At 56.7% G+C, this 139,216-nt stretch overlaps 3 protein-coding genes and 1 non-coding gene across 9 annotated transcripts; 2 read left to right on the plus strand and 2 right to left on the minus strand.

The window, feature by feature from the left end:
* The first annotated feature begins 739 nt into the window (after positions 1–739).
* BRD3OS (BRD3 opposite strand) lies at positions 740–7,475 on the plus strand. Of its 5 annotated transcripts, none has more exons than XR_004424591.1 (4): positions 740–835; positions 1,159–1,202; positions 1,481–2,474; positions 7,345–7,475. XR_004424591.1 is itself a non-coding variant. In XM_033122223.1 (4 exons), the coding sequence occupies exon 4, from the start codon at positions 1,916–1,918 to the stop codon at positions 2,342–2,344; it is 429 nt and encodes a 142-aa protein (XP_032978114.1). In that variant the 5' UTR covers positions 740–835; positions 1,159–1,202; positions 1,481–1,737; positions 1,853–1,915; the 3' UTR covers positions 2,345–2,964. The 5 variants fall into 5 exon arrangements, 4 of the variants coding, with proteins under 4 accessions (XP_032978114.1, XP_032978111.1, XP_032978113.1 ...); XM_033122223.1 differs by lacking the exon at positions 7,345–7,475 and having other exon boundaries at positions 1,481–1,737; positions 1,853–2,964; XM_033122220.1 differs by lacking the exon at positions 7,345–7,475 and having other exon boundaries at positions 1,481–2,964.
* Positions 7,429–39,499, minus strand: BRD3 (bromodomain containing 3). Its single transcript, XM_033122219.1, has 12 exons — positions 39,358–39,499; positions 26,131–26,456; positions 25,158–25,295; positions 24,302–24,449; positions 23,210–23,424; positions 20,858–21,229; positions 18,564–18,692; positions 15,856–16,047; positions 14,466–14,695; positions 11,105–11,397; positions 9,925–10,053; positions 7,429–8,175 (listed from the first exon to the last, which is right to left on the minus strand). Exons 2-12 carry the CDS (start codon positions 26,341–26,343, stop codon positions 8,060–8,062), a joined length of 2,175 nt encoding a protein of 724 aa, XP_032978110.1. The 5' UTR covers positions 26,344–26,456; positions 39,358–39,499; the 3' UTR covers positions 7,429–8,059.
* An 11,246-nt stretch (positions 39,500–50,745) lies between these two features.
* Positions 50,746–71,383, plus strand: WDR5 (WD repeat domain 5). Of its 2 annotated transcripts, none has more exons than XM_033123590.1 (14): positions 50,746–50,901; positions 54,297–54,488; positions 55,212–55,320; positions 55,647–55,720; positions 56,106–56,195; positions 56,405–56,494; positions 56,703–56,786; positions 59,535–59,590; positions 62,953–62,999; positions 65,316–65,391; positions 66,750–66,783; positions 67,425–67,499; positions 68,228–68,315; positions 69,459–71,383. In XM_033123590.1, exons 2-14 carry the CDS (start codon positions 54,408–54,410, stop codon positions 69,557–69,559), a joined length of 1,005 nt encoding a protein of 334 aa, XP_032979481.1. In that variant the 5' UTR covers positions 50,746–50,901; positions 54,297–54,407; the 3' UTR covers positions 69,560–71,383. The 2 variants fall into 2 exon arrangements, with proteins under 2 accessions (XP_032979481.1, XP_032979480.1); XM_033123589.1 differs by lacking the exon at positions 50,746–50,901 and adding an exon at positions 51,341–51,495.
* A 2,202-nt stretch (positions 71,384–73,585) lies between these two features.
* Positions 73,586–73,711, minus strand: LOC117032560 (U6atac minor spliceosomal RNA). Its single transcript, XR_004424751.1, has one exon. It is a non-coding gene; the product is annotated as a U6atac minor spliceosomal RNA (small nuclear RNA).
* Positions 73,712–139,216: the final 65,505 nt, after the last annotated feature.

A 139,216-nucleotide genomic window follows, 5' to 3' on the forward strand; every position in this document is an offset into this window, starting at 1 on the left:
CCTCTTTAGCCCTTGAGAAATTTAGAAATCTTTCTCAAACATATGGGTTTTCTTCTAGTTATCTTTGTACTGTTGTTTCGTAGACTAGTTTTCCTGTGACCCTATTTATGTACGATTTACCCTGCTTTGAAATGGTCTGGCATATACTCAATTTTCTGTAAATGTTGTGTCCCTGTGAAGAACGAATTCAACAGATGTGGGTTCGGAGTTCTATGGATGTCCATTACGTTATTTTCTTAATTAGCATTGGGGGAAACCATAAAAATAAAACTTCAGTAAGGAAAAGGACAGAATGGAATGAGTGTTATTGGCGCTTGATGAAGGGTGGGGGAAGGGTGGTGGTGGAAGGAAACAGACCTAAATTTCATGGGCAGGATGGGGACCTGGCCCGGTTGGTGACATGAGTGAATTCGAGACCTATTTTTGCCCGGGACAACATGAAATTATTAAAAAAACAACGGTATGGGTTATTGGGAGTTAGAATGCTACTAGCAACAGCAGTGGCGAAAGTACACAAACAGCAGCAAAACGTACTACCTGTAAAATGACAGGACCAACAACACGGCGGAAAGACAGCGACACCGTCGAAGGGCTCCCCGGCCGCCTCCACCCCCAAGCCCCCGTTCCCCACACGAGGCTCCGCGGGCGAGTCCCGGGCGCGCTCCCGCCCTGCTCCGCGGCGCGATCGATGGCTCCGGCTCATCGCACAGGCCTGCCCGACCTCGGTGCTCGGCTCGGCATGCCTGCTGCGCTGCCATGGAGACGCGGCCCTGCGGCCCAGTGGCGCCGCCTGGGGCTGGGGTGCCCCGCGCATCACCAAGACCCTCCCACGCGGGTGACAGGGGCGTGGGCGGGCGATTGGGGGCGGGTACCCAGAACGCTGGGAAGGCGAGGGGGACGTGCCATGGGGAATCCGGGGCGCGGTTCGAGCGAGGGGGTGCCCCAGGGTGCTGCGGAGGTGACGGGGACGCGCCATGGGGCGATCCGGGGCGCGGGCCGGCGACGGCGGTCTCTGCGGCAGCCGGCAGTGAGGGAGAGACTGGGCGATGGGGGCACGGGCCACGCAGACGGAAACAGGAATTTGCATGGCTGGGGAAGCATGCGGGTGGATGCTCCCCGGTGTGGTTTCACCTGACGTCGTTTGTCTTTCTGATCCAGGGGCCTGTGGATGCCCGGAGCAGAAAGAAGGCTCTGGTGGCTGGGTGAGTACCAGGCTGTCTGTCCTCAGCAGGGCGGCCTAGGCACACGTTCTCCCAGTTCGGGGACTTGCTGGGAGCCTTCCCCGGTAACCTGGGCCTTTTTTAACAACTAGCATTTGGCTCACAGTCTGGGTCACCAGAGTGACTGAAACAGTGAAACGTGTCGGTAGCTTGGTGTAACACTTGGATCCAGAGTTAAGAATGATTCTATGCCATAAAACCTGCCGTTTCCACTGGAGTCCTTTGCAACCCCACACCTGACAGTGCTCATTTCTTTGTAGCATCACCTTGGAGAAGAGCTGCAGACTAACCAGACAGACAGAAAGCACGGAGCAAACCCCCAGAAGTCTCTGACCACCCTGCTGCGCTGCGAGGCCCACCCAAGGCCCCTCAGGGGAGGATGGTCATGGAGGTGCCATCAACTTCTGTCAGCTGTACAACATCCTTTCAGTGAGGAGGCTGGGTTTGTCTTTTCAAGTTAAGCAGTCCAGGCCATGGTGTCAGAATCGCAGGAGACACCTGACAAGTCCCCCCTGAGGTGGGTGCCTCGTCTGTCAACTCCACACCTAGTAAAGTGCACACAACTGTCACCAGTAAAGGCCGTGGCCAGGGTGCCACACTCACCTGCGTGCTGTCCCACGTGTGGTTCTTAGGTGTCTTCAGAATGTTGAGACTCGTTTCCTTCCAACACCACCCTCCACAGGGTGCGCCTGTAAATGGCCTGCCTCCTCGTCTGTACCATTAAGAACCCTCAAACCCACCAGCTGAAAAGTGTGTTCATCAGAGCATTTGGTGCAAAGCAGCTGGCAGCTGTCGTTGCGGGAGGATCAGCTCAGAGAGGCCTCAGGTGCGGGAGCCCGGGGGTGGGGGTGGAGGAGTTCCAGCCAGTGATGAGCGGCCGCGTGCCGCTGGCAGAGAAAGCCCTGTCTGAAGGCCATGCCCGGCTGCGGTACAGGGACACCTCCCTGCTCATCTGGCAACAGCAGCAGCGAAAATTAGAATCTGTGCCACCCGGGACATACCTGAGCAGGAGCCGAAGCATGTGGTACACCCAGTACGGGAACGAGGCCATCTTGGTCCGCGACAGAAACAAGCTGGAGGTCTCCCGGGACACGGGCCAGTCCAAGTTTTGCACAATTATGTGATTCCAGTGTGAAAACCGGGGCCAGGCGCCACGCTGTGAGAACAGGCCCCGTTTCCTTCAGTGGGTTTTCCTTGTGGATTCCTAGGCCTTCCCAGGAGACTGAATAGTGATCGTGAAGACCAAGCTGTGGGGTAAGAACACACGACTGGCAGAAATGCCTCTGTCACTGTCGGTGCGACCTGTAGGCCCAGAGTCTGGCCTCCATTCTAACTGTCCAGGCCAGGGCACCACTCGATCTGCTTGGCACGCCTCCAATACAGCAGCCAAGAGGGGTACTCTGGTTACCACCTTTTCGAGTGTTGTGGGTTGTTCTCAGTATTCACTACTGCCTGGTGAAGAATAAGTCAGACCTAGAAAAAGGGGAAGAAACAGGCGTGTATGGTGGAAAATCCATTCATAGGAGCAGGATGGGTGTAATGTAAATGGTCATCAACAGCATGTCCACGGGAATTTTGAGGCACCTACATTTTGAGTCCAGTTACCAAAATGACCACCGTGTGTACACTGTGGTGGCGTCCACATTAACTTCCAAATAGTGGAGGACTGCAGGCAAGTCCATCCAAAACACATGAAGGAAAACAAAAATTACTTTGAAGTTCCACATCAGTTGCTTACAGGGGTTTCAAAAGGCAGGTTCTCGACTGACAGAGCCTTGCAGCCCGTCCGCTCCCCACCCTTTGCAGCTGTCTGATGCTCGTCAGTCATTACCACGGCCCAGGCCGGGGCCCAGCGTGTGGGAGGTTCTGGAGTCTTTGTCACAGGATTTGCCGTGGGCCATAATTAGTCTGTGTGGCTATGCAAATGTGGGCGTATCTTTGTCACAGCTGATTGTGCTTTTCTAAAATAATAAATATCCCTTAGGATTCTCCTTCCTCCCTCTTACTATGTTTGTTCATAATATCTTAACTCGGCTTTCAGTTTTTGCTGAAAAAAACCCCAACCCAGAAATGCAGAAGGCAAATCAAGGTGCCCTCCCGAGGGCAGCACCGCGCACCTTGTTCCGAGTGTTTTTCTGGCTCAGCTGTGAATCAAGACTGGGCATTTCCATCGTGCTCCGATTGACGAGCAGTCCTGGGTGGCCACAGGCGGGCAGAGGAGCCCTCGCTGTCACCAGGTGCACGGCACGTCCTGTGCCTTTGTGCAGCTGTGCGAGCCAGCCCACGGCATCCTCGAAGTGGCACTGTGGGGCCGGACCGCATCCCCCACACGTTCACGGCTCGCCAGAAGCCTGGTCCTTGCTGAGGCGTCCTCGGCCAGCATGCGGCCCTGGAGTTGAGCACAGAAGCCCGTCCCGTTGGCAGGGTGAGGCCTCTGGGGTAAGGGCTTGCCTGCCCGGGGGCCCTGACACTGCAGTTACCTGGCAGTTAGGTTTGTCAGCATCTTGGCTGTGCTTCCTGCTTGGGAAGCAAGCTTCAGAGGCATCTGGAATGCCTGTGCCGCACGCTCACCGCACTTCCGACTAACCTGAGAATGGGTCGTGGTCGGGCAGGCCTGGCAGCAGCACGTGGCTGAGCCCTGCGTCACGGAGGACAGCTGGCACTAGGCTGCGCTGAGTTCAGGGACACCATCGGCCTGAGGGAAGCCTGGGACACAGCCCAGTCCCCGTCCTCGGGGAGGTGGGTCCGGATGAGGGGGGCTAAGTCTGGACAAAGGTGACATGTGCTGCGCAGACACACGGAGGGTGCCCAGTGGCAGCTGCGGGGGGGATGTCGTCACGCCAGGACTTGGGCCAACGTGAACCTTTTCCCAGGATGTCAAGGCCTGGCTCCAACAGCCGCGACTGTTTTAAAGTGTCAGAACCTTCGGTTTTTGTGACGCCTCATTCATTCACTGAAGCCTCTCAGTGCCGGATTCTGCACTGAGCAGCGGACACGTCAGAGCAAAAGCCCGTTTGACGTGCTTTCAGGGAAATGTCCATTGGGCCAGCTGGCCAGGTGTGTGACGCCTGAAGTCTCGGAAAGCACCGGAGTGCAGACTGGGGCCCAGGAGGGGTTTGCCTGGAGACGAGGAACAGAGAGGACTGGCAGCTGGTAGAACCTGCACTTGTATGAAGAGGGCAGGTGTTCTGGAGAACCGATGAAATGGGAAGGGGGATTTTAACTCTTAGGCAAAAAAGGATGCTCCCTAAATCCCGGTGTCTCCCTGCCCGGGCTGAGGACTAGAGCTACTTAGGCAGCTTTTAAAATCTTCTTTCCGATGGTTTGGGTTTTCCGTCCAAGAGCTACAGAACGTGAAGAGTGAGGAGCTCCCCAGCTCGTCTGCACCAGCGAGGGGAGAGCGGGAACCCGAAGGGCCCATCGGCTCCCCAGCATCTCCACGCAGGAGATGAGGAGGGACGCACGCCGAAAGCACAGGAAAAGGCACACACAGGCCCCGCTTGTTTTTTGTTTGTTTTTTTTTTTTTTGCCTTTTATTATGAAAACAAAATAAATGCCCCAGGAGAAGGGTCCATGATTACCAGAAACATCAAAGAGTACTTTCTACCATTTTTATTCTGTTGTGTTGAGGCCAGCATTGCAATAAACAAGCTAAAACTACTTACATTGGACTCATTTTCAGTAACTGACATTTACAGGAATATACTAGAAACGGCACTAAAAAGTTTAAGAAAAGTTACGGTAAACTTGCATGCACATCATACAGAAAAGTAACATTTTAAATATAAAAAAGAAAAACTTCCTGGAAGTGTTATGCCAGTATCAAGGAGCAGCACTACACTGACGTAACAAATCCTTTACCGTGGGTGCTGTTTTCCCCAAACGACTATAAAAGATGTGAATGTTGCAAAAGAACAAAAACAAACAAAAAGAAAACGTATCTTACAGTTTGTAAGCAAGATGACACTGCCCAGCATGAACACGGCTCTCTGGAATCGTTTCACTCCCCGAGCCTGCCCCCCGGCCTGCACGGTCACGGTCACGGTCACGGAGAGTGTTTCCAAAGCCATTTCCTACGCATGGCCAACCTAGTAACACGCCGCTCCTTTCCTCTTGGAAAAAGCATGTGAAAAGCTACCCTACAGTTCCTGGTGCTGGAGCCCCTCTCCTTGTTCGACTGCAGTCTTCCCAGTACAGAGAAATGGGAATAACAGACACCCACAGGTGAGCTGAGGGGTGGAGGTGTCCCCCAAACTGCAGAGAAACCAATGTGGAAGTGTGGACAGAAAGCCTCAGAAGCTACAGCACCAATGAACCGCACTGCTCAGAATGACGACAGCCCTGAGCTCCCGAAACCGGGGGCTCTGGAGTAAGGAGCATACGTGGTTCGAGAAGCCACGTCCCGCACAGAACCAGTGGGCCACTAAACGCTAGGGCCAGATGTCAGCCTCGCTCATCGGCTCACAGGTGACGCTTTGCTCTCTCCACAGTTGGAGGCACTTCGCGGGAGCCCCACGCGCCTCCAGACACCCCCTGCCGGGTCTGCCCACTACCCAGGTGTGCACTTTGTTGCGTCTCGCCAACGAGCTTTGCTTTAAGACATGTTGACATGTCGTGTCCTGATTCTTTAAAGTCATCGTTTAAATATTCCACTAAAGACTTAGTTAAAAAACACCTTTGAAAAACAAGGGTAACTTTAAAAAATGGCAAGTTTAAAATCCATTTATATTTTTATTATAAACAAAATTTAATTAAAAGTTTAACAAACTGGCTCAAAACTCAGCAAGTGTCAGAATCACCGGAAGTAAGAAAAATGGTACTCCACCTCCCCGCCCTCCTCAGAGGTCTATATCCGTCACTGGCATCGTCCACAGCCATAAGGGTTGGTGGAATCTGAATTGATTTTCCGATTTTTAAAACTCGCCACCTGTGAGGGCCCTGCTGACTGACTAGCCGCTCTATCCATCCAGGGGTGTGGCAGAGAGAACCCCCACCAGACAGAGGCCCGTCCCTCACGCTCCGCCTCCAGCACCCAGTTCCATCAAGTTGTCACAAGGATGTCTGGGACAATGCATCAGTCACTTCTGTGCTAAATGGAAAATGCTGGAGCAGGGAGCCCCGGGGAGTCTTCAGGGAGGGAACCCTCCTGAGGCCAGAGGCTCTTCCACCCCCAGAGAGAGGAGACAGGCCGGGAAGAGCCCCGTCAGGCCGCTGCTGCCAGCTGGAAGACTGCAAAGGGCAGCAAGCCTGCAGCCCGTCCCCTGGGGGCTGGGAGGTGAGGGGGCGCCCCATCTGGGGACTGGGGGGACCGACCCTAGCATTCTGGGCCGAGGCCACAATGCTCAGAACCTAGGCAGGCAGTGTGGGGACATCCCTGCACTCAAAGGCCATATGGGGGCCTCTGGAAAAAACAGAACCAAAACATAACTTTCTGTTAAATTCTGTATATTATTATTTTTTTTTTACAATAGAAAGTTAAAAATCAAGACTTAGATTTACTATACATTTTTTCCTCTCAGATTACAAAGCTTGTATTATATAACTGGGGTTCCCTAAATTGATTTCTTTTAAAACAGTCCTAAAGAGACCAGAAGAGAATACAAAAGAACTAAACAACCAAAATAAAAAATTAGGATGTGCTGCAGCTGGAAATTGTCTATACCTGTAAGTCTCCAAACTTCATACACACACACAAAAGAACAAAAACAAAAACCCCAAGAAACCCAGGAGAAGGGCAGGCGCACACAGACATGACCGAGCGCCGGTGACGGTGACGGTGATGGGAGCTAGCACCTGGAGGGGCAGGTCCACCGTCTCCGCAGGACCTGGGCTCTCCTCCAAACCACTTAAAAGGCCTGCATCTCTATTTTTTTTTAATGCATGTCTTTTGCAGTTTTGTTTTTCTTTTCCTTTTTTTTTTTTAAAAAAATGACCAATGATGTTAATAAATAAAGTATTCATATATACATGAACTTGGGAAAATGATTCCGGAGTGTGTGGCAGCGCTAACGAGTTGGGGACACACATTGGGCTGGATTTCGTAGAAAATTGGTGAACCTTACAAAAAAAGTCTCCTTTTGATTTTTTTAAATTTTTTTTTTTTTTTTTTTTTTTTTAACTTGAGGTAAAAGTTTCAGTGTATGGAAACCTGCACGCGGCACACGCAGCCACTGCGTTCCCTCCCAGGGCTCCTGACGTCACAAAGACCAGAAAAACTCGACATCCCCCTTCCACGCACGCCCACCCTCGCCTGCCCCCAACCCGCAAAAGCTCTGCCTGGAGCTCCGATGACCGCGCTCGCTTAGCCCAGCGCCGGTTCTCACAGCAAGCGCGTCCGTCCTCAGTCCCTGCTGAAACAGGCTGGCCCTCGGACACGAGGGTAAGAACTCAGGGCCCAAGTGACAAAGACGACACCTGTTTGCAAAGCCAACAGCTTCCAAATACAGTACCATCTTAGAGACATTTCCTTTGAAAACGTTCCTTCTGGAGCTACAGACCAGGTCGGGCACACGCAAGGGGTTTTGCAGGAACCTTTGGAGCACGTCTTACGTGTTTTTCTACGGTTACCAGGTTAGCATCTGAAGTTGTCATCTCCAAGCGACTGAATTCGGTTATGAAGAAAAGACTTTATGTGGACTCACACCTCCTCATAAAGTCTAGTGTACACACAAAAAAGGCCTGTGACCTAGTAAAGCAAAAACAGGAAGACACCGTAACACTGGATGAAAGAGAAGTCTGCACGTAGTGGAACAGAAGTAGTATATTAACCATGGGAGGGGCCACTGCAGAGGTCAACGTGTGCGACGGCCACCGGGGCTTCTGTCCGGGCAAGTGCGAGGCTATTCCGAGTCGCTGCTATCGGAGCTGGATCCACTGGAGCTGGTGCTCCCGGACTCCGACGAGCTGCTGCTGCTGAGCCGGGAAGGCCCTCCCGAGGGCGCCGCGCCTGCTTTGTCTGCGGGAGACGGGCAGGTGAGAGGCGCTCAGCCCCACGTACCCCGGCGCCTGCATCCGCTCAGCTTTTCCAGAACACACACTGGCTTCACACCACTTCACTACATGCCATGACCCACCACTTCCTGACCCGGTCACGTAATAAGTACTGAAATAAGTGGACGCGCTCGTGAGGCTTTGGTATTGTAAGAGATTAACTGGTCTGTCCTGGTTCTCTGCCAGCACAGAGCTCCTAAAACCCTTGGAATTTCCTGAGTGGTAAGAATGTCGTTTGTGATTTCTAAGGAGATCCTCTGGCTCACACCTGGGTGACTTTATGCTGATGAGCGACTTGTGCTGGGGCCCCCGAGAGCCACACGATGGGGCTGGTCACCAGGAAGAGAGCGATCAGGAGGTGAGAACTCTCAGCCCCCACCCATGTCCGAGGAAGCGAGGGCACTGGACATGACCCTCTAGAAAACTCTCGGTTCGCAGGACTTCCGGGCTGGGGAACACATGGAGGTGCTGGGAGGGTGGCCACCGGAGAGGGAGCGGAAGCTCCACACCCCACACCTGGCCCGTGCACCTCTTCCTTCGAGACTGTTCCTGAGTTGTACCCTTTATAAATCAACCTTAAAGGTAATGCCACGCTTTCCTGAGTTCTGTGAGGCGTTGTAGCAGACTACCGAGCCTGAGGAGGGGGTCGCGGGGACCCCTGATGTGTAGCCGGTCAGTCAAAGGTGCAGGAGCCCAGGAATTGCACCTAGAGTCAGGTGGGGACAGTCTGTGGGACCGAGCCGTCAGCCTAGGGGGCCAGCAATGAACCGAATTGCCGGACACCCAGCTGGGGTCAGAGATAGAGAACTGGCGGGAAAACCCACACACTTGGTGTCAGAAGTGTTGGGAGCACAAAGAGCTCACAGGTCAACAAAGTCCTCTAGAGATGGGGTAAAAATGAAGGCAATCTGCTAAGAGGAACGGGCGGGAAGTGAGTGGGGCTGACTGTATGAGGTACCCATCAGCCACGTGGCGTCAGGCGGTAGAAATGAGCCACCTACTCTGCCCTTCCAAGGGGACCCTCCCAGCCTTCGGTGGGCATGGGCGGGGCTCCAAGCCCCAACTCAGCACTGGGCAAGCAAGCGGGACCTGGCAAGGCTATAGCATCGGCTGCTACAGGGTCATCCAGATGGGACCCCAACTCTGGCCGCCATCACCTGGGTCCCACTGTCCCTGGGCCGGAAAAAAGGTATTTGCCCTTTCGTGCAGGCTCCAGAGAAAGGAGGCGAGGAATCAAACACTTGCTCACCTAAAACAAGACCCTGGCATCCACAGAGCACAGAGCCTGGGGGCTGGGAGCCAGAGCCTCCGCCCTGTGATATCGTTAACACGCTGGGAACTGCTGTCACTACCTGGGGACAGCCAAAGAGCTGGCTACTAGGCTCGAGGTCCGACTGCCATCCCCCAAGCTATGGGTTCCAGCCCCCAAACACCATAGCTGCGCCCTTCCACAGGAAAGTGGAAAGTGGCACCTTTCACACACCTCCCTGCAGGGCCGGGTCTGTGTCCCCAGTTTACAGAGAAGCAAATTGGGGTCTCAGGAGTTCAGAAGCCTCATCCGAGGAAACGCGGCTCATTAAGTGGTAAAGCCACAAACTCAAGCCTGGGTCTGCCGCCCACTGCCCACCGCGGCCCTCCCCACTTTGGACAGAGCTCCAGTGGGGACGGCCAGGGACCCCACGCCCGGGGAGCAGCTCGGCCCACAGACAGGTACCTTTCTTGGCGGGCTTCTTGTTGTTGCTCAGCTGCCCGCTGACGTCCTGCAGCCGCTTCTCCAACTCCTTCTTCTTTTCCTGAGCTAACTCCTCCTTCGACTTGGCCGCCTGCTTCTTCCCGCTTGTCGCTGTGAAAGAACCGGGAGCTGAGACGGAGCGGGGCAGGTGGGCAGCGCAGGAGGGACAGGCGGCCAGCCCCCGCTTCTTGAGCCCCTGGGCCACCTGGCCTCCTGGGTATTCACAACCCCCGCCTGGCCCTCCAGGGCTGACACCAAGCTCCCTGAGGGGAAAAGTGCCCGGACATTACGGAATCCCCACCTGCATGTCCTAAGCCCTCGTCTTATGCAGACTTTTCTTTAACTCACAAAACCCCTGAGGTGGGGCAGACCATTCCCACTCCAGATAGGACACGTGTGGCTTGGTGACACCCCCTTGTGAAGGGCTGAGCCGCGACTTCAAACCCTGACGCTCTTATCCATGGTTCTCCTTCGCTGTGGACTGGCAATCCCTTGGCCAGCAGCAGAGCTGGTCTACCACCTGGCATGCCTGTGCCACCACCTGAGGCCACGGTGACTCTACCGAGGGTCAAATGTACCATGACTGCACAGGGTCACAAGACACTCCATCCAGGAGAAGGTGGCTGCCCCCTCAGAGTGATGAGGACCAAGAACCCCGACGGGCCACACACAGGCTCAGGCCCTGGGTGGTCCTTGGCCGCGGGCCTATTCTGCCACCCAGAACTGTCTCGGACCTGCCCTTCCTCACTTCCCAGGACCCTGGTTCCCATTCCCGAGCCTGGGCCAGTGCTGGCATCTGCCCTTAGGAGGCTTCTGGACCCTCGACCCCACTCAACAGGGAATGGGTGTACCCCGGCAGGGGACCATGAGAAGTCACCCACAGCCCAGGCCGCAAATGCAGACTCAGGAAATATAGTGGCAAGGACCTGAACTGGCACCGGAGCGCGTGGGGGTCTGGGGGAAGGCCCAGGGGTCCTGCCTGCCCACCTGGCTGCGGTGGGGCAGCCGCCGGCTCTCAGCTGAGCCCTCTGCCGCCGGCCAAGCAGATGGGTGGGCAAGGGGCTACGGGCTGCCTGGCTCTGCGCCCTGGGACTGAAGGAGGATGAGGAGGGGAGGCAGAGAGCAGGGGGCCGCGAGGGCTGCACTCCACCCCCCAACTTACACAACGGCTTCCTCTGCTTTTTCTGTAAACAAGACTTGACGTATCTCTCTAGTTCCCGCAACGTGGTAGGTTTCAGAGTCTCAAAGTCAATCTCTATCTCGTCGGGGTTGGAGTCCCTGAGCGAGGGCTCGCGGGACTGGATGATGTGCACCACGCGGCCCAGCTTCTCCCCGGGCAGCCGGTTGATGTCCAGGCTCAGCTGGCGCTTCTCGTCGTAGCTCATGGGCAGCCCCTCCTCCTCCTCCTCCGAGTCGTAGGAGGCCGACGCCTGCTTGCCACCCTTCTTCGGCTGTCTGCGGCACAAGGCGACGAGCGTTGCAGTGACCGACGTCGACCCATGGCGTCCCTGTCCCTTCGCCCCACCCTCCACCGTGGAGCCCGTCCCCTGGTCCCCCCGGCCGAGGAGCCCCGTCCCCTGCACCTGCCCGTGCTGTCTGGCCCCTTCCTCTCCAAGACCAGGCTCTCTTACGACAGGGCATGTCCAAAGTGGTGCCCCAGGCAGAGAAGCCAGGCCGACTGCCTGGCTGTCCGCAGGGAGGTGGAAGGCCCTACTCCAGAGGTCAGAGCAGAGGCTGCTCCAAGCTGGGGGCTTTCGGGCCCTCAGAAAGTTAGGAAACAGCTGTAGTGCTCGGCTCCCCTCACTGCCCCACAGACACCTCTAAGTGAACAGGTCAAAAACTGATTCCGTTTCAAATAATCCAAAAGAAGGCAGGCAAGGGGACAAAGGAATAAAAACGGGACAGACAAAACAGAATGAACTGGTAAACCAAAACCCAACTGTATCAATAATTACATTAAATATAAAGTGGCCTAAACACACCAATTAAAAGAAAGAGATGATTAGGTTGAAAAGAAACAAGAAACAACTTATAGGCTGTCTACACAAATCCCACTTTAAATATAATGAGAAGTAGGTTAAAAGTAAAAAGATGGAGGAAACCAATCTACTGTGCAAACACGAATCAAAAGAAAGTTGCAGTAGCTATATTAATTTAGACAAAGTAGACTTCAGAAAAAGGAACGTTATCAGGAAAAAGAGGAACACTGCATAATAATAACAGAGTCAACTGACCAAAACATCACAGTCTTAAACGTATGTGCATCTAAAAACCAAGCTTCAAACTATATGAAGCAAAAACCAACAGAACTAAAGGGAAAATAGAAAAATCCACACTTATAGTTGGAGAATTCAATAATTTCCTCTTGGTAATTAAAAAAACAAATCAGCGAGAATAGAGAAGACTCCAACATTATCAACCAAATCAACCTAACTGACATGTTTTTATCTGTCTGGGGTTTTAATTTTTTGTTTTTCTTTAGAAACTGACATATACACAACGCACCACCCAAGAGCAGGAGAATATACTTTCTTTCCAAGTACAATGGAACATTCACCAAGACAGACCACATTCTGGGCCATAAAACAAACCTTAAATTTAAAAGTGGTGATCTCTGACCCTAACAGAATTAAAGTAGAAATCAATAACTGAAAATATCTAGAAAAATCCCCCAATATTTGGAAATTAGACAACACCCTTCTAAAGAACTCATGGTCAAAGAGAAAGTCTGAAAGGAAATTAAAAGATACATTTTGAACTAAATGAAATCATAGCATATCAAATTTGCGGGGTATGGTTAAGGCAGCGTTTATTTAGATGGAAACGGAGAGCATTAAACACTTGTATTAGAAAAGGTCTCAAATCAACTCTCTAAGTTTCTACTTTAAGCAGCTAGAAAAAGGAGAGCAAATTTAGTCCAAAGCAAGCCAAAGGAAATAGTAAAAATAAGATCAAAAAGGAAAAAAACTGAAAATATAGGAAAGCCAATGAAATCCAATGCTGGATCTTGGAATGACCAATAAAACGGATCAATCTCTCTCCAGATTCACCACGAAAAAGACACCAGTATTAGGAATGAAATAAAGGACACATCGCTACAGGCCCTACAAACGTTAAGACAATAAAGGAACTACAAACATACCTCTGCCTGTCAATTCCACAATTTAGGAGCAACGTCTTGAAAGGCACAAACCCCCAAACTTCACTCAAGAAGAAACTGATAACCTGACTAGCCCTATAGCTACTAAAAGAATCGAATACATGGTTAAAAATCTGCCAACAATGAAAACTCGAGGCCCAGATCGTTTCAGTGGTGAATTCTACCAAACATTTAAGAATTAATACCACTTGTATAAACCTACCCAGAAAATGGAACAGGGGGAACACTTCCCAACTCATTTTTTGAGTCCAGCCTTATAACGATACCGGAAGCAGACAGAGCCAGTACAAGAAAACCTGACTCTGCCCCCGCTCCAGAAGGAAGAGCCGGAGGGAGGAGAAAACCCCTCCTTTCCTATCGCCCTGCTCCCCGGCACCACTGCCCACCCAGCCGCCAACGCCCCAGCCCCTGGTTCCGCACACCCCTCTCCTCCCACTTCCAGGCACCAAGGCCTGTCCCTTCTGCCTCCCAAACCCATCTCACAGCATCTGGCGACCCCTCCACGGCCACACCAACCTTGCTGGCCTACGGAACCACAGTAACCTCCAAAGGGACAGCCTCTCTTCCATCCTTGCTCCCACTAAGAGGCTGGAACCTGACCCCTTTTAATCGTTTCATGACTCCCTTTCATTTGCTCAGAGAATAAAATGCAAACACCCCCACAAAGCCAGCCAACCTCAGCTGCCTCAGCCCACCTTCTACCAACCTGGCCTCTGTTCCTCAGTGGTGCCAACTTGTCCTCATTGTCCAACTTGTCCTAATAACCCGGTCCCCACCTTCCGCGGCCGAGCTTGCTCCTGTGCAGCTACTACCCCTCCTCCGGGAAGCCTTCCCTCTACCCTGCCCACGGGAGAGGCTCCCTGGCCCCAAGCACCCTGCCCACCATCCTCGCCTCCCACTGTCGTCCCTGCTTGTCTGTGGCAGGCATTTCCCAGGGCAGCCTGGCCATGGTGGATGGACCATGGAGCTGAATGTGCCATGGCAAACCTGTGCCTACCAGGCGAGCCTACCAGGGAGTGGAATACCAAGAACCCAGGTCACCAAACCCAATGTCCCCAAAGTAAACTCTTGGGCTCAGATCAGGAAAACGTCCCCGAAGCCTCTGGATGCTGAGGTCCCCGCCAGGCGGCATGTGACTACCCCGAAGCCTTGAGGGAGCCCAGCCCCGGGGCCAGCCGAGCGGCGCCCCTCAAGAGCCCATCATGTCCCTGGTCTCCCCACAAGGCGAATGGGAAAGGAACCCCAACCCTGCAGCCCCGCACGTGACAGCCCTGTCTCTGAGTCACCAGGACTTGCAGCCGAGGCGCCGGTCCCACATCCTCTCCCCTCCCACCGCGAGGAGTGCCCGCGGCACTGGGCCCACCTGCCGGCTACAGTCGTGCTGTTGGCCTTCTTGGTGGGCGGCTTCTTCTGCGGGGCCTGCTTGGCGGGCGGGGCCGCCTTGGCTTTCTTCTCCTCCTCGGACTTGGACTTGTGCCGCTCCTTGTCCCTGTCCTTCTTCTTCTTCTCTTTCTCCTTCTTCTCTTTCTTCCTCTTTGGCTTGTTCACTGGGGCCTGAGACAGGGCGGCCAGCTGCTCGTGTACGGCCTTCAGCTGGAAGAGAGCAGGCGGCTGAGCAGGGCCCCCCAGGGCTGGGCCAAGGGGACCACGGGCGAGGTGACAGGGGCTCCTGGGCCACCCGCCTCGGGGAGCCAGCAGGCGCAGGGCCGCACTCTGCCTCCACCACCCCTGTGGCCGCTGGCCAGCGGCTGGGCCTGCTGGGCCTCGGGCTGCTCTGGTCAAGTGCAGACAAGACTCACAGGTGCTCGGAGGGCAACAAGGGCAGCCTGGCGACATGCTTAGCCCGGGCGGCTGGCGCAGTAAGGACTTGATAAGTGGTAGCTAACATTTTTTCTTATTAGTTTTTACTTCCAGGTGAGGAAGACTCTCTAGAGAGAGGCTTAACCGTCTGCACAAAGGAGCCATTCAAACAGCTGTTTGGACACGACACGGCAGGTCCACGGGATTAAAATGACCCAGTGGCAGCAGCTACCATCTACCCAGTGCTGACATGTGCCTGGCAGTGTGCTAAGTGCGCCACATACTTCCGGTTTCAGCAGCCCCCCCCACCCCGGCCCCGGGGCACCAGGCGCTGCCACGACCTGCACCGAGCAGGTGAGGAAAACATGTGTCCAGCCTCTAACAGCGGGAGGGGCTGAGACGAGCCCTACATGTGTTGGGCCACAGCGCGTGGCGGGGGAGGGACGCTGGCCGCAGTGGCACTTCAGGGCCGTCTTCCCGCAGTGTCACCTTCAATGAGGATCAAAGTCAAGCGCCCCGCCCCCCGCCTCCCGCAAGGCCATTTCTGCTCTCCCTTCTCCTGCCAGAGGCCCCAGAAATGAAGCACCTGCTGGCTGCCAGACACTCGGGAAAACGTGTACATTTTTCTCAATTCTGTCAAAACAACTCCAAGAGGAAGGAACATCAGTCCCACTTTACAAGTGAGGAGAGCGTAGCAGGGGCCAGGGGGTCGGTCACAGGCCAGGGCTAGACCGCCTCGTTCCTGCAGGGGCCTGCCACAGGCGGCGGGGACCACAGCACGTGGCTTCTGACACTGCCTCCCTCCCAGACCTTTCTGGGGTAGCAGAGGCACCCAGGGCCCAGTGGGGCTCCGGGAACATGGTGTGGCCCCGGGGCCCTCGGAGCCGACACCTGCCTGGGTCCCCGCCCAAGCGAGCCTGCAGGGAAGGGGCCGGGCCATGAGCAAGGCTCACCTGCTCCTGCAGCTCCGCCAGCCTGGTGGCCCGTTCCTCCTCCGAGTCCGAGCTGCCCGACTCCGAGGAGCTCTCCTGGCTGCTGCGGCTGCTCTCTGCGCCCTTGCTCACCACCGGGGCCGCGGGAGCGGGCAGCGTGGGCGCCTCGGCAGGCTCATCCGGCATCTTGGCAAACCGCATCTCAAACACGTCCTATGGGAGAGTATGGGCCGCCTGAGGTCCTGGACGCCACCAGGGCAGCCCCTCGGAGTGGGCCCCCAGTGTCCCTGAGATGCCGTGGAGCTACAGCTGCGGCCGCGTGGAAGGTCAGGCCCTGCAGGGACACTGGGGCCAGCCTGCTCCCCCTTCCTCTCTAGGTACCGAGTGCAGGTCCAGGGGCAGGGGACGTGGGGACAGTGGCCACAGAGGTAGCCCTCTGGGAAGTGGCCCGCAAGCTCCCCTCATAACCACGCAAGCCTTGTGCAGAACTGTGTATCCTTTCCGCCTGCCGATGCCAGGTCCTGCAAGGCTGCCACCTACTACCAAACAGCTGGAGTGCCTTCCTTTGAGTTCTGACCCTTTATGGGGTCCCCCAGCCATGGGATCTGGGAGACAGTTTGCATTTCCCCATTTCTTTACCCTGTGACAGGACCGTAGCATCACATCTCACTCCAAGTTGGGTCCAAAAGTTGGCTCAAAAGGGACAAAAGTCTGGTCCTATTAAAACTGGCTTTGGAAAGCCCCTTGCAGCTGCTATACAGAATGACTTGGGCCCTCGGGAGCTCCGTCAGCGGCGGTCCCCTCTCCCTGGCAGCCCAGGTTTGTGTCAGACAGGATGAGCAGCCATGTGGGGCGACTTCGCTTTGCCAAGTCCATACGCCTGAATGCACCCCGGTTTCCACTAGAAGCTGCGACTCCACTAACGAGCCCACTCTGGGTTCTGGTCCCTATACTCTCCTCTCGGTGAAGGTGTCCTCACAGGCACAGACACAGACACACAGAGCCACGATCTGGCCGGTGCTCGGCAAACGGCCTCGAGGGGCGTTTACAGCAGCTGCTTCCATGTTGGGTTCTAACCCCGAGGCTCAGCTCACACGTGAACTGTGTGATTACTAAGCAGTCTGGCGGTTAAGATTCTCAGTCTCTGAGGCCGTCCGGGTTTGGGAGGAACCAAACCAGAGCCGCTGGCCTTGGCTCTGCTCACACGCGGGGGGCTGCCAGCGCCACGTAACTGAGCAACGACAGTGTGGGGTTCCGCAAAGCCTTTTGACTTCTAGACACAGTGGCGTGGTCTCAATATGTAACCGTGGGTCCTGGCGGCTTCCTCGGCATGCTGGGGCCTCCAGGACCCCTCTGCCATGTCCTCCATGGGAGCCAGTACACAGAGGGGCAGGCAGGCAGCACCAGTCGGGGAAAGGCGAGGACAGAGCCCACAGGTGGGAGGAAGGAAGGAACAGCAGGACCCAGCAGCCTGAAAGCAGGCTCGTCCCTCGTCTGGAGCCAGGTGATTGTGAGTGACACCAGGAGTCCCTTCACAGGGTTTTCAAAAGGGTTCTGAGCACGGGACGAGAAATGTTTTACAGAACAAACACTCTGGGTCCTGTAAAAAGAACTACTAGGGCCGGCCCGGTGGCTCAGGCGGTTGGAGCTCCGTGCTCCCAACTCCGAAGGCTGCTGGTTCGATTCCCACAGGGGCCAGCGGGCTCTCAACCACAAGGTTGCCGGTTCAACTCCCTGATTCCCGCAAGGGATGGTGGGCAGTGCCCCCTGCAACTAACAATGGCAACTGGACCTGGAGCTGAGCTGTGCCCTCCACAACTAAGACTGAAAGGACAACAACTTGAAGCTGAACGGCACCCTCCACGGCTAAGATTGAAAGGACAACAACTCGACTTGGAAAAAAGGCCTGGAAGTACACACTGTTCCCCAATAAACTCCTGTTCCCCTTCCCCAATAAAATCTTCAAAAAAAAAAAAAAAAGAAAAAGAACTACTAGAAGAGGAGAGATAGCCACAATTTTTATTCTTTCCTCCAAAAAGAAAGTCTTCTGATTATACAGCATTTAAAATATCGGTGCCATTACCTACAAAAGCAGCAGGATCCAATTGTGAAGAGAACTGGGAACAGACCCTGTGTAATAACCCGCACAGACACCCGTGGGCAGCGGCTGGACTGGCGGGAAACCATGCACACCGCACACTCGTCCATGTGTGAGGCCGGGGTGCGTGAGCCCAAGTCCCGCACGGACAGCCCGACGGAACTGCCGACAGCTCGCATTTCCTCCTACGTGCCAGCCGTCTGCTCCCACTGTCGGCGTACACAGTCTACACAGGCCACTGTCATCTGACACAACGTCCACCAACCTCCCTGATGGGCTCAGGACACAGCCCCCCAGCCCCCCACTCGCAGGGACTCCCCGGAACCGTCCGTCAGTAAGGCTGCAGGAGACTGGACACCGGCCCGCTCTCCCTTCCTCTCTGCCGGCTAGAATGTGCACCAGCCCGGGGGTCGTGTTCCCTGTACCCAGCCTGCTCTCCGCCCACCCCCACCGTGACTGCAGCTCCTGGAAAACAGAGAGGCCTGTTCGCCACCAAGTCCCGGGAAGCACTGGGCCACCCTCAGAAGAAACAGATTGTGGACGAGGCTCCCCGTAGGCTCGCGGTATCTTTCCCAGGAGCCAGCCCTGAGCTGCTGATCTGCCCCCCCGCCCCGACAGCGCCTCGGGTTACCTGCAGCTTCCTGGCCATGGCCACCACCTCGTGGTCCGGCGGGTTGTACTTGTAGCAGTTGGAGAACATCAACCGGATGTCAGCGGCAAAGCCCTGTGCATCTGGGTACTCGCGGCTGTCCATCTTCTTCTGTAACACACAAGTGACAGGACGTGAGGGCACCAGCCAGCATCCCAGTCTCAGCCAGACCCACTCACATGGACGTGGGACCCTCCGCGCGTCCACCACCAGTCCCCCACCCCAAGACTTCGTACACGGGAGGCCGGAGAGAGAGGTAGGAAGGGGGGCTCGAGGGCTGGGAGGGGAGGGCCTGAGACGCCCTGGGGGGAAGGAAAGGTGCTGGACAAGAAGCCGGGTTCCTGCAGCCGCCCCCTAACCCCTTCCTTTCCCAAGGCTTCCAGCTGTACACATGGGGGAATTTCTGACATTCCAAAGTTCCTGATAGAAGGAGCCCCAGGGGGACGAAGAGCTTCTAGGGAAGGGGCTCCACCAACTCCGGGGGTCTACTTGGCTCAAGGACTGAGCTGTTTAACTTTCTATGACAACCCAAGTGCTGTCAGCCAGCCCGCCCCTCACAGGAGCACCAGAGTGCCCTGGCCACCCCAGCGTGAAAGTGGAAGGAGGCAAGACAACAGGTACACGGCACACGGAGGCCAAAAGCATGAGCAGTGTGGGACGCTGCCAGGTGACACCTAAGAATGATCCGGGGTTTCAGCAGGGCACGGGGCACGTCACTGCTGTGAACAATGACCCTTTCCTGGGGACATTAGCTCTGACAGCTCAGCTCAAGACTTAAAGAGCCGAAGGCCAGGACTCCAGCACGGACTCTGGGCAGGGCCATCCCCGCTCCAGCCCCAGGGTCCCCTGTAAACAGCAAGGCTGTGAGAACGCTCCCCTTTCTGAAAGACTGAGTCCCTGCATGTCCCACTCTCCTGAGGTCCAGGCCAAGCCTGCTCTCAGAGGAGGACAGGGGCCTTGTGTGGGGACAATGAGATGGACAATGCACAGCCCGGCCTGGGCCTAGGGCCGTCGCCCAGAGCCAGGACCCCACACACCCCACCAGGGAGAAGGAGCCTCAGAGATGGTGCACCTGGGAGCGTATGCTGCCCCTACAGTCAAAACCTGCCGAGAAAGAGCAGCCATCCCAGGAGGATGGAACCAGACTGTTCCTGGAAGTGTCACAGGAAAGACGCAACGGCAGAGGGCTGAGGTCCACTCTCCACCCGCCTCTGCTGTGTCTGAATTTTCTAGGCGTGCTTTACTCTCATGGGTGGAAAAGAAAGGCCTGCCCAAAGGTAGCCTACATCACTGGGCTCCCATGAGCGGCAGGGCTGCGCAGCACTGACGGTGGCCGTGGCCAAGGAAGCAGGCGCCCTGCCCTCGCAGGTCAGGAAAAGGCTCAGAGAGGGTGAGGAAGCTGCTCGGTCACCCAGCCGGGCCTGCCGACTGGAGCCGGCACATCAAGCACCCACACCCGGCACCACTGCCCTGGGAAGCTGGGAAGTCTGCAATGAGGAGAGTCCGCCCCAGGCCGGCGTCACTGGGGAACGAGGCAGAATGACTGAGACCAGCTGTTCAAAGCCTAGGCCCACCGATAGAAAGAAACAACGACCTCTTCTTGGGGAGGGGCTTTCCAAGGCCACAAGGGCAGCTCACAGAGGAGCTGGGCGACACACGGCCACCTGCCAAGGGCAGTCCTCAGGACGTCACACACCAAAACCCGACTGGCTCGGAGCTCTCTCCCTGAGGGAGGGCAGGGGCCCAAGCTGGACAGGGGCTCAGGAATGTTCCTGTGCACACTCAGTGAAGACACCCTGCGAGGTAACCCCAGCCCAGTCTACTGCCCTCAGGGTGCCACCGCACCCAACCCGACACAAGCCTTGCTCTGACCTGGAGCAAAACCTACGGACAAGCCCGGGACGGAGCCCCTTGGCACAGGAAGACCCCTGCATGGGCAGTGGGAGGCTGGACCTTCTCTGTCTGGTGAGGGGACGGGTCACCTGAAAGGGCCTCCTTGCCTAATGTTACAGAAACCTGCAAATGCTCCCGAGTGGGAGACACGAGGAAAGAAATGAAAACTGCGTTCCAGGGACGAGGTGACAGCAAAGCTGCAGGTTCAGCCACCAATGAGCAAGAACACACCTTCCTCCCTGCTGGGGCGTGGCGGGGGCCAAGGAAGCCGGGCACTCCCCCGGCCCCGGGGACGCCTGACCCTCAGGCCGTCGGCAGCGCCGGCAGCCTAGCCAGGGGCCGGGGACGGCCCAGGCAGGGGGACGGGGCCCGCCGCCGGGTACCTTGACGGTGCTGAGGTCCATGGGGTGCTTGATGATGTCGTGGTAGTCGTGCAGCTCCAGGGCCTCGGCGTCCACGGGCTTGTAGAAGGGCCAGGCGTAGGCCGCGTGCTTCTTGGACAGCATCTCCTTCAGGATGCTCTCGCAGTGCCGCAGGTGCTCCGACAGCTTGCCCTTCTTGCCCGCGTGCTGGGGCACCTCGCCATCCTCCAGGTCCTTCTTGGGCGGCTTGATGGGGCGGCCGCCGCTCTCCCGCCGCGCCACCACCTTGGCCTGCTTGGGGTCCGAGAGGGGCGGGGGCGACTCGCTGCGGCTGGCGGTGATGGCGGACGTCGTGGGCGTGGTCGTGTCTGCTTTCCGCTTCACGCCCTTTTTCTGTGACAGCGAAACCACCGGTGAGCACCAGGAACAAAGCCCGGCCGCGAGCAAGTGAATGGTGACCACTGCGCTTCTGGAGCGCTGACTACCCGCCGGGCACCGAGCGAAGCGATGCCATGCATGGGCGCGTCAGCCCCCCGCTGCCCCCGCGGCACAGAGGACACCGAGGCTCAGAGGGGCCACGCCGCCGGCCCAAGGTCACACAGCTGGTAATGGTGAGGCTGGACTTGGAACCTACCGCGAGCCACCCTCTGGGGGCTCTCGCCCTTTGCCCCAGGGCTCCGTGGGCCCGGTGGGCGGGCTCGTGACAGCCCTGAGCAGTGGGAGGTGCAGCATGCAATTCACCTGCACCTAACCAGCACCCCAGGCCTGGCCAGGGCTCCAGAGACAAGCACGACCGATGGCACCATGACCGGATCGTCACCAAGCGGAACTCAGGCTCAGGGACAGCACACAGGACTCCCCTGCTCTAAAGGCCAGCGGGGAAGTCCCAAAGGCCTCAAAGCTGGCGCTCCGAGGACAATCGTAGTGGAGGGCGGGGGGGGGGCAGGAAGAGCATGCGGGTGGGGACGCAGGCAGCAGCAGCAGGTTGGGGACCACGGACTCCGGGGGCTGAGTGAGTGGGCGGGTCTGGACTTCACCCAGAAGGCAGCGGGAGCCAGCTAGAGCTCTTCTTAAAGGGAGGAAATGTTGATTAGTGGGTGTGTCCAGGGCAGACACTCACGCAGGATATGTGCAACAAGAGCACATTTAATGCCTGGGCATCCCGGGCCTGAGGGTCCCTCCAGACACGATGACTGGCCCGAGGGCCCACGGCATGGGGGCCACGTCCCGCAGCCAGGGCTCAGTGTGTCCCGGAGACAAGCTCAGCCGGCTCCCCGCGTCTCAGCTCAGGCAGGCACAGAAGCCCCTCGGAGCCACAAGCACCTGGGCCGATGGCCTCACAGGGTCCTGCTATCTAGAGCGCCACCACGGTCGCTGCCCCAGCCAAGCTGCCACCCCCAGGCTGGCAGGGGCATGAGCCGGCTGTCCACAAACACTTAATGGGCACCAATGAGATGCCAAGCGCGTGCCACGGAGGCCCGGCGGCAGGGGGCTCATCTGGCCATAGTAAACAGGACATGCTCCAAAACAGCCGGGTGCCGTGTGGGGCAGCCTGGCCGGGCGCTGCCCGGAAGTGCAGGCAGTGAAGGCCACGGGGGAGGGGAAAGCAACAGAGGCGGCATGTTACCTTCGGGGAGCCATTTAACCCCTCTGAGCGCCTGCTTCCTCATCTGTAAGATGGGGGAATACTGCCTGCCCCCGGGGGTTGCTGTGAGGGTCAAATCGGAGAAGATGGTACACATCAGTGCCCGCGGGGGGCCCGCTCAGAGCAGAGCAGGAGACGTGGCAGTCCACGCCAGCCCCGGACCAGGCAGGGAGCACCCACTCCGAGCCCAGACCAGCCAGGACGGTCCCTGCCATGGAAAGCTCCCAGGCAGGCGGGGAGACGGACGTGCTGCTCTCACGCTGGCAGGGATGCGAGGTGCGGGTGGAGGCGACCAAGGGGCCAGGTCCTCAGGACGCAGCCAGGTCACCACCTTCCCCACACTAACCTCCGGATTTCCGGGTGTGGGCAGGGAGGGCCGGGACCCCTCCCACCTTCCTCTCGCACACCTTCCCCACCTGGGCCCATGCACTGCGAAGGCCAGGCCTTCAGGGCCAGAGTCAAGCTGGGGTTCAAGTGCAGCCTGCCCTCACCAGCTGTGTGACCTGCAGCTCCCCAAGCCTCGGGCTCTCGTCTGCATCAGTCAGGAACGTGGCCAGACCTCACCGGCACAGCGGGAACCACTCCCAAGTCACATGCACCAAACGCCCACGGCCGTGCCCAGGGAAAGGCAGCAGCGCTCCCTCTGGCCCCGCCCCACAGCTGCCTGAATCTGGGAACCCTGCCTGGTGCTCAGACCTCAGGCTGACCGAGAGCCCAGGGACGCTCACCTTGACGACGGGCGGCGTGGGAGGGACCACCGGGATGATGGGTGTCGCAGGAGGAGGTGGGGCAGCAGCCGGGGGCACAGGGACTGATGTGACGTTTGCAGTGATAGTTGGCACAGGGGTGGCAGCAATGACGGGTGTCTGGGAGACAGTGGGGGGGACGTTGTGAAAGGGGGTCGCCGGGGAGACAGAGGACACGGCCGCCACTTGCTGCGTACCTTGAAAACAAGGAGAGGAGGCTGAGCAAACCAGGCTCTATCAGCCAGGCAGGACCAAGGCAGTACTTCCGGAAGCTTCCTGGACTATCCCCTCTAGCCAACGCACGCCAGATGCCAGCGGAGCCCTTCCTCCTGAGACCCCTGGCCCTGCATCTTAGTGCTTCCACAGAACCTGCCTCCAAGGGCGCTCACTGAACAGACGAACAGCCTCTCCCCTCTGGCCAGGACCCAAGTGTGAAGGAGGCAGGGAGCCAGGACAAGCCACACAGCCCGGTAGGTAAGAGGCAGGCCCGCGCCCAAGAAACCGGGGGTTAACTCCATCGGTAACCACCTGAGTGACCCTACCTAACCACCCCTGTGCCCAGCTGCAAAGCGGGAAGGCCAGCGGCACTGGCGACCCTCTCAAGGCCTAGGCCCCCGGTCAGCCTCTCCATCAGGATGCACCTCTCTTCCAGGTCCCCAGACCAGGTAAGGCCCCAGGGGTCCCAGTACCTAATCCCCACCACACTCCCCGACAGGTGGCACAGCTCCTCTCCTGTCACATAGGACAACACATGCTAAAGAAGCAAAGTCCTAGGAGGCAACACAGGGAGAGCTGTGACTTCTGCCCCGGCTTCCGGAAGAGGTGGCCGCAGAGCCAGGGCCAGGACACCGCAATACCAGTCCCCTCCCGGAGCAGCGGGATGGCAGACGGTAACGTCCCCACCGAGGGCCGCCATGTCTCAGAGGGCACGTGGCTCCTGGCGTGCATGTCATCGCTGCCCCGACTTCACAGACAGGGACTGAGCTCAGAGGGGTCGCGGGACCCACAGAAGAGACCTCTGCCCGGGGCCTCAAGACAGAGTGACCACGCCCATCCACCCGTCCACCCCTTTACCTGCACTCTGGGTTCCCGCAGCCGGTTTTCGGCCTTTGCCCTTCGGAGCAGGGGGTAATAATTCAACTTCCTCCTGGGGCATCTGGGCCACTTTCTGCAGAAAAATTTTCTCTAAGGCTTGGGCCATTAGCACTATGTCATCTGTGGGCTGAAGACACGGGGAGAGCCGAGGTTACGTGCCGGGGAAGGAGCCATGCGCTGGCAAAAGACATCGCTGGTCATAGCTCAAGAAAACAACTATTGAAAAATTTGTTAAGAGATTTAATGGGGCAGGAGGGAGGCAAAAGGAATACATTTGAACACAGAAACTCTTGGGAAAATTCAAAAAATCACAAAGACTAAAAAGCACCCTTCACCCGCTGTCACTTGGAGAAAAAGAGCCTCCAGCTCAACACTTTGGTCACCTTTACGTCAGCATTAGAAGCCCAGAGCTGGGACGACAGGGAACTCCCCTAATCTGCTCCTGTCCTGCAGACACTTCCCCTTGCCGTGAGGTGTTCTGCATCACTGGGGACGCTGGGTGTGGAGGCCACAGTGAGTTCGGCCAATCTCCGACAGCCGTGCTGCAGGGGCCGTGTTTTCCCACATACATGAGCCTGCACTGACCCCTTCAGTGTTTCTAGAGGGAGAACTTCCAGGTCCAAGGGTACGGACGTTGTCAAGCGTTCGGTATGTGTCACCTCCCAGCTCTTAGAGCCGATGGCTCTGAGACGGCCAGTGCGCGGAGACTGCACGTGGGATCAGGGCCGGAGAGGCACACGCGTGACAGCCAACCCCAGGGCACCATGTCACCCCGGGGCCGCCACTGGGCAGCTCACAGGGGCGTTGTGGGCCCACGCCACATGCGTCCTCTTACCTTGTTATAAATATAACAATTTGTAAACATGGTGTTGAAGTCCTGCATACATTCACTTGCACTCCAATAATAATTATTTTCTAGTCTCTTCTTAATCGTCCCCATATCCATTGGGTTTTTTATAATTTTATGATAATCCTAGGAAAGAGGTTTTCACAGGCATTACTGACAGTTCAACAACATTACTTTGTACATAATTCCCAAGTGCACTGCCTGCACACAGAGTGGTCTTCTTAGCTGAGCTGGGTACACGGCAGTTTCCGGTCACCTGAGGGCAGGTGGGCGAGCGGTCTGGGGCAAGCACTCGGCCCGCTCCGAGCCCCTCCAAACCTCCCGCGGGGCAAGGACTCTGCGTCTAGGAGAGGTTCTTACAGACACACGGCTGTGGCACTGGGGCTGGTCTACACTCGGGAGAGGGGTGGGGCCCCGCTCCCTCCCAGACTCCAAACTGCGCTCAGGGCCCCGCAGGTGATCAAGGCTGAGCTGGGCCCTGAGCCCAGGCTACCAAGTGCCAGCCCAGGGCGTCGCCTGGCTACACTCGGGGTTCTCTGAGTCCACAGAAGAAAGCCACCGGACGGCAGGTCAGCACTGAGCCGGTGGGGCCTCCACCCGCTCTGAGCACCTGACCTCGCGTGGAGGGTTGCAGGGGACAGGATGCAGACGCGCGTGAGCCTTTGCTCCTGGGCTCCATCACACCAGCCCACTCCCCCTCTTCCTCCATCGTGAGGCCCGGGTTCTCCCCACCCCAGGTACCTGGAGACAGTCGCCCTCCATTCTCCAACATCCCTAAGTAGCCCCTCGTGCTCCCTGGTCACTGTGGGCCCTGGGCTGTCCTCCCCACCGCCTGCCAGAGTCCCGGGCTGTGCCTGGCCTGCCAGCACCAGCCACATCTGAGGCAGCACCTCTGCCAAAGCCCTAGGGGCAGCCCTTCCACGAGTCTGAGCAACAGAGGGGTGGGGGCACGGGGACTCACGGGCAGGTTCAGCTTGATGGCGTCCACGGGCTGGTAGAAGGGCCAGGCGAACTGGTGTTTCCAGAGCGTCTTCACCACCACATTCTGCATGTACTGCAGCTGGTTGGTCTTGCGGCCGGGCTTGGAGGGGTTCGAGACCTCCGGCGGGGGCGGGTTCACAGGGCCCGGGGCCACGGGGATCCCCGTGGGGGCGACTGTCGTCGTGGTGGACATCCTCCGGCGGCTCGCTCACTGGCCGTCACAGCAGCGGCTCAGGGAGGCCCTCGCTTCCTCTGTGCTCCCCGCGGAGGCGCGACATCCCATTTCCAGGTCCGACCAGGCAGCACCTACAGGGAAGGAGGGACAGCAGAGAAAGGCCGGTCACCCGGGCCCAACGCCGCGCCCAGCCTGGGCAGGCTGCCCTGGCACACCCGTGTTGTCGCGGCAAAGCCACTCGCCTTGGTCAAGTCACCCCTCACCTGCCGCAGAACCCCCTCCAACCTCTGCTCTCAAGCTGGGGGACAAAGAGACATGGGTGACGGGAGCTCACATGAGCACGTGCCACCTGGGCAGGTGAGGAAACACAAGAGTAGGAAGGTGTCTGCGGTCTGGGGGGAGGGCAGGGGGGATGAGGAACCCGCCTCGGCTCACTGCCTGACAACTGCCGGCCTGCTGGGGCTAAATCCACACTGCTCTCGGCCGTGGCGACTTCTTAGAGAATAAGGTCATCTGTTGAGAGCTACAACATCAACCCCGCAGGGCCCAGCCGGGCAGGCAGAACATTCGCGGAACCACACACAGGAGGCACACAGAGCAGAGCCCCTCGGGAGCGAGCAAGCGAGGTTCCACCGTAGCCACGAGAACACGCTCTGGGTTTGTGATGGCGGCCAGGCTGTGACACGGCCGCTCCTCGGCCAATCAGGAGGGTGGGACCGGGCGGGCCGGCCCCTGCACACTCGGTAAACGGGTGGGGGGCTGCTGCAGACCCCAGCTCGCTCCCCGCCAGCTCCTGGCCTCTCAGGAATGCTCTCCGAGGGACACTGCACCGTGGAAGAATGCACAGGCCACCCCAGCATGTTAGGAGCAAGCCAGGCGCCCCACTTTCACCTGGAGGACACAGACTGACGGCTGCTCACGGAGCCTGAACTCCAGAGGCATCTGCGCCCCCGCGATGCTTTAGCTTTTTGTTTGTACCTGTCACAGTATTCAGACGGGGCTGGTGGCAGCACCCACCACGTGAAGGGCCAGACGGCCTTCGGAGGCAGAGCAGTGCGCCCACAGTAAAACTTGGAGACTTTCCCGAGCTGGTTAGCATCCTGATGGTGGCCTACAACCTGCCACGGTGACACTTCTACGCCACGGTCACTGGCACGCGCCCTGAGCAGGGCTTTGACTAGCACCCTAATCTCTCCGCCCTGCAACGCAGAGTGAAAAGGCCTGAGAAAAAAGCCGCCAGGCCCATCTCACCCACCAAGCAAAGCTGCCCTTCGGCCCGCTCGCTGGAGGAGGAACACTCTGGAGCACCTACTGGGCACCCCGCCTGTTATCCGGGGAGCCCAACTCCTCTCCTGGGGTGAGCTGGTGCCTCTCACGCCCCTCAATCTCACCAACCTGGTGCAGTGCCCTGGGCAGCACCATGGCATGGCCCCAGGCCGGTGGCTCGGTGCGGGGGCGGCCGGGTCAGCTAGTGTAACGGCGGAGAGGCTGCGTGTTCACCACCACACAAAGCCACGGAGCCGGCACAAACCGTGCTCAACGCCTCGGCCCCAGCCCACCCCACCCCAGCAGGTCAGCAAATCCAAACTCCGCCAGAGGCTGACGGCTTCCAGCCCGAGCGCCACCACCTCCTGCTGGAGCTCCGTGAAACCTGGGGGTCTGCCCTCCCTCACAGCAGCGTGGTCCTGTTCAAACCAACGCAGGTCGAAGCGAGTCACCCACCCACTCAAGACCCTCCAGAGCTCCATCTTTCAGCATAAAAGCACGGTCCCCACTCTGGCCTGCAGGGCCCAATACAACCGGTGAGCTGTCTCCCTGTCCTGGCTGCTGCAGCCGTACTGGCCCACGGCCTCCCTCACCGGAGGAACAGGTTCATCGTACGTTCGTCTCTTCCAGGCGTTTCTACTCCAATGCCTCCATGGCCTCTGGAATCTCCTGGAACCCTTCCCTGGGACCCCAGGTAACTCAGGGCTACAGAGCAGATGCTGGGGCCAGCCTCCCGTCCCCGTCCCAGTCTGCCCCTCGTCAGCCGCAGGATCCGTCCCCCGTGTCCCCACAGGGGAGCGATCGGGCAGGTGCTAAACAAGTACTGAGCACCACGCAGCCCTGCTCTGACGGCTGTGGCCGCTCCTCCCAGGGCACTGTCAGTCCCCAGGTGTCAGGTGGGCTGCTGGGTGATCCAGGGAGCCAGGGGCTGACCCGGGGGACACGAGGCCCACAGGAGGACCCAAGGCTCCTGCAGGCACGAGGTCTGACGGGCACAGCTCACTGCAGCGACAAGCTTGACCTCGGCCTCGGCCTCCCTCCCTCTTCCAACCACCGCTTCACACCTGCGCTGAGCAGGGAAGCCACTCCAGCCACAAACACAGAGTGTCCCACTGCGGGGTAAGCGCCCAGGCACACCCAGGCCCAGCAGGAGCCATGAGCCTGCACCAGGCTGACCGCTGGGCCCCCTGGGTTTGGCCACACACCAGCCCAGGAGCCAGCTCAGCACTGCCAGGGGCCCGCAGACACACAGACCTCAGCACTGTGCGTGGCCCCGGCATATGCTCACTGAATGCGGCCGTCACTGCAGGCCACAGGGAGTCCTTCCACCGCGGCCACAGGTGAAACCTGCTTCCAGCCCTACTTCCAGGGGTGGAAACACCAGCGACCCCAGCAGGGTCTGAGGCTTACGGGGGACGTGTGCCAAAAGTGCTCCGTATCGCACCCCCCATGGGGACTGCACAGGGCAATGACAGCTCTCCTGAAATGGGCGGGGGCGACCCAGACACTCAGACCCCTGCAAATGCGGGGACATTGCCCTCTGCAACAGAAGCAGGCAGGGCTGCTCTCGGCCTCTCATCCTTCCCTCCCGGCCTCTCCTTTGTCCCCAGCACCAGCCCAGCACCAGCTGGATGGGGAGGAAGGGCAGCCAGAGCCAGCCCGTCCATCCCGAGTACCAGGACCTTCCTCCCTGGAACGGCCATGCTGGCTGAGGAGACAAGCAAGGGGTCAGTGGGCAGCACACTCCCACGGGAAATGTCCCCAGTAAACCGCCCCAGGGAGGGGGGACAGAGAGGGCTGCCTGGCCAGAACACGGCACCCTCCAGGGCAGCGGACAGAGCGAAGAGATCCCGTCGTTCCCTGCTGAAGTGCACACGCAGGGGCCCAGACCCGACGGCCGTCACCTCCAGGCATCTCTCCCCAAAGCAAAGGCGGATGCAAGCCCAGTGAGCAGCAGACCCTCGATGACAGCCGGGCCCTGCCTTCCCCCAGACACTTCTTCTCCAGACCAGACAGCAACGTGGCAGACAGGGACAGGACAAGGGGAGCCACACGCCCACAGGAAGTCCCCGGGGAGGCAGGGACAGACGGGCCGGCAGACCCCACACCCGAGTCCCCGCCTCAGTGCACACCAGTCCCCAAGAGGCTGCCATCTCTCTTTCTGCTTCATTTCTGAACGGGTACATTTTTTTTTTCTTTTAGAACATGTTCCTTTTGTAAAAAGAAAAAAGTGTAAAGGAATTTCTATTTTGCAAAAACGCTCAAACACCAACCAACCAACCAACCAACCACAGTCGGGCACAGTCAGGGGCTCCCATGGCTGCATTCAGTCAACAGTTAAGTGTCTCAGAGCTTATGTGTCTCCTCCAAGGTCTGGGGACAGGCCCAGCAGCCCAGCGTGTTCTCTAAGGGAGGACTCTCCGGGCCACAACACCCCCAAGTCTGGGCTCGACCTCAGCAGAGCTGCCAGCCCTTGGGGTCCAGCACCACCCAGGCTGCCTGAGAAATCCCACCAGAGCCACTTGTCAGGGCAAAGCACACAGACGAGTGACGGAAAGCAAAGGTGCACCGCCCAGGCCCCTACGGTCAGGCTGGCAACACCCAGAGCAGCTGTCCTGTCCCCTAGTCTGGGCGGGGGTCACGGCCACATGCCGAGACCAGGAAGCAAGTGCTGCTTCCAGAAGGAAACTCAAACTTAGGCCACTAGCTGATCCTCCTATGGGGTTCAGCCCTGACCTGAAAATCAGTAATGGTCACCGTGCTAAGGGACGTGGAGGTTTCAAACAGCACGATGGTCAGACCACCATGGAATCCGCCCTCACTGGCTCCCACATGGCCCGAGTGCCCTCCCGCGCCCTAGCCTTCTCAGGGGCAGCTTCTCTGTGTGACGTGGCCGGGGACAGGTCTGACACCCCCGGCCAGGCCCCACCTGCACGCCTTACCCAGAGTGACACTCACACCCCTGACTTGCCCCCCACCATCCAGCCCAGACCTCAGTGGCTGCCCTCCTGGGTGAGGCCAGGCAGGAGCAGACAGTGGAAAAAACACCAAGGAACACGTGAGCGGTCAGCCACGAGCACTTCACCTCTGCTGAGGGTGCCACCCACGCGGTCCCATGAGCTCAGTGACCGTGCCCACTGCACAGACTGCAGAGCTGAGGCTGCTCCGTGCTGGGGGGACTTTCTGGGTCTCCTCACGTGGGGATTCAAGCACTGAGGCCCAGGACCCTGTACGTCCCCAACCTGGCGCCCAGCACTACAGGCGACACAGGGCAAAGAGCACGCAGGCAGCTACAGCAGAAGATGGCCCATGTGCCGCCACAGGCCAGAGTACCAGGCAGCGCCCCTCCCAGAGCCCCAGGTCTGAGTAAACCCCCGGCTAGAGGGCCACACAGGACAGCAAGGAGCGCCCTCGGGTCTGCCTCGCTGGGGCTTAGACCGGCCCCCTCACTGCTGACGGCCTTGAGCCCGGGCCTCAGCTGTCAAGTTGAGAGCGCCCAGTGCAGCCGTCACCCATCAGGGGCTCCCACACGCCCCGGGGACACAAAGACACGGTGCTGTGGCTTCCCACCCACAGGTTCGGGGCCTGGCACCAGTGGCAGCACCTGTGGCCTGGGCTCCAGCCTGCGGAACGTGAATCAAGGGGCATGTCCTTCAGTACCGACTGATAACCTCTGAACTGAGTGTGGATGCTTTGGGGCTGACGGTGGTGCCCGTTCTGGTTTTGAAAACTCCTTGCCTGTTATAGATACTGAAAGTCATGAATGAGACGTATCTGGAGTTTCTTCTCAATAATCGGAGTGAGGGTTGAAACTGAGTGGGGGTCTGGAGGAAACTGCACGGGCTGCTGAGCCCCTGGGGGCTCCTTACCACCCCTCTACCTCCGTCTACATTTACATTTGAAAGCTCCTACCCCACCAAAAGGAACAGGGTGAGCCCAGTTTTCCTCAGGTGCTCAGGACCCTGCATCCCTACCCCCACGGCCTTGTTCCCCGGGCCCCCCTCACCTAGCAGGGCAGAGGACCCCAGTATGTGCGGAGGACTCAAGTGGAATAACGCAGGCCTGGTGGGGAAGTGTGGGTCCAGAGACCCCAGCACCTTCAGATGATACAAAAGGTCTGGATGCTGCAAAGCAGTGCTTCACCCACACCCGGCCCCAGGGGAACGGTGGGGGGTGTCCTCCGGGGGGGGAACATGTAGGAGCACACCGTGCAGCTTGGACGCCCTGGCATCAGAGCCCCCGCCCACCTACCGCCGGGCAGGCTGAAAGCCCTTCTTCTAGGACGTGGAGGTTTTAAGTACACGTAACTCAGGAACAATTCACAATTCACGTCAGGGCTTGAGCCGCCCTGTGGCAAAGCAGCTTCAGAACCTGCACCCCGCTGCCCTGTCGGGCGCTCACCACACACCCACCAGCAGCCACTTCACTCCAAAAAGCTATTTACTGCACAGACAACACGCCCCTTGTGTGGCCAACCCTCCTGGTCACGGTCACGGCCCTCGGACTCCCGCCGTGGTGCAGCCCTGCCGCCTGGGGGTGTGGGGGAAAGTGGCCCTCCCTGGGGGACGGCCAAGTGCCCACTCAGCACTGGACACAGCAGGGAAGGGATGGGGGCCGGGGTCTCAGAGGAGTAAAGTGAGGCCAGAGAACCTCCCCTGCTTCCCGGGGCCCCCGCCAAGGATGGGGACACAGCACATGCAAATCTGGGTGAAAGTCAAAGACAATCTGCCTTTGACACAAGAGGATCTGAAACCATCCAGGGCGGAAACTCAGACAAACCACAAAGCCCTCGAACGTCAAGCAAAACCCCAGATCTGGGGTTCTGGTGAGATCCTGAAGGACCAGCGCATCAGACGGATGTTCCCGAAGTGGGCAGCCAATGAGGGGGCGCCAGGGTGCACGGACCGGCCACCCCACGCTCCAGATCACACACACTGTACCACGTGAAGGGCGGGAGCAGCCAGTCCGCAGGGAGGCGCCCCAGAACAGCTGGCACATCCCCCACAGGCAAATGGACAAGTGAAGTGGCGAGGTGGGGCTGGCCCCGAGACCCTCTCCCCTCCCCCCGCCACGCTCCTACTCCAGGGGAACTGGAATCCTGATGACAACACAGAAATCCTGTCCCCTGTCGGCTCACTCAGCCCAGAGGGATGCATCAGGGTCCTGGACAAATTGGGAGCGGGGGGAAGGGACCTGTGTCCAGTCGCCAGTATAAAAACACAGAAAAGTTGGCAGCAGCCACACCAGCCCTCCTGCCATCACGGCAAGCATCAGGCACGACTGCAAGAAGATCTGGGGGTTTCCCGGACAGCCGGACCCCGAGGGGGGCAGGATCAGGATGCTGGCCTTCAGGCGTTGGCTGCAGGGATAGACAGACGCTCGGTCACCAGCGCTGCCAGACACGGGGCGACGATGAAGCCGGGAAGGTGGGCAGGGGGTGCACGAAGGGGGCATTTCCAGGCTGTCACACTCTGCAGGGGCCTGGACCACTGAAGGGGAGGGGTGGGAGGGGCATGCAGATCCAAGGGTGGGGGGGGTCCTCAGTAGGCTCCTAGTTGGGCCCCCATCTCAGTGGAGGGTCTGGGGGAAGGGGCAAGAAGCTGGGCCTGCATTTGCCTTGCCTCCTCTCTTGCCCAGCTCAGATGCATCGTGCCCGCCAGCAAGCGTGGCCTGCAAAAATGGAGGGGCTCCAAGCCCCTAGGGGCTGCCCACTGCTTCACTGCAGCCCCACCCCGGCATGGGATGGTGGGGGTCACGTGAGCTCCATTTTCCAGACGGAGGCTCAGAGGTGAAGAGGTAGAGCCAGGCCCTGAACGAGGCCACCTACCCCACACCACACTCCCACCACCGCCTCTCTGAACCCCCGACGATCCTGCAGACGGAGCTGAGGGCGGCAGGAAGTCTGAGGTGGATGCCCAGCTCCTAGCCCCAGGTGGCCAGGCCAGCCTCCCAGGCGTGCTGACCAGGAGCTGCCCCGGGGCCTTGGGAAATAGGATCCGTGAGGGCCAGCGGCTTCGGCTTCGGTGACAGACGGAGCCAACTGCCACGTTCTGTGGGGCCAGGAGAGGGGGCCCCAGGATGGCCCTGCAAGAGGCCTAGGGGAGGGCAGACAGGCACACCTCCCGCCCATGGAGCACACCCCGGGGGCAGGAAGCAGTGCCACCGCGGCTGCCATCCAAGGGGCCTCTGCCCACAGCACAGCAGCCCCAACCAGGGCCCCTGAGCTCGCCTGGGGTCTAGATGGCACCTGCTCTCCAAAACCAAGGAACTGATCCCAGCAAGCTCAGTCCAATCAAATGTGCGGGTGCCTACAGGTCTGCAGCACTGTCCTAAAGCAGCAGGCCAGGCCCATGGGTGACATGCAGCCATGGTGCCCTTCCTGACACCCCGAGTCCCCTTGGCTCTGTACCCACAAGACGTGGGCACCTAGCACTCCCTCCTCGGAAGGCTTCCGGTCCTGCCAGAATGTCAGCCTCACAAGGACCCAAGGCACCAGCCACAGGGGTGCCTCCAGCTCTGCTGGGCAGGGTTCACTGCTCACCCATGGGGGACCAGGCCAGCTGTACTCCTCACCTCTGTGAGGATCTGCCCCCCAACTGCTTTACGCCCCTCCCCCCCGAAAAAACAACACACAGAAACAATATACTGGCCGCTACCTGTTGTGGGGTATAAAGCCCCCAGGGAGCTTTGGGAAGCCTCCACCAGCCCTATTTCTTGGGAAAGCTGAGCTCTGGCCCTGATACCTGGCGGGCCAGAACCTGGTGTCATTCCTCTGGGGAGTGCCAGCAGCCCCACATGCACTCCCGCAGGGCACCTCCCTGAGGCCAGGGCATTGAACGACCCCTCCACGGGGCTGGGATGGGGCAAGAGACCCCCAGCTGAAAGGGGAATGTCCTCAGGTGAGCGAGGAGGGTGGGCTGACCAGCGCCCAACCTTGGTCCTGGAAAGGGAAGAGGATCGTTCTCCCTGGGTCAGGTGGTCCTGCTAACGGGGGCCCCTGCACGCCTGAGGCTCCAGCGAGCCTGGCACTTTCCAGAACAAAGCTGCGGCGGTCCGCCTAGTGCTAGGTGCTGCCACAGGCACTGACCTGTGCAATCGCAGGCAGGGAGCTGGACGCGACGGGCACCACAGCCCATCTCCTCCTGCAGAGCCTGACAAGACGCAAACCCACGTCTTCAGTGTGTGCCACTTTATAAACCACCAGCACCCTGGGCTGTCAGGGGCCACACATGGGAGCCCAGAAAGGCCACTGCCATATGCCACGCCTAGCTGTCCCCCAGCACAGCCTGCTTTCCGCTCTAAACCCGTCCCCCCAGGAGGGCAGCGCTGGGGACCTCCTGGGTGTCTGGCCACCCCTCATCGTACAGACCAGGGACCCGAGGCATCTGCCCACCCTGCCCGTGCTCAGGGGTGGGTGCAGGCTCGCACGCAGGCCCAGCCCTCACCCCTGTAACTGCCCGTCCAACTGGAACACTTCCCCACTCACGCCTGATGCAGGTGTGTGTGAGCAACCCCAAGCAGGACAAGAGCACACGCTCCACATGCGCCCCAGGCAATGGCTGTCCCCAGGTCTCTGGCCTCCCGCCAGGCATCATCCTTGGACCCCTGGCAGCTGCCCTCAGAAGGAAGCTTCTTGCCCTATCAGCCCACTTAAGAGATGGGACGTGAGGCCTAGAGAGCTGGTTCTTCCCGGGGCTGGAGGCCTCTGAGCCGAGACACTGGGCAGCGGGTACAAGGGCCAGGAGCCCAGGCCACTGCCCCGCCCCCACCCCCATCCGGGGGCCTCCTGGGATCAACAGCACAGTGGGCAGCCACCAGGACAGGACCTAGGATGGCCCGGCCCTGGGTAAATCACGGTCTTTGTTAGCTCTCATGCCCCCCGCCCCTCCCCTCACATGCTCTCCAGGTGTCCACACCTTTCCAGAGCAGGTGCACATTCTCTTCTGCTCATAGAGAAGGCTGCCCTGAGCCTGGAGAGGGAAGGGCACAAGCCCTAGCACAGGGAGAAGCATCAGGCAGCCCCAGCCCCGACGAGGCCCACGCAGGCTCCTGGAGGCGGGCACACGCCTGCCTACCCACCAGTGCTGAGATGTTCCTACAGCCCCCAGTGCTGGTGTGTTTACCAAGCAATTCCTGCAGGCTGCACTCCCTGCCACCCTTCCTGCCCCTCGTCCAGCCTGCGTGGGGGCTTCCGTCAGCCCAGACGACAGTCACACAGTCGTCTGCGTCTCCCCACCCCAAAGGGGTGCATGCCTTATCTCGAGTCCACAGCCAGCACAGCCCCAGCTCTTGACACCTGGCTCCTGGCACTGGGCTGGCACCATGAGTGCTCGGTCAACGTTCTCGGGACAGGCATTCCCGAGCCCTGGGTCCCCATGACAGTTTAGTACCGGTGACACAAGGGCCCCCACTGCTGCCCTGCCAGCATCCTCCTGACCATCACTTCTGGAAATGCTGCCACACCAATTTCCAAGCCCAGCTTCCCATCTCATGCGAAAAATCTGCACCCAAGTGACATTTCCCCAGGAGCTGGAAGAAGTACTTTCCCAAACACCGCGCTGACTCCCGACGACTCTCCCAATACTTGCCTCTCCCAATACTTTCGGGACCTGCAGCAAGGAGGAAAAGAGGCTTCCTCCAAAACGCATCTCCCGGCCAGCTCTAACTCGGTTAGGAAGGCACTGAGAAGGAGGCAGGTGGAGAGCTGATCCTCGGATAGAACAGTTAAAAGCTGGCAAAAGAAATAAACAGCCCACGGCACTGCGACAGCAGAGCCAAAAGCCTCTGGCTGCACAAGCCCCGGTTATCTCCGCTCTAAACACGCGTGGAGAGGAGCCAGACGTCAAATGCAAACCAGCAACTTGTGAATGATCCTGAAACCTGACTCTCTGCCTTTCAGAGCCTCGAGCTCCTCTGATGGCAGGAGTACGGGTACCTGGAGCAGGGGAGCAGGCGCCCAAGGGCTTTGTGGCCATGGGGGTGCTGAGAAGGTTCGAGGCGCCAGTCCCCACCTGGGCACCTTGGGCCGTGACCATACCCTGACCCAAACACCTGTTGATCTCTTCTGTTGAAATAAGGGGGCAGAGCCTCGGGTGGGGGGACGGAGGGCAGGAGGCAAGCTGGGCAGACCTGAGTCACTGGAGTCGCCCCACCCCCACCCCAAGTTCCCAGAAGGCAAGTGTGCAGCAAGCAGGGCACTGCTTTCTGCCTCCACTCACCGTTTCCTTTCAAAGCAAGAACGCGTCAGCTACACACCTCCCTCCCGCCACAAGCTGTACCGCCAGGTGGAGCGTACAGTACTGGCAGTTTCAACTTGACAATCAGTGGGGGAGACAAGAGGACCAGGCCACTCACCAACCCATGTTACTGAGCTGACAGCTTGAACTGCCCCCCAAAACCAAGACACCCGAGTCAGTGGCCTTCGGCAAGTTCCCAGCTGCAGTGGCGCTTAAGGGGGGTGGGCTTTGAGTCTGGTGGGGCCCCCAGTCCTCACCTGACCCCAGATCCCCCACGGACCCACACAGGAATGCTGGTCTCCCGAGAACAAGGCCCACCAGCGGTGGACAGAAAGCCTGACAGACACGGGGGCTGGGCACCGAGGTGATGTCCTGTTAGTCTCGTGCCCACCACTGCACTCTGGGGGCTGCGGGCCCGTACTCCCGAGGGCGCGCTCTGCCACTGTGAACCAGGAAGTGGCCTGCACCACACCACTTGCCGGCCACAGGGCTCCAGCACCTGGCGACTTGCCAACCTGGAGGAAGAGGGCGCGGGCAGGAGGCAAGCTGGGCAGTTCATTTTTACACACCCCCCACTTTCACTTTCTGCCCTGGCCGCTCCATGAGTCAATGGCGGGAGCAGAGTGTTTACAAACCCCACAGCTCACTTCGTGAGCTCTTGTCGAAAAACGGCAATTACTCCACTTTCTAAACACAAAACAAACATCACGGAGAGTGCTGTCCACCCCCAGAAAGTGTTTCCAGCCCTGGGCCCTGGACACCCTGTGGCAGGGCTGGGAGTGGACCTGTGCCGCGGAGGAGCTGCACCGAGGGGGGTCTCCAGTCCCCGGGGCGGAGGCACTGGGCACCCCGGTGACCACAAAGGTCAGAGAAACGCCTCCCGTCTCACACCCTGTGCCCCGTCTCCCCTCGTCGGCAACCGCTACCACACATCAAGGCCTGAAGACAGAAAAGCGCAAACACAGACCTTTATTTGCAAATAAGAGGCCCACATCCAGGGCCGCCTGCGAGGGGCGGAGACTCCGGAGAACTGGCCCTCCAGGGGTCCAGCCCTTGCCCTGACACACACACACACACACCGAGAGCCAAAAGGACTCCCCTTAGAAGAATGCCACACCAGGCCACTTGGCGTAGGTTTCAGGCTCTCCCCAGGGCCACTCCACGGACCCAAAACAGAAGCCCCATTTTAAAGGAAAGAGCAAGGGTTCTAGAATGCCGACAAAACAGGGTGGGGGGGGAGAGCTTTCCTCCTCGTCCTCGCTGGGGGGCAGCGGCCTGGGGAGGGGGGGTCTGCAGCCAGGGAGTGTGCCCACTGATAGGCACCTTCCCGGACCCTTCAGTCAATAACCCAGTGAACACGGGGGCGAGCGGGGCACCAGTTACGCACTTCAGGGAAGAAAGCTTTCCGCCAAGACGAAAGGTCGCAGACCCTCGGGGATGGGGTCCACGGGAGGGAACGCACAAGATACGCCACGGGACGCGCCCAGGTGGGTCTCGCACCGGACCCCTTCCAGTGCCCTCACTTTTATCTTCGCGAAACTACCCCCGGCCCGGAGGGAAAGGAGGCCGCGCGAGGCCTCCGCCCAGCCCGGCCCCTACGAACAAACGGTAGAAAGGACCCGCCTCCCGTGAGACCCCAGCTTTATTCACGGGGAGCCCACCAGGAACATGTGGACACTCGAGGTTTGGGGTGAGCACTTTTCCCCAACGGGTTGGTAACACGCTGTCACACCGGGGCCCACCCTGAGTGGGAAGGAGAGGAAGCACCCCCGCTCCTCCCGCTCCAACTCGACCTCGCCCGGATTAAGCGCTTCTCAGGCCGATTTCAAAACGGGAACTGCGTCTCCTCCCGGCCTGGCGGCAACGACCCTGCAAAGGGGCTCCAAGTCAGCGCCGGGCGCCTAACTCTGGGAGGGAGCTGCCCCCACGCCACAGCGCCGGCTCCAGGGCTGCCGCGCACGACCGGGGCCCGCGCCTGGCCTCGCCCCCCGCCCGGGCCGCGGAGGACGGCGACGGCCCCAGCGCGAGCCCCGCGGCGGCTGAGAGCTGGCGCGGGCGGGCGGGCGGGGCGGGCGCGAGGAAAGTGGCGCCGGAGCGCACGGCGCGGCCCGGGACGTGCCGCGCACCTTCCTCGCCGCGTCCTCCCCGATTTCCCTCTCCAAAAGATGGCGGGCAGAGGAAAGGGGGAAAAAATTCCTTCTGTGAGGCAGTGCGCGCGGGAGGCCGGTTGGCGCGGAGCGCGCGGGCCGTGCCAACTCCGGGCTGCGCGCCCCGGCCGAGGCGACGCCCCCGAGCCCGGGACGCGGGCGGCCGGGAGGGAGCGGGCTGAGGGGAGGGGGCCCGGGCGGCCGCCGCGCTTTGTTGCATCGTGGCCGCGCACAAAGGCGGCGGCGGCCGGGGCGCCCCGCTCCCCGGACGCGCCGGCGGCCTGCACGGGGTGCACGGGGCCGCGCTTCCCGGCCCGCCCGGCCAGCCGCCGCCCGCGCCGCCCGCCGCCCCGCACGCGCAAGGAAGCAAGAGAAAGGCGTACTTGGCCTCGGCGGCTCCGGCGGCCGTCCCCTCCCGGCCCGCGCGGCCGGCTCCTCTTTGGCTCGCCGGCCCCGGCAGCATAATAGACGCGCCGGAGCCGAGCAGGGCTCATGCGCTGCGCCGCGGCGCCTGGCGGGAGTCGTAGTCCGCGGCCGGGACCGCGCCGGGGCCGCCCAGGGGAGACCGCGGCGCGCGAACTACATGTCCCGGCCTCGCCGGCGCCGCGCCCCGCCTCGCGCGCCCCCGCCCGCCTCCCGCCCCGCCGACCTGGCCGCGAGCGGGCCCGGCCCGGGGGGCGCGCGGGGGCGGAGCGCCCGCCCACCCGCCCTACCCCGGCGGCAAGGCGGGGACCCCGGGCGGCCCTCCCTCCCGCGCAGGGGATGTGCGCCTCGGGCGAATTTCCTGGTGCCCCAGAAGGCGTGGAAAAGACGCGAGTGCTGCCAGCCTCCGCCCGCCCGCCGCCACCCGCTCCCGGAGACCCCGGAGCCCGAGACTGGGGGCCGCCCTGGAACCCCGCTCGCGCACTGTCGGGGCGGTGCACACCTGCGGGTGCCCGTGTTTGTAAACAAACCGCGAGCTTAATTAGCCTTACGGGGGCGCGCGCGGGAGGGAAGGGGCGGGGCGTAGGTGCGCGCGCAGGGGCGGCCCCGCCCGGGGAGGAGCCGCGCTCAGCCGCGCCCCCATCTACCCACCTCCTTCAACCCCCCTCGCCCCCCAGCTTCCTTAACGTACCCACAACGCTCAGGGGCCGGGGCACTCAAGTCCCCGGACTGGCGAGGAGCCGGGGATGCTCCCGTCTTTGCCCGGAGACCTCGCCCCCAGACTCAGTTTCCCAATCTGCCCAGTGAGGGGCAGGGATGAGATCAAAGGTCCCTAGCCTGAGATTCCGGTAGTGGGCCACAAAGGTGAAAACAGGACGCTGGGCCCTTTTTCTGTAATTCGAAAGGCTCAGCTCTTGGGCACATTTAGGATCTTGCGGCAATTCTTGGGGTGTATACATAAGTACATTTTTATCCATCTGTAACAAGGTGGCTGCACGTTGTGTATATTAGACCCTCATAAAAACGTCAGAAACAAAAACAAACAAGTTTTCCTCTTTGTGCATGCTGAGCCTGCCGATTGCAAGGTGGAGTTTCCTTGTGTGGGCTGGACCCAATCCCAAGCCCCTGGGGTCATTGGGTTTGAATTGAGCAAGAGCTCCACTGCCAGAAATACACACGTCTTTATGATGGGCACTAAAAAAGTGAGCGCTGGTTCCACCTAGCTGGGCCAGCCCCACACCCACCCAGGACAGGTGGTCTGCCCCAGGCTTACAGGTGAGGAACCTGCAGCTCTGAGAGATGAAGTGACTTGCTCTGGGTCACAGAACCAATATGTAGGAGAGGAGACGCCAAAGGCCAGGGTCCTGGGAGACAATTTCCAAACCTTTCCCAGCCTGCCCACTGCCCCATGCTGGGAGTCCCAGACAGTCTTGTAGCCCCTGGCAAGGCTCCAGAGCAGGGCTCTGGCTGGGGAAGACCTTTGTCTTTCTAGGAGAAGGTCAGGGAAGGTGACAGTCTACAGGCTGATTCCTTAGAATGATCGTCTCGGTTGCATCCCTCTCCAAGCCCCGGGTTGGTACCCTGGGTTACAGACTTCTGTTTCTCCTCCAAGACTTCATCCCTGTCCTGCCATCTGGGTCGCATCCTCGAACAGCCTGGGTAGTCTGCCCATCAGGATCGTCCACCTCACTACTTAAAATGACCCCCGCTCACTGCCCCCAAGGCCACAACAAAGAGCCTCTCCACTTGGTCTTAACCTTGCAGAGGCCACTCCTGACCAGCCAGGCTATCAAGGCTGCCGAACGAATGCCCAGGACCCTAACGACCCTCTCCTTGGGCCTCCCACTGACTGGAGGAGTCCCCCCTGGGAGCATAGCGGGAACCTGGGCCCTCACTAGGGGCCTGGCTCTGAAGGAGGAACCCAGGTCCCGCCTCTCCCTTCCCCATGCCCACCAGTCCTGCTTGCCCGCTCATGTGTAACCCAGGTGGCTCAGTGGAATGACCTTCCCTGCGGCTGGAGAAGTCTGGGGAGCAGAGTCTGTAACAAGCAATGGGACGGACACTTGCACTTGGGCATCTCAGCCCCTGGGATCTCCTCAGGCCCAGTGCAGGGGTCCCTCCCTGAGAACTCTGGGGAAGCAGAGATGCCTTAAAGGGACTCAGGTGACCCTGACTGTCCCCACCACCGCCAGCCACCATTCTCTCCCTTTCCAGGCTCTTGGAGTTTCAATATCACTGAGGTTGGGCCCCCGGGAGTGGAGCTGCTTAATCTCCCCAACCAGAGTTTCCTCATCTGTCAAAGGGAACGAAAATAGGACCGAATCCTCAGACTGTGGGAGACAAAGAGGCGTGTGCAAAAGGCCAAGCTGGTGGCCCCTGGGTCATGGCACGCGGCTCTCCCTGCTCCTTCATTACTGGCTTTGTTTACTGGCTTCTGCCGTCCAGAGTGGCAGCTCCACTGGAGCTGGGCTCTATACCCCTAAGGCTTACAATGGATCTGGCACCTTATAGGTGCTCAAGAAATATTTGCTGAATTAATTAATGTTCTCTTCTGTACACCTGTCCCACCCTCCATCTGCAAACCTCAGTGCAGCCAGACCTCCACCCGCTGAGGCAGCTAACCTGTTTACCCCCACAAGACACTCTGCAAGAGGCCTTAAACCCATGCTCGGGCCAGGACAGGGCCTGGGGCCTCAGCTGCCTCCTCCTCCATCCTGCCGTCTTCATCCACCATGCCCCTGAAGGCACAGAGCAATTATGTTATTGCATTATAGTTTATACATCAGTCTCTTAAAAGTTCAGTTATTGTGAATCTTCCCCTCAGGAGACCGATCAGCTCTCAGAACAACTAAAGGAAAAAAAAAGTTTCTGTCTTCAAGCAAAGACTGGGCTACATAGAGGTCTAGAGGGTGGGGAGCAGAGGTTTCTAAGTTTACAATCACTTATTGACCACTTACTGTGTGCCAGGCACTGTTTCAAGAACTTTACATACATAATTTCACTGACTCTCTAAACAATTCTATGAGGTAAGGATTATTATACCTACTTTACAGATTAAAATGGAGGCACAGTAAGGTTAAATTACTAGCCAGAATTAAGGTTTGGACCCAGATGCGGGTTCACATTTCACCTGCAAAATACTTCCCAGGAGTCTGCATTTTGTTAGGGGAGATTGGGGTCATATTTGAGGAAGCAGCCGCCCATGTGTGAGTTCATTAACTAGTTTTCTTAGAGAGATGTGGGGAGACCCAGAGAGGGGATGGAATCAGAGATGAGCCTTCTCACATCCCTGTTTTCCTGCCCCCAAAGTAGAAGATCGTTCACACAAGACTAAAAGTCCTTAAAAGCACAGAGCAGAAAGGTCTTGGATGTGAACAGAGAGCAGAAGACAGATAGTGGCCTGCCGGAGTCTCAGTCTACTCGTCTGTAAAATGAGGGTAAGAAATATCTGCCTCATAGCATTGCTGTAAGGATAAATGAGGTGGCAGTTCTCATTCATAAAACAGTGCGTGCATTCCTTCCTTCATTCGGTCCAGAGGTCCTGACGGAGGGTGTGGTGCGCTATGCTCCCGATTCCTGGCACAGCAGACACGACGGGGAACAGCACAAAGGCCAGCTGTCATGGGGCTGACATGGGGGGGACACACAGACTATCGTAAATAAAATATGCGGCAGGCCTGACAGCGCTCAGTGCTGTGGAGGAAAATCAAGCTGGGTTTTGTGGTCATGGCCGCTAACTCCAGAAACTAGGATTGTGGGTGATTTTAGTTTATTTTTCTTCTTAATCATTTGTTTTTTCCATGCTAAACAGGTATTACGAGGTAATGAAAACTGGGTTTTGTTTGAAGGAACAATCGCTGTGACGTGGTGGATAGAGGGCTGGCCTGGGAAGTGCTGGTGCTCCTGGCATTCCTGGGGCTCTGATGGTTTGAAAGACAATGGTGTCAGCCCTTCTTGGCTTTGCCACTCCCAGGAAAACTTTCTGCCTTGACGGCCTGTGAGAACATGGCCCTGTCTGTGTCCCCTCTCCATATTCCCTGCCTCTGGGACGGAACCCCAAGATTATAAAATAAACGTGTTTACAATGATGGAAGACATAAAATAAATATTTTTTTAAAAAAGAGACTAACGGGTGGCTGGTTAGCCCGTGGTTAGAGCAGTTGGTTAGAGTGCAGTGCTAATAACACCAAGGTGGCCGGTTCGATTCCCACATGGGCCAGTGAGCTGCGCCCCTCCACAACTGGATTGAAAACAGCAACTTGACATGGAGCTGATGGGTCCTGGAAAAGCACACTCTTCCTCAATATCCCCCAGTAAAAATTAAAAACCAAAAACACAATAATAGTTGGAGACTTCAACACTTCACTTTCAATAACTAGATAGAAGATCAGCAGGCAATAGATGACGTGTACAACACGAGAAAGCAACTAGACCTAACAGACGTGTGGGGATCACTCTACTCAACAACCGCAGAACTTACATTTTTATCAAGTGCATGTGGAACATTCTCTAAAACAGACGACATGTTAGGCCACAAAACAAGTCTCAATAACTTTAAAAAATTAAAATCAGGGCTGGCCCGGTGGCTCAGGCGGTTAGAGCTCCGTGCTCCTGACTCCGAAGGGTGCCGGTTCGATTCCCACATGGGCCAGTGGGCTCTCAGCCACAAGGTTGCCAGTTCAATTCCTCCAGTCCCGCAAGGGATGGTGGGCTCTGCCCCCTGCAACTAAGATTGAACACGGCACCTTGAGCTGAGCTGCCAATGAGCTCCCAGATGGCTCAGTTGGTTGGAGCGCATCCTCTCAACCACAACGTTGCCAGTTCAATTCCCACAAGGGATGGTGGGCTGTGCCCCCTGCAACTAGCAACGGCAACTGGACCTGGTGCTGAGCTGCACCCTCCATAACTACGATTGAAAGGACAACAACTTGACTTGGAAAAAAGTCCTGGAAGTACACACTGTTCCCCCATAAAGTCCTGTTCCCCTTCCCCAATAAAATCTTAAAAAAAAAAATTAAAATCATACAAAGTATCTCCTCTGACCACAAAAGAATTAGGCGAGAAATCAATAACAGAAAGAAAATTTGAAAATTCACAAACAAACATGTGGAAATTAGGCAACGTACTCTTAAATAACCAAGCGGTCAGAGAAGACATCATAAGGGAAATTAGAAAGTGCTGAAAGTGCTAACACTCTCCCCGAGAGCGTTATTGAAATTAGAAGGTGAATTTTAAGAAAATCCAAAACTTATGGGGTGCCATGAAGTCACTCAGAAAGAAATTTATGGTTGTAAATGAGTATTAAAAAAGGAATAAACTAAATTCAAAGCAAGCCAAAGGAGGGAAATAATAAAAACTAGAGTGGAGATAAATGAAATAAAAAATACAAAAACAATAGACAGAATCAACTAAACTGAAAGTTGGTTTTGGGGGTGGAAATCAACAAAACTGACAAGCCTGTTAGCTAGATTGACAAAAGGGGACTCATATTACTAGAATCAGGAATGAACGTGGGGTGTTACTATTGACCTTACCGAAATAAAAAGTACTGGAAGAGAACACTATGAACAATCGTGTGCCAACAAATTAGATAACCTAGATGAAATGGACAAATTCCTAGGAACACACAAACTATCAAAACTTGACTTGGGAAGAAACACAACAGCTGAATAAACCTATAATAAACAAAGAAATTGAATCAATAATCAAAAACTTCCAACAAAGTAAAGCCCCGTACCAAATGACTTCACGGGTGAATTCTATCAAATGTTTAAAGAAGAATTAACAGCAGTCCTTCTCAATTTCCCCCCAAAATGGAGGAGGGGAACACTTCCTCATCAGTTATGAGGCCATTATTACCGTACCAAAGCCAGACAAAGAGATCACAAAATAGACACCCCTCTGATCCTTCCTATTTCCCTGTCCCCTGGGTGCCCTTTGACAGCTCTGTCCCCTCTGGAGCCTTTGCTGCTGCAGTTTCACTTCCTTTCTTCCCACATAGAGCTTTGCTTTATAGAAATTGCGTCGTTCTGTGCACTCCTTCCATCGTTTGCTTTTCCTCTCTAGATATGCCACGAATGATCCTCCACGGCACCACGTGCCTGGGTAGCTCATTCATTTGGTGGCTGCAGAATGCTGTCTGATGTGCCGTGTGACTGATTCTCTTCTTCCCCTAGGGTGGGCTTTTTTGGCTGTCTCCAGTGATTTCACCATCACACATAACACTGCCGTGAATATCCTTGGGCAGCCTCCAGCCGTCGGCAGCTGTTTCTGAGGGAAAGACTCCTTCCTGGAGGGAACTGCTGCAGGGTTGTGTTCTAAATGGGCCCTGAGGTCCGTCTTTCATTCGGTTTTAGGAACCACTGTTTCTATTATTTACGTGACCTCCCCACCTTCCCCTTGTAATCCCTTGCTCTTTGGTCCCTGAGAGAGCTTTAACAGAAGACAGATTCTTGGGGAGCCAACGTCTGGAGACTAGAACCGTCTGGAGCCATCCATATCCCACCTCTTCTGCCCCAGACACAACCAAACAGGCCCACTTTTCAGCCTGCCCCACTTCCCAAAGCAGGCCTACAGTGGGGAGCACCTGCCCCCTCTGACTGTGGGCTCCAGGCTCCCACAGAGGGGCTGGGTGTGGCCCGGCCAGCACTCCCAGCCTCCAATCTGTCCCCTACGGTCGGCTCCCACAGGAAGACAGCTGCCAGCAAGCCCAGGCTGCCGGCCAGTCTCCAAGAAGGCTCATCCACTTTCTCTGCAAATTCTAGGCCCTGAGCTGGGGGGATTTAAAGACCCCAGAAGATGGAGGGAGGGTAAAGGTAGGTGGAGGGGATCTAGGGAGGGAGGGAGAGCCCCAGCAGCGGTGGAGACAGCTCCTGGGCACAGGCCTTGGACTTCGGCCCCTAGTTTCCCTGTGTCAGCTTTTCTATTTTAGGCCGGTTGCTCCTCCTCCATTAGGGAATTCTCAGCAAGCCGTGGGAACCCAGAAAGGCAAGGGCTAGTCTGCTGGCCTGCCTCCTTGCACCCTTCTTCAGCCCTGTGGGCTCCCCTGCAGTGCCAGGTGAGGGGAACTCCCCAGGCTGGCATGCTCACCTGTGTCCTGTCTCCTCAGCCAGTCAAGGAACTCCTGGATCTTATCCCATAGAAACAATTAAGAGTCGTGAAACCCTGGAAAGGACCCAAAGGTGCAGCCTAGGGCCCCCAGGCAGGCGTGGGAGGGGTGGAGCATGCTGCATGGGGGTCGTGGGAACCCCCTGGAGCAGCTGTAGCGGGAAGGCAGGCGGCTGTGATCAATGACTGCATGTGGAAATGGTGTCTGTCAACTGACAAGGGCATGTGGCTCAGGGAATATGCAGGGACGGGGTGAAAGAACAAGGTCAAGTCCCAGCTCTTACTTGCCACGTGGCCCTGGGCAAGTCACTGAGGCTGTCTGAGCCTCCATTCTCCTCATCTGTAAAATCAGAATAGCTTTCAACTAAATCCCTGTTGGGGATTTAAGGGGACTGTATTTAAAGCCCTTGGCAAGTGAAAGGCACACAGTAGGTGCTCAGGAAGAACAGCTGCAGTGGTTTTTAATAACAAGGACAAATGGAAATAGTTTGATGTGACAGGGGAACACAGGTGGCATACTAGCAGCCAAATTTATATTCCTTAAAAATGCCCCTCCCAACCACTGTTGCTCAACCCCCCCTATCCTCACTACCCCCAAAAAATCTGAAGCCTTTGAATAAAACCCCTTGGCTTTGGGGGGCCTCTGATTTCCACCTGCCAGACATAGGAGCTGTTTCTTTTGCACTTGTCAGGACCCCTCTCTAACCAGGGGGATAAAAGCCCAGGCCGGCTGGGGAAGGGATTTACAGACCAGATCGGAACAGGTGGGGCCTGACTTGGGAGGTGGGAGCTGCATTCCAGGGATTCCTGCTCCAGGACACCGGGCTTGACTGGTGACCGGAACACCCAGCACTGCCTGGAAGGGCCGTCCAGGGCTTCCAGACCTGGAGTCTGGTGGAAGCTGAGGGCAAACAGATTTCGTTGTGGGGACTTTGAGGCAAGTTAGGATACGTTTAAATCCAACAGGAAGTGAGAGCGAACATTCCAGGATTCATTCATTGGGAAGGTCTTTATTAAGCACCTACTGTGTGCCTCTCCGAGCAGTCAATGTGGCCTGGACAAGCTGACCCTGCTCCCACGAGTCAGCAATAGTGAGGGGGGTGGACAAGTGAAGGGACCCTGATGACGGCCAGGGCACAGGCAGGGCCAGGAAGGGAAGGGACAGAAGCAGCATGGGAGGTGGCCTAGGGCTGAGCCTGGGGACCTTGAGGAAGGGACAGGGCAGGTCCGGGCTTCCCTGCAGCTGAGGGACTGCCTGAGGTGGGGGTTTTCAGTTCTAAGATGGACTGTGCCAGGCACACGGGGCCGCTGGTCACCCTGGTCTAGGGCAATCTAGAGGGGTCACCTTAGAGAGGGGGGTATCAGGAGGGGAGCTGATGCAGGGGAAATGAGGCTGGGGGTGCTTACTAGTGGGTGGGAGGGAGAAGGGAGCAAAGGGACGGGTCCACGGTGGAGGGGTACACACTGGGTGAAGGCCGTGGGAGGAGAGAATTCGAATTAGGAGAAACCCCAGAGTCGATGGCAAGAGTTGATGCATTCTTCCTGTCTAACCTGCTCTTTCTGTACCTGGGCAACTGAGGCCAGGGAAGACAGAGAAGGATGGTGGCAAAGTTAGAACTAGAAATGGCTTTCTGGATACCAGAGTAGGGAGTGGCCAGCTGACTCAGCTCCCTGAAGGCCCACTGGGACAGAGGGATGGTGAGCAAAACACCTGTCCTCATGGACCCTGAAGGGGTGTGGAGGAAGGGAAAGCAGAGCCTGAGGAGGGGACCTGGGGACGCATATCTCCCAACCAGCTGCCCTGGCGTAGTTACCACGGGAAAAGGAACTTAACACAAAGCCCCACTGACCTGGGCCGGCGGGAGCCTCTGGGTCTCCAGGCAGCGTCAGCAGCAACCTGGAATGATGGCCCAGCGTAGGCGGACTGTCCAGTGTAGAAATCTGGTGAACAACTCCTGGAAGCTCTGAGTGCTGGGCATCCTGTGTCCCTCGTCTTCCAAGACCCTCCCTCATCAACTGCCATCGGAATCCAAAGCTGTGGGCTTGGCAATTAAAGGGCCAGTGCTCCCCACCCAGCTTGCTGCCTGCTGTGGGGACACCACAGCATTTGTGACATGTGGTCTGTTCTTCTGCCACCTCCTGGCCAGTGCTCTTGAGTTTAGCAGTCCAATGTCCCTGATGAAATATTTATCACTGGATAACTAAAGATGGCTTTTCAAAAGCTTCAAGTCCCATGAGAAGGTAATGTACTTAATTTAAGCTCTGCCACCGCCATAGAGCCTCCCTGACTATTCCTGTTGACACAGGTTGCTCTCTTCTTTCAACCGTCATCACTTGCTTTTCACTTATTAACTCATCCATCATCCATCCATCCACTATACATCTATGCATCCATCACCCATCCATCCATCCATTGATAAGCATCACTGTATATTGTGTAGTCGGGTGGTTGGGCGTGCAGGCTCTGCCTTGATGTCCAGGGTTGTGCCTGCTGCATGGGGGTCCTTGGGAAGCTTCTTAACCTCTCGGAGCCTCCATTTCTTCATTATCAAAAGGAATAAAGGCACCCCTTTTATAGGCTTGTTGTGAAGGTGCAAGGAGATGACATGTGACAAACTTACTGGAGAACTGAGCATACAGGTCCTCCTCCTCCTCCTTTTCCTTCTGTCGTCCTGTGACACCTGCCAAGAGTGCTGTGAGGAAGACTCCAACCCAGCTCAACCAGGAGACACTGAACCAGCAATCACAAAGAAAGATGAGCGTTTCCACTGGGAGGATATGGAGGCGGGGGGAATGTAGCCAGGAAGACTCACTAGTTTTGGGGATCAGAGAAAGAAGCCCAAGCGGACATTGGCTGGGGCGGGAGGAAGGCTCTCAGAAAGAGAGCCTGGAGGAAGGACCTGGTTGAGGGGAGAGGGTGCCCAGAGAGGTTCATATTGTCTGGTTGATGGCGCAGCCTTGAGAAATGTCGTATCTATAAAAATTGTTCATGAAAACACATTCATTTTCCAATTCGCTCCCATTGGCCAAAGCACAGTTAACGTTCTGAAAAAACAAATCTCCAAAATGCTTTCCCCTTCTCTGTAGTTGTTATGCTTTGTTCAACTTCCATTCATGATTTTTCTGAGTCTGATAACATCTTAGGAGGGATAGAAAAGGGTTTAAAACTTAGACAAGTTTTTAAAGTTTTTGTTGAATTGCTTTACCTGCTGTATTGTTGTCAGGATTTTCCTTATGACTGCAGGAATGGATTGAAAAAACACTCCACAAAGTTAGAGGATTTTCTCATTTTTGCTGGAGGTGAGACCAATTTACCTGGGAATCTGGTTTGAGTTCTGTGGTCAGGACCCATGTCTTGCTCCCCCTGCAGGGTTGGAGGACTGGGAAATATATTATACTTTGGATCTGGGGCTGAAGCCTGGGGTGCACAGTTTGGGGGTGGTATCAGGCTAGGCGGGGAGGCCCGTCTGGTAAATTCCATGGCAGAGTTTGGATTTGGACCCGAAGGCAATGGGAAGCCAGCTCTGAGTCTTAAACCAGCAGGTGACAGATCAGAGGTGGCGTTTTAGAAGTTCTGACTGCTTCAGAGAGGTTTGAAAAAGGCCAGTTGGGAGGCGGAACCAAGGCAGGCAGGTGGATGGAAGTGCCCCCTCTTTATGACTATGGAGATTTGGTTACCTGTCTCACGCTCCAGGGTACTGGCACAGGTGAATAGGCCTCCTGGGCACAGAGATCCACGGAGCTGTGCTGGGGCCAGACAGGGACTTTGCTGCCCCTGCGTCCTCCTTAAAGTGGGGGCTTTCAGACTAGCTACCAGTCTTGGTGCCCTTGTCTATAACAACCACACACCTCACTTCCCTGGACATTTCCATTTTCAATGCTCTGTCCTTTTGTCTGCACACTTTCCTGTGTCATAATCGGTGTTCCCATTTTTCATTGGGAAATAAGAGACTGCATGTTATTGTACCCAGGGCTTGGGTTGAGGCGTGGAGGTCAGACCCTGACCACCCCCAAGACTCTAAGACCGATATGGTAGCAGAAGTGGGGCGGGGCGGTGAGAATGCACAGGACTTAAGGCCAGAACAGCGGCTCCAGGTTCTCCTTACGCCCTCGAGCCTTCCTGTCTGGGCCGCCCCTTCCACATTCGTAACTGGAGGTGATGATACCTGTGTGTGACATCACCTTGCAGACAGCAGCGCAGTCTGCATGCAGTGACTGTTCGTATTGGCTCTCCTTGTAGGGGGCCTCAGGAGAGAAGCAGGTGCGCCGGGCGGGCTCTCCGCTGAAGAGGCAGGAAGACCACCAAGCAGGCAGCCCGCCCTGCGGGAGAGCGGGTGGGCGGAGTGCCGGCATTCGGGACCTTTTGGAGCTCTGGGTCCTCCCAGCAAAGTGGGAAGGTAAGGGTCCCCGTCTACTGAGGTGTCCAGACCATTAATGGAGACACTCCGCGGAGAGGAAGGCCAGGGCAGGGCCGGGCTCTGAACGCTGCGGCTCCCATCAACAGGACGGACGCGATCCCAGAAGAAACATTGGGGCCCTCGCTGGCCCTAGGTTCCCGGAGGGGAGATCTGCTCCTCCTTGGGAGCGTCGCTACAGGGCGAGCTCAGGATGTGAGCATTCGAGGGACACACTAGCACTTTTCTGTAGTGTCTTTATACTTCAGTGTGTAGAAAGTGCAGGCGAAGAACGGCCTGCACCGGCCACCTTTGGGGTTAACGCTTTTAAGCAGGAAGCGCGCGCATCACGCTGTCCCTTTAAGGCGTTGGACGTGCCCGAAGCATTCTGCCCCTCGCCGCTCCCCGTAGCGCCCCTCCGAAAGGCCGGCTTTGTGCTCTTGCCCCGCCCCAATGCCGCTCCGGTCCCTCGCGCACGCGCACGCGCACGCGCACTGCCGGCCCAGTGCCGCCTCGTCGAGCTCGGCCTGGCTCCCGCCCAGGCGGCGGCTGATGCGACTCCCGGAGCGCCCGCTCCCGCCCGCTGCGGCCCGTCAGGTAAGCGGGGGCCGCCCGTCCTGCGGACACGCGCATAGGGTGGGGGGCCGACGCCGCTGCACCCCAAACCGCCGCCTCCGCACGTGTTCCGGCGGGCTCGGCCTCGGCCCGGGGTCCCGGCCTGCCGGGGCCACTCGGTGCAGACGCCCCACGGGCCCACGCCGCCTCGCTTTCCGGGTATCTGCCCTGAGCCCCGCCGGCACGGCCCCCTCCGCTTACCGGAGCCCCGCCCGCGGAGGTCCCGTTCTGCTTCTCCAGACGGATCCCCAACGGTTCCCGGGACTCCCGGCGCTCATCCATGCGGCCGGTCCTCAATGGTCTAATGACAAGCCATCAGCCAGGGGGCTGCGACGTCTCCCTGCAGCCAGCCCGCATCGCCCCTTGTCTCCGCGGCTTCTCCCAAGGAAGAGCCCAGACCCACCCGGGCCAACGGCGCCTGGACGGGGCGCGCAGACTCGTCTGCCTCCTGCAGAAACGCCCCTGCCCCGACCCGCTGCTCACGCTCCGTCGAGGCAGCCAGGCCTTCGCTCTCCCGAGAGCCCGGGGTCCCAGGATGGGGTCCCTCGGGTGCGGGCCCGCTGTCAGGAAGGGAGAGACGACTCCGGCCTCGCTGAGGTTTCAGTCCGGTCCGCTAGAGCCATCTTGGGTGATGTGAAAAGATGCGCCTGGCCGTGCTGTTTCTTCCTCCTCATGTCCATTTACCAACCGTGTGGCAGGTGTCGCGCCCGACGCTGCCTCCCAGGTTGGCCCGGCTCCATAGAACGATAGGTGAGCTAGAATGGAAGCGTGTGTCCCAGGACCCAGGTGGGGCTGGCCACCTTCTTGTCCCCAAGTTACCTCTTGTTTTCCCACATCTGAGGGCCCAGTCTCGGGAGTGGAGCCCAGGAATCTGCTTTTTACAAGGCGTCAGGAGAGCACTCCAAGGAGTGGGCGGCCGGGCCCTGGGTGGTTAGGGTCACCTGGGTGCACACCTGTGCGTCCTAAGGGGGCAGGTAGCGTGTGCCCTGGAGGGGGACTCCAAATTGTTCCCGCTCACCGCAGACCCTCCTTCCTACGGAGCCAGTCCCTAACCAGCCTCCCAGTTGCCTCAAAACAACTGTTGCAGACTCACCTGAATGTTCATGAAAAAGGTCACGCTTCCCCTTCCCCCTTAGGTAGAATCTTGGGGCATTGAGACCAGAAATCTAGTTTTAGGAGTCCAGCTGATTTTTGCCTGTTAATGTTTTGCTAGCGCAAGCGGTGGGTGGGTTGGGCTGGAGCGGGGAGGGGTTGGGCACCTGTTAAGACCACCGATTTGTATTCCCTGGTCCTCACCCGAGGACAGCCGGTTTTGCCCTGCCTCCTGGTGGGTCTCAAGTTTTAAAAGGAAGCTGCTCTGTGCCTCCTGAACTGCCCGTGCACCCTAAACGAAGCCTCTTCTGTTCCCACTGGTGCTCCTCCGGGCACCCCACGGGCCACCTGTCTCAGCCCTTGCCTGGTCTGGCTCCCTCAATGCCGGGTTCTGTGAAGCAGACTTCCAGCTCTCTTCCCTAGCCCTTCCCTTCGCTGCCCTTGGCCAGCTCACTTAGGAAGGCGGCACTGGGGCTAAGGATAAGCACCGTGCAGCTGGCATTTACTGAGCATCAGCTGTGTGCCAGCACGTTGGCCCCTGGCATGTTTACCCAACCTGCCCCTTCTCTCTCCACTCAAGTACCGGGGCTTTGGGCGCAGTGGGATCCGTCTTGCTCCAGGTAAACAGCCATGTTTGCCCGTGGGCCCTGCACAGCTGTGCTACGTTGTTATTTGTCTCCCTCCCCTCTTGGATGAAGACGTTAGGCGTGCTCTTTTTTGTGTGTGGCTTCCATTTCACCTTGGTGTGAGGCGGGGTTTGTGCAAGCTTTCAGTTTGAAGCTCCAAGTGAAAATTCCCAGTGTATAAACTTATTAAAGATGGTGCCAGCTCCAGGAGCCGGACGGCCAGTGATAGTTGCAAGAACGTCTTGGTGGCTCTCCTTTTAAATAACGCTTCCCCTACTTGCAGAGTTACCTAGTGTGCTGTGCGGTATGTCTACGGAATGGAACCTGTTCCTGTGAGAGGAAACAGTCGCTTACGCACAGCTTTTGGGTACTTGCCGCTGTCAGTGGTGAACCCTAATTGAGCTGCAGTCTTTCCCCTCCTCTGCAGCGTCTTGCTTGCACAGGATCTGTGCATAGTTCAGGCCTCAGCAGGCAGGCCTGGCTCTGGTTTGGGCTGTCCGGCCGAGTCTCGTGGTTGCCTCACCAGGACAGAGAGCCTTTCGAGCTGTTGGCGTCCTGGTCCTGGAAGCAGCCCGTGTCTGCAGCCTGCACGTGGCAACAGGCCCCCAGCGGTGTGCACTGCTGGGGGAGCTCGTGTTTGACGGGGCTCTGAGCACCATTGCAGCACTTGAGATGCATTTGAGGATTTGGATAAGTTCCAAACTCAGTCTCCTGTAATTTGGCATGTTAGTTTCCTGATAAGAAGCCTTTGGTGGATGTTTTTAACGGATAAAGGGCTCTTTTGAAGAAAATTGCCTTTTGTTTGCTTGGCTGGTGCTCATTCCTGCAGACCTGTGGGTAGCAGAATAGGAAGCATCCTTGGAGGTGGGGCCTTTGATTATGTTATTAAAGGGGCCAGAGCAGGGGGTCTTAGCACGTGACAAGCCTTAACAGGGAGTTAGGTTAATAGTGGGCTCCTCAGTTTGGAGCAGTGTCCCTGCTGCAGGGCTCAGGAAGGTAGTCCAATGTTTTCTTTCCTTTTTCCTGGAAATTAATGTTCAAACTATGGTGTTCTTATTGGCCTAGGTTCCCCCACTGTAGGTTTCGATTAGCAGACAGCTCTTCCCACTGTGAGTCTTCTGTTTGGAGCAGTGAACCTCCCTGTCCACGTTTCCCTGCCCGGTGGGCCTGAAAGCCATGGCAACAGAGGAGAAGAAGCTGGAGACGGAGGCTGCCAGAGCACAGCCCACCCCTTCCTCGTCGGCCACGCAGAGCAAGGCGCGTCCCTGAGGGCTCCCGGGGAACTGCAGAGGGCACATAGGCTGGAAGGTTCTTGGAAGAATCATTTCAAGCCCCTAAGTCTCTTCTCCCCGCCTCAGTTAAACAGTGCCAGTTTTGATTCGATGACCACATACCAAACCAGTGCTTAGTGTGTGCTGTGTCGGGGTTTCCCGGACCTGTCCCCTGGGGAGGGGCTTTAGCAACCACATAGCTCCTTCGTCCTGCTTGTAAGAGTCGCTGTAGAACCCAGACAACAGGCGTTATGAAGCACCCCCACCCTGGCCCACACTTCTGACGCCCAGGCCTGTCTGCAGACCCTCCCGTAGAGAGTGGGCAGCAAACAAAACCTTTCACTGAGGGACAAGCCTTCGGGTTTGTGGGCGCTGACCCAGGGCTGTCACAGGTGTCATGGTGCTTCCCATTGCAGTGGGGTGGGGATTAGGATGGTGGAGCCCCGCCACTGACGGGGGTGGGGGGGTGGGGCGCTGCAGGACAAGCAGGGTTTTTGAGGGCAACGAACGAGCTCAGATTTAGGCATGTGCAATGTGAAAGGTGCCATCCAGACAGAGAGTTCTAGAAGGCAGGTGAATTTGGAACTCCGTGGGTGGGTCTGAGCTTGAGATGAAGCTTCGGGAATCAAAGTCGGACTGGGAGTCAGTTGAATTGGACAGGGATGGGTGGGGGGGTTACTTTTACTGATTCGTATTGTCTCTTCAACAGCCTACACCTGTCAAGCCGAACTATGCTCTGAAATTTACCCTGGCCGGCCACACGAAAGCTGTGTCCTCTGTGAAATTCAGCCCGAACGGGGAGTGGCTGGCAAGTTCGTGTAGGTATCGGCGGGACCCTAGCTGTGGTGGGGGCCGTCTGAGCTGCAGGCGAGACACTCAGGGGCGGGGGCATTGCTGGGGGGGGTGCAGCCAGCGTGTGTCTCTTAGCGTCCGTGTCGGACTATAAAATCGGGCCCCTTGCCGCTCTGAAGTGGCAGGGGTCAGGAGAGGGGGAGGGAATGCCCGAGGACGGACCGTTCCTGTGGGTGGCACGTGTTCAGGGTTCCTGAGCAATTCACGCTCTCCCAGGGGCTCGTGGGATAGCCCAGATTTTGGACTGTGGATGATTGGACAACCTCAGTTGTTTTTTACTTCTTTCTTTCAGCTGCAGATAAACTCATTAAAATTTGGGGTGCCTATGATGGAAAATTTGAGAAAACTATATCGGGTCACAAGCTGGTAGGTTTGGGTGCCATACGCTGCTGACTGCTGGGCAGTGTAGCTCCAGCGAGCGAGTGAATCGGGCCCCTCTTTAGGGCTTGTCAGGTTAAGACGTTAAGTGCCCCCCTGAAATTTTTTAGTCGTTACCGTGTTTGCCTGTTTTTTAAGCAAATGCCTTTGACGTCCCCAGACGAGCCCCTTGCGAGGCCTGGCGGAGCCGCAGAAGACATGCTTTTTTCCTCAGGGCCTGCGTGGTGTTTCCTTCTATGGCCCGCGCTGACGAGAGGTTTCGAGAGTGGGATGACCATGCTTATGTGTCTTTAGTTGGATGTTGGGGGTTTGACTTCTGTTGGTTAATTGATTTTGTCCCATCAAGATGGTGACCCTGTGTTTTTCTCTCCAGGGAATATCAGATGTGGCCTGGTCATCGGATTCCAACCTCCTGGTTTCTGCTTCAGATGATAAAACCCTAAAGATATGGGACGTGAGCTCGGTAAGCCGAACTCTTGCTCTCTCTCCTGGTGAGGTGTGTGTGGGTGGGGAAGGGGCGCTGTGGGAGAGGCTGGGGGGTTTGGGGGACAGCCAGGCCGTGGACGGCGGTCGGCAGGTGTGCTTTGCAGCCGTTGGAGGTTAGGTGTTGATGGTCAACCTGACACCAGTACTGGTTGCTGGGAATGACAGTCTGACAATATGTCGTTTTAGGGCAAGTGTCTGAAAACCCTGAAGGGACATAGTAATTACGTCTTCTGCTGTAACTTCAACCCCCAGTCCAACCTCATCGTCTCAGGCTCCGTAAGTGCGCCGGTCTCTCCTGGGGGTAGGGGTGTGAGTGGCTGTCGCATTGCACTTTGTAGCAGGCTCTGGGGCCTGTAGGTGAGCTTTGCGTCGTTCTCTGCGGCGCCCGGGGCTGACGGGGTGGTGCTGGCTGGTCGTGGCTTCCAGAGGGTCTGTCAGCTCCTCCGCTCCCTGTGCACTCGCTTTACTCTCTCTCTGTCCTCAGTTTGATGAGAGCGTGAGGATATGGGATGTGAAGACGGGGAAGTGCCTCAAGACGTTGCCCGCACACTCGGATCCGGTCTCAGCCGTAAGTCCTCCGGCCCGGGAACGTCCAGTTCTTGATACTCTCCCAGCGGTACAGAGTGATGGTCAGAGATGGGATGTGGGGAGCCCCAGACAGATCCCACAGTCCTGTGCCCCGTGGAAGGGCAGGCTGCGGCAGGGGGCACCCCCGAACCAAACCTTACCGGATGGTGCGGCCCGGCCTGGAAGAAGGGGCCACACATCGGGGAGTGTGGCTAGGCGTGAATGCGAGTTTCAAGCGGCGTTCACTTTGAGGGGAGGCTGGCGGGTAACCCCGTCCTGGGTGAGGACGCTTGGCAGGCCGGGCCCCGTGAGCGTGCTGCGCGTGCTCCGTGTCCTGCCGAGTTGCAGATGCCACCAGTGTACAAATGAGTGTGCAAGAGTCAAACCACACAGTGTCATAAATCAGTCCCTTTAAAAGCTGGCCGAAGTATTCCTGTGGAAGGAAAGAGCCTGAGGTGGTTTCGTAGCCAAGTCTGCCTTTGGAAAAGCAGGAGGACTCACGTGTAAACAGTCTGCTTGTTGTCGCTGAGCAGGTGGTCCTTCTCGCTTTCTAAAGTCGTGTGGGTGAGTGCTTTTCAGCCTTCTCAGCCTTGGAAGGCCAGAGTGGGGCCCTGATCCGTACAGGACGTGTGGCGTGTGCTGTTATGGAGGAGACGGCGGGGAGGCCAGGCCCAGGGCATGGCCCTCGCTGACCCAGAGCCGCCGCCAGTGCCTGGGGGGCAGGCAGGCGGCTTGCTGTGGAGAGGGTGCCCAGCGCCTGGCCTGACCCTGCGCCTGCGCCCTCTGCCCTCCAGTGGGGATCACAGTCTGAGTAGAACTGGCTTGCACACAGGTGAACACACGCGAGGTGACCAGGAAATGTGTTGAAAGCGTCCTGTTTGCGTCACAGTGGTCAGGGATGCTGAGGTGGGGTCTGATCTTAAACAGTGGTCGGACTTTGAAAGCCTCTGTTTCTTACAAAAGTAACGTGAGCTGATTATAAAAAGGCAGTGCAGCGAGTGGAAGATGAGTCTGCTGCCCTCCCAGCCTCCAGGGTCAGCTGCCCGTGGCTGGAGTCTGCCCCCTGGGCGCTTTGGTTTTTAAATGTCTTTCCCGGTGTGCCTCCTGTATCTAAAGAGCAGTGTTTCTGCTCCACAGCTGCTGCTCTGCGAGTGTTCCTGTGCTTCAGGAAGGTGCCTGGGGCGCCCCCGTGTCCCCGCATGTCCTGCGGCCCCTGACTTCTGGCACTGCGCGCCCTGTGGGTAGCGGAGACGGTGCCAGTCACCCCAGGGAGGCTTGTTTGTAACTCTCGCTTTTCCCAGAGGGCGTGCAGTGCACACGTTCCTTTGAAGCTCGGTGTGCGTGTGTGACGATCTCTGTGGGGCAGACGTTACACACGGGGTAGCCGTGTCCGAGGACACACGCTGAGCTTTTTATGGGACACGTCTTGCAGCTGGAGGCCTCCAGGATGCTGGTATTCTGCTGGCTCCCCCCACCTCAGTCCCTCCCCCACTTTTTCCGGCCACTGTCCTCTCCTGCCTGGACGCCTATCTCAGCTTCTTCCATGAAGTCCCCCTCCTGTGCATCTCGTCCTGCACCCCTCCCCCCCGCCACAGCAGGCGGCCTGTTTTCTCCTTAGCTTCGCCACTGTCTCCTGCCTTGGTGCTCTTGCACGAGTTCGTTGTCTCCAGGAGTCCCCTCTGTACGGAGCTCCTAGTGTCTGTTCATCTGGGTTGAGACTTGGCGTCCCCATTAGGTTCTGTCTTGTCACCTTTTATTTCTTCATAGCATTTACATTTGTTGACTACCTTTTGGAAGGTACCATATGGGCTGAATTGCTTCTCTGACACCTGCATTTGCCTTCGGTGATACATTTATTCCCACTAAGATTCATTTGGGAAAAAGGAGAAAAGAAAAGCCCAAAGATAAATCAGAAGAAAGGGACTTCTCAGGTTGGAATTTCTTTCAGAAGGTGTCCCACCTTCCCTTGTCATGGGCAGAATTAGGCCTTCGTATCAAATAAATGGTGTGGGAATATCGTAAGTCAGCCTCTGGGACCAGCAGCAAATTGAGGGTCACCGTGCTTGTGGACAAGGTTTGGAGCAACCTGGGTCTCGTTTCTGTCCCCTCTGCGAATTGGGGAAGCTTGAGCCGCTGGGGTGTTCCCAGCGTTAGGTGTGCGGGACTCCTGGTTCTCGGCACTGTCCGGGCAGGACCCCTGAGTCAGAAGGCAGCGAGTCTGTTCGTGGGGTACTTACTGAGTAAGTGGGTTTTCTCTTCTGAGTTTTGTTGCCTCTGTAAAGGAAGGTGAGGGGAGTCATTTGTAGCCACTTTGGGGTCTGGCTGCCTTCACTGCCGCAGCAGGTCCACACAGGCTCGTAGGCTCGGCCTCTATCCGGCAGGCGAGTAGGTCTTGGATGGTTGGTTGTGTTTGTTTCCAACAGTACATTTCGTAGTAAGTGATTTACCTTGTCAAGGTGTGTTTCAGGGTTGGTTTTCTTTTTATGGTTCCGTCATCATAAAACAAGCTTGCGTGAGACACTGGGTAAAAAGGATCATTTAATCCTTGCTGCTTGCATGTCTCTGAGTCTTCAGGAGGAAATCAGTAGAATTTAAAGCAAACGATGGTGCATCCGTGCGTAGCAGGTGCATGCGTTTATAGTGAGCGTTTGTAGTGAGCGTTCACGAGTGGGAGGACTGCTTGGGTAAGAAGCAATGTGTCAGTGATCGAAAAGTAAGTTTCTTTTTTCTCCCCACTGCTTCCCGTCAGGTGCATTTTAACCGGGATGGATCCCTGATAGTCTCGAGTAGCTACGATGGGCTCTGGTAAGTGCAGACACTTCTCTCAGGCGGCCAGCGTGTGGTAAAGGCCTCCTGACTGGTGGGGTCTCTGGGTGTACAGCAGTGGGGAAAACAAGGTGTGGCAGGACAGACAGACACACAGTGCAACCTCAGGTGGTGAAAATGCTGCTGAGGCCGACAGTGGTGTGGGGGTGGTGTGGCCGGGGGTCCTCCCCGCAGGGGCCCTGCCAGGTGCTTCCGGGCTGGACCGGGCTTCGTGTACACACACCCCATGTGCACTGCACAGGTTCCCGGCCTTGGTGCGCAGAGGGAACGTGCTGACAGCTGAGCAGTCAGTGCACCAGCCTGGTGTCCCACTGAGGAAGCGTTAGGGTGCAGCAGGTGGTGACACGCACCATATCCAGCTTAGTCTCAGCGAGTCATGCTTGTAGGGCTCGGAGTTTGTCATGCAGGTGTTCATGTTTACGAGAAATGAGGGCAGATGCAGAAGTATATGTTTTAGATTTAACTCGGCGAAATCCGTGATGGGGCTATGTGCAGGTGAAGCGTTCGTTGTATTGGCTGTGGAGGGATGGCATCGTGACTCACTGGGAGGGGACAGCACGGTGGCGGCCACTGGCTGAATTGATGAGCCAAGTGGAACTTCCCAGTTACCAGGGAGAAAGAGTGTGTGACTAGAAATTTGCCCACACTTAGCAAAAGTAACATAAAAAGAAAATAGAGTAACATAAATAATACATGTGACGACACCTGGGAGGAAAGGAGACGAAGTGTATCAGGTGTGCCTGGAGCTGCTGACTTGGCTGAATACCCTCCTCAGAGGCCCTCCGGCTTGGGTTAAAAGGCCTCCGACTCCTGTGTTACCTTCGAGAAAGAGACCTAAAACCAAGTGGGCACTACGGGTTTGACACACAGGGTGGGCAGGTGGTGTTGGGCAGATCGAAAGCAAAGAGCAATGTTATTTAACATAAGTGGGATTTAAAGATGGAGCATTAAGCAGGGAGAGAGAGACACGTCACGAACCAGGCGGCCTTGATGAAAATGACTGAGAATTCGAAACCTTTGCACTGAGTGGCACAGCAGCCCAAAGTGAAAACTGGAAATACCAGAATGCAAACCTGACACGTGACTTTTAGACGGTGACAGAAGGGGACCTAGGACTTAGCAGACCTGGACGGTAGCACTGGCTGTGTGTGCTCGTGGGGAGGAAGTTGGGTACTGCAGGCAGAAAAATGAGTGTTTTCTTAAAAGCAGGGACCAGTCGGAATTGCTTGTAGACTGGTTCTGAAAGCTTTCTAAAGAAATCAGAAAAATAAAAAGCATACCAAGAAAGTGGGAGGAGGAAAATTATGAAGTTAAAAGGTGGAGAAAGGGAGAAAATAATAAAACAATTTGAAAAAGTGTATTCTTGAATGAGGCCAGTAAATAGTTAACCTTTATAAACCCAAACAAGGAAAAAGCAAGGATAAGCAAGACGAGAATAGGGTGTGGGTGGCCCACCCACAGGGAGGAGGCCCCACGTCTCAGCAGCACTGGGACTTCACGGGACTTGCTGTTTCCTCAGTGGACTGAGGAAGGGGGACTTGAGGGACCCGTCACCAGTGAGGGGGTTGGGAAAGGGGATTGAAGGGCTAAAAGTGACATCGGGCCCTGTGATTTTATACTGGAATTCACTTAAACAACAGAAACTTTTATGCCTGTTGAAACTTCTGACCACAGAAAAGGCTGGGGTGCCCCCTACTACTTTATGGATCTAGCACGGCCCTCCTCCCCACACTTGGTTCCTGGTCCAAAACAAAAACCACAGCAGACACTTCACTCGTGTAGAATATCAGTGTCGGGATTCCAGAGAAACCGTTACCAAAGTGAGCCCAGCAGTGCATTAAAAGTAGTATTCCACGCCCAGGTGGGTTTGTTGGGTAATGACAAGATTGTGAAAATAATAGTAAACATCAGGAAATCCGTAATCTAAGTCATCATGCCAATAAAGCAAGGCAGACAGCCATATGATTTATGACCAGTAGAAGTCAGGTAGGCAGCTGGTAAGAGCCAGCAGCCCTTCCTAATAAAAACAGTAACATAGGCCAGTATTGTCGTCTGTTTACCAGAAACTTTTATTATCTTGTATTATAAGTGGTGACACGCTAAATCCATTTTTACTAACGTCAGGAGCAAAACAGTCATGCCATTTCCCCCGTCATTCGTTGGTATTTGAGTTTCTAGTTAATGTGGTAAGAAAATAAAAGTAATTGTATGAAAACTGGGTGGAGATGGAGCTCTCAGCAGCAGATGATGTATTTGTATGTTTCTTACTTAAAAACTGCTGATACGGCCCTTGACAAACACCAGCTCGTTTAGACCCCATACCAGTGCTGTGATGGGGCCACTTGGTTTTCACCATCCCGCTTTTCAGTTGGGAAACTGAGGCAGGCATCAGCACTTGCCCGGTTCCTCTCCGTGGGTAAGTGACAGCCAGGGTCCAGTGCAAATGTCTGGCCCCAGGTCCTGCCGGCTACAAAGTGCCACCCAGCCTTTGGCTAGGGAAATGCTTGGAAACCGATAGTTTTTCTCTCTGCCTGGAGTTACCAGTAAGTGGGTGACAAACAGTTCCATGTGTGATAGTGACAGAAACGTTAGGATACTTGGGAATATGTCTTAACAAGAAAGAGCAGGACCCACGTGGAGAAAAGGGTGACCTGACACCAAAGAGACACAGCGTAGAGCCGAGGACCCAGGACGAGGCGCTGGACCCCACACTGGCACATAAAAAGGGGCCTCCATCCTGGGCAGGCGCCCTTCGACCCCATGCCCAGGCCGCCACCTGGGATCCATGCTCCACAAGTGCAGGCCCTGATACACGGTGGTGTGTGCTTCCAAAAATGGTGTTTCTGGAGGAAAGTCTCAGAAGCTCCGAAACTGGACCAATGTGACGTCCACGCCGGGAACAGTGACGCTTAGAATAAGTTCGCTTTTGAACTGAGGGCTGTCCAGGAAATTGCATGTGATCATCTATTTTTATATAAAACGAACTCCCAAGTGGCTACGTGCTCGGTGTACGTGCACCTGGAGACCTGCAAGGAACCAGGCAGGGCTGCCAGCGCCTCCCCGGGGCCAAGGAGGGTGGAGCGGCTGGCCCTTCTCCGTGGTGCTTTCTCCTGCTGTGGACGTGCACCTTTGGAAGAGAAGCAAGTGCACACGGCGTCCGAGTGTGCAGTGCCACTTCGGTCCCTGGAACATAAGATTGTTCAATGAACGAGTGAAGCATACCTGAAGAAATGAAGGAGGGAATGTGTTGGTTGTAAAACTTGTATCTGATTAAGAACTGTGAACGCACAAGCTGTGAGTAGTAACGCGCTTTTGAACAGTGTTTTGTCTTTGCTTTGCAGTCGGATCTGGGACACCGCGTCGGGCCAGTGCTTGAAGACGCTGATCGGTGAGTACTGGGCTTCTGCCTCCCGCTTTGAGGTGTCTTTCCTCCAGGTGACCCAGCTGGGGGTGCTCTCCTGCGCTGCCTCCCACCCTCGCTCTTCTGTGGTTTTCTGGAAGCCTCTCTTCTGTCCTGGATCTGCTCCCTTGGGCTGTTCTGTCGCCCACCAGCTTCTTCCTGACGAACTGGGGCTGTGCCCTGCAGTGTCCTTGGAAGGACTCTGAGCCCTACCGACTCTGCCGGTACCTGGGACCCTTGGTCTTCCTCCCTGGCCTCGGCCTCAGGGGCTGTCTTCTCAGACCATTTCTGGAGCAGGTGTGATTGGCCCCACCTGCCAAGGGTGCACAGGGGTGGGCGGGAAGGAGCCTGAGGAAGGCACTATGGTCTCTGCAGATGGCGTTGGAGGGGCTCCTTGGGGACGAGGGGAGGGCGGCTCTGGGCAGGATGTGACGTAATGGAGTGGGAAAACAGCCTGGCCTGGGTGGGGTGTGTGGGCAGGTGGGATGGGTCCTGGGAAGGTTCTGACCAGGGCAGTGTTGCTGCTGGAGGGCTGATCACCTGAGTCAGCCTGGAAACCTTTGCGGTTCTGGGTTTAGGGCAGAGCGAGGCAGGCTGTAGCCTTCTGGGCTGTCGTTAGTCCCACGTGTAGGGAGGGACATGGCCTCCCCGAGGAGGCACCGCCCCTGGGCGTCCTTCCTACACGTGGCCGTGAGTCCGCGGGGGCCACCACAGCAGAACCCCAGGCTGGGGGCTGCAGCGACAGACTGTCCTCCCCAGTTCTGGTGTCGGCAGGCCTGTCCTCAGCCTTCTCGGTGTGTGCTCGCACGGTGGCTCCTCTGTGAGTGTGCCCTGGGTGTCCCGATCTCGGCTTCCAGACACTGTCAGCTTGGACCAGGGCCCCCGGAAGGGCCTCCTTCGGGCTCAGGCAGCCCGTTAGAGGCTGTCTCCAGGTCGAAACACATCGGAGGTGCTCGGGCTAGGGCTTCAGGATAAGGTTTTGAGAGGACTCAGCTCGGCCCTAACAGCGGCCTTGGTGGTTTTCTTCCTTTCCGGCCCCCCTGGGGATGTGCAGCCTGACTTCCCACAGCGACGTTGCACTCACTGTGTGTCAGCGTCTTTTCCCCAGAGGCCTGGTGCCGCCACCTCTGCTGGGTGAAGTGCTCGCTCTGTGTTCAGCATCGTCGTGTTAACACATCTAATCCTCGCGCCACCCCGCAGCTGGGCGGGAAACCGAGGCCCAGGGAGGTTAATCACGTAGACCAAGGCTAGCAGCAAGAGCCCCCGGGAGGCAGGGGCGCAGGGCCGCCATTTCCCTACCCGGTGCTGATTTCAGGTCTAGGGAGTTAGAACTTTCTGGACTTGAGCCAACAGGTCCCGTGACACTTTGCTAACCACAGGGCTGGGGTTCGCACTGTCGGCACCCCTCACCTCGTCTGAGTTACGCGCCGCCTTCCCGTGGAGTCCTGGGACCCGAGGGGGCTGTGAGTGGCCTCACGCCTTCCCATGTCCTTTTCAGTGTATGGGACTGGTCGGCAGCAGAGGCGCCGGCTGCGCAGGGCCGGGCCCGGGTCCTCCGAGGTGGTGATGCCGTGCTCTCCCCCGGTGCTCGGGACACCAGCCACCCCTGCTCCCACACCAGGGTGCCCGCCCCCGGTCCTCTCCTCCTCACTCAGGCCAGGGAAACGCGCGCCTCCCGTCGTGAGGCTTAGTGGAGCGGCACGTAGCTGGGGTGCCGGAGTGCCGACCCCTTGTCAGCTGTGAGAGGGTTGACGGCTGAGCCCCGGGAGGCCCTGACCTGGATTTCCAGGGCCGCCCGGGGTCAGGAGCGAGGATGTGGGGATATCGTGAAGGTGGTTTCTGGAGGGAACTTACAAACCCTGCTGTAACTGAGTGACAGGGAGACGGAGCTTATCCGCTGTCATTTCCTTATTCCCCGTCGTCGCTCAACCGAGCTGGGGGTTTTTGCACACGTTGCACGTGAGGAAGCTTGTCCTGAGTCCTTGCGCGGTCCCCTTCCGTCCCAAAGCCTGGCAGCCGGACTGAGTTTCTGCAGGCCCTGTGCTGCTCGAGCCCTTGTCACGGGTCACTGGGCCCGTGATGGGCCCGCAGGCCGGAGGAGCATTGACACGGCGCACGAGTGCACGAGGGGGGGGTGAAGGGACGTGTAGCCAGCTCCTCAGGGACTCGGACCATGGTGGTGGTGCTGGCACCAGGGGCAGTGGCCTCACTGGGACGGCTCTGTGCCGTGATGGGGGCGTCCTCCTTGCCTGCTCCGGGCTGCGGCCTCGGCAACCTGGCATCAGCCTGTCTGTTTCCCTACAGATGATGACAACCCTCCCGTGTCCTTTGTGAAGTTCTCTCCGAATGGCAAGTACATCCTGGCTGCGACCTTGGACAAGTAAGCAGTTGTGCCCTCCACCTGCCGGGGGAGCCCGCTTCCTACCAGTGTTAAACTTCCTGAGCCCAGTTTGGACCCAGACCCTCCTGCTGGGCTCCAGCTTCCGGGATGCTGGGGGGGGTTGGGGGGGGTGTCTGCCAGGGGGCGAATCCCTGTGGTGATGGTGTGGCCAGGGCAGCCTCCCCGGCCCCCTCTCTGGAGGGGGCTGTGCCTTTGGGTTCTGCCCCAGCACCTTGCCCCCACACGTGGAAGATTTCCCCATCAGTGGGACTGTTGGCCTTCTGCTGTGGGAGGTCCTTTAGGCTCCGCCTCCCTGTGTACACTTGGGGCTGTGCTCCCTCCCAGCTCTGCGCCCCCCATGTGGGAGGGCTGGGTTCCTGCCCAAGTGGGAAGGAATGCTGCTGCTGACCTCTGTTCTGGGGGATGCTGGAACCAGCAACCCCACATCCCTTTTGCACGGGAATGTGATGACCACATAGTGACTTAGGGAGCTCCCAGCAGCTTCCTTTAAAAACGTATGTCTTTGTTTGTCTTGTTCTCTTGTTGTTTTTGGTCTGTATACCACATATCAGTGAAATCGTGTGGTTCTCTGCTTTTACTGTCTGATTTATTTCGCTTAGCATTATACTTTCAAGATCCATCCATGTTGTCACAAATGTTCCTGTATCATCTTTCCTTACCGCCGAATAGTATTCCATTGTATATATATACCACAACTGCTTTATCCATTTATCTATCGAAGGACATTGTAGTTGTTTCCATGTCTTGGCCACTGTAAACAAAGCTACAATGAACATTGGAGCACACGTGTCTTTATGGATAAATGTTTTCAGATTTTTTGGGTAGATACCCAGGAGAGGGATTGCTGGATCACATGGTAATTCTATTCGTAATTTTTTGAGGAACCTCCACACTGCCTTCCATAGCGGCTGCACCAGTCTGCATTCCCACCAACAGTGTACGAGGGTTCCTTTTTCTCCACAGCCTCTCCAACACTTGTTACTATTTGTCTTGTTGATGATAGCCATTCTCACTGGGGTGAGGTGGTATCTCATTGTGGTTTTTATTTGCATTTCTCTGATGATTAGTGATGGTGATCATTTTTTCATATGTCTATTAAAAACGTCTGTCTTTGAACCACAAGTATTTGGGATTCTTGCACTGTACTGGGATGTCCTTAGATCAGTGGACGCCGTGCCCTGCCCCCTGGGCACCCACACTTGGACAGGGTGAGGGGGTGCCCCGCCACCGGCTTTGCTCCAGACATACGAGCAGCTGAGGCGCACAGAGACAGCAGACGGGCTTCAGAGAGACCCTGGAAATGTATGGTTGACTCACCCCCTTTCTCTGCCTTCCAGCACGCTGAAACTCTGGGACTACAGCAAGGGGAAGGTGAGCAGCTGGGAGACGGCCCGCTTGAGTTGGGGTTGTGCAGTATTCTGGGCTGTGGCTTTGGTTGGTGGCAGAGCTGAGCCAGGAGCTGAAGCAGAGGGACTCAGAAAGCCAGCTCCATTGTGTTGGTTTCGTGCCCATTTCTTTTTTTTAAAAAAAGATTGTATTGGGGAAGGGGAACAGTGTGTACTTCCAGGATGTTTTTTTTGCCAAGTCAAGTTGTCCTTTCAGTCTTAGTTGTGGAGGGTGCCGCTCAGCTCCAGGTCCAGTTGCCGTTGCTAGTTGCAGGGGGAGCAGCCCACCATCCCTTGCGGGAGTCGAACCGGCAACCTTGTGGTTGAGAGCCCACTGGCCCATGTGGGAATCGAACTGGTAGCCTTTGGAGTTACGAGCATGGAGCTCCAACCGCCTGAGCCACCGGGCCGGGCCCATGTGCCCATTTCTTAAAGATGCGGGGTTTGCAGCCTGCCAGTCTGCAAGTCAAAGCTCTGAGCACATTGGTTTTCTACTGTAGGTGTTTAGAGTGCTTTTCTGAACTAAGTGTAGTCAGCCGTAAAGTGCCCGCTCTCAGAATCAGGGAATTATCTGGAACATGGGGAAATCATGACTGTGAACAGAGACTGTTACCTTTGCCTTTTCAGTGCCTGAAGACATATACCGGTCACAAGAACGAGAAATACTGCATATTTGCGAATTTCTCCGTTACTGGTGGGAAGGTGAGTTTTCTCCAGCGTCCTTTCCAGATTGTCCCGCTGAGAGGTGACCCCGCTACAGGTTGGAACTCTTAGAGATGCTTTCCGTGCCCACAGAATAGTAGGAGTTAGTATTTTAACCAAAATGAAGTCGCATGACGTAAAGCAGTGGTGACTGTCACTCAGCTGTGGGGTGTCTTTTCACACCTGCTTCTGGCCCCGCCCATTCCGTTCGCGGAGGCGGTGGCGAGGGGCTGTGGTGACTGATCAGCTGGTGTGTCCCTTTAAGTCAGGGGCATGGCCACAGCCTTGTCCCTGGGGGACGGCTGCTTCAGGCGCCCGACCGGAGTGGTCCTAACAGGCCGTCCAGCCCAGAGCGGGTTTTCACCAGAGCGTCTCAGTCGCACGGTCCAGGGGGAGTATGACTAGAGTAGATGTGACATTCAGCTGAACTGTAAGCGACACAAAAACTTCGAAAGTGGTCATTGAAGAGAACATTTTATATCCCAGAAGCCTGGCGCATGGCGTGGTTCTCAGTGGTGGGTGGGAGGGGGCAGGGCTGGCTGGACGCGGGGAGGCGACGTGGGCTTCCTGGACAGGGACGGAAGCCCCGCGTTTCGATTCCAGCACAGCAGCCCCCGGAAGGGAGGGTGTGAGTTGGGGGATTGGAAAGTGACCCCGTCCGGTCCACACAAGCGAACTCGGACCGGGATTTCTCATGTCGTCCTCCCATTTTGTTGTGCCCTGCCCAGTGGATCGTGTCTGGTTCAGAAGATAACCTGGTGTACATCTGGAACCTTCAGACAAAGGAGATTGTACAGAAATTACAGGGTCACACAGGTGAGCTGGAATCGGGCTTGTGTGCATTGGCTGTTGCTGGAGAAGCACAGGGGGCGTTGTGGGGGCGTCCGAGTCCACCTCTTGCCCCTTCGCCCTCTGGTGGCCGGGGTTTTGTCCGAGCTCCCAGCTGGCCGGGCTGGTCTCGGCTTTACCTTCCTCTTCCCATCCGTCTGCCCGGCTGCCCAGCCGGACGTCCACACGGGTTCTGTGGCCACTTAGGGCCAGACTGGTGCAAGGACTGGGGGCATCCTCTGGCCACTGTAGGGGCTCTGACCTGTCTGCCAGGCAGCTGAGGGGCTGCCCCTTTCCTGGTTCCTCAGCACCCGGGTGTCTTCCTTCTCCCCACCCCAACACCTGCTCCCCTCCCCTCCGGCACTTGTCTTCTGCAGTCAGTAGAAAGTGGTAAGTCAAACAGTCTCCCCTAAAAGAGCACCCCCCCCAAAAGGCTCACCCTGGACGGGGCACTGACGCTCGGTTGGCCTGCTCTCCCCACAGGGCTCACTGCTCTTTGCAGGCAGCCTGGGCGACGCTCAGTGCTTGTGGGAGCCATGTGGGCAACAGGTCAAATTCAGGGGTTCAGTTTATGTGAAAGCTATAAGTACGTGAAGCGGGCCGACCCCAGGTGCCTGCTTGTGACAGGTGATGCCTCCACCTGGGGGATGGCCTTGACTCACGGACATAGCGGCCCCTCCAGCACCTTGGTTCCAGCTGTGATGGGAGGCAGTGGGAACATGGGCCCTGGGCCCCGGGGGAAGTGCATGTTGTCGGCGCAGCGAGACCTCCTGTGACAGCCGCCAGGTGTGTGTGTGCACGGCACAGCGCAGGTCTGCCCTGGGGCCGGCTCGACGGCATGGTGCCGTCGTCCCCTTGCAGACAGACTGACGCTCAGAAGCTTCTGCTTCACGCAGCTTTCCAGGCCGGGGCTCACCACCCTGTCGGCCCGCTGTCCTGCTCCGTGGCCCCTGAGCTCCGTGTGCCGGACGGGCGGGCAGCACAGTGCTTGTCGCTTCGGTAGCACCCTGAAAGCTCGGTGCAGGGAAAGGCTGAGTGAGGCGGCGGTCAGCGGCTGGGTGGGCCAGGCTGGGAGTGGGAGTCGCTCCCCACACCAAGCAGGGCACCGTTCTTGACTGTCCCTGTTTGCAGATGTTGTGATCTCGACGGCATGCCACCCAACAGAGAACATCATCGCCTCGGCCGCGCTGGAAAATGACAAAACGATTAAGCTCTGGAAGAGTGACTGCTAGGCCCTCGGGTGCCACGGGAGGGGCTGGCGGGAAGCGGGCCCGTTTGGCAAGGAGCGAGGTGTCTCAGAGGGGTTGCCCGGGCCCGGGGACCGGGGAGCCGCCTCTGAAGGGGAAGTGTTACCACCAGAAAGTTCTAGAAGGTGACATTTCTTGCCAATTCCTCTCACACTGTCTGGGGAAGAGTTCTTAGTCTGTATTATGTTCAAACAGTCAACAAAAGTTTAATTTTTTATTACAAAAGGGTGAAGTTCAAATTACATGAGTTGTGTTTTTTTCCAGTAAGTGTTCTGTACTGTTCTTGATGTTTTCTTACCCAGTGCAAGCGCTGTGACCAGTCGCCACCACGGCCTCTCCCAGCCCGGCCTCCGCAGGGTGGTCCCCTCTTGTGTGTCCAGTAGATGCTCTAGCGACATGGTTGTCACTGTCACCGGTTCCTGCCTGTAGTAGTTCCCAGTGTATTTTAACGTCTTTCTGGAAAACAGACCACTGTGAGGTTATTTCCGTGTACAAAACCTTTTGTATGTTGGGAACTCGTAGCCCCTGTGCTGACGGCACGGTGGTGGCACTCACTAGTCTCCTGTTTGTGTCCCTGGTGTTCACGCCACAAGCAGCCACAGGCTGTAAGAAACGGTAGGATTTTGTGCACGGTTGCAGCAGCCGCAATCATGCGAAGCTTGTCTCCACTGGCTTCTGTGTGAAAAGCCTCCGAGTTGGCAGGAGGTTGAAAGGACTTTTTTTGAGGCCTGGTGCCCCCCACGATGCATGCGGTCTTACCTTGTCCTCTGGAAGCCAGGGACTGCAGAGGCCTAGACTTCCCGCGGCTTAACCGGGTAAACGTGGGGCTGGGGGACATGCTTAGTTGCCGACCAGCCAGCGGCCCTGAGACGCCCTGTTGACGGTTGCATATGGCTGTCTCGGGAGACGGGGGCATAGGAGGTGCCTCAGTCCTAGGATGAGACTCGGGTCCGACGGGCTCAGGCTGGTGCCCACCCCTGTTGGCAGCCTGAGGCCCACAGGCTTCGTGGTGTCCTTGGCGGGCCTGGTAGCTGGCTCTTCAAAGGGCAGTGGGTGTCATCCAGCCGCCTGGCCCTCCCCAGCAGGCGGGCCTCGGTGGGGGTGGTAGGACTGCAGAGCGGTTTGCAGCTGCTGCCAGTCCACGGGGACCCTTGGGGACCCCTGTGTGCAGTGCAGCAAGGCCCACCCAGGGCTTTGAGCCCCTTTCGCCGGTGCCGGGACCTTTGCGGTGGAGGCTGCCTGCCACACCTAGGGGAGGCCCGGGAGGTGTGTTCCCGCTTGGGGCGGGGGTACAGATGGCCGACGTCAGCAGTCTGCCTTGCAGCCCGCTCTGCTGTCCTAAGGTCTCGAGTCCCCGGGTCCGGGGTTCTGGGTGGAAGTAATGGAGGAAGCCCGCAGGACCTTCAGTGGGACGGGCAGTGGAGGAAGTTGGGGCTGTCCCTAGTTTTCCTGGGAGCCCTCTGGTGGCTGCTGTCACATGGGGTAGCATGACAGTTCTAAAGGCATCTGGAAACAAGCTTCCTGCAGTTTTCCGCGTCCTCTCCTTGGAAGTTGATGTGCCAGTGGGTTATCTGTTCTACGAATGAGCTGCTGCAGTGAAATGGGTTCAGTGCTCGGGCTGGGCCCGCGTTTGCAGCGTGTTTTGATAGACAGTGCTCCAGTTCTGTGTGTCAGAGTTCCAGTGGCTCTTCCTAAGAGACCACGAGGTCCCTTCAGCTTTGTTGGTCCTGGTGTCATTTTGCCCCTGGAAGGGGGGGGGGGGGGTGCGTGCGGACACCGTGTCCTTGAATATAGTGTATTTTTTCTACATTGGAATTCTCTGTTGTAGATTTATGTAAAAATACTTTCTCTTTTGGAAATAAAGATTTTCATGTCTTGTAATTTTGTCCTGGAAGAATTTTTTACCTTATCGTATGGCTGTTATCTGGGGGGGCCGAGGGGCAGCAGACATGGCCCTTTCCCTGCTCTAGGCCAGTGCACTCTGGTGGAAAGTTCGTGTTTTTTTTTAAAATAGTCTTTCTTACTATGAAAGTTAGGTATCTGTGCTAATTATCGACGATGTAAAACAAATAGGCAAAGACAGGAACTCACCCAGATTCCCACGACCACTAACATCTTGGGGAATGTCTTCTAGTATATTCATTAAAAGCAAAATTATTATGGATAATTGTGAACAAGAGTCATCCGAATTCAAAAAACTTAACACATCTCGGTTTGTGTGCCCCTCCCCTCTTATTTGTGTATAAATCCCAGGCATTTTATTATTTAAGCAGTGACTACACAGTATCTAAAGGAAAATTCTCCCAAAAGCAGAGTCACCACAATACCACATTCACACCTAAAATATTCTTTAATCAAATATTTGGTGTCCAGATTTTCCCAGTTGTCTTAGTATCTTTAAAAAGATATGTCTACACATACGTACACTCGTGGTTTGAGCTGGTGCCACCTGCATGTGGTTGGTCACCCCAACTTCCCTGCTGGTTCCCTCACCAGGCATCAGGGACCAGAGGTCCTCCCTACAGGCCCCAGTCTGCGCCTGGACTTGGGCTCATTTCTCTTGGCTCATTTCTCTAAGCTGAGTTGGAGGCTGAGCCGAATGAAGCTTCCTGGATGATGCTGGATGATGATGATGATTTTTTATTTGGCTATTTTATTATTTATTTTAAGATTTTATTGGGGAAGGGGAACAGGACCTTATTGGGGAGCAGTGTGTACTTCCAGGACTTTTTTCCAGTCAAGTTGTCCTTTCAATCTTAGTTGTGGAGGGCGCAGCTCAGCTCCAGGTCCAGTTGCCGTTGCTAGTTGCAGGGGGCGCAGCCCACCATCCTTTGCGGAAACCGGCAACCTTGTGGTTGAGAGGACGCGCTCCAACCAACTGAGCCATCCAGCATTGCTGGATTTTTAAACAGTGGAGTCGATCCAGGTTTTACTTAATTTGGTAAGCATCTTTCTGGGTCCCCAAATGAGCCCTACATTTGAGTCTTAGAGCAGTGTGTATGGACAAAAGTGGAGGATACACCCTCATCCCTTTGGGTTGCCTTTCTGGGGATTAAGTATGTCCTTCTCTTAGCCTGTGAGGAAAGCGCTGGAAGCAAGCAGTTGTGTTGGCCACATTCCCGCAGGCCTGGCTGTCCCTCAGCAGGCTGCCCTAGGGGCAGGCGGTTCTGAGGTGAGCGGGAGGGCCCGCTTGCTGGGCTGGAGAAGCAGGGACCCAGAGAATGGGACAGTGGGGCTGAAGGCCCAGTTCCTGCGCCGTGGCTAGGGGCTGGAAGAGAGCCCACTGGCTGCTTGGCCCCCTGGGAGACCCTGAGCTCCCCACCTGCCCGACTTGGGGTGGGGGCAGGAATGGAGCAAGGAGGCCGAAACGTATGGAGGTAGAAAGCCTGAAGGGCACATAAAAGGCAGCTTGCCAAATGTCTTCCCTAACTCCGTGAGGAAACCTGTCGGTGTCACTACCACTGCAAAAGAGAATTCAAATGCGGCACTTGCACAGAACACAGCAGTGCCCAAGTGAATTTGTAAATGGATTCAACACTGGCAAAAATGGTAAGACCCCACAGGGCAACAACCACACACTTTTTGCAGTTTTGGCGTTTCCAGGAACAAGAAGCAGGCACAGTCAGCCCCTCACGGTGTGGAGAGCAGTGGCCGAGGGACTGACTGCATGGCGGGCCGTGGTCGAAGAGCTCTCTTAATTGGTGGCCTGTTTTCAAGGTCGCACGGTTTTTCCGACAGTAAACCGCTCCATCAAAGGTTGGTGTGCAGGAAGGAGGGAGGATCCAGAATGACGCCTTTGGGGCGGGAAACAGTGGAACATGCTACGACCAGAGGAGGAGATAAAGGCACAGCGGCTCCAGGGGCGCTGACGCCAATCCCGGGAAAATGCCAAGCTGCTCCAAGCAGAGTTTCATGTGTGTTTGTGTGCACCGCACGTGGCGCACACTCGTGAATCCCTGTTGCCCTCGCACAGGGCTAACGGCAGTTGGGGGAAAGAAAAATAAAAAATAAAAAAAACAGTGGTTAGATGCCACGAAGTAGGTGGCAATGCCTTAACCGTATGCGTGTTGTCAGGCCCGGGGGCCTCTTCCATCCTTGTCAAGGGGAGTGCTAACCTTCTCTCCTTTCATACAACACGCTACGAGGGCTGCACTGGCCGCTATTTAAGGGCCGGAAAGCCTGTCACCTCACGCTTATGGTGACTTCGGATGTGCGCTTCACATATGTGAATAAGAGTGTCTACATCCGACGGGGAGTTCAATAGTCACACTAAAGAGTCTACATTCATTTTAGCGTGTGAAAAAAACCTATTTTTTCGTGCTCTAATATATTCATAAAACCGGCCAACCAGAGGCTGGGAGAAACACCCGGAAGTCCTCCGCGTCCTTCAGCAAATTAGATTCCCCCGGAAACAAAACAGCAACACGCCTAGAGGACGGTCGGGAAATGGCTCGGAACTTTCTGCGGAAATGGAAGTGGTTTGTAGCGAATCAGAGGACGAGGAAGGAAGAGACGCTCCACGGACTTCCGGACGCGGTCCTGCGCTTGGAACTGTGGGTGCTGGGGAAACGTGGGGGCGCGGAACGACACGCGCGCATGCTCCGCGCCGGCCTTGGGACCGGGGTTCAAGCCCCGACGCGGGCCCAGTCCGCACGTCCCGTTGTCTCCTCTGCCCTCTCCTCTGAGTTTTAAGGTTTAAATCCGATGCTTCTGGTGCTGGCCGTCCCCGCGGTGTAGACGGTGGGTCGCTGCGGCTCCTGCTTGCCTTTCCCGCAGGCGCCGCGTGCCCCTGTCCCAGGCGGTGACCCGGGGCTTCCCGCAGGCTGGGGGCGCGTGTCCCGGTTTCCGACTGGCGCGTGCTCTGGGGCGTTGTGCGGGCTGGTGCGCCCGTCTGATAAACCGCGCGGTGCGTGCATGTGTGCAGACGTGTATGTACGTGTGCGTGTGTATGCATGTGTGCACACTGCTCGTGAGTACGCGTGCAGACCCGCCCAGCTGTGCAGAGACCACCGTGTCCATCCACGCCTGTCCGCTCACGTGCTCATGGCCACACGCACAGAGCACGAGGGCAGAGGACAGAAAGGGTGGCGAGGAGGCGGGTGGGTCCAGCCCGGGGAGGCGCAGCCGGCAGGAGGCCGGCTTCACCTCCATTCCGTCCTCGGGTGGGAAGTTTCAGGTCAGCCCTTTAGTTACAGGTGGGCGGAAGCACTGTGCCCACCTTCGCAGAGCATGTGCGGAGACAGGGGACAGACAGCGAGGAGGGGACGACTCCTGGCCAGGGCGGAGGCAGCAGCATCAGCTGAGAGCGGGTGTAGTGTGGCTTGGGCAAGTCCCTTTCCAGTCCTGGGCCCACACTCCCGTTGTGTGGCCTGAGGCTGGCGTCACCCTGCAGCCCGGACAGTGAACCCTCAGTTTTGTGGTTCTGTTGCTGAGCGAGCTCCAAGAGGCATGGGTCCTGTCGGCAGTCACTGCGTTGTCCGCCAGCCTTCCTCCTCCCAGAAAGCCGGGGCCTCCTGGGTCCCCAGCATTCAGGGCCTGTGAGTCCTCACTAAGCACAGGCTGCTTTTGGAGCTGTGCTCAGCGACTTTCCACGGTTCTCGTGTGTGAACTCCCGTGGCAGAACTCTGCCATCTTTTTACCTGGAGGTGTCTCCGCCAAATCTCCAGACCTTGGCCTCATTTTCAGGGTCACTGTGCCCCTGACTTTCTGAGAAGTCCCTTCATTCCTCAGCACTCTGGGCTCCTCCGGTTCCTGCCTTTGCCCCCCCGCCTGGCCTGGGCGCCAAGCAGCGGTGAGGCTGTGACATAGTCTAGTCCCCTGGGCTAGCAAGTTGTACCATGCACGGTGAGTGCCTGCTGGACTGGAGTCCTTACTGAGTACCTACTGTGTGCCAAGGCCTGCACAGGTATCCCTCACGCCACTCCCCAGCTCCCACCCTGAAGGTACCATCAGCACCCGTTTTATAGCGGAAGATACAGAGGCCAAAGAGATTGGGTAACGTGTGAGATTGCACCTCTGGTGGGTTTGAGCCAGGCTGTGGAGTGAGGGTTAGGGGAGTCTATGCTGTCTTGTCCACTCGTTCCCAACTCCCCTGTGTCATGAGCCTCCTGCCTCGGACCTGTTGAGCCCCTTGCATCTGGTCATGTGGGAGGCTCCATCCGAGGTGGCCCAGTCCCAGTGATGTCTCCCGCCCACGGCCAGGCCATGTGCGGCCTCCCCCTTCCCTTGGGTCTTCAAGCTCCTCGTCCCCATGGGCTTGGAAAGAAGGGGCAGCTGGCGCCTCCAGAATCCCAGACCAGGCCCCTCAACGATGTGGGGTTAAAATGCAGATTTCTCGGCCACCGCCAGTCTGAATATGGGGGTCTGTAATCAGGCCTAGGAATCTGCACTCACAAAAAACCCTTTTTGTACTCCATCTTGGCAGCCTGTCTTTGCTCTGGGTGCAGAGTAGATGACTCCACCTCTTCCAGGGGACTAAGCAATGACACAAGATGTGGGAAGAGTGTGGACAATAAGGCAAAGGGTGACTGGAGGGAAGGCAGCTTGAGGGTCTGCACAGGGTCAGGATGACCAGGTGGGAAGAACCCGAAGGCGGCAGCTCCCTCCTGGGACCGGCACTGACCTGGGTTCATAAGCTGCATTTACTGGTAACGGGAGGGGGTCTTGTCAATTGTCCACGAGGCAGCATTTCCCAGAGTGCTCCACTTTGGGGCGGCTTCAGTCGTCCCTTGAGATGCCCTGTGGAAGAAAGGGAAGACACTTGTTTGGGAAATTCTGTGTTAAACAAAACTGCAGAGTCCTTCCCCACCCCCCTTTAAAAAGCAGAGCTTATCAGCAGGCCCTGGAGCTTGTGAAAATGAGACATTGGAGTGGGGAGTGTCATTTAAGTCATCTGTCTTGGTTAGTGGGCTGGTGGGATGGAGGTCTGTGTTCTCGAAAGGAAAAAAGTGCAGGAGGGGAAAAGGGCCCAGGGAAGGGAAGAACACGGAGGAGGAAGAGGAGAAAAGCTAAAGACGGAGGAAGTTGGAATGTCAGGTAGTACCTGGGGTGATCCAAACCAGCCAGCGCTCGGGCTGAGCACCCGCTGGCGGCAGCCACTGGATTTGCAGGCACAGCTCGAGCGCTTGGCTTTGCCAACCAGCTTCACTCCAGTCCATCCGGCCACATCCCCGACTGGCCCCCTGGGAAGCACCGAACGCATGTCTGCTGAGTGGTGACCTCAGGCAGTGCCCCATGTCATTCAGAGCAGAGAGCCTGTTTCTTCCTGAGCACAGTGCCCAGCTCCAGGCACAGGTGGCTGTGGAGGGCTTTCCAGACCCCTGGTGAAGTCTCTGTGCTGAGCTGGAGAAATGTTAGAGTCAGGTCTCAGGCAACTGCACGGAAGACTGAGGCCAGTTGGGGCCCACAGATGTGGGCATTTACTCTGCCCAGTCGTGCAGATGGCCTGGGTGTGTTGGCTGTCCCCTATTGGGAGTTCCCGGCAGCCATGAGGAAGGGCTGAGCCAGATATGGGAGAAGCTTAACTGCAGAATTTGGTGGTGAGATTAAAGCTAAGTCGTGATTTGGAGAACTTCCCTTGGAGACACACACATCTTGCTGGCAGTGTCCGTGGCTGCGTGGAGTGGGGGTGTGGTGGCAGTCGGGGAACCTGGCCCCCATCCTATTTACCTCCAGTTCACAGACCTCTGCCTGCTGGCCAGCCAGCCTCGAGGGCCTTTCCAGGTTCCTGGGAGGTTCTCAGCTGGGAGGGGAGAGAAGTGACATTCCCAGGAACAGTGACAGGCCCCGAGGACTCATTGCCTTTTGGAACGGAAGACCTCTGTGACCTGAGACCCTCCTGGGGCCGTCACGAGCCTTTCAGAGTGACTGCTGGGGCCCAGAGAGGCAGCTTGAAGGTCACTGCTGACGGCCACCACACAGACCAAGCCGTTGGAATCGGGCAGCCCTGGCCTGTGGATGCCTCTGGCCCCCAGCCCATCCTGCCGGCCTTGGGGTGGTCTAGGGTTCCTGCCCCCCGCCTGCGCTTTGCTCTCTGTGGGGAGGGGTGACCTAAGGCTTGGGTATCCATGCCGGCCAGTGGCTCCTCTCGGGAAGCAGTGCCGGGTAGGTGGGGAACACTGGCCCCGTCCTGGGGCGCCACGCTCGGCAATTCCAAGAGCGTCCACCAGGGGGCGGCGTCGCACCTCTCAGCGTCCGTGCGCGGCCATGGAAGAACCAGCCCGGGAGCCAGGCCCTGGGCACTAAGCATCTCACCGTTAAGCCTCAGCCCCTGGAGCAAAGCCAATTTTCTTAGCTCCCAGTATGGCTTCTCTGTGACTTTGGGCAAGTCGCCTAACTGCCCCGTGCCTCAGTTTCCTCCCCCATGACACTGGAGCTCAGAGCACTGTAGAGGTTGGCTATTACTGTCCCATTTTCTAGACAGAGAAACCGAGGCTCGGGGCACGGATGAGATGCCTGTGAAGGTGACACCCCAGGTGTGGATGGTAGTGGCGTCTAGAGCCCAGGCTCTTGGGCTCTCAGAGGCCCTGGGAAATGCTGAGAGGTGCCGGGGCTGGTGGCCATGCAGAGGTGAGGGTGGGGTTCCTGACAGGTGCACAATCTGCAAAACCTCCAGGTGTAGCCTGGATGCTTCTCTTGGCATTAGATCTTTCCAAAGTTAGTTTTTCCTCTATTACTGTAGACGGAATGCCTGTTCATCGAGTACACACTGAAAACCCCCCAGGAGCAAAACAGCCCTCATCTCACCAACCACCCGTGTGGTGGGCACGAGTTCTTGCGTTTCTACAGACAGGAACCATTCGTGTTATTATCAGTGTCCTGTTTCCTGTGATTGCAGCGTTGTAAGCTTGCTTTGAGATGACCTGGAGGACGCCCAGGCAGGGCTACCAGTAATCTCTGTGGCCTATTTCACGGTCTCGCAATTCTTCCTGGCAGCAGGCAACTCTGTCAAGAGATTCGGTGTCCAGGGAGGGAGGGAAGCTCCAGATAAGGCCTTTTTGGTGAATAACTTTCCAGATTTTTCTCTGTCGTAATGGGCCCAGATGGTCTAAAACAGGACATTCTTTGTGATGCAGACACTTTCCTCTCTCCTTCCAGAGTTTCTGAGGGTGGGCACGCCGCTCTAAGAACAAAGTGCGGTTTCTTTGGCCCCAAGAGCTGGTATGAAGGGAGTGCTGTCTTGTGGTTGATGGTGGGAGGGAGAAAATGGGATGTTTGAAACCTGCTTTTTTCCCTCTGCGTGTCCTATGGTCAGCGTGGTGATGTCCCCCTGCCGTCACTCCCAAGGGCTCCGTGGGTCCCTCCGAGGGATGTCCCCAGGTCACTCCTCCAAGCCAGCAGGGAGGCGATAACCATCCAGGGGGAGTGGCCTCTCTTCAGGGACTGCTATTAATAAAGTGACCACTGACCCCCGGACGTGCGGAGGGAGGAGGGGACGGAGCTTTCCCAGGGTTGACGTTTGGCCTTAGGCCTCTCTTGCGTGACCAGGCGGCCTCCACAGCTCCGATTCTGCCCTGGCCCCGTGGCCTGGATGGGCCGGAAGCTCTGATGGGCCAAGCAGGGCTGCCCTTCCTCCAGGATATAAATACCCAGGCCCCAGTGTCCTGAGGGCCCGAGGGAGGAAGGGAGGGACGCAGACCCAGGTCATCCACCCTTCAGAATTTTCTCGGGCTGCCGCTCTCTGGCTCTGTTTATCGGCCCAGAGGCAGCCTGGCAGCACGTCCTGCTTTATTTCTCTGCTCATTTAGTTTGTGGCTGAATGACAGGAGGGGACGCGGCATGTGTGCACCTTCCAGGAGCCCTGCTAGTGGCTGCAGGAGCAGGGAGGGTGTGACCAGGGTGACAGACAGCGTCCATGTGTCTCGTGTTTCCTACCTGTGTGTGCAGCCCTCTCGGGCCTCAGGCCTCGGGGTTCCAGGAGGGGGAGACAAATGATTAGATAAGTCATCACAGGGACACCTTGGCCAACAGGACACCCTGTGCCTCATTTGTCCACACACAGCCCTGCTGCCCACGTCTCACAGGGAGACACTGAGGCACAGATGGCCAGAGAGGAGCGGCAGCTGGCTCACCTGGCTGGCATTCCGGCTGCTCCCACAAGGCTGCAGGGAGGTGACGTAGGGACAGCTTCTCTGGTCCCCCCTATTGGAGAATCTCCTGCCAGAGGGAGGTCCAGGGTCCCCAGCCCCATTAAAAGGCCCCAGAGAGCCTGCTGTGAAGGTCATCATCTCCATTGTCCCTGCTCATCTCCCAGCAGCATGCCCCGTTCAGCCCCCCAGAGGTGGGGCTTGGGGAGGGAAAACAGTCCCTCCAGGTTCTGGCCTGGTGGGTGGTGCGGGGCTCAAAATGCTGAAGTATTTACAAATCCTTTGTGTGAGGCACCAAACTCACCCTTAAAAATGAGACTGGAAAGAATTCAGTTTAAAAAGTGCTGCGAGAGCATGGCTAACTCAGGAGAAAGAGGGAGGTGCTGGCCCTCACCCAGTCAGACCAAGGCGACCCTATCCTCTGAGGGCCTACTGTGCGCAGGCTGGAACCAGGGGCTCACACTTGGTACTTTTGCTCATGGGACCTGGGCATTGTTTTCTCCATGGGACAGAGAAAGCTGAGGTTCAGAGAGGACCCGTAGCTAGGAGGGAACAGATGGATTTGAGTCATCTCTGGGTAGCTGCGAAGCTCGGCTAGCCCCTGGTCAGTAACAGGGAACCGAGGCTTCCGTCCAGAGCCACCCGTGGGTCTGGTGTCACCCGTGGCCAAATACTTGGGGGAAATTCTGCTCACAGTTTTCTCAGAGGGCCAGCTTGCAGAGCTCTAAAGGCTCTGAGAAGTCCTTCAGGGAACAGTTCTCTCCCCTTTACTCATCCTGTGCTTCCCAATCTTCCTTCACCAGCATCAGCCCGTGGAACTAGGGCTCCTTGGACACACGCTCTCCCCACACGGCAGCACGTGTACCCTGGAAGTGTGAGCACAGACTCCTTGCTCCTGCCCACATGGTCCATCTGTGCAGGGCTGTGCCGGCCAGACCAGGTGCCCTGGGAAGCCTGTCCCCACTTCATAGGAGCCTCTGGGCCCTTACCCCCTCTCTACCCCTCTTCTCAACTGTGAAAAGGGGATAGAAATGGAGCCCACCTTGCAGAGCTGTTGGGGGGACACAGGAAAACCTCGCCGAGTGGTAGTTGTAAACATCCTTCAGGGACCTGTGGTTGTTGAAGACCTACTGTGTGTTTTGCCCTGTGCCGCCTCAGCAGGAAGACCGTCCCCAAAAGACAAGCCCTGGACGTTGGGCGCTCCTGGCTGGGGAGAGCCGTCAGTCAGCAATTGGTCCCTGGGTTAGATTTGTGAGAGTCCTTCTGCCTGAAGGGGTTGCTGTGGGCCCTTCTTTTTTGCAAAGCGGCCACAGCCCGTCCACTTTCCATTTCCACAGTGCCCCCAGCCAGCAGCCAGTCCCTGGTGCTGCCCCAGGTTCCCTGCAGGGCCAGCTCATGGGCCGGAGGGAACGTCTTCCTGCTCAATTCTCTTATTTATTTGGCCTGGAGTAACCCCTGATGTAGCCTCCGCTCAGCTGGAGCCAGCGTCCTCCACACTTGGCCCCTTGACCTTGGGATTCTGGTCCTCAAGCTCCTCTTCCCTTGCAGGCCAGTGTCCAGGGTGGGCCCAAGGGACCAGTTCATGTGGCTTTGCAATGACCACATCAGGCACTGCGGGTCCCCCTCCCAGTTTGCCCCGGAACCCCTCCACTCCAGCTTGGCTCCCCCATTCTCGGTGGGGGTGTAGGCCCCATCCCCTCTGACTGGAGCATTGGGTCGCCCTGCTCCCCCTCCCCCTTCCTCCCTCCATGGGGCCTCTGAGACCCCCTCCCCCACCCCCTCCCCCAGACACCTTCCCTTCTCAGTGCCCTGGGCTGTCGTTCTTCCTTGGCTTCTGAGTGCTGGCAGACCCCAGGCTCTCTCCAGCTGTCCTCACTCCTTAGAGGCTTCTTCCAGGCCAGGCTTCTAGTTCCTTCCGTGGGCTGGCGAACCCACACCTCTCTCTCTCCAGCACCTACACCTGGGTGTCTGCGGTCACCTCCAGTTCAGTGTCTATCACCCCATTTCCCTGTCTCAGGTGGAGAAAACAAGGACGGGGAGAGAGCCAGTCCCCACGCCTGCCCGCCCTGGACCAGGTCCGGGATAGGGAGCTGGGAAGTGGGCTTCCTGGCGAGCAGTCAGAGGGGCCTCAGGAAGCACCTCTGTGCAATGATGTCTCTCCAGGACTCTTGCCACTCCGGGGTCACCGGACAGTGGCATGGCCTGCCTGGGCAGCACTGAACTGAACTCTGGTGCTCAGGGGTGTCCCTGAAGGATGGGCATGCTGGAGCCGGTCTCACTTCCTTGCCAGATGTGACGTGGGAACAGGATGCAGAGTGGCCACATGCCCATGAGGTCCAGTGCTGGGGTGCTGGGCGATATCCCACCACTGGTCCTGGAAGTTGAGCATTAGTTCATCCGGTGAGAAGGTGGTGACCTGGTGGTGTCAAAGGCCACTGCCTGTAACTGAGCTGGGGACACGTACTGGCCACCAGAGGAGGGCCAGGTTGCAGCTCTGCTCCAGTTTCACCCTCAGAGACCAGAGGGTGTGGGTGAGTCAGGTGTCACCACTCCCTTCACAGGTAAGACTCATTCAAAAGTAAGGGTCCCTGGGTGGAGTGACCTGCAGGAGATCACACAGCTGGTCACACACAACTGGTGACTTTTGGGACTCCTTTCTGGGCCTTCTGGAGAGCTTTGGGAAAGCCATGAGTTTTAGTGTTAAGTTTTCATGAGAAAAAAACCAGATTCGTTATACAAAAAAATAGAAAGCATAGAAAAGTGAAAAAGAGGAGATCAATTCTACCGCCCAGAGACCACCCGTGTCAACATTTGGGTGTGTATCTTTGTTCCATTTTCACTGTGTGTGTGTGTGTGTGTGTGTGTGTGTGTCTGTATAAAAATACCATAATTTATTCCCTCCCACTATAAGCTGTTTTGACTGTTTTTCCCATAACAAACACCAACATTCAGACAATATCCCTGCCCACTTCTGTGATGGAGAAAGCAAGATGTGAAGTCACTACATCAGAGGGAAGGCCCCACATGGGATTTTGTGTGTGTGACAATCGCCATGTTTCCTTCCAGAACAACAGAGGGGGAAACGGAGTGTCTTTCCCTCCATCTCATTATTTGCAGGTGCTAACAAAAAAGTCACTGCCAGTTCTGGAGGGCTAAGAGATGACTTTGTTCTTCTGAGTCCTCATTTTGAATTTCGTGAAGTTAAAAGTGTGAATTACGTCACGTACTTTGCCCATTTTCCCTCTAATGGGATAGCCATCTTTTTTACGCATTTGTAGGAACCCTTTCTATATTAATAATATGAAATCTTTTTCAGCCATATGGCAAATTTTTTCCAAGTTTGTCTTTTGTCCTTTAGCTTTGCCTATAATTTTTTAATTTGAATATTACTTTTTTTTATGTACAATCAATTTCCTTGGTGGTGGTGGTCTTGGCTTGTGTTGGGTGGGGGACGTTGGAAGGGCAGCCCTTGGCCAGGTGGGGGTGCTGCCGGCTGAGCTGCAGCTCTGAGCTCCTCGGGTCCTTCAGGCGAAGTTCCTCGTCCGTGCCATTGAACTCTTCCTGGAAATGCGTTTCGTGGTGGGACGATTTGGGGTCATCCCCTTGGCTCTTGTCAACCTAAACAGGACATTCTGTGCAGTAACAGAGATTACGCTTTGTTTGTTTGTTGGAAAATCAAAGATATGTGAGCATGAGTGTGTGCGTGCAAGTGTGTGTAGGGAAATGGGGTAAGACTTACCCAATTAGCAGTTTTAAAAAAGCTTTGACTTACAAATCCACTTCCTTTTCAGTCCAGAGCAGCGCCAGGGCCTGGCCCCCTCCCTGAGCTCTCAGGTCTCTGGGTGTCATGGGGGAGTCCTCCCGGAGGGGGCACAGCAAGCATGAAGAGGGTAGCACGTGGGCATCCAAGGGGGACAGGACCCTAGGGCAGTGCATTTTCACCCAACCCAGGGGGCTCCCCAAAGGCAGGCAAGGATGGGGGTCCTGGAGCCGTTTCCAGTGCATTCCATCAAGTTGGATAGAGATCATGTTTGCTCCCAACAAGGTCTGCCTGGCCATTTGGGTGGTGGCCACTGGTGATGTCTTTCTTCAGACCCATTTTACAGATGAGAAAGCTAAGGCTTGGCAATGGGGCCCAGGTGCCCAAGCCACAGAGTAAGTGAGAGGCCCAGGCAGGACTGGAGTCCTCCTGCTGCCTGGGTGGTCTCTGCACCCCCATGCCTCCTGACGCCCCCCTCCTCCATCCTCCATCACCAGACTGCCTTCTCGCTGTTCAGGGGTGGCCAGCCCCTGGTCTCCAGTTCTTGCGTTTGTGGGTTGGGGAGGATGCCCGCAGGATGGGTCACGATTGCAAGGATCACATTAGATAACGAGATGGCATCGGTGCCCAGTCATGATGATGACAGACTAGAAGAACAGGGTTGAATTCACAGGGTATTGTGATTTTCCCTCAGTGCAGAGCATGGTCTGGTTTCAAGTCTTGCCTCCGTCTTGCTCCAGTGGGAGCCTCAGTGTTTTTTCTGTAAAGTGGGTCTGTGTATCCCACCCCACTAGTGAGCGCCACGGGCAGGGTCCTTTTCTGAGTTTGCCCTGTATGCAATCTCTGAACGCAGAGTGCTTTTTCCAGACTTCTCGCCCTCACTTCCTGGTTGTCCCAGGCCCTGGGAGGTGGTCACCAGAAGCTCCTAACACCTCTGCAGAGTCTGGGCTGCGGAGTGCACCCTCTGGACCTGCCACCAGCCTGCGTGGGGTGGACGGGGTGGGGGGACAGAACCCTGGCCCGTCTCCAAAGCTTTCAGGCACTTAGAATGTTTGATTTTCTCCCTATCCCTCCCTGCTCGGAATCCAATTAATCAATCGAAGAAATCTCTAGTGTGGCACCTCTCCAGCCCTGCAGGCTCCTACAAGATTGATTAACACAAACATCAATTTCTCGGGCTGCACGCCTCCGAAAACACGGCACTTTTTCAGATTGAATTGCTACTGTGCGCCTGGTGTAAATAAAGGAGAGGGAATAACGTGGAAGATTTGTTACTGTGTCTTCCCTCTGCACCAGTGCTACTGGGGGGCAGGGAAAGGAGGGGCAAGACAGGGGAGGGGAGGGAGGGGAGGGAGGAAGAAGGGAGGGAGGAAGAGGGAGTAATGTGGAAGGTTTGGGCAGGGACTTCTTGGCTGCCGTCTGTACCGGTGCTCCTGTGGGGTGGGGGGAGGGTAGGACAGAGAAGGAGAGAAGAAGGGAGAGGGGAAGAGAGGGAGGGAGAGGGAGGTAGGAAGAAAGAGAGAGGGCGGGAAGGAGAGAGAGAGACTGGCAGAAGGAGATCAGGGGAGAGGAGAAAACCAGAGATAGAGGTGGGTGACAGGTCGCAGGATTGTGGGGAGCGAAGTACTAATTGGTTATTTATTTTTTAGCAGTCTGGGGGCGGCAGCTGAGGGGTGGGTGCTGCTGGTCTGTAGCAGCAGCTGGTGGGGTGACTTGGACCCTGGGGTCGGGCTCTGGCCCCTCCACCCCCACTCCACTCCCTCTCTCCTTCCATCTGGTGCAAAGAGAGGCCTGAGGGATCCAGCTCAGGCTGGGCCCCAGTGGATAAAGGACCTGGAGGCCTTGCCAGGTTGGCCTGGCAATCAGCAGCCAGGAATGCCAGAACGCAAAGCAGGGAGCCTGGAAGCTGGGGTGTAGGCACAGGGGCCACAGCCCCTGCGAGCAGTGGGGTTCAGGCCTTAGCGCCCAGGAAGCTGCTTCCCACAGTCCCACCCCTTTGCTGTAACCATGCCTCTGGTTGGGTGCCCTCCCAGGGGTGTCCGTGCCAGCCTGGGTCCTCTGTCGGCAGAGACACATTCAGGTCTCTGCAGCGGCTTCTGGGCCCCTGCAGCAGAGGTGCCGCGAGACCCAGGAGAGCCTCAAACGCAATTTTAAATTTCCTAGTAGCCACATTAAAAAAAAGGTAAAAAGAAACCAGTGAAATAAGTTTCAGTAATATATTTTATGTTACCTAACACACACCTAACATGCAGTGAATAGAAAACAGGGCCTCACGCGTTCATCTTTTTCCCTCTAAGTCTGCCATCAGGAGTGCGGTTCACACACACAGGGTCTCAGTTTGGGGGCTCCGTGGCCAGTGTGGCCGGCGCGTGGTGGACGGTGTGGCTCTGAACCCACCTCGGCCTCGACCTTCCAGGTGCAGGCGCCCCGTTTAGTCCTGGCGACAGCCCCACCAGGGCAGTAATGGGGTCGTCCCTTTAGTCCCTTTACGGATGGGGCCAGCACCTCGCCCAGCCGGAGGGCCGGGTCCATTGTTCAGGGAAGGAAGGAGGGCAGCAGCACGTGTTCAAGGCTGGGAGTCCAGCTCCGGGCTGCCCGCCTCTGCCCGCTCCCCACCCTGGGGGCCTGGGGGGCATCTGACCTGAGGGCCTGAGCAGGGGGCGCAGCCAGGCGCTGGGGCTTATTACCTACCTTCCTCTTCATTATGATCCCTCCTCCGCGTTGGAACCCAGCCGAGGTGCTCCCCTCCCCGCAGAACCGTGTTCCCTTCACCAGCTCACGGAGGGCAGCAGGTGGGGGCGAGCGTGGCCTGGTGTTGCCCAGTCCTGGGAGTGAGTGGGAATGGGGGCCCCAGCTCGCCCTGAAGTTGACAAGCGTATCAGTCCAACTGGACGTTGGCAGTGTACATAGCAAGAGCCCCGCACCCCAAGGCAAAGTCGGGGTTCCTGCCTGCCCTCTGCACTGGGCGTGGGGACGATGCAAGTGTGTGTTTGCAGAGGCAGCAGCTGCCTGGGCCCCTGGCCCGACCGGCCTGACCGTGGCCCTCGGCTTCGAGCCCTCCGTGGCCGCCCAGGGCCCTCAGGGCCAAGCTCAAGCCCCACCCCTCCACCGCGTCACCCCAAAAGATGGCACCCCGCTCCATGTCACCTCTGGGCCTCAGTGGAGGCTGCTCATCCCTCCTTCACAAGTCTGAGTGCTGCTGTCCCCCGGGCCCTGGGGCCTAACTGTGCGGCAGACATTTCCTGAGGGTTCCGTGTGTGCTGGATCCGGACGCCTAGGTGGGGCCGTGACCCCGGGGCGCGTGGTGGTCGGGGGTTGTCCTGCCTTCCCCCTGGAGGCCTTTTCAGGTCCTGACGGGGAGGCCTTTTCAGGTCCTGACGGGGAGGCCTTGTGTGTGTTGGATACTGTGGGCCGGGGGTGGGGGTAGGTGGGGGGTGCTCTGGCACACAGTAGGAGCACAGAGGGCTTGGAAGCCCTTCCGGAATGCAGGACTCTCAGGCTCCAAGTCAAAAAGTGTGGGAGGGAGTGTGGGGGGGCTTGCCATTGTGGGGTCCATCTCTCCAGACGCCTTTCCTGTTACTCGCCAGCAATTTCCTAGCACAGAACGGAGCCTTCCTGACCTACGTCAAGGGGACACGCGTGTCTGCCACGCCCAAGTTAGCTGTTGGGACAGACAGATAGCATGCAACAACAGGACTGAGCGAGGGGCTGAACACGTACACATACAGGGTCTGCGGGCACAGCGGCACCTCCCAACTCAGCTGGGGCATCTGAGGAGGCTTCCAGGAGGAGGTGGCTCCTGACGGTGGAGTGTGCATTTCCTGGGGAAGGAACCTGGCACAGAAACTCACAGGTGAGCAGCAAGGGGGCTGGAGCTGAGGCCGGCTGTGCGGGGGCTGGAGGCCGAGGGGGTGGTCACCGAGGGTGACGTGGCCTGGACCAGGTGGGCCGTGGAAGCAGGAGAAGGACAGGTTGGAGGGATGCTCAGAGGCAAAGGGATGGACCGTGGCGGGCAGTCAGCAATGAGGCCAGTGCCCTTCTACCCTTTAGAGAACCTTCCTTATCCTTTGCTGTTACATTGTACCAGAAGTTTCCAGGGAGACAGGCGAGCAGAGACGAGGCGTCCCGCCATCTCCCCTGTGGCTGTTCTTCCTCCCGTGGTACCTTGAATTGATCGAAAAGAAGAGCCGGGGATCAAGAGGACGTGGCACTCCCTTCCTCGGGGCCCAGTGTGACTTCTGCTGTCCTGTTTTCCATTTCCGTTTAAGGTCAATTGGTTCTTGAGGGTCCTTGTGGAGAGCCCGTGGCTGAGGCACTTCTGCTCTCAGCTTCTGGGGGCTTCCTGGACTGAGAGGGGCCGTGGACCTGAGGACCACTCTGTCTGAGGGTCCTGGGAATCCTTCGGCCGGGGGCTATAGCATCTCCCCTTGGGGCTGCGTGTGACGGGAAGAAGCCCCAAGTACTGCCGTGTGGGCTCTGATGGTGGGCCTCGTTTCCAAGCCCCCCTGTGCCCATTGCGGGGCTTTGTCTGTCCTGGGGCCCCTGAGCTTCCTACCGGAGCAGCACTTGAATATCCCTGGTGTCCCAGCAGAGAAAGGTGTCCAGGGGAAAAAATGCCAGGTGACGAAGTGTCCTCCAACCCCCCAAGCACCCCTAGTTCCTGGCTGCCTTCTTGCTCTGACATTGGTCACCCCCGGGGGAGTGGGAATTGGATGGGGTGAAACGTTTATCTATTTTTGTGCTGATGGCTTTTTGTCCGATGAGCTGAGCTGTATTAGTGTTTTTATTTGAAAACAATTTTTTTTTAATTGAGGGTTAGCTTACAGTCAAGTAAACAGCTCTGTGACATTTTACGTACTTTTCATGTATAAAATCTAAAATGCAACAAAATGTAGATTTTAAATGAGTTTATCTGAATCATCTCCGCTGTACTGGGTGGACAGGAGCTACGCAGACTGGCCTCCTCTGGCTGAGAACTTGGCTATTCACTCCCCAGCCTGCTGTCCTCACCGGGAGTTATTATCTGAGGTCAGGGGTGAGGGAACAGGCTGGAGAAGGCGGGAGTCGTGCGTGGGAGGAGACTCTGGTCTCTGGACTCTCAACTCAGGGCTCTCGGCAGCCGCGCACTACGTTGTGTCTGGGGTCCCTGCCCCAAGTTACGCCCCCAAAACTGAGGCGTGGGCCCCATTACGGAGCCTGCAGAGTGCTGTCAGCCGGCACGGACACACGCATTCATTCTTTTCATTCAGTCGTTCAACAAATGCCCAAAGCCTGTGACGTGTGCCAGGCACCGTGCCACATCCTTTGTATGAATAGCTCTTTCAATACCCACTGATGTGCTCAAAGAGGGTGAGAGACTTGCTCAATGTCACACAGTCAGAGAGTGGAGTGGGGACCTGAACGTGGGCAAGTCTCACGCAAAAGCCCCCAAACCCATTTTCTTAAAATTCCACCCCTTCAGTGTCTTGGCCCCCACCGGCAAGCCTTCTGCCACTTCCTCCATGACATCAGGGGCTCTATGGGTTAGGGACAGTCCCTCTGCAGTACGGTCCTTGGTCGTCGGCAGGAGCTCTATGAGAGGGAGCTGTGGGCCGGGCTGGCAGGGGTCTTGCTGTAAAGTGGGCTGGGTGAGGAGAGGCCCAGGGCTCTGTCTGGGCTGCTGCGTCTCTGCTGCTGAGTCAGGTCTGCACATTGTGTCCCCCTCGGCAAGTGGGCTCAACGGGAGCACAGAGGTCTGGTTTATCCTGTCTCATGGAGGGGGAAGCAAGGCCCAGAGAAGGGAGGCACACTGCCTGAGTCACACAGCCTCTGAACCCAGTAATGGAACGCACAATGGCCTGGAGCCCAGTAATCACGGCCTGGTCATCATGGGGGTGGGTGAGGGCCGAGGGCTGTCCCTGCTTGCAAACTTCCAGTGGCATCAAGTGAGTGAGTCAGGCCCGCTGCGGGCTCGGGCGCGCTGGCAGGCGGGTGGGTGGCGGGCACTTGAGTTAAGTGTGGCTAATTTGGTACAAGAACATGAATGCCACTGGCAATTTCTGCATCTTAGAGAAAACAGGGAACAGTATGAGGCTTGTTCCAGACGCAGCAAGACGGGGGGCTGGGCAGGATGCTGTGTAGGGAGGACAAAGGCACCCCGGCACCCTTCCCCTGCCAGGGCGCTGGGTGGGGCACCTGCAGCCCGTGGGAAAGGCAAACGGGGCTCCAGCATGGTGACAGGTCAGGGTGCAGGTGGACCCCAAGGACTGCATCTGCGGTGGCCCTGGTGAGCTGTCTACGGTGCCTCCTTGGCACACGGAGGCAGGTTCCCCCCGCCCGGCCCCCAACGCCCTCCACCCCACGCTTGCAGCTCACTCTCTTTCTCCCTCACTTCCCTTCCTGCATGGGGAGTAACACGAGGGTCCGGGGGTGAGCGTGGTGTGAGAGGCCTGGGAGGGACACCGTGTAACAGGGGTCACCCACTTGCCGCAGCCTGGGATGGGCTTGGCTGCTGGAACAGAGCTGGCCCCCTGGTTGGGTGTCTGTGCCTGTGCCCGGGTCACAGCCAGTTGCAGGGTGAAGCTGCCAGTTCAGGAGTTGGCATTTGTCCTCAAAACCCGCTATGTCCTTGATTCAGAAACACAGACCCTCCCCAGGTTCTAGACTGGAAGGAGAGAACTAGGAGTCGTGGGAAGGGTGATTCTGAGCTCTCCCCACAGCCAGACGGCTCGGACCAATCCTGGCCCCCTGATCCTGGCTCCCCATGTCATTGCTTCCTGCACTAGTACTCCCACAGCTCTCGGGAGACCTCTGTGCCCAAACAGGCCTGAGCCCTGCCCTGAATCTTCTGCTTTGACACAGGACCCCACTGGCCCGGTGACCATAGGGAATATGGAAAAGCAATCATCATACTCTCTACTTTGAAAGGAATATTATACACTTGGGAGATACTGATTGGGACGTCCTGGCCCACGGTCCCTGGTGGATAGTGAGGGCTTCCTGACTGCCATCATCACATTTGCTCAAGCAGTGGACACAGAGCTGTAGAGGTGAGAAGTCCCTCATCTTGGAGCATGGGTTTGGTGGCCCTTGGGTGCCAACTGCTGCCAGAGCATCAGGAAGACCGAGACCCTAGTGCTGTGACACGTGAGGTGGCCTGAGACGGGCTAAGCTGGATGGGACATCTGGGATGGCCTGATGAATTCTGACTCATTTTTTCTCCTTTGAACAGCTCTTTTAGGACCGGCCCGGGCAGTGTGGTACCTCAGCCAGGATACTGGACGTGGGGCCCCCACCCCCATTGTGCTCCCCAATCCCTGATTATCCCACGTGCCCAGGGCCACACAGCTAATACTGGGGAGTGGGGAAGAGCAAGGGAAATGACAAAATATGTTGAATTGAATGAAAATTAAAACACAACATAACAACTTTCCGTGATGTAGCCAAAACCAAATTTATAGCTTAAATTCATTTAATGAAAATCTATATGAAGCAGAATTTATAGTTAAATGCTTCTTTTAAAAAAGATTATCAGTGATCTAAGCTTCCACCTTGAGAAACTAGAAAAAGAAGCAAATTAAATTCAAAGCAAACAAGGAAGGAAACAGTTACAAGCAGAAATCAATGAAATAGACAAAAGAAAGGTGATAGGAGAAAATAATCAATGAAAACTGAAGTTGCCTCCATGAAAAGATTGTATATAATTGACAAATTTCTAGTCAGACTACCCAAGAAAAACAGAAGACACAAATTACCAATATCAGGAATGAAAAAGGGAACATCACTACAGATTCTATAGCTATTAAAAGGCTAATAAACAACATTACAATTTATCCTCATAACTTCTACAGCGTAGGTGAAATAGACAAATTCTCTGAGTGACATAAGCTCACTCATAGAAAACCAAAGCTCACTCAAGAAAACAATAGTCCCATATGTATTAATTCCCATATATATTAACATCTACAGCTAACATCATAAATATATTAAAGAATTTGTTGTTAAAAACCTTCCAACAACAATAAATTCCAGACCTACATGAGTTTCCTGGCAAATTGTACCAAACACTTAGGAAAGAAATAGTACCAACCACACAAATCTCTTCCAGTGAATAGAAGAGGAGGGAACAGCTATCAACTGTTTTTCTGAGACCGGCATTACCTTAATACCAAAACCAGACAAAGATATTACAAATTAAAAAACTACAGACCAATATCCCTCATGAACATAGACACAAAAATTCTCAATAAAATATTATCAAATCAAAGCCAGTAGTGTCCAAAAAGGATAATACATCATGAGCAATGGGATTTATCCTAGGAATGCAATTCTGGTTCAACATTCACACCCAATCAATAGAATTTGCCTAATTAACAGATTAAAGAAGAAAAAAAAACATACAATCGTTTCAATAGTGAAAACAAAGCATTTTATAAAATTCAACATCTATTCATGGAAAAACAAAAACAAAAAATCTTTCAGCAAACCTGAAAGAAAAGGGAATTTCCTCAGTCTCACAAAGGGTGTCTACAAAAACCCTGCAGCTAACACCATAATTAGTGGTCAATATTGAATACTTTCCCTCTAAGTTCAGGACCAAAGTAAGGGTATGCATCATCACTCCTATTCAGTACTGTACTGGACAACATAGCCAATGGAATAAGGCAAGGAAAAGAAAGAAAAAATGTACGGACTGGAAAAGAAGAAATAAAACTGCTTCTATTTGCATTCAATGTGATCATCAATATAGAAAGGCTCAAGGAACTAATAAGTGAGTTTAGCAAAGCGACAGGATACAAGGTTAACATACAAAAAATTAATTATAATTTTATGTACCAGAAATGAATCATTAGAAATTGAAATTAGAAAAGATACAAAACCATTTACAATAGCACCAAAAAACAAACAAACAAACAAAAACACACACACAAAGAACAACCACCACCACCTAGGTATAAATCTAAGAAAACATGTAAAAGAGACCTGTGTGCTGAGACCACAAAATACTTTGAAAGAAATCAAAGAAGACCTAAATAAATGGGGAGCTATAATAGGTTCATGGGCTGGAGGACTCAATACAGTTAAAATGTCATTTCTCCCCAAATTTGTGATTTAAAACCAATCAAAATCTCAGCAGACATGTTTGTAGAAATCAACACGCTGATTCTAAAATTCATGTAGAAGGACAAAAAAGCTTTGAAAAAAAGAACAAACTTGGAAGATTCACACTATCTGCTGTTAAGACTTATTTTAAAGCTACAATAATCAAGACAGTGTGGTACTGGCAAAAGGATATATGTATAGATCAGTGAGATAGAAAATGGAATAAACCCCAATGTATATGTTTAATTGATTTTCACCAAAAGTGAAAAATAATTTAATTTCACCAAAAGTGAAAAATAATTCAACAAATGATTCTGGAACAGTTAGACATTCATGTGCAAAAAAAAGAAAAAAAAAAAAAAGGACAGACTCCATACCTTGCACCATGTACAAATACATACAAAAATTAACTCAAAACAGAATATAGAACTGTAAAATTTGTAGAACTAGTATAAAATCTAAAACTAAAAAACTCTTAGAAGAAAACATAGGAAAAAAATTTTTGTGTTGGTTCGAGCTAAGATTTCTTATATCTGACAACAAAAGCGTAATTCTTTAAATATTTGATAAATTAGACTTTATCAAATTAAAAAAAAATTTAATAGAAAGGCAATCCACAGACTTGGAGAAGATAATTTCAAAACACAAATCTTATAGAGTTTGTATCCAGAATATATAAAATACTCCACAAACTCAATAATGAGTAAACAAAAATTTAAAAATGGACAAAAGATTTGGACACATCATCCAAAGAATATAAATGTATGCCAAAAAAAGCACATAAAAAGATGATCAATATAATTAGTTATCAAGTCAATACTGAATGAGATACCACTATAACCTAGGATAATGGCTTTTTAAAAACTGACAGTACCAAGTGTTGATGAGAGTTCAGAGCAACTGGAACACTCTTATATTACTGGTGGGAACACAAAATTCCACAGCCACTCTGGAAAAACTTTGACAGTTTCTTGTAAAGTTAAACATACACTTACAACATGTCCTAGAAACTCCACTCCTACATGTTTACCCAAGAAAATCATACAAAAAAATCTGTGTATGAATGTTTATAGCAGCTCAATTTATAATTATCCCAAACTGGATGCAACTCAAATATTCTTCAACTATGGTATGCCCATATAATGAAATACTTTTCAGCAAGAAAAATGAATGAGCTATTGATACATGCAAGAACATGGATGAATTTCAAATAAAGTATGCCAAATAAAAGAAGTCAGACTCAAAAGCCTGCGTACCATATGACTTCATTTAAATTACATTCTAGAAAAGGCAAAAATATAGGGACAAACAGTAGTTTGTTGGTGGTTGTTAGACACTGGGGATGGATTTTGGAAGGGGATGGATCTGCTCTATATCTTGATTATGGTGACAGTTACATGACTGTTTAAATTTGTCAAAATTTACAAAATTGTACACTAAAAAGGACGAATTTTACTATAGATAATTATACTTCCATAAACCTGACTTTACTTACTTAATCAATTAATTATTCTTTTTAAGATTTTTATTAAAAATATAGCTAACATGCAATATTATATTAGTTTCAGGGGTACACCACAGTTACTCAACATTTATACACCTAAAGAAGTGATCACCATGAGAAGTCCAGCAGCCACCTGACACTGTACCACGTTATCACAATGTTATTGACTATATTCCGCACGCTGTACATTACATCCCCGTGACTTATTTGTTTTATACCTGGACATTTGGACCTCTTATTCCTCTTCCCCCACCCCCTTTTAAATGTATCGATTACAGTTGACATTCAATATTGTTTTATATTAATTTCAGGCATACATCAATACTGGTTAGACATTTATGTAATTTAAGAAGTGATCCTCCTGACTAATCTAGTGCCCACCTGGCACTATACAGTTATTACCATATCACTGACTATATTTCTTGTGCTTTACTTTACACCCCATGACTATTTTGTAACTAACAACCAATTTGTGTTTTTTAATCCCTTCACCTTTCACCCTGCCCCCCAACATCCTCCCATCTATCACCCCAACAAATCTAGCACCCATCTGACACCACACATAGTTATTGCAGTATTATTGACTATATTCCTTATGCTATATCCTGATTCCTGTGTAATAACCAGCTTGTGCTTCTTAATCCCTTCCGGTTTTTCACTCACTTCCACCCCCCTCCCATCTGGCAACCATCAGTATGTCCTCTGTACCTATGAGTTTGTTTCTATTTTGTTTGTTTGTTTTGTTCCTTAGATTCCACATATAAGTGAAATCACATTGCATCTGTCTTTCTCTGTCTGACATAACTCCACTCAGCACAATACCCTCCAGGTCCATCCATGTCACCACAGATGGCAAAAACCCATTCCCTTCCATGGCCGAGCAATATTCCGTTGTATCTATGTACCACCTCTTCTTTATCCATTTTTCCATCCATGGACACCCTGGCTGCCTCCACATCTTGGCCATTGTAAACAATGCTGCAGTGAACCTACGGATCACACGTCCCCTTGAAGTAGCCTTTGGGTTTCTTCAGACAAATACCCAGAAGTGGGAATACTGGGGCTTTCTTTGTCCCTTGTTATAGCCTTTATTTTAAAGTCCACTTTGTTTAGTATAATTATTGCTATCCTAGCTCTTTTTTTCTTTCATTTCCATTATCTGTGACTGGCTGGGAGCTACCTGGTAGGAGATACAAAGCAGTCCACAGTTGTTCACTGCCAGTGCTAACCCTGGAGGCACGTGGGACAGGCCACGCTGCGAACCGAGGACGGCTGCCACCAGTACCAGGCCTGGGTAACTCCACAAAATGCCAGGACACCCAGAGGCCTGCTGCCACCTGCTGGCTCCCTTAAGGTTCAGCCCCTGATAAAGCTTCCTACGGTAAGCGAGTTGGTGAGGCAGGGTTTCAGGGAGTCACTAGAGGGGGAACAGTTGTGGTCACCAGGTTAATGTAGACTCTGGTTTGGTGCCAGTGCTGAGCCTGGAGATACTCAGCAAAAGTCTCAGGGCACACCAAGGCTAGTTGCCATCTGCCTGGGGACTTTCAAACTTGGAACTCTGATAGTTTTCCTAGAAAGAGTGCAGTGTGGAAGGAGCTGGCTGCTCGAGGAGAAAGTGCCTCTAGCTGTGCGCAAGTTGGGTGGGATGGGGTCCAGCTGAGTCAGCAGAGCAGAGCTGTGGAGCTCACCCGGCCAATCAGATTCAGATTTGGCCGTAAGCGTAGGGGGCGGGCTCAACACGGGAAAGATGGCGCCCGCCTGCCGGCTGCTCGGGAGGAGGACTCCTCACAGGGAACATGCCGACTGTCCTCCAGCCCTCACTTGGCAGCCACACACCTCCTTGTGGCCCCCGTATGTCTCTGAGGTCCCCTGAGTCACCGTCCCTCCGCTGGAGCCCAAGGTGAGTGCCTGCGAGTGAGTGAGTCCGTGTGCGGGCCGTTTAAGAGGAGGCCTGCGTTTTCCGCAGTTTTCCATCCCACCTGGAGGTCGGACTCCCCATTGTTTTTCACAGACAGGTGTTGTGGGGGCTCCTCTTCCTGGCACCAGTGCTCTGGGCTGGGCAGCCTTGTGGGGGATGGGGTCCCTCGCTTCTCCCGGGGGAACCTGTGCAGCTGAGGTGTCCCTCCTGGTTCTCAACCACTACATGGAGGTTTGGGGCCCGTTCTGCGTCTCCGCCCCTCCTACCAGTCTCTACGTGGCTTCTTCTTTATATTTTTAGTTGTAGGACTTCTGTTCGCCTAGACTTCAGATGGTCCTCCAGGTGGAATGTTCTATAATTTAGTTGTAATTTTAATGTGTTCACGGAAGGCAGCAGGCGCAGTGTTATCTACTCCCCATGTTGGATCTCTCCCAATAAACCTGACTTTAAAATAATCAATTTGGGAAAATTAACAACTTTATAAACCACAGACACAATATATGTCCCCTATTTATTTAGGCCTTTATTAATGTCTATTGATAATGTCACATTATTTTTTCTCTAGAGGTCTTGTACATATTCCACTAGATGTATTTCTAGGCACCTGATATCTTTGATGTTGTAGGTGGTATCATTTTAAAATTCTCATTTTCTAATAATTTACTCCCATTATAGAGAAGTAAGTATGATTTTATATGTTGATTTTATATCCAGCAATCTTGTTAAACTCTTAGTAGTTCTAATTATTGATTTGTAGGTTATTTTGGATCTTCTATATACAAAATATTGTTACCTGTGAAAAATGACAGTTTTGTTTCTTCCTGTCTGGTCTTTTTATCTTTTTCCTTCTGTTATTGCATTGGTGGGGGCTGCTAATAAAACACTGAACAGAAGTGTGAGAGAAGAAATCCTTGCCTTGCTTCTAATTTCAAAGAGAAAAGTTTTAATCTTTTATCGTTAAGTATAATGATTGCTGCAGACCTTCTATAGATAACTCTTTCACAAATTAAGGAAGGCCCCTTTTATTCCTGGTTTGCTAAGAATTGTTTTAGTTTTAATCATGAATGGATGTTGAATTTTCTCAAATGTCTTTGCTACGTGTTGTTAGAGTCTTATCTGATTTTTCTCTTTAATGTATCAATGTAGGAAATTATATTGATTGCTTTCCTAATGATAACCAAATCTGCATTTCCAATATAAATACAATTCTTTAATTGTGCACTATCTTTTTTATTGCTGAATTAAATCCGCTAATTTTTTGCTTTATATTTCTGCATCTATGTACATGAGTGATAGTCTCCTTTCTCCAAAGCTGGGACTAGGGTGAAGCCAGTGAGACGCCTATGGTGCAACATGTAAGAAGGCACCCAATCCCACCCTGAACCTGCCTCCTTAAATTTGGTGCCCTTGACACTTCACTCACCTCACCCTAGTCCTGGCCTTACCTTTCTCATACGTTTTTGTTGGGGTTTGATTTTAAATTTATGCTCCCCTTACCAAATGAATTGAGAAGTTTATCCTTATTTTCTGGGAGAGTTTATGCAAGGTTGGAATTACTGTATTTCTTACTTAAGCATTTGGTAAATATTGCATGTCAACTGTAATTGAAAAAAATTATTTAAAAGACATAAAAATTAAAAAAAACAAATAAAAGTATTAATGGATCAGAGAAACATTTGATAGAACTTACTGGTAAAGTCACGTAGAGCTGCAGTTCTCTAGGAAGTATTGTTTTTGTTTCTTTGTTGATTAAACGTATGTCATGGTTATAGGACTACTCAGTCTTTCTATTTCTATTAGTTTTCTGTTTCTTCGGGAGTTAGTTTTGATGAATTACTTCATTTCTTTATTCTTTAAAATTTGCCCATCTCTTCTAATTTCATACATTTTTCAAATGTGTGGGCATCTTGCTCATTTTTAATGGATGTTAGGCTTTTGTTTGTTTTCTTTGTAAAACCTAGACATTGTTTTTTTTTTTGTTTGTTTGTTTTTTTTTGTTTTTGTTTTTTTTTAAATTGGGGAAGGGGAACAGGACTTTATTGGGGAACAGTGTGTCCTTCCAGGACTTTTTCCAAGTCAAGTTGTCCTTTCAATCGTAGTTGTGAAGGGTGCAGCTCAGCTCCAGGTCCAGTTGCCATTGTTAGTTGCAGGGGGAGCAGCCCACCATCCTTTGCGGGTGTCGAGGAGTCGAACCGGCAACCTTGTGGTTGAGAGCCCACTGGCCCATGTGGGAATCGAACCAGCAGCCTTCGGTGTTAGGAGCACAGAGCTCCAACCGCCTGAATTATTTTAGAGTCTTTGTCAGACTGCTGTACAAACTCAACCTCTCCTTTCTACTATTTCTCCTTGTGCTTTTAAAATAGGAATTTGCTGGCTCATTGTCATTGGGAGCCTCAGACTTTTGCATCCTCTGGTTTTAAATGCCTTTCACACTCTCTCCTGCCTGATTGGCCCTGAGTAGTTTTGTGTTTGTCTACTCGGCTCCGGGCGCCTAGTCCAGAATCACGACCTGAGGGGTGTTTCTGTGCTGTTGTGACGTGGGGGATGAAGCAGATTCAGTCCTGGAGGCAGAAGGCAGCTTGGCGGGGCTTCTCACTTCGAGCTGTGGCATCAGCCTTCCTCTGCCCTCCCCCCCATACACAGGCTGCAGCACCTCTAAATGACAGCCTTGGTGCCAGGCTGCCCTGCTCTTTTCTTGTTTCCTTTTACTGGCCTGTGTCCTGCCCTGCCTGGACTCACGTACGTGGTCCCCATAGGGAGTGTCACATCCGGACCCCCTACTGCTCCAGGACCTGGACCACTGTGCCCTCCACACTCCATCTTCTGTTTCTCATCTTTGGAGACATTTATCATGGTTTTAGCGCCGCCATATGCTTTGGGTCACCCTCTTTGTGTTGCATTTATCACTGCCTTGCCCTGGAGCAGTGGGCGGTGAGAAAGTGCGCTGCACCCACAAACTGCATCGGCCGGAAATCCCCCTTGTTCGGGAGTGTGATTTGCTCCTTTTGCCTGTCCCGGCCTCTCCCCGCCAGAGCAGACGGTGGCCTCACCCTGAAAACCAACGCCTTTGAGGCTGTCTTCTGTAAAAGAGCAGCTTTCCGGAGGTGAATGCAGACATGGCGGTGTCACGGTTTCTTCCCTCTGTGCACCCGTCTGCCTTTATGTATTTCTGCGTGTGTGGCATGTCAAGGTCGTGGTGCGATCGGTGGCCTTCTTGGGTTTCTCCGACGTAGAGCCTTCTTGCTCATACATTGCCCTCTTGCCCTCCTCCTCCGGAGTTCCCTCACCCTTCCAGGGGCAGCTTACAGCTTACACGTCACTCCCGAGAGAAGCCCCCAGGCCAAGTCAGCTTCCCTTGATGTCCCCCTGGCATCTGTCCTCTGCCTGTGTGGCTTTGGTGTCCTTCTGAGCTCCATGTCAGCCCTGGACAGGCAGCCTGAAAGGCGGTGGCCGTTCCCTGAAGGCGAGCCCTCATGCCAGGCCTGCTGGAGGAGCCGCTCGCTCGCTTGGAAGGCCTGGATATTTCGAGCCCAAGCTCCCCGGGCCCCTCCCCATTATGGTGTTGCTTCTGTCGGTGGGTGGGGGTGGGGAAGGACTTGAGGAAGACGATTCTGCTCCTTCTCATCCACCGCTGGGCCTCGGGCTGCACAAGCCTCGTTCCCTCTCTGCCCCTCTCTGAAGGGAAGCAAAGGAACGCGCACGTCGCTGAGGTCTCTTTGAGAGGTCCAGTGTGACTTCCTGTTTGAAGGTCTTCTAAGTTTATGGAATTTGAGAAATGCTCTGTTAATAAAGGCAGAAGTAACCTTTGACCTCCCCTCCCCCCTTACATCCTGTAACAGGAAGCCAGCGATTCTGCCCCACCTACCAGAGGGGGCAAGACACCGTCCCTAGGAGGAAGGCCGTTGCCTTTTCACCCCGTCCTCTGTCTGGAAAGTTCTGTGCCCTCTTCCCTGGGGGGATGAGTAAGACAGCTGTGCAAGGCCTCAGCTATTTTACTGGGGGCCAGAGCTCGGCAGAGGCACATAGAATGGGGTCCCCCTCTCACAGGGTGCCCGTTACAGAGGTGGGGAGGCTGGTGGGGTGGCAGATGGCACCCCAAAATACTTGTCTAGACCGGAGCCCTGGGCGGGGCCGTGGGAGAGGCCATCCATCTGAGAGTTTTATTTACCTTGAACTACTCAGCCAAGCAGACACATTATTTAGGGACTAGAATAAAAAGCCATTCACTTTACTTCAATTGACCATTTAGTTCAATTTGTGTGTTACTGCAGGTAATTACTCCGGTAATAACGTGCGGTAATCTGCGCTGATAGGGAGCCGGCCTGGCTCAGTATTAATACCGCGTGCCGTCTTCACTAATTACCCGTGTGTTACCATGGTTACTTGCATGGACGCCGTGTTAACGACACCCTGGAAACATAAAGCAATAGCGGGCTTTGAATTAAATCTTTGTGTTCTCTTAGAGCTAAAAGTGCATTTCACATAAAATAATCATGAATAAAATGAGATCATCTTGGCAGAGTTGCCAGGAAGCTGATTAACTGAACTGCAGAAATGTGACTTTCCCCTACTCAAGAATTAGAGCCTCCCAAACGTTGTTGGGGTTGCTAGGCAACCCCCCAAGATGACATCACTCACACAACCCCGCTGCTGGCGATGTCATTGCTACATATTTATAGTGCCTCCATGGAGCGGGCGAGCGTTATAGAAATGACATTATTTTTCTCTCAGATGATGGGTCTGAATGGCGGGCGGGCCTCCAAGGGCTGCGGAGAAGGAGAATTTGGGAACACCTGTGTGACTCTTTCTCGGGGTGACAGATGTTTTATTTCCATCAGGTTACGATAATGGGTCCAGATAAAAAGGTAGGAGGCCCAGCACATGTCTGAGAGCTGCTCAGTGGAGGCGGCCTTCTTCTGCCTGTGAGCGGGCAGCTGGACATGTGCCCAGGCCGAACTCGGAGGCAATGAAGTGGCACAGTCTCCTGGCCATGACAGGCCCCGGCTCCCTGCTCCAGCCTAGAACCTGTACCAGGAGGGACTAACCAGAGTAGGAACACGGCTGCCTTGAGTGGTACTGAGCACCCTGTCACGGGAGGCATCCAAGGGGAAGCTGGACTAGAGTAGGGAGGAAAGGAGAGGTGGGAGGTCGAAAGGTGTGCGGCTGGCCTGGCTGACCACTGTAGTCTCTCCGAGTTGTAACGTTCCATGTTTCTGTGGCGTCTCCATGCCCACGCCAAGTCAGGCTGGTCCACAGTCGAGGCCTCGGGGGGGCAGAGGCAAGTGGACCCCAGTGAGGTGTGAGCCTTGCCCTGGAGTGCACAGAGGAGATTACCCCAGCCCAGAGGGTGGAGGGAGGGCTTCCTGGAGGGGCAAGGCCAGAGCTTGGGCCTCCTAGGCCATGAGGGGGTCTGGACTTTACCCTGAAGGTCTTCCTGAAAGTCAGGTTCCTTTGGTTTCGGCACGAAGAGTAACCAGGGGGTGGGGATAGGAGTCAAAATACACCTGGTCTCTGGATCAAGGAGCCAGGATACCTTTGTAGTCTCTTTTGCTGGTGCTTCCGCTTCTTTGCCAGTTGGAATACCAGGGCTCAGCTCCAGCTAGACCCCTTCCCCCCAGTTCCCCCCGGCCCATCCATTTAAAGGCCGTCCATGCAGGGATGGCCCCACGCGTATTTCTCCAGCGCCAGCCTCCACCCTGAGATCCAGGCTTTGTACATTCAACCACCCACTCAACACTCAAGGTGTCAACATCTTACAGCTTGCCTAACAGCTCGGAACGCGCATGTCCAGACCTGAGACCTGCTGCTCCGTGTGTCTGCCCGTACCTTAAATGGTGCCTTTGTTCTCCATCTGGACCGGTTGGCCCCGTGACACCCTCGGACAACCTCGGACACTGCCCCTGTGTCCCCTCCATTCAGCCGCGTCTCGTTACCACCTCGGGGCCTTGTTCCGCTGTGTCCTGCCCGAGGGCCTCCCCGATATTCTCGTGGATCCCTCCCTCACTTCATGACCTCTCAGCTTGAGGGCCTTTCTCAGGGGTCCTGCCCTGAACCCCCACCCCTGCTGTCAGTCGCTGACCGTTTGCTGTACCACCCTCACCGGAACCTATATTCTTTCCTCGGGAGCTGTCCATCTCCCTCCCTAGAATGGAAAGTCCATGAGAGGAGTGGATTTTTCTGCCTTGTTCATGTCTACGTTCCACATAGAGTTGTTGAGTTAATAACCAACATGGGAGCTGGTGTTGTGACAGGTGAGACGCCCAGGATGGCCTCAGGCAGTGTGGGGCGCGGAGGTCGTGGGACTCAGGGCTTCTTGTCCGGGCAGGCAGGACAGGGGTCTGCGTGCGACCCCACCTTGGGGAGGTGGTCCGAGTTCTCGAATGACTCAGTGGCTCACCTCAAATGTGCTCGGTCAGCGAGGGTGCGTCTGGGCTCTCTTCTGTTGTCATTGCCATGCCCACGCAGCACGGGCCACCATGCCCAGAGCGGGGGACGCCTCTGTCTCCGAGGGCCTCACGCTCGGTCTGGAGAGACGTGATACCAGGGCCGGATGTGTGCTCAGGGCACACAGCGGGGGGTTGGCATTGGTTTGGGAGGGAACTTTTTGAGCACGGAAGGCGCTGCCTGTGAGTCTTGGGACCCAGGGGGCTCAGGCTGGGCGGTATCCTCCAGGGAGACCAGTGTTGTCCACCACCTCGAGAACTGAGAGGCCAGTGGTCAGGGAGAGCCAGGTGACCAGCCGACCGGGCCACACGCTTCCTGTAGGAGGCGCTACCTGGGCTCATTGATGGGCTGGGGCTTGGCCCAGGACTGAGGGGTTGGGACTCTATCCAGTGTCCTGTGGGCAGCAGAGAACATGTACATTTCGGGTGCTCTGCTTATGGTGCTGAGGATGACGGGCGGGACACCTGGAGGTGACAGCTGAGTCCGTGCTGTCCCTGTGGTTCAGGCCCAAGGCTCAGGGCTCTCGGAGCCCCGTGATGCAGGGCTGGGGTATGAGATGTGGGGTCACACTGACCCAGCCGGATCCCGCACTGATTGTGCCCTGGACGGGGGGCCGGACCTGTTTTAGTCCCAGCAACCTCACCTGGGGAAGGCGGGTCACGGGGACCTTGTCCCTCTTCACAGCGGCCGAGAGCCTCTGAGACCAAGCACCTTGACTAGTAACGAGGAGTGGGGATGGGCCAAAGAGTGGGGGAAGCCCCCAGCCCTGAAGGCGGTGGGGCGGGGAGCCAGCCTCACTGACAAGGAGATGGAGTTCGGGGGACAGCGCTGGCCGTCCACGGGCGCCGGCAGCCGTCGGTGGTGGGGAAAGGCCTGCCCTTCATGACTTTTTCCTTGAGATATTTTCCAGCTCTGTCTTTTTCTCAAGCAAGTTCAAGTTTACGTATGAGCTGTCCTTCTTCCTCCCTAAATGGAAATTCCATTAAAACAGTGGATTTTTCTGTCTTATTCACATCTAGGTTCCACATGGAGTTGTTGAGTTAATAACAAACATAGAAGCTGGTGTCATGGTGACAGGTGAGACACTAGGACGGCCCAGAATGGACTGCTGGCTGAGGCTTGCATGCCCGGCCCCCCCAGACCAAAGTCCAGAGAGCCACTAGGGTCTAGCATAGAGTTAGTTGCTAACTTCTTACTTTACGGAGTAAAGACACTCAAACAAAACAAAAGCCAAGTACCACCCGCTATAGCTGTGATTTCATAAAAGCAAGGACATGCAAACACCCTGTGTGGACGCAACGTGAACTCAGAACAGATAACAGTCCATCACACTTCCTGTTCTTGTTTGTCACGGACGTCAGGACACATTGTCGCCACCAGAGCTCAGTCTGGGGACTGGAGCTTGCGAGGCCCTGGTACTAACTCAGCCTCCGAGAGGTCCTGGAAATAGGGACTGAAGGCTGGGGCCCTGGCTGTGGTGACAGTGGCCGTGACCGTGGCCCTGGGCAGTGCGTGTCCCCGGTGCTCGTGGTTCCCCACAGCCGTGTGCCGCAGTTGCAAGGCCTTTGGCAACTTGAACGAGCGTCCCCGTGGGTCTGGAACCCGAGCCGCGACGCCTGCCCCAGTTTCATCACCACGGCGCCCATGAGCACATCGCAATGGACACTCATGGGCCCGAAATGCTCTCCAGGGGCGAAAGCGAGCCCGGCAAACGCTGACTCTCCGCTTTCCTTTGTCTTCTTTAGATGCGGCTTGAACAGTCTGGGCCAACTCGCTCCTAAAACCCGTTTGGGTAATTATTTAGCAAGGACAAACTTGGCACTGTTGGTTTGTAAGCAGGGCAAAGGTTCTCGGAAGCCTGCTCTGAGGCCCACGAGGCTGCGTGTTCCTGGGGCCCTTGTCTCTGACTCACACGCGTGGCGTCTGCTGTGGCAGTGCCCCATCCTCTGGGACCCCCACGGGCTCTGTCTTTGCCCTGCCTGAGCCAAGTTGTCCGACTCACGGGAGATGTCTCGTCCCTCCCTGGGCTCTGGCCCACCGTCCTTTCCACCACAAACCGACCCAGCCACGTGGGCAAACGTGTGGCCAACTAGGCCACAGCTCCATGGGGACGTCCGTCACTGGGAGCTGCCTGGGCTGGACAGGGCAAGGTCCACAGGGTCCCTGTGGGCCAGCAGCAACCAGCGGAAGCCAGTTATTAGTGGGCCTTGAGGGCTGGGGCAGAACAGAGACTAGTTTGGTGGGCGAGGGGTCTTGGCAGTTTGGGAGCAGAGCAGTGAGGTGAGCTGCTTCAGGAAGGGAATTCACATGGCTTGTCTAGGAGGGTGGGGGGCCGGGACCGTGGGGGCCTGGAAGAGGGCTGGGTGAGGGACAAGATTAAGGGTCACAGCTCTGCCAGGGAGCATTTCCAGAGCCAGGCTCTGCTTTAGCCCTCTTGCCTCACAGAAACACATGCCACAAACTTGTGGCAGACACCCATTTTACAGATGATGAAACTGAGGCTCTCAGAGAGGTGAGGCCATTCAGGAGCTGGACATTAGCAGAGTCTGGGCTCCGGGGTTTGACTCAGGAGGTGAACTGGAAGAGAGAGGGCCCTAGAGAGGGGGCATTGCAGGTGACCATGGAGGAGTCCAGGGAGACAAGGGGGGCCTTGAAGGGGTGCAGGTGACTCTGGGCTGGGGGTTGTGGGCCACCATTCCCAGCGTCCTGGAGTGAGAAGAAGGCTCTGGTGAGAATGTCTCTCTACCACCAGGGGCTCACTTCTTCCTCTCCTCCAAGAGGCTCGGCCCCAGCCCAGCGCTCCGTCCTCATTGGCTTCAGAGCCCGAGTCCACCTGGCCAGGTGGTGCAGGAGGGCTACCTGGCCGGTGCGGAGGAAAATCCATACACTGCCACCCTAAGCAGCAGCAGCAGCATCCCCATAACTCCCCCTGCCCCCAATCCTGAGATGGCCAATGTGTCCCCCTGGCAAAGGTGACGAGATGACTCTCTTAGTTACTGTGGCACATGGCAGGAATCGTCCAGGGCGATGCACTCTGGACCAAACATATAGCCTGGTGGACGCTGCCAGAGCCCTGTCTTAATCTGCTGAGTGGAGACAGCAGCGTCCAAGACCCACTTTATAAATCACGTCTGCGCTCCATGTGGGGGATGAATAAAAACCCCACAGGGCTTTGAACCGCCACACGTGGGGCCAGGGTGGCTGGTGCCCTTTCAGGCTGGCCTTGGACTTGCCCTCGGGCGCGGGCTGCATTTGAAGCAGGAGCAGTTTGCAGTGGGGCCTTCTGTCCTCAGATGGTGTTGACACCTGCCCCAGGATCCTGGAGCAAGTGCACGGCGGTGTGGAGAGCCAGGTTCCGACTCCAGACCTGCCTCTTGCAGGCTGTTGACCTTGTCTCGGCATTTCACCTAGCAGAGCTTCGTTGCCCTGATCTGGAACCGGGAGACCATCTGACTCAGAGGTGCCACGAGGCTCTTACAGGCTGCGTGGGGACATGTGGACGAAGCCACCAGCTCAGCCAGGCCCCGGGAGCACTCAGTGAAGGAGGGTGCTCGGAGTAGCTCCTCTCCCCTCCCTGCCTACTCTCCCTCCTTGGGCCACGTGGGTCATGAGGGCACCTGGGCACCGGCTCTACGGGGGAGGGCAGTCTCTCTGTGATACCAGAAGTTATCTAGTAGGTCAGTATTTTTGAGTACCTACTGCATGCAGTTTGCTGTGCAATGTGCCTGGAGCAAGGAAGAAGAGACTACAAGGCCATGGTACCAGGGGCGTGCCATTTTGGGGGTGGGGTTGAATCACCCACACCTTCCTGTAGAAGTGAGAGCACGTGAGGGGCCTGAAGGGATGGGGGATGTGGGACGTGGGTGGTAGTAAAGCAGGGAGGTTTCCTGGAGCTGGCAGGGTATCAATTGAATCCTTCGTGCCTCAGTGTTCCCAGCAGGAAAATGGGACTAGCGTTCCATGACTTTCTAAGGAGGAGTGGGAAGTAGTAGAAAAATAATAGAAAAGGGGAGGGGAAGGTGGGAAGTGTTAAACCTGACGGTCAGTGTGATGATTGAGGTTGTGGGTTCTGGAACTCGTGGACTTGGTTTGCGTCCTGCCCCCCGCCCTTGGGAGCTGTGTGACCTTCCCAAGGTCTCTCTGTGCCTCTGTGCTCTGGTTTGAGAAATGGGGATGATGCCAGCCCTGCCTCCTGGGGTGGCTGTGAGGATTAGACATGGCCCGCAGCCGGCCCCTGGGGAGCCTCACGGAGGCGTTTGGTTTTCTCCCTCTCTGCCCTCAGAGTGGGGCTGACTGTCCCGGAGGAAGCGCTCAGGTGGAGCCCAGCTCAGGGTGGGGAGTCGACCTGGACTTACGAGGGGGTCAGGAGCCACAGGAGAGAGAGGGACGCTTCTGAACTGTGCTTGGAGCAGGAAAAACTGATATGAGCACCCTCCTTCCTGATCCCAGGAGACGCCAAGGAGGAGAGAGTGGAGAATAAAGAGGAAACGAGAGAGGGCCACGGTCAAGGTTTCCAGTAACTTTCCTGCCCGTAGTTGGCCTGGTTGTCAGCTGGGGCCCCATGTGTTAGTGCTGGACTCGGTGGGAGGGAGGAGCCCCAGCCCGGGGCAGCCAGAATCCTGGGTTTGGCAGGGCCATCCAACTAAACACCCCTCCCCCACTCTCCTACCCCTCCAGGGCCTCATTTCCCTCCTGCCTGAACCTCTGGGGAGGGGTGAGGAGGTGAAGGAAGGACACCCCCACCCCCACCCCCGCACCACACCCAGCCAGAGAGAGTGGTAGGCAGGCTTACTTATAACAGACCCTCTCGCAGCCCCCACTTCCGCAGCTTTCTTGGGGTAGAGCTGGCCAATGGTGGTGGTGGTGGCAGTGGTGGCAGTGGCGGCGGCTCTGCCTGGTTCAAGGCTGGGCTGGGATCCCCTCTCACCAGTCAGGGGCAGCCTGGGGTCCAGGAGCCTCTGTGTGTGTTTGTGAGGGGCTGGCTGCCTGGTGGGCCCTTCAGGACGCAACCCCAACCTCAGGCCACCAGGAGGAGAAGAAGGGCCAGGAGCCTCCCCAGCGGAGACACCACGGCCCTGCCCTTGATTTTGGCATTTGCATTCTGTGTGGGCCCAGAAGTGGCTGCAAATAGCCGAGGGGATGGGGGTGGCTCTGCTGGCCTAGGTGCCCGCCTGCCTGGGGAAACTGGCAGCCCAGAGGAGCAGCAGGGTTTGGGGGTGGGAGGGCCCTGAGTCTGGCCCTCTAGAAAAGAGCTGGAGAAACAGTCCAGGGCACTAGGCCGCCCCAGCATAGGGGTCTACCCCCTTTGCTGTGTGACCTTGAGCAGACACTTCAGCTTCCTCATCTGAAAATGGGGTGAATGATGACAGTTCAGGGTCTTGGGGTGCTGTGGGACAGTGGGGACACACAGTAGGTACTCCATCAAAGCCATCAGTTCCTATGGGGGCGCTGGAAGGGGCCTGAGCTGTTCAAGATGAGGAAACTGAGGCCAGGGAGTAGGCAGCGGAGCCGGAATCTTGGCCTGGCCTGGATGAGAGTCTTTCTGTCCTGCGTGATGATGACAAACCCCTGAGGGCGCCTCCCCTCCCCCTAACAGTTGTTCACTCTGTTCCTCCCTGTCCGCCATTCTGCTAAGGCCTCCCAATATCCCCCAGCTCCTCATCACAGGTTGGACCCAAGGTCCCCTGGGGGTGGGAATCTCTGTCACTTCATGGGTCCCCAGACCCCACCATGAGGGTGCCGGCATTGGGATGACCTGCGGTGGGGGCAGGGTGGCCTGCAGTCGGCGCGTGGACAGATGGACGAGGGCAGCGCACAGAGCCCTCCCCCATCCGGCCCCCTCTGCGCCACAGCTATCCCCTAACTCCTGATTTTTCATTAAAACAGCAACGGGCTCCGAGCTGCCCAAGGTCATGGTGGGGCTGCGAGGGGAGCTGAATGCGGGCCATTACGCTGGCCTCTAATGTCCCTGCGGCGGCGGCTGGCGCTGGCACAATCAAGCACCGGGGACACTCCAATTTCCGCCTGTCCCGCGGCGATCATATCAGGGCCTGAGTGATCTCCTCATTGGCGGCAGCGGAGAGGCACGAGGGCAGCGAGCCCAGGCGTCCCGCAGGCAGCCCTCCCTCAGGAACAAAGGGACACATGGCGGCGGCAGCGGGCGGCAGGGCCAGTGGGGCTGAGAAACAGTTTTCCTGAGTCCCTCCCTCGTGCCGAGTTTGAGCTCAGTCCATCTCTGTGGGAAACTGTTCATCTCTTCTCGGAAGGGTGGGCGCAGGCTCTGTGTGCGCCCCCCACGGGGAGGTGTGGGTCTGCGCGGAGGCACAGAGCAGGTAGCAGGTCCCGTCACCCTATTTATTCCAATTAAAGGCTCATGACTCCGGGTAGTTGTCTGCAGCCTGTCATAACCTCGATCTGCCAACTGCAGGGGTGTTGGGGTGTGTGTGGGCACATGCAGGGGCATTGGGGGGAGTGTGAAGAGGCGGGGGTCCCAGGGGCCTGCATCTCTGAGCCTCACTGCCTCTCAGCAATTCACCTTTTCCCAGATGTCCACACAGAGCGGTCCATTTGGACGGGGCTCTGTTCTGGAGCTTGAAGCTGTGGAGCCTATTCTGGGCTGAGAAACCGGGTTTTAGAACTTGGCTAAGCAAAATCTGGAAACAGCCCAACGTCCTTGGGCTGGGGACCAGCTAACCAGCGCGAGGCCTGTGCCCGTGTGGAGTACCTCTCTGCAACCAAAAGGCTCCCAGCTGAGCCTCAGATCTGCTATGCTCTCTGCTCCCACTTCTGTGGCCAAGCCACAGGCACAGGAAGGGCCACTGCTGGCCGCTGGGCTGGCGGCGGGGCCGACCGCAAGCGGCACAGGGGAATCTGGGGGTGATGGAATGTGCCATATCTCGATTATGGCGAGGGGTACATGACTGCATACATTTGTCAAGACTCAGAACTGTACACGAGAAACAGCAAGTTTCACTGTATGTAAATCGTCCCATAGTGAAAAACTGAAAAGTGTTCTTCTCCCTTATACCGGACACAGTCGGCAGCCTGGGATGGGTCCAGGCTGCCACACGGCTCAGCCTGTGTGACAACCAGAAAAGGACCTTGTGCGGTCGGTCCCTTTGTCCCTCTCAGGCCCTGGAGACACTGCTCCTTAAGATGCCAGGAAGGGCTGTTGAGGGCGGGAGGGCGTGGGGAGGGGTCTCCTCTCGCAGCCCTGGCTGCCCAGGCAGGAGGGGCCCTCAGAGCCTGCCCCCGCCCAGCTTCTGGTCCTCCCTGGTTTGGGAAGAGGGTCCTGCTTCCCAAGGGGAAGGGTGACACGAGTCGGGGCTCAGCTGGGGACGTGCCTTCGTCCTGGTGAATGGTGAACAGCCTGGGGAGTCCCACCAAACACACAAACACACCAACCAGAAAAGATTCCAGGCACGGGGCGGTGGGGGGCCGTGGGGGGGCCGGGGGGCGGGGACGTGCTGCCCTGGGCCCTAGGCTTTCCTTCCCTTCCAGTCAGGGTCCCGGGAGGATAATGGGCTAATTAAGCCGGAGGAGGTTCCCCCGCTCCCGTTTGCCCCTCGGAGCAGTCAGGGAGATTACAGGGAGGCTCCGGGTCTGTCCCTTGTTCCCGCAGGCCTGCTGCTGCTCCCTGCCCCCACCCCCACCTCCCTCTGCAGGCCTGGGCGGCCCCTCCGTCTCTCCCCTCGCCTCTGAAAGCCCCTGTGGGAATCAGGGAATTGCATGCTGGTGGAAATAGCTCCTGTGAACGTGTGTCCCTCAGTCGCTGCCTCCCGGGAAGCGTGGGCCTTGCTGTGACCCTTACAACACACAGCTACTTACCCTGGGGCCGAGCCAGTGTCTTCCACACTGGATTATCCTATCGGCCACTTTAGAGTGGCCACCTGCAACGGCGTCACCTCCCCACCCCAGAGGGAGGGGGGACCCCCACCAGCCCCTCTTGAGGAACGGGAATCTCACCTCCTTAGGGCCCCCAGGATTTATTTCGTGGCAACACGCATTTGAACACCTACTGTGTGCTGGCTGCGTGCCGAGGGCTCAGGCTGTGTACGCGGTGAGGCCAACAGCCAGATACACTCTTCTGCTGTCAGCGGAATGAAGTAGGAGGAAAGCCACTTCCCGCGTGTGCGCCCGGCTGTGGGTATGCCTGGAGTGTTCTCATTTCACAGACGAGAAAACGGAGACACTCCCCTCTGCGCCCCCCCAGGCCCCTCCCAGGCCAGATGTATTGGCATCCAGGCTGGGACCCGGCACCAGCATTTTGTGCCCAGCAGTGGCCGCCGGGCTGGCCTGGGCTGCACTGGGCCCGTGGCAGTCCCTTTGCTGTCCCACACGCAAGTCATGTCACACATCATTTCGAAACAAAAATCGCTGTCGTGTCCTGACTGCACCGTGAAGGACGAATGAAAGGGAAACCACTGATCAGAAAATAGCATGTGTCTCAGTGTGTAAATACCAGGCCCTCTCCAGTGGGTGCTGCAGGAAGCCGCGCCCTGCTCCAGAGCATAGCCGCCGGTGCAGACAGCTCAGCGGAGGTGTGTCTATCTGTGACATGACTTTTCCAGATGGTAAAGTTCCCAACAGAGCAAGCACAGTGCCTTCAACTGACACACAGGTAGATGCTTCCCTGGAAAATGCGGTGATTGTTAAACATGCACAAAGGATGCCTGGGTCTGTAAGCTTCTAGCTCGGGTAATGCTAAACAGGCTTCATCCACCTGAACGTCAGGTGGGACGTGTAGAAGTTGGGTGAGATTGGGCCAGCATTGCCAGTGGGGCTGGTCTGCACGATGGAGGGGCCCTGCTTACCAATTGTCAAGGGCGCCACCCCTGCCACTGTCATTGTGACAGTTCTTCCAAAATGCTCTCTTGGAGGTGTAGCCACCTGACTTTTCACCGTCATGGTGTAATTCCGGTGACAATCAATGCTTTGCGGGACATAAGGAGGACGTCTTCTCCTGCTGGGGGACCGGGCAGGTCACCAGAGTGACCAGCAGAATGTCCAGAGAGTGGGCAGGGTGGTGCCCACATGATAGAGCACAAACAGAGTCCAGGGCTGGGACCAGGGGGAGAAGCGTGAGGCGCTCGTCCCGGGCTCCAGGAAGCTCTGTAATCAGGAGAAATTATGTTTTAATGCAATATTCTTAAAGACCAAAGCAATGCAACACGTCCACCGTGACCGACACACCCAGTCCTTAACTACTGACTTCCTTTTGTCCCCGGCTCCCACGTGGCTCGGCAGGTGGCTGAGGGGTGCACAGCTCCAAAGGGCTCTGTCCTCGCCGGGGGATGCATTCGCTCGGGTGGCCCATACAGCATCCCGGACCCTTCATGGCCACGCGGCCAAGTACCAGACAAGGCGAGGCCTCACTATGCTGCACGGTGGGGTCCATGTCTGACAGACCCAGAACTCAATGGCCTTGGGTAGGAGGTGGGCGGCTCAGGGTGGCGGCTAGTTGGGTCCCATGACCGACCGAGACCTACTGGAACATGTGGGATCGTGGCCTTGTGAGCATGAAGGTCGGTCTGGGGGCTCGGTAACTCCACCCTCGTGGCCGTCTGGCTCTGGTGCAGTGACAGAACCAGCTGTGCTGGGCTGGGCTATGCCGGGGGCACAGAGGCAGGAGTCCCACTGGATGGGGCCCTGTGGGGCATCGGTGTCAGGTGGTCTGGGCCACCTCAGCTGGCCACACCCAGGCCAGTAAAATCCAAGTCTCTGGGGGTGGGCCTAGGCACAAATGTTTTAAATCCTTCCCAAGTGACTCAGGCTCAGCCAGGACTGAGTACCAGTCAGGACCTCCCCTGGCCGGCAGACCTCTGCACAAATGGTGCTGAATGTGACCACCGCTGTCTGTCCCTTTCCTGGGAGAGGGCAAACTGTGTGGGAAGGCAGCGTGACTTGTCATATTTTATAAATATGCCTTTCGAAATGCCTTCACCACCTGTGCTGTTCTCTCTCTCAGAGAGATGTCATTGGAGTCCTCACCTTGTGCCAGAACTTTCCAGCTGTGTGTGTTTTCAGAGTGTCCCAGGGCAGCCCCGGGTGCCCCATCTTATAGGGCGGGGGGTGCCCCATCTTATAGGGCGGGACGCTGATGGGCAGAGAGCAAAGCCGCCTGCCCGGGCCCCCCACCGGGACGCGCGAGTCAGAGCTGGAACCTGGGTGCCCAGTGGCTCCAGCCTGCCTACCTCTGCCTGCGCTGTGGCCCTCTCTGGTCTCAGGGTGAGACCTTGTTGTGCCCTTTCATCGTCACAGAGCCGGAGAGGCTGTGCCTGCTTAGTCTGTCTGCTGGACCCGCCACCCTGGTCCTCACCGGGGTTGCTGCATTTCCGGCCGAGTTGCTGGGACAGTGATTCATTTTTCATTTTGCATCTGTGGTAACCAGACTTGGAAAGGAAAAGTAGCACGACACCTAACCATGATGAAAGAGGGTGAGTGTGAATGCCTGGAAACCTGCAAAGGGCTTTTGACAGGCGGGGGAGCAGGGGAAGGAGGGTGGCTTCGGACCCTCCTTCGGGTCGTGGCCGGAGTGACGTGGCCACGAGCCATGTTTCTCCCGATTGCAAAGTGGGAGCGTAAGATTCACTCTGAGAGTGCTACAGCGCGTAGTAGGTATTCAACAAGTAGACTTAGGATTATAGCAATAGTGTTACAACTATAACATGTATTAGGAGTCATAAAATACTAGAACTGCTTTATGTTGGGGATCTCTTAGAAAGCATAAATACGAAAAAGAACCATGAAATGGCTGGCTTGAGAATAGCTTTCTCTCTGATATTCAATTATCCTCCCCTTCCTCCCGCCCTCCCTGCCTCCGTCTGCAATTGGATTATTTCGGGCCCACAATGCACTTGTGTTAACATGTCGGGCCTCTCCTGAGAGCCCAGGAACCAAATGAGCAGAGTTCACTGCAGCTTCTCTCCTTGGGGGTGGGGTGGTGTCAAAACCTCCTAAGGAGTCCTTTCCTTCCTAAGATTCGGGGGCAGGCAGGGTGATGGGGAGGGACTGCAGCCTGCGGAGCCCCGTGTGCTGCTCTCGGTTTGATGGACCAGAAAGATGAATTAGTCTCAGGTCACGACTCAGTCCAGCAGCACGGCTGGGGCTCCCATTCAGGTGTCTTGATCACAGTGTTTTCTGTTTCAAAATTTGGTCGTCATTTGACCTCCCTCCGTGCTCTCTGCTTGGGGGATCCAGCGGGAAACATGTCAGGCCCCATAAAGGCCGAGGCAGAAAAGAAACATGGATCAAGTCACAGAGCAGACAGACTTAGATGCTGCTAAGGGCTTGGAGACAGGCCGGGGCGGGGGCTTCTGAAGGTGGCTGGTCAGGTGGTGTCAAGGGGGTGACCTAGAGCCCGGATGAAGGGATGGAGAGGGGAGTCTGCTCTGGACAGATAAGGCAGAAAGCGCGGGTGTGAGGTCAGACCTGGTGGGGCACACCAAGGCTTCTGAGGCGGGTTTTGCCCTCAGATGGGAACTGGGTGCTGGGGCCCGTGTGTGGCCCCCACGATGGGCCATGGCCCACCGCCCAGCCCCGTCCTGCAGTGGCCAGACCCTCTGATCCTGGGGCATCGGAGCTGATGAAACCTGCTCCTGGGAGAAGATGGCAGGCCCAGCCTCAGAAAAGCCAGGGACTTGGAAAACTACTCTCCTCTTCACGTGGGATTACTACAGGTAGGAAGGGATCACACGTGTGTTTCCATAACACCTGCCTGCATTCAAGGGCTCTCTACACCACGAAGTGTAGCACACTTATGAGTTAGAAGATTTGCAGATTTCCAACAGGTATGCTTCTTGTGAGTTAAGTGAGGTTTCAAATCCTGGGCGGCTTCCCCAGACCTGGAGCCCTCATGGCAGCACGGCCTCCCCGAGCCTGGGAAGCCCGCCAGGCACTGCGTGTCCATCCCGAGCCTGAGAACTTGCTTGGTTCCCTGTCCCTGAGGGTTGGGTGTTTGCATGTGGCAGCAGACAAGGGTCCCGTGGCCTCCCACGTTTTCTCCTTTTCCCTGGTGGGCAAGAGCCCAGGAGGCTGGCCAGGGGGTCAGGTCAGTGGGAGAGCCTGGGATCCACCTCGCTGGTGGCCACATGTGGCTGGGGGCATCCTCCACGGCTGCTGGGCAGGGCAGACCTTCCCTCTGGGCAGGTAGCCTTCCATGTGGGCCTGGCTGCCTTCGGGGAGAGCATAGCATGGAGACCCACTGCCTGGGTTTCCTTTTCCAGCGGCAATTAGGAATGGGAAATCTGGGGGGGGTCCAGACAGGCCAGGAGAGGGGGCGTGGCTGGGGAGGGTGGTGAAGAGCTGGCTCCCTGGATGTCCAGGGCGGGGGGCTCTGCCCTGGCCCCTGTGTTTCCCAGCTGGCTGCTCCCGGCTGGGCAGGAGCCCTCAGGGAGCCTCTGCAGCCAGCGTGCCTGAGAGCTTATCCTCCACTGTTTATAAAGTACCCTCCCATAAAGGGTCTCCCATTTAATGTCGCCCGTGGGCCCTCCGTCCTGCCTGCTGTGTCCAGGCCCCGAGCTTCCAGGGTCAGACGAGGGACACCTGGCCGCTCACCCTTCCCAGGCTGGAGGGCTAAAGAAAGCACGGTGTCTGGGGTCTGGCCCTAGTGACTGTCCCGTGCATCGTGTTTGTCAATATGACTTTTCTTCTTTTCAAAGAAAGGTTTTCATTGAGGTGAAATTCATGTACCATAAAGTGTACCGTTTTGAAGTGTGTGACTCAGTGGCATTTAGCACAGTCACAATGTTGTGTAACCACCACCTCCGTCTAGTTCCAAAACACTTTCGTCACCCAGAAGGAAACCCTATTCCCCCTTCCTCCCAGCCCATGGCAGCCACCAATCTGTGTTCTGTGTCTAAGGGTTTACTTACTCTGCTCATTTCACATAAATGGGATCATACAAGACGTGGCCTTTCATGTCTGGCTTCTTCCACTTCGCCCGACGTTGCTGAGGCTCCTCCGGCCGGAGCGTGTGTCAGTGCTGCATCCCTTTTTGTGGCTGACATTCCACGGTGGGCACGGACCATACTGAGTCCATCCGTCCATCAGCTGATGGGCACTCGAGCTGGTCCCACCTCCTGGCCACGGTGGACGTGCTGCTGTGGACACGGGTGTGTGTGGACTTGTCGGAGCCCCCACTTGTAATGCTTTTGAGTCCGTACGGAGGAGTGGGGGTGCTGGGTCATGGGGTGGTTCTACTTTTAACCTTTTGTGAGGAACCCTCCAACTGTTTTCCTGAATTGCCTTCCTTTTGATAACATGTGCCAAGCACCAGCTACTAGCCGGCTTTCCACAGACTTTCTTTTATCCTCATACTGCCCCTAAGATTTAGGCACTAGTGTGATTCCCATTATAAAGAGAAGGAAACTGAGGCCCCCAAGGTCAGGTGACACACTACGTGGTGTAGCCAGGATTCTGCCACCTGGACCCAGCTCCTCCTGAATCTGCCTGTCCCTGGAACCCCAGCCGAGCTCCGCCTCCTCCCAGAAGCCTTCAGAGGGGCTGCCCCCTGCCTGGAACCTTCTGGCCCATCTGCTGGGTGCAGAGCTTGGTCACAGTTTTAGTTTCTACTACTTGCAGGCAGTGACCTTGTGTCCTCGTTCTTTGTGGGTCCCCCCAGACCATGCACACAGTGGGTGCTTTATAAATCACCAGGTTGTGACTTTTAATGGGCTCCACCAGGTTCAGGCTGATCCCAGGACGTGGCTGTGGCCTGGATAGACTCAACTCTCTCAGCGGTAGCCAGAGGGGCGCCGATGCCTGCTGGGTGCATAGCACGGGCTGTGGGGCAGCCGGTTTATTCAACCTCCTTGTGACGTGAAGCAAAATCGTGGGTTTGGAAAAGAAGATGCTGCTGGGAGAGCCCAAATCTCTCACCTCTCCCCTGGAAAGATAGATCATTGTTTTCCTTTCCTTTTCTTCCCGCCCCCCCCACCGCCCCCATAGCAGAGCAGATGTTAACTTTCCAATGAACGGGGAGAAAATGGATGAGAGATTTTTAGCAAACTATAGCTGTGCAGGCCAGAGTTATCACTCTGATTTCAACTGGGACTATAAAATTTTATGAGCTATTAAATTGTCCTAAAGCTCCTTTAACATACAAACTCCAGTATCTGAGATTACCCATTAAGAAAAAGTGGGTTACATCAGGAGGACTTTTACTACTTACACTCAATTGTGTTCAATCAATAAAACTTTTAACTAGCTGTGCTGCTCTGGGCAGATTACACGGGTCCCACTGTGGACGGGCCGGTCGGCGGTCCTGGACACGCATGGCCAAAGCTGGACGGCAGGGCTCTCACCCAGGGCAGGTCACCTCGGAGCCCTCCAGAAGGTTCTGCTTCCTGCCGAGGGCTCCATGGTCGTGAGCTGGATTGAGCTGGGAGGTGGGGCCCTGGACGGGCACGTCACCGCGGTGCCCACCAAGGACTTGGTAGGGAGCCCAATGGCAGTGCTTCAGCCTGAGCACCGGGGCTGTGAAACCCCCTGAGAGGGGAGCGGGCTGCAGGCCAGGCAGCCCCGCAGGGGTGAGTGTGGGAAAGGCAGGGCTGGTTATCCCCAGAAGCAGGGGCCGGGGCCCCTTGGTAAGGAGTGTGGTGCCGGCGCGCGTCACACGTGTCCCCCTAGCTAGCTCTCGCAGTGGCAAAATCACGCCAGGCCAGGTGTCTGTGCGCCTGCTGTGGGGCAGAAGGCTAAGCCCGTGGGCGGGGGAGGGGTGTCTCACCAGGGGAGTGAACGCGGAACAGGGGACCCTGAGGAATGGAGGTGCCCTCCTCGGGGGTCGACCCCATCCAGAGCCCTGTGGGAAAGGAGCCGTAGCTCCACAGACAGCTCCCCTGCATGCTCCCAGGACCGTAACATCAAAAGGGGGCACGAGACCCGGGGGCGCAGGCCACAGGGGGTCTATGTGACCCGTAGTCTGCCCCGGGAGCTGTTTGCCGCCCGGCCTGCTGCCCATGGGGCTGAGTGACCTTGGGCTGGGCTGACCAGAGGAGGCGCTGGGGTAAAGCTTGGGCTGAGGAGGACAGATGCCAAAAGGAGTGAGTCGGGGCTTTGGGTTGTGGTCCTGACTGAGCCCCTTCACCTCCTCCTGCCGGGCCTTAGTTTTCTCACCTGGGGAACGGAGTGACAACATCTGCTGGTGGGATCCAGGGGATGGAGGGATCCAGGCCTCATACCCACCTGGCACTTTGAAGTGCTCAGTAAAAGGTGGTTTGACCGAAAGAAAGTGAGGTTCTGCAGAAAAAAGGAGAGATTTGGGCAACAATGGTGAAAGGAACAGGGTGGGCTTTGCCGCTTGCCCGGGGAGGAGACAGAGAGGGCTGATGGGCGGTGGCCGGACAGCCTGTGTGCCCGTGTGTGACGTGGACAGCGAGGCCAGCATGCACAGGCCAGACCAGGCGCGAGGCCTTCGGGGGTCCTCTGAGTGTGACGGGACTTCAGTGGCCGGAGCTGTATTTGTCGGGGCAGGTTCAGGAGCCGTTCTGGTGGCAGCCTGTCTGCTCCCCCAGGGCTGGTGGGGATGGGAAAAGGTGGGGTGCCCCACTGGGGGCTCGAGCTGTGGGAGGTGCTGTCAGGCCCTTTGTCTTCCCTGTGTCCTGGGGTCAAGCCAGTGACGCCCAGGGCCATTCTGGGGTGAGAATGGTCTCTTAGCCACAGCTACACCCTGTTCCTGCCCCTCATGTCCACAGAGGAGGGGGCATAGGGGCCCAGGGATGCCTGCTCTGCAGCCACTGTCCTCCAGCCATAGGCACGCAGGGCCCTGGGAGGCAGCGAGGCCGGGCGGCCTGGCCCCTGTCAGCCATCTGGAATGTAAAGCCCTTGCAACAGACCACTTGGGCAATTCCTGCAGGCTGGCCGTGCTCTGCCGGGAGCTCGGCTTCCCGTCCCAGTGTCTGGATCAGTGCAGACGGTTTCCTATCACTGTTTATGCGCCGCCTCTAATCTCGGGAGCCTCTGGAGCCTGGGCCTGTCTTCTGCAGGGTTCCCCGCAATGCTCAGGCTCCGAGGTCAGGGAGACAGTCTTCCCAGGCCTGCAGGCCCAGCCGTGGTGGTGCCTCCAGGCTGGGAGAGGCCCTGCCCAGGTCAGAGGCTTCCTGGGGTGGCTCAGGCGGGAAGGGGCTGCATCAGTTTGGATTTTGGGGGTGATGACACGTAGAGCAGGCCAGGAAAGCCAGGCCTGCTGTTTGGGAGTGTGCTTGCCAGACTCCAATTAGCCTGGTATTTGGAGATCCCTGGCTTTCCTGCCAGCCTGGTGATAGCACCGCAGGCCCACTCCCCACTGGGCTCCTCCCGTGGGGCCCGTCTTTGATTCCTGGAGTCCCATGGCTCAGGGAAGCTTCTGGGGTCAGAGGGCTTTCGGCCTCCCTCTCTCCCCGGGTCTGGGAAGAGAGGGGGTCTGGACCCAGCCCTGCCACCAGTTTGCTTGTGTCCTGCCATGTGCTCTGAGAAGGGAGGGGAACAGGGGTGGCTTCAAGGTCACACCGTGAGTTAGGCAGGAGTTCCTTCTCTGTCTTAAAACTCCATCCTTTGTCTAAACAGTGACTTCTGGGAACCCCATGTAAACTGTGATGTGTTTCCAGGGAAAATTCAGCCAGCAACCTACCTATCAGCCATTTCCACCCTAGTATGAACCAGCTCTTCAGACCCGCGTAGACACATTGTTGGGAGGGGACGGAGTGGGCCCGGGCCATTGTGACGAGGGCAGTGGGGCAGACTGGGAGTACTCGACACCCGGAGTGTCCCTGGGGACGGGGCCAGCAGGAGGACGGGTGAGCTGTTTGGGGAGTTGAGTTGGAAAAGGGAAGAAAGTGCTGGGAGGAGGTCTGTGAATGATGCAAACTTTCGTTCTGGGGTAATGGGGAGCCAAGGAGGGTTGTTTAGCAAGGGACTGGTGGGCTAGCACCCACATTTGGGGATTGATGCTGGCAGGGAACATGTGAGGGACTAGAGGGGGTAGAGATGGAGGCGGGGCCCTGACATCTTACACGTCCACCGAACCTGGCGAGAAATGCCCAGCAGTGGAGGGTGGGGTGGGGACCTGGACTCTCCCGCCTGCTGAAGAGCTCTCTGCCCTTTGGCTCACTTGGTGGCTCTGCCCCGTGGAGCCACACCAAACATCAGACGCTGAAGCTCTGTGCTCCGCGGGCATGGCAGGGGAGACGTTTGTCTGGCCCAGGGTTTCTGGAAGCTGCTCCTGGAGCACCAACGCTGTGGGATCTAGTGGAATCCCTGAAAAAAGGGTTCTGGGGTAAAGAGGTGTGAGAGCCCAGGTTCCGGTCAACCAGCGTCTTTCCTGCAGGACTAGGGAACCTGTAACCAGCACGGCCCGGCCACCTGCCAGCGCCCTGCTGAGCGTGCCTGTTCCTCAGGCTCACAACATCCTGGGACCCCAATTTGGCAGGTCCCCGGGAGACCCCTTGGACAACACTGACGATGCCTGCTTAGAACTCATGGGGGTAGAGCAGGAAGGGAAGGCCCTGGAGCTGCTGGGGTGGGGCATTCATGTCACCTCCCAGGCCCTAGAAGGGACACCAGTGGTTGGAAGGGCACCGAGGCCCCCTTAGGTTACGGGGGCTGTGGGCACCCCTCACGCACACACCTCTTCTGAGCCTCCCAGCCAGGTCAGGGCTGCAGGTTCACAGAGCAGGACGCTGAGGGCCAGAGACGCATGGCCGCTCGCCAAGGCAGCCAGTGCCCCGACCCTCCTGCCTTGCCCCCCACTTCTCCTCCAGAAGACACAGCATCCCAGCTCCCTCCCCTAGCATCCCCTGATGTCCTGTGGGGGGGGACGAGGGGAGGGAAGCATATTTTTGCCTCTGCCCTGCCCCTGGCTGTCAGCTCTCTTTGGGCCTTTCCTTTCTGGCCTGGAAGCTCCCCACCTCCACCGGCTGCCCCATCTTTGGGATGCCACTGGGTCCCCAAGGGCCATTCTGCGCCTCTCCTTCCTTCCCTCCCCGCTCAGCTCCTCATTTTCTCTCTTCTCCCAGCAGCCCACTGTGGGTCTTTGCTTAGAGAGTTTCCTGACGGATCCACGTGTCCCCAGTGTTAATTTTCAGAGGCCTGTCACCTGACCCCACCCTGTCCTCTAGGCCCAGTCCCACACCAGCTCCGAACCCCATAAGGCAAGGGCTTCGCTGGGGCTTTCACGGCGGGCAGGCATGCAGGAGCCCTGTGTTGTGGGCACCCGTGTCCAGTGTGGTTACTGGGGTCGCACCCAGAGAGCTTCTGAGGCAGGAGTGGGGTTTGCTGGGTTCACACTGATGCCTGAGTCTGGCCCAGGCCTGGGGCTCCTTCCCGGTGCCCTGAGTGGCTGACCCGGACTTCAGCTTGGGGAGCAGGAGCAGACACTGGGTTCAAGGCCCGTCCCTCCAGTGGACATGTTAGGTGACCTTTGGCAGCTCACCTGCCCTTGTCATGGGCCCAGCTCCACAGCGATGGGCACAGGATGGAGGTCGGCACAGGCCACCCCCAGCCCCGTTCCCTGCCTGGGGTCTGTGGCCGTGAGGGCGGGGACAGTGAGTGACGTGGGGACACTGGAGCTTCCTCAGGGAGGGGAGGCCCCAGGCTGTGGGGAGAACGCTGCCGTGGCCCAGAGATTGGTCCCCTGGGAGGCTGTCTTGGTGGCATGTCACACTCCTCCCCCTGTGCTTTGCCCCTTCCTTCCCTGACTGGGACAATGCTTGGCACCTCTGTCACTTAGCTGGAGAGGAGGGCACACCAGGCATTAGCAGACGTTTTAGGACCAGGACCGCCCTGGGCTCACAACAGGGTGTCCTGAGGCTTTGTCTGTCGTCTGGTCAGCCTGGGACTGAGGACCTGACACAGCTCCGGCCTTTCACTTTACTGGGCGGGGCTGCTGGCACAGAATCCAAGGTATCTCCCCAGCTCCCCGGGCACTTCAGAAAGTGGATTCGTTTGGCCTGTGGTTTCTGAGTGGCTTTGGCTCCCAGGCAGCCGGGGAGACCCCGCCAGCCGTTGGGAGTCTGAGGGCGGGACGGCCTGGCAGCCCTGGCATTGGCTGCCGACCGCTGCCCCTCCCGCCCCCGAGGCTCCCACATGGGCCTCCTGGCTGGGACGTCTCCTGCTGCAGCCAGACGAGGAGGACACTCCTCTGCCTCCCGGGGGCGCCTCTGTGAGTGTGGACAGGAATTCGGGGTACCGGCCCTCCCCATGCTGCCTGACTCCCCAGCAGCACGGAGGACCAGGCGGGCTCAGTGTTTGGAGCACCTGAAGGGGGGGCAGGCTGTGGGGGACACTGCCCTCACTGGGCGGGCCAGGGACAGCGGACCAACCTCTCTGGCCAAAAGGGGTGTCCCTGAGGGGCCAGGCAAACGGGACATCCCATGACCCTGGAGGGACATCCCCTCTCTAGGTTTCGTTTTTCTCCTGCCTCGTAGGTTCATTCATTCACTTAACAGGCATTAACTGAGCACCTACTATGTGCCCGGTGCTGTTCTAGCCAGTTCTCCTGGTCTGTCCTGCCTTTACCCTGGTCTCCCCACACCCCTTCTTTCAGGCTCATGGATTATCTCCTCCAGGAAGTCTTTCCTGCCCTCCCTACTCCCCAGACCAGGCCCAGTGCCCCATTGTGGTCCCAAAGCCAGCCGTGTGACTCCCGCAGCTTGGCACCTCCCAGCTGCATAGGCCCTGGTTTGTGCCTGTCCTGGGGCAAGCTGGCCTGAACAGTGTGCTGTCCCTCCAGCGCCCAGTCCTGATTCGGGCAGATTGAGTGTTGGGGAGTGGTGGTGGCTGGGGGTGCGGGTGGGGATTCCAGGAGGAGGTGACACTCTGCTCCTGCAAAGGTGGGCTGACAACCCCACTGCCGTCAGAGGTCAGGGCCCAGACCTGGCGGCGTTCCTTCGGCTGATGGCACAGAGGTGGGGGCGTGCTGTCTTCTGCAGTCACCTTGCCCAGTGCACAGGTCTGCTCCAACCTTCACAAGCAGCCTGAGAGGGAGATAGCATCTGCCCATTATACAGATGAGGAACTGAGCCCCAGAGGTTCTGCCCAGGTGCCCCTGGGCAGCAGAGCGAGGAGTGGCCGAGCTGGTACTGGGACCTGGTCTTTATCGTGAGGGCCAGGCCTTGGTGTCTAGAGACCCCTTCTCCCCAGACTCTGGGTGAGCTGAGACGGCCAGCTGTGTGACAAGGTCTGGGCCCCAAAGATGCCTCCTGGACAGATGACTTGCCTTCAGAGGCCAGGTCTCCGTGCTCCACTGCCCTCAACTCTCTCAGAAGCCGGCTCTCCTGCCTCCCAGGTGGTGAGAAACTGGGTCTTCTCCACTGGGTTCCAAGGGAAGAGCTGGGGAGTGGCTGTGCACCCACACATGTGTGCTCCGTGTGTGTGCAGACAGACACAAACACACAAACACAGGGGCCCTCCCACGGGCATAAAAACACCCCCAGGCATTTCCATACGCCCGTGTTCATGACAGAGGCGTGTGTACACACACACCCTGGAGGTTCCACATGCACACACGCAGAGCCCGCATCTGTACACGCAGCCATGCACGGCCCGGAGCACAGGCACACACACGGAGACCCATCACCACACAGACACACCCGGAGCCTGGGGGGAGGGGCAGCCTGGTGCCCTTCCCGCCCACACACCCCCCTCCAGCAGCTGGGCCCTTCTTTTGCAATTCTTGCATTTATTTTACAGTCCTTTCTATCGGCAGAGGCTTTCAAAACACTTTAGGCTTGTTTACTGAGCTGTGCAAGAACATTTTGTCTCCTCTCCAGCTCAGCCTTCCAGAAGGATCAGGAACGTGCCCGTCTCTGCACTGGGCCAACTGTGCACCGTGCCAGCAGCAGCCCCAGCTTCTTAAAGGGCCAGCTGGGTTCACCCTTAGAGTCAGACGTGGGGGCTTGGAGAGGGGCCAGCTGGCCAGCGTCTTGTCGCCCTCCCACCGTGGTTGCTGGCCCCCAACACAGGGTCCCTGCTGACATGAAGCGTTGAAAGGTTGGAGAGTGGGAAGCAGCCCACAAGTGGCTTGAAGGAGCCTCCTCCCTCTCGGCCGACCATTGAGCATCCTGCTGATACAATGGGCCCCAGCTTAGTACTATTGCTTGTAACCCCAACTGGGGAGAGACCCGCGGTCCAGGCACTCCGCACTCAGCTGCTCCCTGAAACAAGGTTGGAGCAGTAGGGACAGTGAGACTTTCTTTTCTCTTCCCATCTTTCTAAGGCCCAGACCTCTGAGGGGGTCCCCATGAGGCCACCGCTGGCAACCTCCCCCTTACGTGAGCCCTCACTGTAAGGGCTGCAGAGGAGGTGATGGAGCCCAAAGGGGTAGCCACCTAATCTTGAGTGCTGGGGGACCGGGTTTGAGAGAAAAGCAGAGCCCTCTCTGGAGAGAGGTCCCCCTGTGCGTGCCCCTTGCTGTTGGTGATATGGAGAATGACCTTTGTCTTGGTTCTCTCACACGGCCTCTTCCTGGAGCCTCTTCTCCTGCCCAGCACCACCCCTCCCTCCAGCCCCCCTCTAGTTTCCAGCCTTTACAATGACCACCCTTTGACATTCAGCACCCCTAAACAGTAAGCCATTGAGCGACCCCCAGACCTTTTCCCTTCACCCCTCTTTTCTCTCGGACCTGCTCCCCCAGGCCTGGCTGCCTCCTGAGCTTGAGGCCCATTTGGACATCAGCCTTGGTGGATGCAGCTCCTCAGCATGAGGCTTTAAACAAAAGAAGGTTGAGTCCACCTCTCTCCTCCCAGGTCGGCTGAGGTTTGCCAGGGAGGGACACACACATATCCAAGGCAGGTAGACAGGAGACGGAAAAGCAAAGCCAACGCCAGAGGGCAGGGTTGGGTGGGGAAAGCAAGCAGAGTGACCATGTGGTTGGCCTGAGTGCAACGCCGAGCTTCCTGGCAGCCCGTGCAAAAGGGGAAATAAGATCAAAGAGTGGCTCTTCCTGTTCATTATTTATTGGAAGGTCCTTAAATCCAGGGCTGGAGGGGCAGGCCTGAGGAATGTGCCACTCCCATTCCTCCGGGGCCTCTTGCGTAAAACAGCTGTGAGCGGTGCCTGCTGAGGTTCAAGCTGTGGGTGTTTGCCGTTCAGCAGTTGGGGAACCCGGGGGTCAAGCATTAGCACAGTGAGTGAGGGCAGTGGTGGAGGATGAGGGACAAGACGTAGGTGTGAGGCGGGTGATACCTGGGGCCCCTGAATGCTCAGAGCCTGGGTGCACAGGCCCTGCACGAGGGCGAGGGCCCTGGGTGTAGGAGCAGGGCACAGTGGTCACTGTGGTTGTGGGGGCTACTGCAGAGATGGCTGGGCCTCCCCAGAAGATGTTAGCTCTCGGCAGTGGGTGGGCAGACTGGCTTCTGGCTGCCGCCGGGACACTGGTTCCCTGTGAAGTCTCAGACACCTCCCACCCCCTCGGAGTCTCTGGGGCCCTTACCCCTGGCCCACTCTGTGACGTGTGCCTGGGGACACGGGTCTCCACCTGCCGCCCCACTGAGGGCTGGAGGAGACTTGACTCTTACCCCAAGTGAGACCCAGTCCCCCTGTGGTCTATCCTTAGCCTCCTTCAGCCTACAGTGTGACACTGGGAACAAAAGGCCCAGACATGAGACGGCGCTGGAACCAGCTCCTGAAAGCCGCTCCCCTCACCCTACGGGACACCACCAGAATTCCCCCTGGCAGCCATAAGGGCCTCTGCCCACGCTTCCTGCCCGCCGCTAGGCCCCCCTCCCCCGACACCCCAGTCCTGGCAGGATGGGCTCGCAGATGCCACACTCCCTGGGACGAAAGGCTGCAGGCACCTTGTCCTGGCCTCCAGATGCCACCTCCTCCCCCTGGGCCTCCCGGGGCAGTTTCTCCCCGCCCCTCCCCCCACACTTCCCAGCTGAATGGTTCAAAATATTCCATTTTGCTCCTCTGCCTCCACGCCTTACAGTGCCTTTTCTCTTGCCACTGCGAGCACATTTTCTCTTAAACATCACCCCGTGGCTTCACATTTGGAAAGGAAATAGCCACACCGTGTGCCAGGCAGTTGTGGGGTGGTCCCAGGGCACTCCCAACCCCTCCCTCTGCTGGCAGGTCTCGGGCAGGGTCTGGACTGGGCCAAGCCCCGGCTTCCCAGCTGCAGCCAGATCTGACCCATGGAGCACCCCGGGCCCGAGGCCAGGCTCTGGTCGCCCCTGGGAGCCGGCCCACGTCTGAGGCGCAGTGTGCCGACGGTCTCGCCCATTTGGTGCCCCTCTCCTGAGTGCCTGTCTTGGGAGCACGGGCTGTCTTGCCCAGCTCTAGGGCCAGCTGCTCCATGGGGCTGGCCCCTGGGCAGAGGGTAGGCCGCTGTGGGAGGCAGCCCAGCCAGCAGGCTGAGCCCCGGGCCTGAGTCAGACGAGCCTGTGCAGGCCGGGGCAAGTGGCTGCCGCTCTGAGCCTCGGTTTCCTCACTGGAAGTGGCAACGGTGGTGTCACACACCGTAGTAGGGCACAGTTGACAACAACCTCCAGCATTCTTGTTGGCAAGGCTGGGGGCTCCCTCCTGAGGGGTGGAGGGTTGCAGAGGGAGCCTCCTCCCCTCCGCCCGGTGCCGTGTTCTGGGCTCCAGGGCCGGCCTGGTTGGAGCAGAGGCTGCTACAATAGCCTCCATCGCGACCCAGAAGGACACGACTGTGTCTGGTCCAGGCCACCCTGCACGCAGGGCTCCCTCCGGGCGCTGCTCGGCGTCCCCTCTCGCAGCCTGGTGGCACAGGCCTCTCGCTCCTGAGCCGGCTGGGCACTGTCCCCTGAGCCTTTTTCAGGGCAGGGTGCTGGTGTAGACTGAGCTCCAGAGGGGGCCAGTGGGTTCCTCTGGGGCCTGAAGAAAATGGGGAAACAGGGTCCCTCATGCCCCTCCCCAGCCACGTGTTTCTCAAGGAGGGTACAGTTTCCACACCAGGGCCACCTGCCAGAGCAGGGCTGCCCCCGGTTCTGGGACATAAGCTCCGGCCGCTCTGGCCAGGCCGTCCTGCAAAGGCATAGCTGGTAACAGTGTGAGGTCCTGGCCATCTGAGAGACGGGCGGGGAGGAGGGGTCCTGGCTTTCAGGCTGAAATACTGACCCCTCTTCCTTCTCAGCTCTGCCTGGTGACACCACAGCTCCTAAGGGTCACTTGCCTCTGGCTGCCCCTCCTCCAGGCCCTCCCTACACAGCAAGCAGAGGGATGGTTCCAGAACACAGACCTGGTTGCGTCATTCAGGAACTGCCTACATCTCAGCACCTTGGTGCAATCTGCTTCTCCCCCACGTCGGCTGCTGTCCCTTTCTGCCCAACGTGCTGCTCAGATGTCACCTCCCCAGGGCACCCATCCCTGACAGAGGGGCCTGCCCCCCCACCCTGTGCCCGTGGCCACTTCTCGCCCTCCAAGGCGCCACGGGGTCATGTTTTCACTTGTCTCTTCCTACTTTACTGGCCTCGCTGTGGGTGCCCGGGGGCCGAGACCTTTGCCCAGGGTGTCCAGGTGCCAGGCGGGGCCGCTTGGCGGGACACGTGCATTCGGGTGTTTCCTGTTCCACACGGACTCTCTCACTGCAGCCTCTGTGTGTGGCACGAGCCGAGGACAGAGGCAGTGGTCAGCGGGCCTCAGGCTGGAGGTCAGAGGGGACTCTGGGCTCCACACCCCCCCAGTACCCCTGCGATGTACACACATCTGGGCCTCAGTGTCCCGGGGTGTGGAATGGGGAGGGGACCTCGGGCCGAGGGAGTTCAATGATCTGGGTGACGACGTGCTGGTGTCAACACACATGAGTGAGTGCGGCCAATGTCACTCCGGTCCCGTCTCCAGCGGCCCTGGGACCTTCGAAAATCTGGTCCCAGGCCCCCGGGGTTTGTACAGCCCTCACTCATGGTCACTCTCCTGCCAAGGTGGGCAGCCATCTTCCCAGTGTCTGGGAATTACTCATCGCTCATCTCAGGGGCCTTCTCACAGCCCCCGTCATGAGTGTCTGTTTACTCTGTTCCTGTGGCAGTGTCCCTGTGGGATATTCCAGGGGAGTCTGGGTGCCCCACTCCAGGGCTGTAATTTTCCTCTCGGAGGCCTCTCCTCCCACTGCCCCACCGCCCTCACTGGCAACGGAGGAGCCTGGGGCCTGGGCTGGGGGGCAAGGCTGTGCCCAGTGCCTGGAGGAACAGAGGCTGCGTCTGACCCAGCCCCACTGGAGCTTCCTGCCTCCATTGCTTGGCTTGCAGCACCCAGGACCTGCCATCTGCTTCTTCCTCCAGTTCTCCACCCCCACACTCAGTACTTGCCTCTCTCGCCCTCCCTCCTTCTCCGACTCACCCCCTTGCCTGCTCTGGAAGTCCCCCACCCCTTGTGTAGCCTGCACGCAGCGGCTGGACCCGTGGCTGCAGCCTGAAACAGGGCCAGTTCTGGGGGGTGATGAATTCCCCCGCTGGCCTGGAACTCAGCTGCCCCATTGGTGCTGGTGGAGGTGTGAGGGTGGGGCACCCAGAAGATTGAGGGTGTCCACTCTTTGCCATGCCAACAGACACAGCTACACATTGCTTGGTTTCCAAGTCACCAAGTCACTGCAATGGAGGAAAAACGGGTTTGTGGCGAGTCGATGGGTGTTGGAGACTATTAGTAACCAACCTGCTAGGAAGGACGGGAGGCACTGACCTCCCTCGCAGGGCACACGTACCCCTGCCTCTGAGGCTGGCCTCCTGGGTGGCCACTGGGGCTGTTTCAGCACGAATGGCTGTGCCCATTTGACAGACGGTAAACCAAGACCCCAGGCAGAGTCACAGGACAGCGGTCTGGGTTGCAGCCACCCTCACTCAGGGCTGCGGGGCGGCTGGGGTTCCTGTAAGGATGGTTCATGTGACGGTGTGTGTAGCAAACTGGCTGCACACGTTCCTGCCCTGGGCTCCGGCCCGCAAGCTGCCGAGTCCCCAGACTGTGTGAGGCCTGTTCGGTCCCCAGGGATCCCTGGTGCGTTCTGGTCTTAACACGTTTCCCCTGAGTGTTCATGCTGGGCGTCAAGACTGCAGGGCATTTCCTCTGCCTGTTTCTGATTTATCCACACAGAGCCCATCAGAAGGACCGCCCAACTGATGGGCTCCCTAAGCCTTTTATCTGAGAAACAGGAAGCTGTGAATTCTGCTGGAAGAAAACCAAGGGCTCAGCCCTTGAAGCCGATGGTTGAAGTGGCCTCGGATTAGATTCAGGGCCTGTACCCCGCCACCCCACCAGCAGGGCTGTTCTGGCCCCACTGGGTGGGACCCTGGGTGCTGGATTTCCAGTCTTGGTAGAGTGGCTGGCTGCAGCCGCCCTTCTGAGGAAGGACACAGGCTCAGAGAGCTTAAGGGGCCACCTTGGGGCCCCCAGCAGCCAGTGGTGGGCGTGGGTGGCCCGCCATGGAGCAGCGGCGGCCCTTCCTGGCCTTGCTCTGACCCATGGTCCCTGACTGACTTTGGCCAGAGAGACCCTCTCTGGATTGTAGGGCCCAGGAGGGAAACAGCTGGAGGGAGCCTCAGACCCAGAGTGGCCACCTCCGTGGGGAGGGGGCAGTGAGGGCTCCTGGGTGACCCCGGGCCAGCTCTGGCCATGTGATGGGGCCGCAGCCTGCTTTCTCCCTAACGTCCCCTTCTCTCTCCATCCCCAAGCAGCTCCGCTCCTCCCAGGGGAGTGCACAGCAGTTTCGGTCCAGGCCGTCTCGGAGCCAGCGGGAGGCTGTTGGACCACAGGAGGTGTTGGCCCCCCACCCGCCTGTATTCTGGGAGGAGGGGAGCACAGTTTTCGCTACGACTTGGCTCTGGGCTGGACAAACGTGGGCAACTTACGAGCAGGGTTCTCGCTCTGTGCCTCAGTTTCTCCCGAGCTGCACCCCAGGGCTGAGGGGCAGATTAGATGCCATGTGGTTTGAGAAAGATGACGGCACTTGTTATCACAGGATAGCTTAGGTGGCACATCCTGACGGCCGACCTCTCAGACTGGGAAACAAAGGCCCTGGAGAAGAATCTCCCCTTCGCGCTTTAGCTCCGCGCTGGGCACGGCCGGATCACCATCCAGTAAGCGGGGCTCCAGCCGGCTGACGTGACACAGACAGCATCAGACAGCCTGTTTGGAGGAACTTATGTAAAGACTCACAGTGACCATCAGCATCAGAGCAGTGGAAGGTTTGGGGTACATGAGCAGCCCCGGGGCGGGGGAGGGTCGGGGCAGCCACCCTGACCCTCTGCCCCCGTCTGTACTAGCCAGCTCGGCAGGGAGGGGCTGGCGTGAAGAGCGAGGGTTTAGAAGCAGACCGGCTTGGACTAGAATCTCAGTGGAGACCTTGGCAGGAGCCTGGCTTGCTGTTTGGCACTTTCCCTGCATCCTTGAATCGAATTCTCATGCCCTAGCAAGGCGAGTGTTACCATCCCCATCGCACAGGTGTGCAAAGCACGGGGCTGGTGGCAGGTCTGGGGGTTGGATTTCCCTGCTCCATTCCATTCAGAGGTGCTTAATTAGGCACCAATTGTGTATCTGGCTGGAACTGGCCACACTCACCAGAAGCGAGTGGGGAGCCCCCCTGGAAGAGATATGTGGGAATAATCTATCTGTACTCTTTGAACTAGTCACAAAACTAGGAGCTGCCCAAATGTCCATGTCAGCAGAATGGATAAAGAAACTGTGTGTTCAGCACCACACACCCAAACCATGAGCTGTGAGTGACCATATGGGTGCATCCCAGACGGCTGGCACCGTGACCTGGGGAAGGAGCCAGACAGCAGAGAACACAGCACGTTCCTTCTGCCTCCATTTACAGCCGGTCCCTGATTTACGAAGGTTCGACTTTACAATGGTGTGAAAGTGATGCGTATTCAGTAGAAAACGTGCTTCGAATTTTGAATTTTGCTGTTTTCCCGGGCTCGCGATACGTACTACGGAGACTCGCTCACGAAGGTGGGCAGGGCAGTGAGCCTCAGCTCCCGTCACACAGGGTCACCAGGGTCACCAGCCGACGTTCTACAGTACACGTGTCGCTGGTGTGTTTTTGGATATTGTGTTCTGAGCACCTTTAAGTTCTGCTGGGCTAAGCGCTGAGGTTTGGTAGGATTAGGTGTATTCGATGCGTTTTCGACTTGACGATATTTTCAACTTACGATGGGTTCATTGGAATGGAACCCCACCATAAGCCGAGAGGCACCTGTATATGGGTTTCCAAACAAGCAAGCAGAAGCTGTGGCTTTTATAAGTCAGGACAGTGGTTACCTGGGGCGGGGCGGGGAGGGGGTGGCAGTGTGTGACCGGAAGGGGTCTGCGGGGGATTCTGGGGCTGATGTGGGTTTTGTGAGAACCCGCTAAGCTGTGCACCACCCTGCGAGGTAAGTGCTGGTTTCCGTCATCTGGTTAGTGGCCGGTGATCGGGCACTCGGGCACGGGCCCTCTCAGGTCCCGCATCAGCCACCCGTCTGTAATCCGTCTGCTTCCTCGTCCTGAAGCACGGACCCGGCTGGGCCTAATGTGTGTGTTCTGGCTTCTGGCCGAGGCTTTCCTGGCCTCAGAGTGTTGTGGTGGTCACAGCTCCTCACTTCCTGTTCTGGTTTGAATTATGTCCCCCTCAATTCATGTGCGAAAGCCCTGCCTGAACCCCAGGGTGACTGTATTTGGAGAGCGGGCCTTTAGGCCTTTAGGGAGGTGATGAAGGTTCAGTGACGTCATAAGGGTGGAGTCCTGATCCGACAGGACTGGTGTCCCTACGAGAAAAGGAAGAGCCACCAAGCTCTCTTTCTGCCCATAGAGAAGAGGCCAGGTGAGGACACAGAGAGAGGGCGGCCACCGCAAGCCAGGCAGGGAGCTCTCACCAGAGCCCAACCCTGATGACACCTTGCTCTTGGACCTCTGGCCCCCAAAACTGTGAGCAAATCTGTTTCTGTTGTTCCAGCTGCTCCGTCTACGGTAGTCTGTCATGGCTGCCTGAGCAGAAGTGGGGGGGCAGGGTTGGCTCACTCTGCTCCCTCTTGGCCGGGTGTGGGCACCCCTCCTCCGTGTGGGCAGAGCTCAGGGGGGCACCGTCTGCACAGCCTCCCGGCTGGGGTCCTGCCTGCCTCCCTGTGCTCCTTTTGGCTCCCCTTGCTGGTACCCAGCTCACCGGGCTTCCTGCCTCTCCCGATCCCAGACCCTCAGCTGGTCCTGACCCCAGGAGTGCCCCGTGCCCCCTGCCCCTTGGCTCCCCGACCTGGACCCACACACCCCACTCTGCTTCTCTTCCTGCAGGTTGCTGTGCAGGTTCTGGATTTTCGGTTTAACGACCACAAATCTGGGCGGGAGGCAAGTGCTGCAGAGGCGGCGTTCCGGATCTTTTCTGCATCTGCCCTTGAAGCACAGACGGCAAGGGGCTACCCACCCTGCTATCGCCCAGCAGCAAATAAATAAATTGGTTAGAGTCACAGCTCTCGGGGAGGTTGACACAGATTGTGTTTGTGCACTGGGTGGAAGAGATGTCTCTAAATTTAATTATAACTTAAGTGTAAAATATGCCTCTTCGGCGGGAGTTTCGCGCCTCGTGCGCAATTACTTCGCCACTGTCCCCCAGTCACCCCCCTTACGACGCCTCTGTGTGCTGTGAGCGATTAATTTATAGGCTGGTAATAGGCTAAAACAATATTTAAAGTCATTTTGCCCAACGTAGCTTTTAAGGAGGGATTGAGATAATAATTACTTAGAGACCCATTTTACCTCTCGGGAGCGTTACCCAGTTGCTCCTCCCGCACTCCCGAGCTGGCAGCCTGGCCCCCTTGGTTCATTATCAGACGCACCAGGCTCTGAGCGGCCCGAATGTGACAGCGATGACACCAGATATCACATGGGTCCCGGCCGGCTGGGAGAGGGGCCTCGAGGAAGGTGGAAGCTGGCCCCGCCGGCTTCTCATTGACTAAGTCAGGGCGGAATTTATCGGCCACTCAGGAGGCAAGGATGCTGGGGCCTGGTTGTAGGAGGCATTTCGCTGCCAGGCCTCAGTCTCGGGGAGGGATGTGCACCCCACGGGTTACAGAGTGGTGGGCCCGCTGCCCTGGCAGGTGGCTCTATTTTTGTGGCTTAGTCCTGGCGGGAAGTGAATGGTCACTGTCATCTCAGGAAATCCACTCACAATTGCATAAAACTGTCCCACCACGAGTGTGCTGGCAATGGCTGCCGGGCTCTTTTTCTTCCCAAGGCATGATTCTGATGCAGAGATGGCTCGGGGATGGGCCTGGAAACCAGGACGAAGGGGCAGGGGTGGAGGAGGGTGGCTCTGACGAAGGGGGTGTCACAGGGACATTGCTGGGACGAAGGGGATCTGCTTGCTTAGAGTCCAGCGAACGCCTGCATTGCATCGTGGGGAGCCCCTACATGTCCAGGCTCCCAGGCCCAGCGCTGTCTTTGCTGGCCTGGTAAGGCGGACATGGTCAGCCTCCCTGGGGAACACTGGGCCTTTGGGAACAGATGGAGCTGGGGCTGGATTCCAGACTTTGGGAAGCTCAGGAAACCCTTGTGCCCTGTGCCCAGGGGGGCGTAAGCAGGGCTCTGACCTGCCGCTCCGGGAACACTGGAGGGAGTTGGGGGCTGCAGGGCCTGCAACCCTCAGCATCGCCCACACTACCGGGGAGGACAGGTCTACCCGATTCTCACAGAGCCCCGGGATCAGAACGACAAGGGTGTCCCCTGTGCAGAGGGCTGCGTTGGGGTGGCTAGGGAGCCCTGGCCCCCAGGGAGTTAAGTGAGGGGCCTCGATGCCTAGGGTGGCTCCTTGAATCTACCTGGCCAGGTGGCTGAGAGCACAGTGGGGCAGCAAACACGGGCACGCATCTCAGGATTCGAGGCTACCTACGCTCGGCTCTGTACTTCCAAGGGCAGTACAGCGGTTCTCACGCCTTTGACATCACTATAAAATGCCTGGCATTGTCGTGGATAACGTGCCAGCCCTCATTTGATATTCCTGGTACCAGTGCTTGGGAAATGCAATGAGGAAACGAATGGTGAAGGCAAGAAATGAATGGAATGGATCCTGGCGTCATGTCATTTGCAGGAAAGGGCCCTTTGGAGACAAGCAGAAATCTTGAGTTTTTGGCTTTTCTTGAGTCTGAAGCAGTGGATGCTGGAGAGGAGGGAGGGCGAGAGGAGGAGGCGGAGAGGGTTCCTCCGTCCCCAGGGAGAGCGGCTGTGCTGGCTCGGGACAGTGCTTTTGCCTAGAGATGTGAAGATCCCTCGTGAAGAAGATCCCACGTGAAGTCCCTGGGTGAAGGCGTTGCTCTGCCAGCTCCTGCCCCTGCCCTTGGCATATCAGTGTGGGCTGCCCAGAGAGCACCAGAGGGGGACAAATGACTGGAAAAGTCACTTCTCTTTCCTGGGCCTCGGTTTCCCCATCTGTACAAGGGGGGGATGAGATCATCTCTAACTCGTCCCCAAATTGTCAGACTGTCCTCTAACTGACAGTCTGGATCCTGTGACCGGGCACGTAGCCGGCGCTCAGAAACGCTTGTGGTTGTTCATTCAACCAAGCTGTTTGTGTGCACGGACCAGGCTAGGAACACATCCCTGCAGGTAACGGAGTGAGACGCAGGCTTCTGCCCCTGCCCCTGCCCCATCAGTGGGCACAAGGCAGGGCTGTGATGGGTGGGAGCCCAGAGGAAGGCCTCAGCCCACCCTGGGGACTCAGGAGAAGTGGGGGTGGGGAAGTAGGGTGGGCAGGGAGCGCCCCCAGTCGGGGAGAGCTCAGCAGAGGGCCCAGGAGGCGAGGCTCATCTGTGCAGGGCCCTGTCAGCCTCGGGCTCTCCTGAAGTGGGGAGGGGAGTCGGGGACGCAGAGAAAGAGCAGGCCAGTGACTCGGCTCTTAGGGTCTGTGTCCCTGCATGAGGATCCACCCAGCCCCTGATGTTATTAGCTCCTTGTGAAGGACAGAGCAGGGCACGTGCTCCTGTCACAGCATCCGGCTCAGGGTGTCACCACGCCATCGTCCCCACTCCTCACTTCCCCTTGGGGTGATTTTGCAGTCCCGGCATGGTGAGGGACCAGCTTCCACAAACAGCGGTGGGCCACATCCATGCGTCTTCTGCAAAGAGCCTCATAAAAAGGGCCCCCGACTGGAAATCAATTCTTTAAAGCTGAAATCAATAACAATAACTAATATTAATACTGATTATCCTTTCTTTATTGCACTTTGCAGCTGGGGATGAATTGTTTCGAAGGATTAGCCGAGGCGGCTCCACAATGCAGCAAGGGAGTGGGGTGGGCGCTCCCCGGGAACATGGGGCCTCTGCAGCCTCCTGCATCTTGGTTGAACTTGTTCAAGGTCTGGTTTCCCCGTGTGACTGGACTTACCAACTGTACACGTTTGGGCAGGGAGCCGGTGACCTCAGCAGCTTAAGATGGGTGTTGGGTGCCGCGAAGGGGAGGCGGGTTGGGGCGTTTCCATCGGACCTGCGCGCTCCTGGTACTGTTTCCACCCTGGGGTGAAGGGCAGGCCCCAGGGAGGGTGTCACACAGGGAAGGGCCAGCATGGCCCCCACACAGCAACCAAATGGGGTGGCCTCTGCTCGGTCCTGCTCTTTGTGGGGCTCTTCCTGGGGGACTGTGTCCTCTGACTGCTGCCGGGGGGTGGGGTGGCTGTTATTCTTGTTGCTTTTATAACAGAGGGCGGTGGGGTCTGCCTGTACCTTTTTTGATCTAGAATAGAATTCCTTTCCCTCTGACCTGTTACCTTCTCAGGAGCGTCATCCGGCCCTGGAGAAGCTGCTGACCAGGGCTTTGTCCTCCCCTCCACTTAGGAGATGTTTGCTAGAGTGTGTTTTGGTTGTTCCCTGTACATATGCACACCTGGGTTCACACACAAACGTGAGTACACACTCGTGCCTTTAGAGGTACAATGTATCCATGAAAGGGGGTTTGGGGGGGATGATTGTGTGTGTGTGCACACATGCCAATGTTTTGTGGACATAATTGGGAATATTTTATTACATAATGTTAGGTGGCCGGGTAGATACACAATTAGACATTTTCTGTGTTTTAAGTTGGGAATCTTCTGGAAAAAAATTCATACTGAAACATAGAAATAGAAGACAAGCTCAGGAATCATCTGGAGGGAAGGGGAAAGAGAATCACCTTAGGAGCCAGAGAGAGCTTCCCAGCAGCCATGGCAAGGAAAGAAAGCACGATGGGTTTGCAGTGCTGGCCCGCGGGAGGAAGCATTCACTGGAGAACTAGCTTTTGATTGTTTATCAGGTGTTTCCTTGTGAAGGAGGAAGAGGGTGGTCCACGCCTCCAAGGGGCCTGTCCTCCTGCCGGCCCTTAGGAGGTGCGGAGGCATTTCCGGGAGGCAGTTACTGAGCAGACACCTGACTTTCTGGCTATGGAATCCCATGTGGACTCAGGCCAGAGAGAAACCTCCAGTGACAGGACCCAGGCCTGCCACGCTAGCCCTACATTCTGGGGCCGAGTTCAGTGACCACTCCTGCCAGGTGCTGGGTTAACAATTGTGGGGCGAAGGAATGGGTATTCCCTCAAGTCCCTCAGAGGGAGGAGGGATCTTGGTGGTGACGGGTTGGGGGTGAACCAAGAGCGAGGCTTGGGTCTCTAGGCAACCCTGTGACTGGCTGGGCTGGCCAAGGCGAGGAGACTGGGCTCCTGTTGGACCCTGGGAGGCTTGGGCCAGCCCTCGGAGTGGGCTGGGCACACTAGGTAGCCGTGCTACACTGAGCTAACACACGGGCTGCAGACGTCATGCTGTCAGCTCTCGTTCCTCTTGCGGCCCAGGCAGGGGTGGGGGGACTCAGGCCATCTTGTGAGCCAGGCTTTAGCCTCCCCTGCTGCCCCTACATGTGGCTCACGCTTGCCCCAGCTCCACGGCCACCTCGAACGAGTGGGACAGCAGAGTGGGAGGGTGGGCCAGCCTCTCCCGGCTCAGCAGGGACGGGAGAGGGTCTTGTTCTCAGGGACACGGTTTGTCCCTCTGCCACAAACCACATTTGTTTCTCTTGAGTTAGGACCATTTGTGAGCCCATGTACCTGTCCCCTCCTTATCGTCCCCCCCTACCCCCCGCATGGTTGCCAGAGGGACTGGCCTGGGTCTGGCTGTCCTCCGAAGTTTCTGGAAGGTCTAGCACAGAGCCCCGCAGAGAGGAAGTTCAAAGCAAAAACGCTACGATGTTGAACCAAGTCTCCTCAAGTTGTTTGGACAGTAGCCCACGCCCAAAGCTATGGGTGACGTGGGCCAGGCCGGGTGTAGAAAGAGCTGCACTCCGTTTCCTCAGACCCCCAGCCTTGAAGTTCCTTGTCTACTGAGCAGGCAGGAGGCCTGGGTTCTGGTGCTGGGCCTGCTTCCTACTGAGGAAGTGGGGTACCAGGGCCCCAGCGTTCCCGGCTGGAGGCTGGGGGGCAGCTCCGGGAGGCTTTCGAGGATGGGCTCTTTCCCACCATTTCTGGGCCCTGACTATAGCCGGCTCGCGCTCCCCACAGGCCCAGACTCCCCTACCCGACCCCCAGCTTCTGCTCGGGCCGTGGCCCTGCTGCCTCTCAGGACCAGCCTGCTGGGGCTGTGTTTACCCGCTGTCTGTCTTCCCGAATGTGGACAAACAGACTGAGGACGAGTTGGAGGGAGAGGAGAGAAGGCAGGGCCGATGGACCAAAGGTGACCCTGCTCAGCTCACTCCCCACCTTAGTTTATTTACTGTTCCTGAACTCTTGTCTGCCCTCCCCTGGGACAAGGACGCTAGTCCACGTGGCATTTCAGAAGTCCCCGATCGCGGCTCTGGGAATCTCGTGGGCTCAGCCGTGCTGCTGGAGACACGCACCATGAAAAATGTAACAATGAAAACGGTCCCTCCGACAGTGACTGTGTTTGCGCTCTGACTGTGTGCCCGGCATGGGGCTTGCTTTCCCTCAGGGGACTCACAGCACATTGGGGTGATCGTCTCCAGTTTACAGATGAGAAAACCAAGGCTCGGAGGGGCAAGGTGTCCCGGGCACTGCCAGGAAAATATTCGGATCAGGATTGTAATTCACGTTGTTCTGACTCTGGAATCCAACTTCTCTAGGAAAGACTGTATTGTCTCTAAGTCTAGAAGGACTCAAGGACAGCAGCTGGCAATGCCCTGCCAGGCAGGGGCGACAGCCATTGGGCCCATCCCCCACTGGCAGGCTGCAGGCCAGTGGGCAAGTGGGCAGGGCTCGTTTGTGCCCTCACCCACTGTGTGCTGTGCCCACTGAGGACACAGACCAGGAGAGCCACCAGGCCCGTGAGCTTCCGTCCAGTATGGGAACAGAAGTGAAAGGCCCCAGGGATTGAGGTGTGCCCTGCTGACGCTTGCTTCCGGCTCTGGGTCCGGCCCTCCATCTGATTCCTTCCTGGCACTTCACACACATGCTGCTTCATCCCATCGATGAGGCAGGAACTGGGCTGTGGGAAGGACTGGATCCTACGCAATGGGCAGGATGAGGCAGGGGCCATGTCGGGGCTGACTTTTCTCTGAGGCAGGGACTGGCAGGGCTGGGCCTTGGAGAGGAGGCTGGAAGGCCCCGGCAGGGCCCGAGGACCCCTTGGCCTGGTCCTCGTCCTCCTTTCCAGACGTACCTCCTGACACCATATCCTTCACGCCAGCTGTTTCTGTCATTTCCACAAGCCCTCAGCTCGGTCTTCCTTAGGCTGGGTCGTTGCACAAGGACCTTGCACAAGCTGGGTGCTCCGCCTGAAACGCATCTCCTCTGGCTGAATCTGGTCCTGGTTTAGGCACTGCCTTCTCCAGGCAGTCCTCCCTGATTTCTCAGGCCGTTTAGGTGTCTTTTCTGTGTATGTCAGCAACATCTTCATGACACCCCCCAACACAGGCACGCACACCACACACACACACACACACACACACACACACACCTTGATGGGGGAAATGTCACCTTTGGTATTCCCAGTGCTAGGTACCATGTTGGCCCGGATGTTGGTCCAGCATGCTCTTCTGTGGCTGGAGGTAGAAGGGTGGAATTGCAGGCTGGGGAACATGTCTTGGGCCCTCAGCTGGTGTTGTGTTGACAATGGCTGTCCTCTGTCCCTTCTAACTGGATGCTGGGTCTGGAAGGGGACAGGCCAGCCCCTGTGTGTCTCCCCAGCTTGGCTCCCCTGGTATTCAGGGCATGCTTCCTGCACGACGTCAGAGGGCAATCTCAGAGAACCCTGTGGGGGTTGGGGTGGGGTCTGGGCCTGTGTTGCCCCCTCTCCTGGACCATGATTGCGTGTAGCACAGGGAAGGGGCAAAAACGGGAGTGGCCTTGGGGGTGTTTCTTTCCAGGGCTCCACTGGGCGGAGCTCAGACCTGGTGGGGAGGCTGGTGTGGGGGAGGGGAGAGAATGAGGCCGTCCACAGGCAGGTCTGGGCTCCCAGTTTCAATGTCAATAATTTTGAGTGCGTCTTCTGTCTGATGACCAGTGGAGTTTTCCATGAGGAAAAGGACTGAACTTTCTATCTAATTAAGACTCTGCAGAACCTGGTCTGCCTGGCTGTCCAAAAGAATGTTCTCAGAGTTTCCACATAGGTCTGTGATTGCCTTCGTCAGCCCCCAGCCCTCACCCTCCATTTATAGATGGAAAGAGGGAGGTTTCCTTGCTGGCTGAGGTCCCGCAGCTTGGGGAACAGAGCGGCTGCACCAGGCCTCCCGGCTCCCGTCCTGCTCCTGCCCCCGCGGTGGCCTCTTTGGGCACAGCTTGGGAGAGCGCGGCCTCCTCGGGTTTCCTCCCGACTTGGAGCTCTGAGGCCTGCACAGAGCCGAGCTTGTGCGGCTGGAGAGTCAGGGAGTGTGGCCCACAGGTTCAGGGCACATGGTGTGGCCCATGGTCAGGTCAAAGCCAGCACCTCCACCCACCGGCTGCGCCACCTGGCAAGGCCACAGGACTGGTCAGGGCGTCGGTCTCT

The sequence above is a fragment of the Rhinolophus ferrumequinum genome, chromosome 12 (assembly GCF_004115265.2).
Source record: "Rhinolophus ferrumequinum isolate MPI-CBG mRhiFer1 chromosome 12, mRhiFer1_v1.p, whole genome shotgun sequence".
Classification (NCBI taxonomy): domain Eukaryota; kingdom Metazoa; phylum Chordata; class Mammalia; order Chiroptera; family Rhinolophidae; genus Rhinolophus; species Rhinolophus ferrumequinum.

What these genes read in the sequence shown, in the direction of transcription:
- BRD3OS (XM_033122220.1), top strand. Translation starts at nt 1,916, where the DNA reads ATGGCCTGCCTCCTCGTCTGTACCATTAAGAACCCTCAAACCCACCAG.
- BRD3 (XM_033122219.1), bottom strand. Translation starts at nt 26,343, where the DNA reads ATGTCCACCACGACGACAGTCGCCCCCACGGGGATCCCCGTGGCCCCG. An exon ending in TGCGGGAACCCAGAGTGCAG is followed by an intron (nt 23,425 to 24,301) that starts GTAAAGGGGTGG and finishes CTTGTTTTCAAG; the next exon opens with GTACGCAGCAAGTGGCGGCC. An exon ending in TGGCGGAGCTGCAGGAGCAG is followed by an intron (nt 14,696 to 15,855) that starts GTGAGCCTTGCT and finishes GCTCTCTTCCAG; the next exon opens with CTGAAGGCCGTACACGAGCA.
- WDR5 (XM_033123590.1), top strand. Translation starts at nt 54,408, where the DNA reads ATGGCAACAGAGGAGAAGAAGCTGGAGACGGAGGCTGCCAGAGCACAG. An exon ending in GGAGTGGCTGGCAAGTTCGT is followed by an intron (nt 55,321 to 55,646) that starts GTAGGTATCGGC and finishes TCTTTCTTTCAG; the next exon opens with CTGCAGATAAACTCATTAAA. An exon ending in AGATATGGGACGTGAGCTCG is followed by an intron (nt 56,196 to 56,404) that starts GTAAGCCGAACT and finishes ATGTCGTTTTAG; the next exon opens with GGCAAGTGTCTGAAAACCCT.